At 45.6% G+C, this 142928-nt stretch overlaps 4 protein-coding genes, 1 non-coding gene and 1 pseudogene across 15 annotated transcripts in view; 4 read left to right on the top strand and 2 right to left on the bottom strand.

The window, feature by feature from the left end:
• Positions 1-7174, bottom strand: part of Jchain (joining chain of multimeric IgA and IgM) — a 112391-nt gene extending 105217 nt beyond the window's left edge. For all 3 annotated transcript variants that reach the window (XM_004665359.2, XR_006639583.1, XR_006639584.1), the window contains exons 1-2: positions 7099-7174; positions 1758-1878 (exon numbers count right to left, since the gene is read on the bottom strand). In XM_004665359.2, the coding sequence (XP_004665416.2) occupies positions 1758-1878; positions 7099-7162 (185 nt within the window). In that variant the 5' untranslated portion in view covers positions 7163-7174. The remainder of the gene's footprint in view (positions 1-1757; positions 1879-7098) is intronic.
• Positions 7175-26285: 19111 nt separating this feature from the next.
• On the top strand, positions 26286-28558 carry Utp3 (UTP3 small subunit processome component). Its single transcript, XM_004665358.2, has one exon. The coding sequence runs from the start codon at positions 27097-27099 to the stop codon at positions 28501-28503; it is 1407 nt and encodes a 468-aa protein (XP_004665415.2). The 5' UTR covers positions 26286-27096; the 3' UTR covers positions 28504-28558.
• A 9740-nt stretch (positions 28559-38298) lies between these two features.
• On the top strand, positions 38299-118172 carry Rufy3 (RUN and FYVE domain containing 3). Of its 9 annotated transcripts, none has more exons than XM_045161381.1 (18): positions 38485-38566; positions 83470-83643; positions 85477-85594; positions 85796-85897; positions 87253-87376; positions 90433-90494; positions 91572-91637; positions 93835-93904; positions 97012-97104; positions 99891-99974; positions 103150-103317; positions 104585-104682; positions 108652-108771; positions 110221-110317; positions 112708-112772; positions 114451-114478; positions 115701-115813; positions 118060-118171. In XM_045161381.1, exons 2-18 carry the CDS (start codon positions 83484-83486, stop codon positions 118130-118132), a joined length of 1641 nt encoding a protein of 546 aa, XP_045017316.1. In that variant the 5' UTR covers positions 38485-38566; positions 83470-83483; the 3' UTR covers positions 118133-118171. The 9 variants fall into 9 exon arrangements, with proteins under 9 accessions (XP_045017317.1, XP_045017316.1, XP_045017311.1 ...); XM_045161376.1 differs by lacking the exon at positions 38485-38566 and adding an exon at positions 55993-56217; XM_045161377.1 differs by lacking the exon at positions 38485-38566 and adding an exon at positions 55994-56217 and having other exon boundaries at positions 115745-115813; positions 118060-118172.
• Positions 47733-47862, top strand: LOC123453464. Its single transcript, XR_006632845.1, has one exon. It is a non-coding gene; the product is annotated as a small nucleolar RNA SNORA33 (small nucleolar RNA).
• On the top strand, positions 62490-63134 carry LOC123464438 (annotated as a pseudogene).
• Positions 118173-124755: 6583 nt separating the features above from the next.
• Positions 124756-142928, bottom strand: part of Grsf1 (G-rich RNA sequence binding factor 1) — a 21741-nt gene continuing 3568 nt past the window's right edge. The window contains exons 3-10 of the mRNA XM_045130163.1: positions 140527-140682; positions 139691-139834; positions 137300-137435; positions 134492-134676; positions 132922-133043; positions 130366-130501; positions 129157-129233; positions 124756-126005 (exon numbers count right to left, since the gene is read on the bottom strand). Coding sequence (XP_044986098.1) covers positions 129184-129233; positions 130366-130501; positions 132922-133043; positions 134492-134676; positions 137300-137435; positions 139691-139834; positions 140527-140682 — 929 coding nt within the window. The 3' untranslated portion in view covers positions 124756-126005; positions 129157-129183. The remainder of the gene's footprint in view (positions 126006-129156; positions 129234-130365; positions 130502-132921; positions 133044-134491; positions 134677-137299; positions 137436-139690; positions 139835-140526; positions 140683-142928) is intronic.

The raw sequence follows: 142928 nt of genomic DNA, 5'->3' as shown, positions 1-142928 counted from the left end.
TGGCTCAAGCCTTTACTTGCAGCACTGAGGAGGCACAGGTAGAAGGAGCACTGTGAGTTCCAGATCAGCCTGGGCCAGAGTACAACCCTGCCTTTAAAAAAATGAAAAATAGGGCTGGAGAGATGGCTTAGCGGTTAAGCGCTTGCCTGTGAAGCCTAAGGACCCCAGTTCGAGGCTTGGTTCCCCAGGTCCCACGTTAGCCAGATGCACAAGGGGGCGCACGCGTCTGGAGTTCGTTTGCAGAGGCTGGAAGCCCTGGCGCGCCCATTCTCTCTCTCTCCCTCTATCTGTCTTTCTCTCTGTGTCTGTCGCTCTCAAATAAATAAATAAAAAATAAAATAAAAAAATATTTAAAAAAAAAGAAAAATAAAAAACAGTAAAATCAAGAAAGATAAATGCACATTAGACAAAGTGGCATGAAGTAACTAAATTGACTTCAGAAAACAATGAGATATGATTTTTAAATAATGCAATAAAGGAAAGAGGTGAATTAGAGAATAATGGAGCTAGTTCCCCATCTCCCCTGGAGAGTTAAACATAAGACAGATATGCTTCTTCCACATGGTTTACCTGACAAGTTCAGACACATCCCTTCGAATTACCCACCTCTGTAAGTGTCTTGTCCCTAACGGGGAAGTGTGGGAGAGGGACGGAGTGCTCAAGAAAACCTGCCATGGGAACTGATGGCTGAGCTAAGACCTGCCGAACCAGGAAGAGCAGGGGGAGGGAGGCTCGTCAGAGAGAGCCAGGGGCTGTAAACGGAAGAGAGGAAATAAATCGCCATGGTGAGATGCTGCAAGACTCCTGGCTTAACTACTCCATGACAGTTCTAGTATAACCTACTGCTTGCTAATACTGGGGAAACAGAGATGTTAACAGGAGAGTGGGTAGGTAAAGAAACAGCAGTTGTTCCAGGACTACACAAGCCTAAGAAGTAGACACTCACAGATCCTTTTTTACAACAAAAATGTAAGTAGGCACTGTTTCTCTATTTATAAACATGAGACAGTTTGAAGTGGTCTAATAATTTCCTTGTTTATAAGATCACAAGGTTGTTAAGTGACCTGGCCAGCATTTGAACCAAAATTCTTAAAGACATCACACTCTGCTTGTTGCTTAAGTGGGATTAGATGCTATGTCCTCTTTCCATATGAGGTATTTGATTGGAGAAAACTATTAAAGTGGGAGTATTTAACAAGGAAAACTTACACTGACTGAGTCTAACGAAAGTCTCAAACACGATCAGCGCTCTGCTGCTGATAAGTAGCTATAGCACACATAATCAGTCTATGAGAGAAATGGAAGAAGTGTGAGTCCAATCTACAAGTGAAAATTAAGTCAAGTTAGGTCAATTTGATGGATCTGCCATCTCTTCATGAAGACACTGAATACAATGTCAAATGCTCAGCAGTCCACATATGGAAAAAAACAGAGCTTTGATGTCATCTGAAGTTTCAGATGAACTGATTCAAGATAACTGAAAGTTTTGATGCAAGCAGAAATTACCTCATTTCAAGGCATGTCAGTGACGAAATCAGAACTTTTGGTTATAACCTGATCTAGCTGGTTGGTTTTAGATTTAGATTAAGAAATGTCTAGAACACTTCAATTCTGCTCTCAACTTCCCTAAAACTTCCACTTACTAACAAGACTCAACTTCATTTAAAGAGCTACATATCAAAGGGGAGATTAAAGACATAAACTCAGTTCACATAAAATAACTGCTTACAGCTGGAACAAAAGAAAAGGTCACTCACATAATCCGGATGTGTCTCTCCACGATGTCCTCATTGGGGTCTTCTGTAGAAGGGATGATCCTGGAAGTGACGCGCGCACACTTACATTTGTTGTCAGCAAGAATGGTCCTTTCAGCTTCACCTAGGGTTTGGGAGGAAAAACAGATCATGGAAAAGGAAAACACGTGTTTGTGTTTCCTGTTTCCCTGGGCACAGTGTTGCTCGTCTTTTATCCCAGCATTTGGAAGACAGAATCAAGATTACTACCCAGGAGTTTCAGGCCAGCTGATCTACACAGCGAGTTTCAGGCCAGCCAGGACTACAATGGCAATATCTTGTCTCCAAAACAATTTAGTTTGTATTATTCATCAGTCTTAGTCCTCTTCTATTTGTCTTCTTTCCTATGTAACAGCTAAGTGGACTCTCATATTATAGTGAAGGAAATCCAAATATAACCTAAAAGGAATTTTCCCCTCTGGTTTTTCTGGTTGTTTTGTTTTGTTTTGCTTTGTTCTAGTTAATTCAGAATCTGGGCTAAAAGAATTCTAATTCTCATCTAATGCTTCTAATTTATTTTTATTTATTTATTTTGAGAGAGAAAGAGGCAGATAGAGAAAGAGATAATGGGCCAGCCAAGGCCTCTAGCCACTACAACAGAACTCCAAACACATACGCCACCTTGTGCATCTAGCTTACATGAGTTCTGGGGAATCAAACTTCGGTCCTTCGGCTTTGTAGGCAAGTGCCTTAACCACTAAGTCATCTCTCCAGCCTGTAATGCTTCTAATTTTAGAATGATCTCACCTAGCAAAAATTGGTGGCAAGTAGAAAAGAGGAAAAAAAAATCTAGATATTTCCCCAACCAAATCAATTTATTCAAAAGTGACAAAACTAGTGTTAGTCTTTATAGATCCAACTTGAAGTATCCCATCCTTCCTGAGCTCTCATTTATTCTTATTTTTAAAACTGTTTTGGCAAGGCATGGTGGGGCATACCTTTAATCCCAGCACTTGGGAGACAGAGGTAGGAAGACTGCTATGAGTTCAAGGCCAGCCTGGGACTACAGAGTGAGATCCAGGTCAGACTGAGGTAGAGTGAGACCCTACCTAGAAATAAAAACTTAAAAGTGGGGGCAGGTGCCAGAGAGATGGCTTAGTGCTTAAGGAGCACACCTCCAAAACCAAAGACCCAGGTCCCATTCCCCAGGACTCATATAAGCCAGATGAACAAGGTGGCTCATGCATCTAGAGTTCGTCTGCAACGGCAGGAGGTCCTGGCACACCCATCCTTTCTCTAGCTGCCTCTCTCTTTCTATCAAATAAATGAAAATAAAGTATTATAAAAAGAATAATTGTGGGCTGGAAGGATGGTTTAGTGGTTAAGGCATCTGCCTGCAAAGCCAAAGGACCCAGGTTCAATTCCCCAGGGCCCATATTAGCCAGATGCACATGGGGGCTCATGCAGCTGGACTTCATTTGCAGTGGCTAGAGGCCCTGGAGCACCCATTCTCTCTCTCTCTCTCTTCTTCTTTCTCTGTCAAATAAATAAATAAAAATATTTTTTAAAAAAGAATAATTGTAAATGATAGAGCACATACAGATGTAAAGTGCTGTCTAAAAAGCTCTTTCTGCATTTGGATTTCATTTGCCCTCTCTCCTCACAAATAAATGAATGTGTTTTTAAAACTATTGGGGGGAGGGAGGGAATTACCATGGGATTTTTTTATAATCATGGAAAACGCTAATAAAAATTTTTTTTAAAAAGATTTAAAAAAAAACTATTTTGATTTGAAAGAAAGAGAGATGTGAGTATGGGCATGCTAAGGCCTCTTGCTACTGCAAACAAATTTCAGATGTATGTCCCACTTTGTGCATTTGTCTTTACATGGATAGTGGGGAACTGAACATCTGTAAAATTCTGGCTGCAAAAACAATAAAATATTGAAATATGAGCTCACTTTACTATACTATGCCAGTATACAACACAAATTAATTAATGCATAGGTACAAACTAAAACTTTATCTGTACATGCCAATTAATTATCTAAGCTATATGTCAGACATGTCAGAGGTCTACAAATGTCACAAAGAATGAACAAAGAAAAATGCTTGTTAGCTAAGTTTGGATGAATTACCAGGTAAGTAGTGACAGTCTTACTTGATAGTACTAATCAAAAAATAATGGTGTTGCCAGGCGTGGTGGCACAAGCATTTACCAGCACTCAGGAGGTGGAGGTAGGAAGATTGCCATGAGTTCAAGGCCACCCTGTGACTACATAGTGAATTCCAGGTCAGCCTGAGCTAGAGTGAAACCCTACCTTGAAAAAACAAAATAATAAGCCGGGCGTGGTGGCGCATGCCTTTAATCCCAGCACTTGGGAGGCAGAGGTAGGAGGATAGCCATGAGTTTGAGGCCACCCTGAGACACCATAGTGAACTCCAGGTCAGCCTGGGCTAGAGTGAGACCCTACCTCGAAAAACCAAAAAACAAATAATAATAATAATAATAATATTAATAGTGTTAACTTTCTTATTATTATAATTTTAGGTAAGTAACCTTTAAATTTTACTCCCATTTAACTGCAACTAAAAACAACTATGAAGAAAAAGCACATGAGTTCAAGTGACAAAGGTTCAAAGGACAGGACAGGTATTCTATCTGGACTGCAGATCATTTATGAGACTTCATTCCCACAGCAGAGGATTAAACTGCAATACTTCAGTCTGATTGAAAATAACCATCGCCAAAACATTTTGTAAACATTATTAGTGTACTTATAATTGTTTGGAGAACTTTAGAATGCATTATTGTGCCATTATTCATAAACTCTTAATAAATCTTCTGACCAAAGTCTAGATAGTATTAGAAAAGAAAGGACACTGAGTCAATTATGACAATCATGTGACAATGATTAACAATTTAAAAAGAGTAAAATGATTCAAATGGTGCCCTCTTCTCTACTTCTACACCCATAACTTTTACATTTTTTTTCTCAGTGTGTAATGTCTAGTCTAAAACATACATTGACAATCAAGTAAATGACTTCTCTATATTCAATAATGGCATGTGATGTATTTCCTTCTAAAAATATAAGAAGATATTATTATTATTATTATTATTATTATTATTATTACTTCTACTACTACATAAAAACATAAAAACATTTGGCTGGTTGTGGTGGTGCATGCCTTTAATTCTAACAGTCCCAGCACTTGGGAGGCTGAGGTAAAAGGATCACTATGAGTTTAAGGCAAGCCTGAAACTACATAGTGAATTCCAGGTCAGCATGGGCTACAGCAAAACCCCACCTCGAAAAAAAAAATGTCATTCTAATATATCTATCAGAAAATGTACAGATTTTTTTTGTTTTTTAATATTTTTATTTATTATTTATTTACAAGCAGAGAGAGAGAGAGAATGGACATACCAGGGCTTCTTGCTACTGCAAATGAATTCCAGACACATGTGCCACTTTGTGTATCTGACTTTACATGGGTATTGAGGGTTTGAACCTGGGCTATGAAGGTTTGTAAGCAAGTATCTTTAACCACTGAGCCTTCTCTCCATCCCTGTACAAATACTTTTGATTCACCAAGACTTCCATGGTAACATTCTCTCACTGAAAGGCAGTGCTTTCATAACAAATCTTTAGTAGAGATTTGCTTTACGGTATTCCAAAAGTACCTGAGAAATACTAGGTGGTCAACCAATATATGTTCAATTTAACTCTGTTCAAGCAAATAAGAAATACAATCGCTTTTTTTTTTTTCAAGGTAGCATCTCACTTTGGTCCAGACTGACCTGGAATTAACTATGTAGTCTCAGAGTGTCCTCAAACTCTCAGCAATCCTCAAACTCTCAGCAATCCTCCTACCTCTGCTTGTATTTTCAAAGCGTATGCCACCACACCCGGCTAGAAATACAATTTCTTAATGGTAGATGTGACATAAATGAGTTTACTAATGGGCAGTTTCTTTATGCAGGAAGGATAAAATAGTAGTTAGGAATGCAGGCTATAGGGTCAGATTGCCCAGGTTCTACCTCTCACTTGCTATATTACCTTTGTTAAGTTACTGTATCTCTCTAAGTCTCAACTGCTTCAAGTACATGTTGGAAATAATAACAGAACCAATCTTCATGCAGTAATTGTGGGAATTAAATAGAATTCTATGTGTAAAGCTGTTAGCATAATATCAAACACAGTGTTCAGTAAGTAGAAGCAGGTCAGAAACAGTAGCTCATATCTGAAAGCCCAGTTGCTAGTGAGGCAAAGGCAACAGGATCAAGTTCAAGGCCAACCTATGCTGCACAATGAGACTCTGTCTCAAAAAAAGAGGAGGTGGGCAGCTATTTTACATATAGCTACATCTATTTTATGTATGTTTATAAGTATACAGATATGTAAAAATATATACCTGTTTATGAATATATTCATATATTATATATGGCTTGTTACTATAATTTCACATTCATATATTTTTATATTTAAAATGAGATAAAGATTTTATATTAGAAAGATACTCATGTTACTAGTAAAAAAATACATATGTATAGTGACTACAGTTCTATCATGCCCGACCTAGAAATAATTGGCTCAGTAAGTGTTAGAAACAATCCAGTCCATTGGATCACTTCAAATTCATGTATCTTTCTAGATAAAAATTATTTAATACCATACTTCTTTATTCAGAATGGATTCTATTTTCTACAGCCATATGGAAGGTCAATAAACAAAATATAAGAGTAACCTACATAACAATGTACATTGTTTAAGGGTTAGGATTCAGATCTTTGACAGTTGTTAAAAATCATGCCAATGTTGCCAGGCATGGTGGTTCATGCCTTTGATCCCAGCACTTGGGAGGCAGATGTAGGAGGATCACCGTGAGTTCGAGGCCACCCTGAGACTCCATAGTGAATTCTAGGTCAGCCTGGACTAGAGTGAGACCCTACCTCGAAAAACCAAAAAAGAAAAAAAAGTCATGCCAATATCTCTAAAGAGATCAAAATCACAATGCATTCTAGATCATACTTGTCATAATTCTTCATTTCTCTAAAATAGTCATTGAAGAGACTCAAGGAAAGAACTGAACATGGAAATTAATTTAAGTATGGCCACTTGTAGTTATCCAAATAGCTTTATTCGTTGCTGTGTACATTAAAGTAAGAGAAACAGAGAAGAGAAAGGAATACAAATCCCACAGAGCCTTGTCTATATGAATATTACTGCTAGCATAAAGACTAGAGCATGTTAGAGAACAGAAGTGGCTAGTGGCCACCAAGAGCATAAGCTGGTCTTTAAATCTGAAAGACACACCTGTTTTCTATCTCCTACCTGGGTCTATTTGGTAGTGGGACCTACCTGTCACAAGAGCAGCCTTGACAAAAAGGGCCAGGACTCCCCAGAAAAGCAAACAGTTCTTCATCTTGACTTGCTTTTGACAAACTGGAGCCAGAGTCAGAGTGAAGGAGTGTGATCTATAAGGAGTGTGCAAATGATGGTGCTTCTGTTTTCTTAAAATAACACTCCAGGCAGCTAGCAAGCTAAAAACATTACACCTGTGGTTGAAGTTTGACCTTTAAATGCTGCACTGAAAAGAAATGTATGATTCATAGTAAAGTATTTCCTTCTAAAGTCTCCCCCAAAAGACATGATTTGAGGCAGTCAAGTATATTTGGCATCTATTCTACACAGATATATAAACCAAAAGACTAATAGGGATGTTGGAATAGAAATTTATTATGAATGCTTAAATGTAAATTCTCAACTTTATTCTATAGAGATACACTCACAAAGTCTTTAAATCAAATACATGATATCTGGTGTGTCTGGAACAATAAATGACAGGAAGAAAATGAAGAAACAGAACAAAAGCCCTGTAAGGCTCAAGTTGTATCATTTATCAACTGTTCTAGCCTTTAGTTAAACACAGTCATATTTAAACATCAATGTATTTATTCTTAGTACTTTCCATTATTTTGTAAGTTCAGACATATAATTAGATTAGGAACTGGTGGGTCCTCAATGAATTTTACCACATTTTAATTTAATAGTAGAGTTTCTGTTTTTCCATCTAGTAGTCTCTTTCAAAACTGTAGACTCGGGAGATTACCTGACATACTTCAAAAGAAAAGTGAATTACTGGACTATATTGTCTAAAAGTTTTTCACTTATACACTGTCAATTTAAAAAAAACTGAGGTTTTGTATAAAGCAAATTCCTACTCACTTCCACTATCAACCATGCTTCCTGTCTTACAGAAACATTTAAGAACATGATGGTTGTGTTTATACACAATAGCATCAAATGCATGTAATTTTGGATCTTATCTCTAATTTTCTAAAGAGTCTCCTAGAATTTAAAGAGATAAGAAAACAATAGTTCAGGATCATAAGTAGACAACCTAAGAGTAGGAAATGACATAATGAAAGTAAAATTATTGGCTGGAGAGATGGCTTAGTGGTTAAGGCACTTGCCTGCAAAGCTTAAGGACCCAGGTTCAATTCCTCAGAATCCACATAAGCCAAATGCACATGGTGGCTCATGCATCTGGAGTTCATCTGCAGTGGCTGTAGGCCCTGGTGTGACCATTTCCTCTCTCTCTCTCATAAATAAATAAAAATATTTTTTAAAAAGAAAGTGACATTAATTGCAAACACACACACATACATATATATGTATGTGTATGTGTATATATAGACACATGTGTGTATCTATATATTCATACATACATACACATACATAGGCAGGGTACTACTTGCCAATAGGCTTAGAACTCAGGAGGATGAGGTGGGGAGGGAAAGAGGATCACAAATTCAAGGTCAGCCTGCCTGTATAAAAAGACCTGTCTCCAAAGAAGAGAGGCAAAGGGATGAAAGGAAGTGAGAGAAGGAGTCCTACCATCCTCCATCTTCTCTGACTTGACAAGATATAACTTAGGCACAACCATAGTTATCTCATTCCCAAATCCAAACTGGTTGAATATTAAATGTGAGGAATCATTACTTCACAGAAACACTTTTTTAGGGACTGAACCCAAGTGTTTATGTCTGCTAGGCAAGTGCTATATAACTGAGCTACACCCACAGATCCCAAACACTTATTTTTAAAAAGGGAGTTTTAGTTAGTCAAATTGAAGCCAATTGTGTGACACAGCTACCAAAAAGAAGACACTATTCTTCACGTGAGATTAGCTGAAAATTTACTCTCCTTAACTGTTATCTACATATTTGAATACTACCCTTTAAAGGAACACTGACAATATGGAGCTTATCCAAAATTAAAGTTAGTGAGACCTAGAAAGAAGAAAAAGAAAAAGGAGGTTTAAAATTACTATAGACCTTAAACCTAAAAGCAGTTTAAAATTCTTTGTAAAATATTTGCTACCTTTTGTTCACTCAATATATTTCAGGCATGGCTTTGCTTTTTAGACACCGCTTTAGGGAACAAGACAATGAAACTCCCAATGAATATTTACTTATTTATTTGTAAATGAAACTGGGTTTATTAGAGTTTGGTCATGCTGGGAAAACAAAAAACTTCCTCATTTCTATCCCTTCAAAGAACTTCCCTTTGAATGAAAAGGAGACAAATACAGTGCAAACAAAATTAGAATTTCCAACAATGACATGAAAACAGTGAATAATAGGGCAAAGTCAGGATGGGAAGGAGGATTGGGTGGTAGTGGAAGGAGGATTGTGATCAGGTGGAGGACGGTAGGTGGAGGGAGGGCTGTGACCAGGCGGAGGAGGGTAGGTGAAGGGAGGACTGTGACCAGGTGGAGGAGGGTAGGTGGAGGGAGGGCTGTGACCAGGTGGAGGAGGGTAGGTGGAGGGAGGGCTGTGACCAGGTGGAGGAGGGTAGGTGGAGGGAGGGCTGTGACCAGGTGGAGGAGGGTAGGTGGAGGGAGGGCTGTGACCAGGTGGAGGAGGGTAGGTGGAGGGAGGACTGTGACCAGGTGGAGGAGGGAAGTGGAGGGAGGGCTGTGACCAGGTGGAGGAGGGTAGGTGGAGGGAGGGCTGTGACCAGGCGGAGGAGGGTAGGTGGAGGGAGGGCTGTGACCAGGTGGAGGAGGGTAGGTGGAGGGAGGGCTGTGACCAGGTGGAGGAGGGTAGGTGGAGGGAGGACTGTGACCAGGTGGAGGAGGGTAGGTGGAGGGAGGGCTGTGATCAGGTGGAGGAGGGTAGGTGAAGGGAGGGCTGTGACCAGGTGGAGGACGGTAGGTGAAGGGAGGACTGTGATCAGGTGGAGGAGGGTAGGTGGAGGGAGGGCTGTGATCAGGTGGAGGAGGGTAGGTGGAGGGAGGGCTGTGATCAGGTGGAGGAGGGTAGGTGAAGGGAGGGCTGTGACCAGGTGGAGGACGGTAGGTGAAGGGAGGGCTGTGACCAGGTGGAGGACGGTAGGTGAAGGGAGGACTGTGATCAGGTGGAGGAGGGTAGGTGGAGGGAGGGCTGTGATCAGGTGGAGGAGGGTAGGTGGAGGGAGGGCTGTGATCAGGTGGAGGAGGGTAGATGGAGGGAGGGCTGTGATCAGGTGGAGGAGGGTAGGTGGAGGGAGGACTGTGACCAGGTGGAGGAGGGTAGGTGGAGGGAGGACTGTGATCAGGTGGAGGAGGGTAGGTGGAGGTTGGACTGTGATCAGGTGGAGGAGGGTAGGTGGAGGGAGGGCTGTGATCAGGTGGAGGAGGGTAGGTGGAGAGAGGATTGTGATCAGGTGGAGGAGGGTAGGTGGAGGGAGGACTGTAATCAGGTGGAGGAGGGAAGTGGAGGGAGGACTGTGATCAGGTGGAGGAGGGTAGGTGGAGGGAGGGCTGTGACCAGGTGGAGGAGGGTAGGTGGAGGGAGGGCTGTGATCAGGTGGAGGAGGGTAGGTGGAGGGAGGGCTGTGATCAGGTGGAGGAGGGTAGGTGGAGGGAGGACTGTGACCAGGTGGAGGAGGGTAGGCGGAGGGAGGATTATGATCAGGTGGAGGAGGGTAGGTGGAGGGAGGACTGTCATCAAGTGCAAGATTGTAGGATCAGTGGAATAAGACTAAGCTATATTTCTGTGACATACCTCTACTGTCCTACCAATAGGTTAATAAGCATCCATTATTAAGTACATTCAATGTCTTATTTATTCACTTTATTATTTGAGAGAGATTAATACATTTTATATTGTAATTCAAATTAGCTCACACGTCCATGCCATCACACAAACTAATTTTTTTTAACTTCCTTTTGGTTTTGCTGTTTTGTTTTCCTGGAGTTTTGTTTGTTTTGCTTTGGGTTTGAGAAATAGCCGCAGTGATCGGTCGCCCTGGCTAGTCTGAATTAATAATGTAGCCCGTGCTGCACTTGAGCTTGAGGCAGTCCTCCTGGTCTGGCCTCCCGCGCTGGGCTTGCTGCAGTGCACACCATGCCTACTTCAGAATTTAAGCTGTCATTGCACTCACTCGGTACAGTGACTCTTTATCAGTATCTTCAGTCTCTCCTCATCCTCCCCTTTTTTATTTATTTTTTATGGGGGGGAGAGAATTGGCACATCTGGCCCTCCAGCCACTGCAATTGAACTCCAGGCATGTGCATCCCCTTGTGAGTATGTGTGACCTTGTGCACTTGGGTCACCTTATGCGTCTGGTGTACACGGGTTCTGGAAAGTTGGACATGGGTCCTTTGGCTTCGCAAGAAAGCACCTTAACTGCTAAGCCATCCCTCCAGCCCTGTCTTTTATTATGTTTGTTTGTTTTGAGGTACGGTCTCACTCTAGCTCAGGCTGACCTAGAATTCATTATGTAGTCTCAGGATGGCCTCAAACTCAACAGCAATTCTCCTATCTCTGCCTCCTAAGTGCTGGGATTAAAGGCGTGTGGCACCACGCCCAGCTTTTTTTTTTTTTTTTCTTTTTCTTTTTTGAGGTAGTGTCTTGCTCTAGCCCAGGCTGACCTAGAATTCACTATGTAGCCTCAGGTGACCTCATACTCAATAGTGATCTTCCTTCCCCTGCCTCGTGATTCTGGGCTTAAAGACATGTGCCACCATTCCGACATATCCTCTGTCTTTATATCATTTGATTTCTCCCTTGGAAGTCCCACTAATATAACGGTATCTCACAGCAGCCTAGCACTCTGCCACTTAAGCATTATAAAAAGATGGATATTTTAATGGCCTTTTTGGCTCTTAACCTAAAATGGAGTGAAATCTCTCCATTTTCCTTTGAATAGATTAAGTTCATTTTAGTGTAATAATGCATATTCCTCATTGATCCTAGAACTTGAAATTTAAACCAAATTTTAATAATAAATATAACTGCCCCCAAAGCTCCAAAAAGCAGAAAATAATGAAGTCCACAGTAAACTTTGAATGAAATATCAATCTATAAATTTGAAGTAACCTAAAAAAAATCTTTAAAATTTTAAAAATTACTTCTTAGTGCTCCCAGCAATACTACAAAAGGAGCAAGATATGTGTGTAAACTCCAAAATATACTTGACAGCATATACTGGTGTTATCAGAAAGAATAAGTGAGGGCTGGAGAGATGACTTAGCAGTTAAGACACTTGCCTGAGAAGCCTAAGGACCCATGTTCTACTCTCCAGATTCCATGTTAGCCAGATATAAAACGGTGAGGCAAGTGCAAGGTCACACATGCCCACTTGGGTGGTGCAAGCATTTGTAGTTTGACTGCAGTGGCTAAGGCCCTGGTGAGCTAATTCTTTCTCTCTCTCTCCTTTAAAAGAAAAAGAAAAAGTGAGATGAAAGTGAATCCTTTAATCTAAAAACTACCTTCTTTCATTTTCTTAGCATGCTCACAAATAGACTTGAGTCCATTAGTTCCCAGAAGAGAAGAAACCTAGTTTAAGAGAACATTGTAAAGTGTATGCCTGAGATAAGCCCTTCATAACACATTTAGTCAGATACAGGGTATAGTATCTGGAAGTTGCAGAGATAGCCCAGTGGTTGAAGGCACTTGCTTACAGAGTGTGACAGTTAATCTTGATTGCCAGCTTGACAGGATTTAGAATGACATGGAAACATTTCTGAGCAAGTCTGAGAAGGAGTCTCAAGACTGGGTTAACTGAGGTAAGAAAGTCACCCTAACTATAGATGGTACCATTTCATAGGACTGGGGTCCTAGACTGAATAAACGGAAGAGAAGGAGCCGACTAGCAGCATCTGTCACTCTGTTTCCTGACTGCAATGGGATGTCACCAGCTGTCTCATGCTCCCGTCACCATGCCCTCCCTACCATGACAGACTATGTCCCCTTCAAATTATGAGCCAGAATAAACCTTCCCTACTTTAAGTTGCTTTTTCCTGGTATTTTTGTCACAGCAATGAGAAAAGTAATACACAGAGTAACTCTATAACCATGTTATCACCAGCAACATCAGAACCCAGAAATAACTGACACTTCCACAAGGAAGATTTATGAGAGAAAACAGATGTGTCAGACCCAGCTTCTCCACATACAGTACTTCCTATTATGCCTCTGACACAATAAGAAATTGACTACTGACCTGGGCCAGAGAAGTAAGCTTAGGAAACAGCTGTTAGCAGCTGGAGGAAGCATCTTCTGCTGAGAGAAGAGAACAGCAAAACCAAAGAAGTGGAGCAAGACAGAGCATTCAGAAGTGGTGCCCTCACTAGGTGAGAAATGATTTGTCATCAGGTTAATGTGAAACAAACTACAAATTCCCAAACATCCCTGAGCTCCACAAAATCATTCATGCATAAGGTTACTAGCAAAGAATAAAGGAGCCAGGTGTGATGGCACATACCTTCAATCCCAGTACTTAGGAGGCAGGGGTAGAAAAGAAAGATCACTATGAATGAGTTCGAGGCCACTCTGAAACTACATAGTGAATCACAAGTCAGCTTAGGCTAGAACAAAATCCTACCTAGGAAAATAAAATAATAATAATAATAATGAATAAAGGAGCTTTCAAGCTTGGTGTGATGGGTCATACCTATAATCCAGCACTCAAGGCTGAGGCAACATTGCCATCTCTCCAGCCCATCAATACAAGGTTTTAAAAAGTAAACTTAATAGAAACAATTCCACTGTGATAAATTAGGCTTGGAAGGAAGTGAGCACAGTAAAGACATGAACACATGGTGCGGAGCAGGGTGGCCTACAGATGGCACCTGGACAAGGCTCTCTGAGAAGGCGGGGCAGAGTCAGCAGCAGCGCAACGGAGCTTGTACTAGCACAGCACACGACCACACGCTGACAGACTGGAAGCAGTGCAAACGGTCTGAGAGCCTCCGTAAAGTACCAAGTCTAGACAGGCTGGGGTCGCTGGTCCACTCCAACTTAGTCGTTTTTATTTCTATCTTTCTCAAGGCAGGGTCTCACTCTAGCTCAGGCTGACCTGGATTCATTCTGTCGCTGCAGTCTGACCTTGAACTCGTGGTGATCCTCCTACCCCAGCCTCTCAAGTGCTGGGATTAAAGGCATGAGCCATTATACAGAAACTGAGGTGCTAACAAACCTGGGTTGCAGGAGGTTTCCATACTGTGTATTGTTCCAGGGCCTCCTACATGCTGGAAGAAGCTCATGACTGAGCTATGCTCCTGTTCCTGGGCTCGTGTCTCAGAGCACTGGAGGTAACGCACTCCCAAGCTCTGGCACGTTGCTGACAGAGTTCAGTCCCTGCCACTGCACGGCCTCGGTCCCTGTATCCTTGCTGTCAGCTAGAAGCTGCTCCCCGCTTCCTGAGGCGGGCGGCACCCCCGGTTAGCGGGCTGCTCGCTCATCAAAGTCAACAACAGTGAATCGGCTCATCCTCATCCTCATGCTTCTTTTCTTGGACCTCTGCTGTTCACTCCCTTCTCCCTCTACTGGACACTGAAATTTCTGCTAGCGTTAAGAGTTGATGTGTTGTCAGTGGTGCAACCAGATGAACCAGGGTAATGTGTTTAAGGTGTGTATCCTTAATCACATCCAGAAAATCCCCTGTACGAGGCATGTAACATGTAACTCACTGTGTAGTCCAGGCTGACCCAGAGCTCATGGTGATCAGCCTACTAAGCCTCCTGAATGCTGGGATTAAAGGGTGAGCCATCACTTCCACTTGACTGGCATTTTTTGAACCCTAAATATTTGGCTCTTGCAAAGACTACAATAGTAATGTTTACTCATTCATAGTATTTGTGAAATTTAGATACTAAGAAGCAAAAACGAAATTTAAAAAGAACTCAAAACATGGACAAAAACTATCCCAAATTGTTTCTAAAAGTTAAAAAAATAAAGATTAAAAAACAGAATTATTGGGGTGAAAAGGCCCAAAGTGAGGTCAGGGGAAGAGGTTGAGTAAAGGAAAGGTGGAGGGAGGGCTAATCAAAATCTAAGAGGATGCAAATAAATCATATGGAATCATCTGGTTTGGGACAATGGAACACTCAGGAGCCGTAGATCATTGTTAGAAAACTTTCAGTGCCAGGGATGGGATGCCTCCAGTGAGTTGTTGGCCAGGGAGATCCCTGATGCCCCTAAAACATTATAGGCCATTGCCAAGGCCCTTGGTTTCCCACCAGGAATCGATAGTAAGACCCTATTGCTGAAGACTCCATATACTTGGGCTGCAAGGCCACTGAAAAATCCTGCTGTAACTGAGCTGATAACCTCCTTCATGTAGACCAGCTGACAGAAAGCTGGAAGAAGCCATTTTACATGTAGTTCAATGGGAGAAAGAGATACCACCAGTGAAGATACTCAACAATGGACACTGCAAGCCTTATATTTGGCCAGTCAGGCCAAATGAGCCAACAGGTGCAATAGTGGCACATCTGTTATAGGGGAAACCAACTGCCCTCCAATTAGACTGGAGGCCCACTCAATGGGGGAGAATACATGCCTGATACTGAAAACTCAAAACAGGGGTAGTCATGGGCCCTAGGGGTGTAACATCTGCTGATGTCTGGATAAGTGTATATACTATGCTTATCAAACTGCCCAGTAAGCATTTCTCTTAATATTTATACCCTTATACTAATGCTACTCTCACTTTGGGTAGAAAATCTTCTCTTTTCAGACCTTGGGATGACTCAGAAGGTATCATAGTGCTGGAAAGAAGTGACTGGAGTACTGAGTAACATCTCGATCACACCTTCCAAGGCTCAGGGTCTTAATGTGGAAGAGGTGGCGGAAAGAATGTTAAGAGCCAAAGGAAGGGTAGGACTCCTTACAACATGCTCTTCCAGAAACAAAATGGCCTGGATATCCATGACCTCACCATGCCTGACACTACCTACACAAGACCATTATAAGAGGAGAAAAAGATCATGACATCAAAATAAAAGAGAGACTGATTGAGGTGGGGAGGGGATATGATGGAGAATGGAATTTCAAAGGGGAAAGTATGGGGGGGTATAACCATGGGATATTTTTTATAATCATGGAAAATTTTAATAAAAATTGAGAAAAAAACTGAATTCTTGGGCTGGAGAGATGGCTTAGTGATTAAGGCACTTGTCTGAAAAGCCAAAGAACCCAGGAGGTTTGGCTCCCCAGTACCCATGTAAGCCAGATGCACAAGGTGGTGCATGCATCTGGAGTTTGTCGGCAGTGGCTGGAGGCCCTGATATACCCATTCTCTCTCTATCTGCCTCTCCCTCTCTCCCTCTATAATAAATAAATAAATAAACAAACAAATAAATGTAAAAAATAAATAAATAAATGTAAAAAAATCTTAAAAACTGAGTTCTTATTTTCCAACAGCTTTCCACATAGACACTCAGAGAAGTTTTGTGGTTACATGTTTTTAAGGAGGACTGCACCTGTACTGTGGTCTGTTTTTAAATAAACCTGCACCTGCAGTGGTTTTGACAGAACTGCTATTTGGAATCTACTTGTCAGTTGTCTGACATCAACCGAAACTCATCCTCACCCACAGGCTTCTGGCAGGTCCTAGTTGACAAATACCTACTTCCAGATATTCACTGAAAAATCCATGTTTAGGTTTCAAGATCATTTTTCTTCAGATACAGTTGTAACCAAGGTCCACAGGAAATCCCTCAAACAGTGGTCCAGTCCATCTCTGCCTTAATGCACTTTAGTGGTCCAGTCCATCTCTGCCTTAATGAAAACTTCAAATCTATTTTGGAGAAGACTTGTGTTGTAGTCAAATATGGCTGGTCTCCTTTTCCTGTACTATATGACTTGGTATTTCCTGTTTTAGAATCTGTATACCCATTTTCCTTGACATGAATTTCTTTATCTTTCCAGCCAACTCTCATCAAAAATCCTAAAGTATTTTAAGCTAATTCTAATAAGCCCTCCTTAATATGATCCCATTCAATTCACTCCTTTACTCAAAAATAAATAGCTTATGGGCTGGAGAGATGGTTTAGCAGTTAAGGTTTTTGCCTGTAAAGCCAAAGGACCTTGGTTCAATTCTCCAGGAGCCACATAAGCCAGATGCAAGAGGGGCACATGCATTGGGAGCTCATCTGCAGTAGCTGGAGGCCATGGCACACCCATTCTCTCTGTCTCTCTCCTCTCTATCTCTGATTGCAAATAAATAATTAAAATGTTTTTTTAAAGTAAATAAATAGCTTATAAACTCATTTTAAATATATTTTTAGTATTTTATTTTATTTTGAGAGAGAGAGAGAGAGAGAGGGAGGGAGTGAATGGGTGCACCAGGGACACTAGCCACTGCAAAAGAACTCCAAACCTCCAGACTCATGGGCCACCTTATGCATCTGGCCCACATGGGTACTGGGAAATTGAACCTGGGTCCACAGGCTTCACAAACAAGCACTTTAACTGCTGAGCCATCTCACCAGCCCTAAACTCCTATCTCCACATACTATTTAACATAGATTGGCATATCACATAATCTTCTAGAATAATTTTTCTTCATATGCATTATAATCTCTCCTGTTCTACATTTGTGCTTTCCAGAAGCAAAGAGGAGTCCAGAAAAAGCAGAATCAAATGACATTTAAAGAATGGAAAGCTAGAGCTGGGTGTGGTGGCACACACCTTTAATTCCAGTACTTGGGAGACAGAAGTACAAGGATTGCCATGAGTTCAAGGCCATCCTGAGATGATATAGTGAATTCCAGGTCAGCTTGGGCTAGAGTGACACCCTACCTCGATAAGCCAAAAAAAAAAGGAAAGTTGGACGTGGTGACACAGACCTTTGATCCCAGCACTAGGGAGGCAAGGGTGAGTTGAGGCCACCCTGAGATGACACAGTGAATTCCGGGTCAGCCTGGGCTACACTGAGACCCTGCCTCAAAAAAAGGAGGGTGGGCTAGAGAGATGGCTCAGCAGTTAAAGGAGCTAGCTTTCAACGCCTAATGGCCTGGCTTCCATTCCCCAGGAAATACATAGAGCCAGATGAATAAAAGTGGTGTGGTGCACACATCTGGAGTTCATGGTGTATGTATCTGTAGTTCATTTGCCATGCAAGAGGCCCTTGAGTGCTTATAGTCTCTCTCTTTCTCCTTTCTCTCTCCGGCCCTCCCTCCTTCCCCACTTTCCTCCCTGCCTTGGAAATAAATGATATTTTTTAAAAGGAGCAGGGCTGAAGAGATGGCTTAGCGGTTAAGGCGTTTGCCTGCAAAGCCAAAGGATCTCAGTTTGGCCCACCAGGACCCACGTAAGCCAGATGCACAAGGTGGCACATGCATGTGGAGTTTGTTTGCAGTGGGTGGAGGCCCTGGCACACCCATTCTCTCTCTCTTTCTCTCTCTCAAATAAATAAAATGTTTAAAATTTTTAAGTGAGTAAAATTTTTAAAAAGAAAAAGAGCATTTCTATTCAGATTGATATAAATGCTAAAATATTTTGGTAGGCACAATAATGACCCATCAGAGATGTGCATGTCCTATTTCTCAGAACTGTGATTGTGTTAAGTTACAGGCAGAAGGGAAATGCACTTGTAGATCAGATTATAGTTGCTGATAAGTGACCTTTACATGGCATCTCCCTGGGCTCTCCAGCTGGGTCCCAGGGTCTTTAAGTGAAGGACGAGGACAGTGCGTGAGAAAGGCACTGAGATCCTGCTCCTCTGGCTCTGAGGCTGATGGAATTGGTGTGAGCCTGGGCAGAAAGACGTGAGAATGTGAGTCTTCCTGAAAGACTCCAGAATGAACACAGCTCTGCTCGCACTTATTTCAATCCAGATATGATGTATGGTTTATCACCTACAGAAGAGTGAGGATAACTAAAATGTTTTGCTTTAAACCACTTAGTTTGTGGTAGTTTATTAAAGCATTGATTGGGGATTGATATTAGATTAGTATCCTTTTTTTTTTTTTCAAGGTAAGGTCTCACTATAGTCCAGGCTAGATTAATATCTTGAGAGAAAGACAGGGAAATCATGGTAGATGGGAAGGAAAGGAGGCCCTATGACATACCCAGGAGCCTGGCTGAAGACTCTCACCAGCAGTGAAGCAAGAATTCCAGCACAGTTATCAACTGCTGAAGGGCTTGTGCCCCTTCCTATCTGTAACCCTACAATTTCTTAGTAATCTAACTCTAAACCTTATTTACAGTAAAAGCCATGTCCTAAATCCCTTATGCAAATCTAGCAGCTCCTGTTTTTATCTCATCAGATTGTGGTACCTCTAACGTCACTTATTTAAGAGGGGAACAGAGATAGAGGAGGTAAGGGTCCCCTAGAGACTGACAATAAAATTCCAAACTCCTGTGTAAGGTTGCCACCAGGAAATGTGATTCCCCCCCACCCCCAACAGCCTGCACCCCATGCAGTCTTAGGCTGTCACTGCACTCACAGCAACCCTCTACCTTAGCCTCCGAGTGCTGGGACCAAAGGTGCACACCACCACGCCTGACTTTTTAAATTTATGTGTGTGGGGAGGTGAGAGGCACTTTCACATGCAAACACATGCCAGGGTCTGCTGCTGTTGTAAATGTGTGCCTGTCTGGCTCTGGCTTTACATGGGTGGCTGGGGAGCTGAACCCAGACAACAGACATTGCAAGCAAGCAATTTTACCCCCTTAGCCATCTCCCACCCCCCAGAGTCCCCGTCTCTTGTCCTTTCACTCCGTAGCTACCCAGAGGTAAGCATCTCCCAATGCCATAGAGCCTATCAGTCACGGACTGCAGAATCAAAACCGGGAGCCGAACAAGCAAAGAAACCCTTCACGTTTTTAAGTTGATTACCTCAGGTATTCTGTTATAGATCGTTAAAGGTGATTATTGGCACCGGGTGTGGTGACACACACCTTTAATCCCAGCACTTGAGAGGCAAAGGTAGAACAATCACCATGAGTTTAAGGCCACTCTTGGACTATTTAGTGAATTCCAGGTCAGCCTGGGCTACAGCAAGACCCTACCTTGAAAAACCAAAAAAAAAAAAAAAAAAATTACGTTAGTAATTGATTTAAAAAAATAGTGCTAGGAATGGTGGTGCACACCTTTAATCCCAACATTTGGGAGGCCGAGGTAGGTGTACTGCTGTGAGTTCAAGGCCACCCTGAGACGACAGAGTGAATTCCAGGTCAGCCCAGGTTAGAGTGAGACCCTATCTTGAAAAAAAAAAAGTTAAAAACATAAAAAACTCCCCATTTTTTCTGTCTCCTGCTAAAGTCTTTCTTCCTGAATTTCCTGGTTGAGAATATGTTATCTATTCTGCTAGCCAAGCAAATACGGGACTCACTACAATCCTCATCTGCCCTGCTTCGTCCAATACTGAACCTATAATCTCGTATTACATACATAGCTCTTAGCACGTGTACTTTTCATATGCTGCTCAGGGAAAATGGCAGAAAAATATAAGTGTGTGACTACCCATACACAATAGAAAAATGTTTAGAAATATCTATCGTGACGCTGGAAGTGGTAAAACACAAGTGATCACAGTATTTGAAGGCTGAGGTGGGAGGACTGCTGTAAATTCATGGCCAGACTACTACAAAAGCCACCAAGATTAAAAAAAAAAAAAAAAAAAAAAACAGGGCTGGCAAAAGGGCTTAATGGTTAAGGTGCTTGCTTGTGAAGCCTAAGGACCCAGGTTCAATTACCCAGGACCCATATAAGACAGAAGGACAAGGTGGTGTATGCATCTGGAGTTTGTTTGCAGTGGCTAGAGGCCCTGATATGCTCATTCTCTGTTTACCTCATTCTCTTTTTCTATCTCTCTCTCTCTCTTAAATAAATAATAAAAATATATTCTTAAAAAAACGCAGGAAAGGGGCTATTAGACAGAAACATGGAGAAGATAAGATTTTAGCTGATCCACAAAGGCCATGTAAGAAGAGAGGACAGCCTATGCAAAGGCTGAGAGAAAGAAATCTCAAAACAAAACCAAAAAAGTGAGTTGAAATACTCACAAAAATACAAACTGAACCAGGCATGGTGGTATACACCCAGCACTCAGGAGGCAGAGGGCGGAGGATCACTGTGAGTTTGACGCCAGCCTGGACTACAGAGTGAGTTCCAGGACAGCCTGGGCTAGAGTAAAACCCAACCTCAGAAGAAAAAAAAAAAAATACAAAATGAAATGTTTGGCTAAAAGGTAGAATTCAAGGAGAAAAGCAGTTGGAAAGCAAATGAAAAAAATTAAATTCGGGTCAGACAAAGACTGGCTCTGAATATTAGGCTTAAAGCTAAAGATCTTATTCTGTAAAGAAGGAGGGCAGGAGAGATGGTTCCACAGTAAAAAGCGATTTCTTGCAAAGCCTGAAAGCTCAGGTTTGATTCCCCAATATCCACACAAAATCAGACACACAAAGTGGTACATGTGTCTGAATTTTGTATGCAGTGGTAGGAGGCCCTGGTATGCCCATTCTCTCTCTCTCTTTCTCTCATAAATAAATTTTAAAAAAAATTTTTTTTGGTTTTTCAAGATAGGGTCTCACTCTAGCCCAGGCTGACCTGGAACTCACTAGTCTTAAGATAGCCTTGAACTCACAGTGATCCTCCTACCTCTGCCTCCTAAGTGCTGGGATTAAAGGCATGCACCACCACACCCAGCAAAAAAATATATTTTTTTTTAATAAAAATACTTTTTAAAACAAGAATGAGCAATGAGCCAGGCATGCTGACACACACCTATAGCCCCAGCGCTCAGGAAGCTGAGGCAGGAGTATCAGGCGTTCTAAGCCAGTCTGGAATACACAATGAGACCCTGCCTCCATAAAAAAGAAAGAAATCAATAAATCACAAAAGAAAAAATAATTTTACCAAAGATTCTTCACCATCAAAGCTATAATTACCATTGGTTCAATACTAAAAATTTTTCCTAGTGAACTAAACAATGGCAACACAGAACTACCCAGCATTTCACTGATAAAATCGTATTTGGGTTTGGTTTTGTTTTGGTTGATTTTAGCCCATCGTGGGTTAGAGTAAGATGCTGTCTTAAACACACACACACACACACACACACACACACACACACTTTATCATTCAGGTTAGCAAACCAAGTAGTCACAAGTTCTTAAATAAAAGCTTCCAAAAGGTAAGGTATAAACAAAGGTATATAGAAAGGTAAGGTAAAAATAAATTCTCAAAGTACTTATATATTTCAGCAGAAAATTTCGTATCTTACTTCCAAATCATTTCTAGGTTTTACTTGCTTAAAATAGACACAGACTTTATTTACAAAAAAGAATCTGTTACATGCTTGTTTCAGAATAATTGGTTTCTGACAGAAAACAGATTGAAACTAGATTTCATCTCTTCTTTTTTTCTTCTGTATACCTAAAAATAATCTTTCTTGCTTTTTGTAACAAAATGATTAATTTTAGGATATTAATATTTCTCAATAACCTGGAAGCTATTAACACCAAGAATAGATTTTTCTTATTATTATTTTCATATCAGATTATGATTTTAGGTATAATGCTTACCTCACTAAGAATTTTAAAGGAAAATACTTTTCCACAACTCTTATCATCCCAACCTAGTCTGTAATTCTAGAATAAGTGGCAAATATGCAGTGAACTATTATCTTCAATTCACAAAATTGTACATTAAAATTCCATGTTTTACATGTTAGTTATTTTGAAATTTTAAAACCTACATTTGCTAGGCATGATGGTGAACACTTGCTACCAATCCTTGCAATCAAAAGTCTGAGAAATAAAGGTCAGCCTAAGATAGATAATGAGATTATCTTTCTTAATATACTAAAAGTAAAGGAAGGGCAGGAGAAAGGTTAATCAAAATTGGAGATATTATGAATAAGTCCTATGGAAACCTACTTCTGTGCATAACAGTGCATCCAGAAGCCATAGATTGTTACTAGAAAAATTTCAGAGCCATGAATGGGATACCTTCCAATGATTCGCTGGCCAGGGAAGCCCCTGATGACAACAAAACACTATAGGCCATTGCTGAGACTCTTGGTTTCCCGCCAGAACTAGATGGCAAGATGCTATCACTACAGGCTCCACAAGCACAGGTTGTAGGTCACTGAGAACTCAAGCTGGAGTTGAGCTTAACACCTCCTCTGTGTGGACCAGCTGACGAACGCTGAAAAAAGCTACACTGCATGCATTCCTATGGGAGACAGAAGTCATAAACAGTGATAAACAACAGTGGACATTGCAAGCCTTAAGATTGGCCAGCCAGGTCCAATGAATTTCAGCCAGGCATGGTAGTGCACACTCTTAATCCCAGCACTCAGGAGGCAGAGGTAGGAGAATCACTGTGAGTTCAATGTCACCCTGAGACTATATAGTGAATTCTAGGGCAGCCTGGACTAGAATGAGACCCTACCTTGAAAAAAAAAAAAGTGAATTTCATTCATTATCAGAACATAATTTCCTAGCCACACACTGTTCATTAAACTGTATTTTTTATACTTTCTTTGTTTTACTTTTATTTATTTGAGAGGGAGAGAAAGAGACATAGAGAGAGAGAGAAAATTGGACTCACCAGGGCCTCCACCCACTGCAAACAAACTCCAGATGCATGTGCCCCCTTGTGCATCTGGTGGGAAACCGACCCTTGAACCAGAGTCCTTAAGTTTCACAGGCAATAGCTTAACCACTAAGCCATCTCTCCAGCCCTAAACTGTATTTTTAAAATTTATTTTTATTTGAGACAGACTGCAGAGAAGAGAGAGAAAATGGGTGCACCAAGGCCACCGCAAAGGCACTCCAGATGCATGAGCCACCTTGTGTATCTGACTTTTTAAAAATCATGTAAAGATGCTTCAGAAAGGAGTGGTGGCACACACTTTTAATCCCAGCCCTTGGGAGGGTGAGGTAGGAGGATTACTGTGAGTTCAAAGCCAGTCTGGACTACAGAATGAGTTCCATGTCAGCCTGAACTAGAGTGAGACCCTGCATCCAAAAAAAAAAAAAAAAAAGTTTCACTTTTGGGCACTTATAACAGTGTTTGTTTCAAAGGATGTCTATGAAAATATATATTATTTTTTCTTTTTGTATAAGAAAAACATTTTTGGTTCTGGGAAGATGGTTTAACAGTTACCGGTGTTTGCTTGCAAAGCCTGCTGACTGGAGTTCAATTCCTCAGCCATACATATAAAGCCAGACAGGCATTCATTCTTAGCAGCAAGAGACCCAGGTGCATACATGTATTCACAAGCACACACATGTGCACACACACATACACGTGCAGATGGTTTTTTAATATTTTACTTATTTCAGACAGAAAGAGACAGACAGAATGAGAATGGGTGCCCAGGGTCTCTAGTCCAGCCACTGCAAACCACCTCCAGACACATACACTACCTTGTGCACCTGGTTTACGTGGGTACAAAATTATTACTTTGTGATACGGTGAATCTTTTATACTAGTCAAATGGGCCAATGTTAATATGGACATTAGCTAGCTTGCAAAAAAAATTAACTTCCGGGCATGGTGGCACATGCCTTTAATCCCAGCACTCAGAAGGCAGAGGTAAGGAGGATCACCATGAGTTCAAGGCCACCCTGAGACTACATAGTGAATTCCAGGTCAGCCTGAGCTAGAGTGAGACCCTACCTCAAAAAAAACAAAAATAAAAAATATAATAAATAAATAGATAAATTAACTGTAATGCATGTACTATTTTTCTTAATCTAAAAAAAAAAGTGAAACATTGGTGTGGGAGCCCATGCACCTGGTTCCAAACCACATTCACTAGCATAGTCGTTCCAAGTCCTTACCTGCACCTGTACAAAATCTAGGTTATAATTAATGGTTGCTGAAATCCATTCAGCTTATCTTAGAGATGTCTGCAGCTTCATACATCACTCAGCACCTAAGTATTCCACTACTGTAATCTTTATACTTAAAACAAATACTGACTGAAAGTGTCCTGTGGTAAGTGCTGTATCAGATGAACGAAACCTAGGCATTTGAAGTGATCCACTAAATCCTACGTGGGAACTGAGGAACAAAGAGCTTAAGGGAATGAGACGTCAGAGAAGCATAGCTGTCTTAATTCCTTTCTTACTTCGTTTTGATGCTTCACTCATTTGTTGTTGCTTTATTATTTATTTTTATTTTTTTGATTTTTCGAGGTAGGGTCTCACTCCAGCTCAGGCTGACCTGGAATTCACTGTGTAGTGTCAGGGTAGCCTTGAATTTATGGTAATCCTTCTGCCTCTGCCTCCCTAGTGCTGGGATTAAAGGCGTGTGCCACCACACCCAGCTTTTATTTTATATATATATATATTTTTTAAAACATAGGTTATAGTCTCATATCCTCTGCCCCCAGATCCCCATTTCCTTGAGAGACCTCCTCAGCATGGTTCCTTGGGGGGTAGTTAGGGCCTCAGTAGGTCTGGGAAGGGGAAAATATTCCTCAGGATATTTCTTTACAGCTATGGTTCTTACAATCTTGCCCTTCCCTGGGCTTTGGAAGGTCTGTTAGCAGTTTTGTTTAGCTCTGTCGAGTTCTCTGTGGCCTCTGTATTTCTACATCAGTGTTTATTTTCTTTATGTTACTTCATTTTTAAAGTATTTTATTTTGAGCTGGGAAGTGCGGGTGGCATGTGCTTTAAACGCTGGGCTTGTAAATCCTCTGTAAGGGCGGAGACCGGCACGTAGAAAGGCAGGCGTAACCATGACGCCGCTCACTGTTCCGGGCTAAACGCAGGCTCACACGGATGTGCGTGCGGGCGCATCGCCGTCCCGCCCCAAGCACCGCTGCACTGGCTCCGCTCCCCGCGCACACCCTGCGAGCCCGCTAAGTCAGGACCGGAGGCGGTGGGCCGCGATCTCCGCAGCTGCCGTCCCCGCTGCGGGACGGACGCCTGGGCAGAATCCGCCTGTCGGAGGAAAGGCTTCATCCGGAGCCCAGGGCCCAGGGCAAGCTCCGGCACGGTGGGAGAAGCTGGCTCGCCTCCCTGTACCCACGGCGAGTGCACGCGCACACGCACACGCAGATACACACGCACACACACACAGACAGATACACACACACACACACACAGATACACACACACGCAGATACACACACACACACAGATACACACACACGCACGCACGCGCACACACAGATACACACGCGCGCGCGCGCGCGCGCACACGCACACACAGATACACACACAGGCACGCGCACACACACACAGATACACACGCACACACACGCACGCACGCGGACACACGCACACGCACACGCGGCGCCAAAGGCCACACTGGCCCTGGGCGCGCCTTCGGCGGGTCCGCAGACCCCTCCGGCCCCGGTGACCCCGCGCCACCGGCTGCGGGCACGAGCGGGAAGCTTCACCGTAAACTGAAAACCCAGGGCGCGGGGACGCGCGTTCAGCCAACCCACCGCACGTCAGAGGCCTCCCAACAAAGGAGCGAAAGTGTCGCTTCTCAAACATCCCCACAAAGGGAGAGAGGAAGAAAGAAAGGTGAGCTTCTGCCCTCGCAGCTCAGTCCCCGCGGAAAGTGAGAGCCGGCCGCCCGAGGGAGGACGCGCCGGGGCCGGGGCCCGGTGTCGCCGGGAAGATGCTGGAGGTGGTGCCCAGAAAGTCGGCGGGAGCCAGGCCCTGCGCTGAAAGGCGGCAAGAAACCCTTTCACCCTGATGACGCGCGGGAGGAGAGGACACTAACCGAGCGCTGGGAGGTTCCCGGGCACCGGTCCGCCCCACTGGCCAGCACGGAAGGCTCCGCGCGCCCTCTACCGGTCGTCGTGAACGCGCCGCCGCCGCTCGCCCGCTTCCGCCCAGTCCGCCGGAAAGGGCTCTGCGGAACGAAAGTTCACCCAACCAGCGTTGCTAGTCGGAACATTTCAATTCTCCGGAACCGACCGCAATCCAAGCGGCACAGCGAGACTGGGACGAAAGGCAGCGAGCGGAAGTGCAGGATCAGAGAGCATGCTGGGAGCCGGCCGGAAGCGGAAGTCTCCGGCTTGCGCTGCTTGAGCAGGCTGTTCGTGCAAGGCGCTGCTCGCTGGGGCTCGTGGCTGGAGAGCCCCCGGCCCGCGTGTGAGCCATGGGGAAGAGATCCCGGCAGCGCGGCGCGGCCCGGTGGGCGGCCGTGCGAGCGCAGACTGGCCGTGCCGCCACGGACGAGAACGGAGACGACGCGGAGTCTCCGCCCTCGCCGGGGAGCCCCAGCTACTACCAGGATCAGGTGGATGACTTCCATGAAGCGCGATCGCGGGCAGCCTTGGCCAGGGGCTGGCATGAGGCCGAGAGTGGGGAGGACGAGGACGGCGACGAGGAGGAGGAGGTGCTCGCCCTCGACGTTGACGATGAGGATGGAGGGAGCTCCGCGGGCGAGGAGGACGACGCTGATGATGACGGCGACGGTGGGAGCTCGGTGCAGAGCGAGGCCGACGCGGACGCGGACCCCAGCCTGGCGTGGGGTCAGAGGAAGAAGCTTTACTACGACACGGACTACGGGTCCGGATCCCGCGGCCGGCGAACCCAGCAGGAGATAGAGGAGGAGGAGAGGGAAGAGGAGGAGGAGGCGCAGCTCATTCAGCGGCGCCTGGCGCAGGCCCTGCAGGAGGAGGATTTCGGAGTCGCTTGGGTGGAGTCCTTTGCAAAACCGTTGCCTCGGGTGGAGGAGGCCGAGACACGAGTCGTGAAGGATCTGGCTAAAGTGTCGGTGAAGGAGAAGCTGAAGATGTTGCGGAAGGAATCACCAGAGCTCTTGGAGCTCATAGACGACCTGAAAGTCAAGCTGACAGAAGTGAAGGATGAGTTGGAACCGTTGTTACAGTTGGTGGAGAAGGGAATCATTCCTCCTGGGAAAGGAAGCCAGTACTTGTGGACCAAGTATAACCTGTACCTGAACTACTGCTCCAACGTCAGCTTTTATTTGATCTTAAAAGCTCGCAGAGTCCCTGCGCACGGACATCCTGTCATAGAGAGGCTAGTCACCTACCGGGATCTGATCAACAAGCTGTCAGTTGTGGATCAGAAGCTGTCCTCTGAAATCCGTCACTTACTCACACTTGAAGATGGGACTGTAAAGAAAGCACCGAACCTAAAAGTCAAACTTACCAAGGCCAAGCCCAAGTCTGGTTCGCAGACTGCTGCAGCTGATCTCTCTGATGGTTCGGACTTTGATGAGGCCGCACTAAAACATTATAAGGAACTGGAAGACAAGCAAAAGTTGAAGAGAAAGAAAGAAGAGAATAGTGAAGAACAGGCTTTTGAAGATCAGAATGCAAAGAGGGCCATTACCTATCAGATTGCCAAAAACAGGGGCCTTACACTTCGGAGGAAGAAGATTGACAGAAATCCTAGGGTGAAACACAGGGAGAAGTTCCGAAAAGCCAAAATTCGAAGGAGAGGCCAGGTTCGGGAGGTTCGCAGAGAAGAACAGCGCTACAGTGGCGAATTATCCGGCATTCGTGCTGGAGTTAAAAAGAGCATTAAGCTTAAATAAAGTTTTTGCTTATCTTAGTTTTTAGCAATTAGACAAATAAAATTATTTTCAACTACGTTATGTGCTAATGTTACCTTTTTTTAAGTTTAAAAATTCTTGTCACCATGAAAATTACAACAGGTTATTGCTTTGGAGTTTAGTTTGTTTTTATATGTGTGGGTGGGCATACAGGGTCTATTTGTTTTGTTTTTATTTTCATAATAGTGGGGATTGAATCTATGGCTCTGAAGTGTTGGTGGAATTTGAAACAGTTTTTTATATGAAAAAAAAATGCACCTTTGGCTGTGTCTTACTTGTAGCTTGTAAAAGGTTCTGACATTTCATTTTCCCAACTAATTTTATGCAAGATACCTATTAATGGTGGGTTTAATGTTAACATGGACTCTGCATCCTGTGGTAAGAACAGGAATGGAGAAAGGTGTGGCCAGCGCTACCCATTTTCCAGTAGTCCTACAAGTGTCAGGTAAGGAAACCTCCATTTCCCCCTTTCTGCTGGTGAGTCGTGGGGAATGTTGTTTTCTCGGATTTGTGGCGATTTCAAGTGCTAACAAAGTTACATTTCTCTTTAGAGTTAATGGAGACTATCAATAGTGAATTTAAACCCTCAGGATAGTTCGAGGGGAGAGAACAGGGGAAGTGTTGCAGTTGAAACATTAACTGCTAGAGATGCAGGCTTGCCAAGCGGCCGAGTGTATCACTGCACCAGTCCTTACAGTAACTGCTGCGCACACAGTTGAAGTGTCACAGGCGAAGATGCAGGAGTTCTGGGATATTAACTTTAAGAGAAACATGCTTGGTATTCAAGTCTGCACCAACTTAACATTTATTCTCTTAACCTCTGGCTTGTAGCCACTTCCTTAGTACTTGAGATCTCACCCACCTCTTACTTAGTAGCTAAGACTGCAGGCAGGTTACTTGATATGTATGTCCCTCCCCCTTACCCCCCCTTTCTCCTCCCACCTCGCTCTTTTCCTGGATAATAGTCACCTGTGAGGGCTGTTAGGATTAGTGAAGGGGAGCACTGAGAGAACATGTGAGATACAGAAAGTCTGGAATAGCTCCACAGAGAGTATGAAGTTAATGTGGGAAGAATGTAATGGCTCTAATACATCTTCCACATTTTGTTTGTAGCAGCCAGTGTCATGATCTTTCATACTCGGAACCCAGGGCAATAAAGCAGATACCAGCATCAGGCTGCCACGCAAAGCAGAGCCTATGTATGACTAACAGACCACCAGGAGAAAGGAGGCTTTTCCACACAGGGTCTCATGTTTCCCAGGATAACCTGGGACTCACTAGGTGACCTTGAGCATCTGATTCCTCTGCCTCTACCTCCCATCTGCTTGGATCACAGCCATATGCCTCCATGCCCAGTTTTATACAGTGCCAGGAATTAAACCCAAAGCCTTGTACAGCCCCAGAAAATATTTGAAGTAGTCAAAAACAGTCACTATTTTTTCCAATGACTATTTTATTATTATTATTTGAGAGCAACAGACAGAAAGAGAGAGAGAATGGGTACTCCAGGGCTTCCAGCCACTGCAAAGGAACTCCAGACGCGTGTGCCCCCTTGTGCATCTGGCTAATGTGGATCCTGGGGTATCGAACCGAGGTCCTTAGGCTTCACATGCAAGCACTTAACCACTAAGCCATCTCTCCAGCCCTCCAGTGACTATTTACCAATTGACTGGAGCTTTGAAATGAATTTCTGTACCTCACAGTTTTGTACCTGTTAGGAGTTAGCTTTTATGTAGAAATAACTTGTCTTGCCAGACCTCTAAGAGCCTCCCAATACCATCTGACTAGGGCTTTAGATAAGTTGATTTCTCTGTACCAGTTTTATACCTGTCAGAAATTAACTGTCAGGTAGAAATAGTGTTCCTAACCAGACCTCTGAAAACTACCCAGTACTTTGTATTTGGTAAACTGCAGTTAGTGTTTGTGATCTTAATGATAAAAGCATGGAAAACTTGAATGATTATATTCACAAGTCACAAAATAATTTGACATGTCTAATTTTCCATGCTTGTTCTATGAAAAGACTCAAAATTTATACTCACATACAAAATAACATTACCAAAGTTAGACAAAGGGGACATACAAGTCAGATCACAATGAACACTAAAAGATAAAAAGCCATAGCCGGGCATGGTAGTACATGTCTTTCATCCCAGCACTAGGGAGGCAGAGGTTGGAGGATCTCTGTGAGCTCAATTCAGCCTGATACTACATAGTGAATTCCAAGTCAGCCTGAGCTAGAGTGAGACCCTACTTCTAAAAACCAAAAGAAAAAAAGAGGGGCCTGGAGAGATGCCTTAGCAGTTGCACTTGCCTGCAAGCCCAGGGACCCTCGTTCAATTTCCAGTACTCAGGTAAAGCCAATGCACAAAGTGGCACATGTGTCTGGAGTGCAGTAGCTAGAGGCCCTGGAGTACCCATTCTCTTTCTCTCCCCTCTCTCAAAAATAAATTTTAAAAAATACTTTCTTTTTTTTTCGTTTTGTTTTTGAGATAGGGTCTCACTCTAGCCCAGGCTGACCTGGAATTCACTATGGAGTTTCAGTGTGGCCTCGAACTCATGGCAATCCTCCTACCTCTGCCTCCCGAGTGCTGGGATTAAAGGCGTGCACCACCACGCCGGGCCTAAAAAATATTTTCTAAAAAAGTCATGTAGTCAAGCTACCAGTTCAAGGCCACCCTGAGACTGTATAGTGAATTCCAGGTCAGCCTGGGCTAGAGTGAGACCCTGCTTCAAAAAGAAAGAAGGAGGGAGGGAGGAAGATAGGAGTTAGATACAGTGGTGCCAGCCTGTAATCTCAGCATTGAAAAAAAAAGGGGGGGAAGGGTGTTGGGGCCGGAGAGATGGCTTAGCAGTTAAGCGCTTGCCTGTATAAAGCCAGATGCACAAGATGGTGCATGCATCTGGAGTTTGTTTGCAGTGGCTGGAGGCTCTGGATTGCCCATATTCCTTATCTCCCTCTCTCACTCACTCTCAAATGTTTATAACATTTTAAGAAAAGAGCCGGGTGTGGTGGCACATGCCTTTAATCCCAACACTCGGGAGGCAGAGGTAACAGGATCGCCAGAAGTTCAAGGCAACCCTGAGACTACATAGTGAATTCTAAGTCAGCCTGGGCTCCAGCGAGACCCTATCTTGGAAAAAAAAAAAAAAAAAGAAAAGGAAGAACCTCTACCAGCCTGGTCTGAACAGGGTGTGCCAGCCCAGTCAGGGCCAGTCTGAGCCCTGCCTTAAAGACAAAAACAGGGGCTGGAGAGATGGTTTTGTGGTTAAGGCACTTGCCTATGAAGCCAAAGGACCCAGGTTCCATTCCTGAGGACCCATGTAAGCCAGATGCACAAGGTGGCATATGCATCTGGAGTTCATTAGCAGTGGCTAGAGGTTAGCTCTAATAAATAATATGTTTTAAAACTAAATAAAGTATTTTTAAAACTGATGTTAAATTAGAAAAAACTAGTTGGAAAAGAATGGGTTATATGGAAGGGGTATGAGGGGATGGAGACAAAATATTATAATGTGAGAAGACTATAATCCAAATACATCGTGCACATGTATGAAAATTGTCAATAAAAAAGCAATGTGTCTTCAAAAAAGAAAAAAAAAACCTGGCCTCTGAATTCTGCAGAATTTTGTTCTCCACAGAATAATAACCAAGGAAAACAATTTGGCTGTTAGTAGAGTCTTCACTTAAGAACATTATCAAACTTAAAATAACCCAAAATGTTCAGTTTTCTATTATAAAAGTAACATCCACCACGTGTCTACAGTAATTGATAATACCAGACTTGGGAGACAGGCAAGAGGATTGCCACAAATACAAGACCAACCTGGATTAGATCCAGGCTAGACAGGGCCACATAGCAAGTTCCTGTCTCAAAAAGAAGGAAAAATTATTGAAAAACTTAAAAATTAACAGCCATTTTAGTCTACTTGAAAATACAGAAACAAAAATACAGCCACATTTCTAACATCTCTCAAAAAAAATCCTACAGTTCATTGACTTGGACTAAACATATTACATATATTTCTCAATAAAATCTACAATAGAGTATCATTGGCTAATATTTTATAATTAGTTTTGCAACAATAAAGTTAATGGCAGTCATAAAAACCCAGTAATTCAGAAATAAGAACCAGGAGCTGGAGAGATTTCTCAGTGGTTAAGGTGCTTGCCTGCAAAACCTAATGACCTGGGTTTAATTCCCTAGTACCCATGTAAAGCCAGATGCACAAGGTGACACGTCTAAAGTTTGTTTGCAGTGACTAGAGGCCCTGGCACACCCATTCTCCCTATATGTCTTGTCTTCTATCTCTCTCTACTTGCAAATAAATAAATAAAAATATTTAAAGTCAGTCTTTCAAAAAATAGGAAATAGGTTTTTGTTTTTCTAAGTAGGGTCTTGCTCTAGCCCAGGCTGACCTAGGATTCACTATGTATTCTCAGGGTGGCCTTGAACTCACAGTGATCCTCCTACCTCTGCCTCTACCTCTGCTTCCCGAGTGCTGGGATTAAAGGATATGCATCACCACACCCAGCAGAGAACTGGAAGTTTGTTGTTGTTGTTGATTTTGAGGCTGGGTCTCAACTGTAGCCCAGGCTGACCTGTAACTCCCTCTTGAGCCCAGGCTGACCTCAAACCCATGGCAATCCACCTACTTCAGCTGACTGAGTGCTGAGACAAAGGCATACACCATCATGCTTTATTGTTGGTTATTTATTTATTTATTTATTTGCAAGCACAGAGAGAAAGTGCACGCATGCAAGAGAACGAGAATGGGCGTTCCAGGGCCTCCAGCCACTGCAAATGAACTCCAGATGCATGCACCACTTTGTGCATCTGGCTTTACATGGGTACTGTGGAACTGAATCTGGGTCCTTAGGCTTCGTAGGCAAGCGCCTTAACTCCTAAGCTGTCTCTCCAGCGCTGTTGTTTGATATTTTGAGACAGTCTCATGTAGTGCAGGCTGAGTTAGATCTAAGCAGCCAAGTTGGCCTTGAATTCCTGACTCTCCTCTCTCAAACCCAAGTGCTGGGATTATAGGTGCACACTACCATATCTCCACTAAGAGTAGATTACTTTTTATTTATTTATTTTGAGAGATAGTAGAGAGGGGAAGAAAAGCAGAAAGAGCAAGAGTAAAAAAGAGAATAGGTGCACCAGGGCCTCTAGCCACTACAAATGATCTCCAAATGCATTTGCCGCCTTGTGCATCTGGCTTACGTGGGTCCTGGGAATTGAATCTGGATCTGTTGGCTTTGCAGGAAAGTGCCTTAACTGCTAAGCCATCTCTCCAGCCCTTTTTGTTGGGTTGCTTGGTTTTTTGAGGTAGGGTCTCATCCAGCCCAGGCTGACCTGGAATTCACTATGTAGTCTCTCAGGCTGGCTTAGAATTCATGGTGATCCTCCTAGCTCTGCCTCCCAAGTGCTGGGATTACAGGCATGTGCCACCACACCTGGCAAAGAAGGGACTAGGTTCTCAATGGTGTACCCATTTGAGGCATAATGTTAACTGGTATAAGTATCTGTATTAAGGGACTGAGGACGTAGCTCAGTTGGTAGGGTGCTTTCTAACATACTTAAAAATTAAACTCTGGGTTTAATGACAAACTCACAAACTGAGTGTGGTGGCACACACCTTAACATAGAGGTGGAGGCAGGAGATACATGAGGAATTCCAGGCCAGTGTGGGCTACATGAACCCCTATCCCAATGGGAAAAAAAAAAAAGAAAAAGACCAGCATGGTGGGCCCACAGCACCTGAGAGACTGAGGTAGGAGGACTGTCATTTGAGACCACCCTGAGACTATATACACAGTGAATTCCAGGAGGTCAGCCTTGACTAGAGACAGACTACCTTGAACTCCCCCCACAAAAAAAACTGGGGATGGTGTATGAGAGATGGCTCAATTGGTAAAGGCACAGTCCACCCAAGCATGAGAACTCAAATAAATTCCCAGCACCTCCATCAAAGCCAGAGATGCAGAGCAATCTTACCATTGAGGAAGTGGCAATAGGAGGACTTGCAAGGCTTAGTCATAAACTCCTAAGCCAGTCTAGGTGACTTGGTGAGCCCTGGTTCATTGAGCGACTGAAAACAAGGTGCAGAGTGATTGAGGAAGAGCCCTGACATCATCCTATGGTCTCCACACACACCATGCACAAACACACACATGTGCACACAGATGTGAACATGCACATAAACAAAAGGACTACATTAAAACAAGATCAACATGAAGCTTTATATTGACTGCCTTAGTTTTGAATAAGACTTTTCCAACTCCCAGGCAATGTCAAACAGAGAAACACTATTTTAAAATCATACTCAATCTACTCTGCCATAAAAAGACACTGACCCTTCTCCAGTGAAGTCTATTCTGATTCATAATACTAAGAAGCTTATACTAAAAATAAAAGTATCCGTGACATTAATCTCTAAAAGGCTCTGTAATACACTACTCTAAACATCAATCCTTAGATCACCACAGCATATTTAAAACCCAAACAAGGATAACTAAAACTGCAGATGAAGATTTTTTTTAAGGCATCTTCTGGTTTATTTCACAAGAAGATTGACAGAGCTGGGTGTTTTCTGTAACTGGACGTCGTCACAGCTGAGCAGCACAGCAAGCCGCTCAGGGTATTCCAGAGGGAGCAGCATGCCCGTGCTTGTTTTGATCAACTTGGTTTCTTAACTGTGCGCTGCAGCTGAGTCAGCCCAAGACAGACGTCACTAATGCTGATGCATGGCTCGGATTGTATTATTGATCCAGAAGCTAAAAGCACCAGGAACTAGGAACATGGAGTTCCATCCACCTTTAAAGAAAAAGTTCGTAAATAGCCTTGCCTATAAATTTCAGAGGACTCCTATTTCAACTGATTTTTTTTTTTTTGTATTCATTATGCTGCCACTTAATTAATGCTGGTAAAACATAAAGGTCTCCTTAAAGGCAGAGACGCACAAGCCGATATGCTAAGGCTGCACAGCGCCACTGTTTCTAGACCTTATAGGAGTCATGGCTTGACCAGGGAAGGAGTGAGCTGACATTTAGACTAGGTAACTGTTAGCAACTCCCCTGGGTAATTACTGGCCCTTCCTTAGAATGATGTATGGCATTTCTGCTCTTCTCCCCATGATGCAGATCCTTGCTGTGTGTACGCATGTATCTATGCACATGTGTGTGAGACAGAAGCTCCCTGCTTAGGCTCTGCTCAGCCTGGGGACTGGGTTGCAGGCACATGCTGTCCTGAGTGACCCAAATTTCTCTGCTGACAAGTGGAAAAACATCTTCACCAAGGAACCTGTCACGAGTTTCTGCATGCAAAAGCATCCCATCGAAGTATAGGCATTAACAGCATGGGTTTGAACCTGTTCATATTTTTTTTTTTCTCTTTAACACAATTTGTGATTCCTAAGAGTCTATGCGGAGTCTTGCCTTCATAAGGAGAGCATCTTGGCACTAGCTTGTAATCCCAGCACTCTAGAGGCGGAGGCAGAAGAATCATGAGTTTGAAGGTAACTGTGTCCAAATAAAACAAAAAACCAAGCTAGTCTCGGTGGCACGTGCCTTTAATCCTAGAACTCAGGAGGCTGAGGAGGAGGATCAGGCTGAGCTGGAGGCCAGCCTGGGCTATAGAGTGAGTTCCGTGTCAGCCAGGACTGCAGTAAGACCCTGCCTGGGGTATGGGGGACAAAACGCAACGATCCTTTGAGATGCTGAAAGATAGGATGAAAAAGCTTTTACCAACTCATTAGTTTTATTTTTCTAAGTTGCATACTATTTTGTCAAAAGGTTGAAATTTAGCTAATTTTGTTGTTGTTGTTTGGTTTTTTGGTTTTTCAGGGTAAGGTTTTGCTCCAGCCCAGGCTGACCTGGAATCCACTATGTAGTCTCAGGCAGGCCTCAAACAAGAGAGATTCACAAAGAACAGCTAACAACAAAAAAAAAATGTTTACTTTTCCGTTGTGAAAAGTTTAACTTTACAGAGAGAAAGATCTGACAGAAGCAGACCAGCAGAGATCTCTCAGCCAAGCTTGTGTACTGGCAACACCAAGGTAATCAGCGAGGAACTCCGGGTCAGAAGGGAGATAGCCCAGCCTGGGGCTCATGCCTGCAATCCCAGCCCTGGGGGGTGGAATGGACAGAGGCTGTGGGGTTAGGTAGAAGGGTCTTCACCAGTCCAGCCTGGGCTTCATGTGAAACCCCCAACTAAAAAAAAAGAAAAAGTAATAACAACTAGGAATTCTTTCTTTGAGAAATGTTTGCTTTGGGGAACCACTGGTTCAAGTATTAAAGCCGCAGTGGTCAACTTCTCAACAGAACACAAGGCAGGCAGGCGGCCCAGCGTGGTGGTTCACGCCTTCCATCCCAGCACTGAAGCAGAGGTAGGTGGATCGCCAAGAGTTCGAGGCCAACCTGAGACTACATAGTGAATTCCACGTCAGCTTGGACTAGAGCAAGACCCTACCTCGGAAAAACAAAAACAAAACAAAAAAAAAAACACAAGGCACTGTGAAAATGAAAACTGCAAAAGTGGTTTAGAACAACTCACGTACTTCAGGAATGGTGGCTCACATCTTTCATTCCACTCCTGGAGAGGCTGAGGTAGGAGGATGACCATGAGATCAAGGCCAGCTTGGAACTAAAGTGAGACCTCGCCTCAAAATAAACAAGCAAACAAAAATATAAGTCACGCATATCGTGAGCACTGGAAAACCAGGCAGAAAAGCAAAAGTAAATACAAGGCTTCTAGGGCTGGAGAGATGATTCCGTGGTTAAAGGCAGTTACTTGCAAAGTCTGCCGGCCTGGGCAGTTTATTTACAGGGCAAAAGACACACACACAGACACACACACACACACACACACACAGACAGACAGACAGACAGACAGACACACACACACACACACACACACACACACACACACACACACACACACTTGTAGACAAAGGCAGCTCTGGCAGGCAGACACTGTCCTCTGGCTGGTCGTAGGAAAAGCTCACGGAGCAGCGGTGGAAGTTCCAGGGCGCGAGGGTGCAGAGGTTCCGTGCAGCACAGCGCGGGACAGAGCGGCGGTCATAAAAAAGCAAAACCAGCTCCGTGGAGGAGGGGATCTGGCAAGGGAGGGGCAGGGTGAGGGAGGGGATGTGACCATGCTACATTGGGGGTATTTGTGGAAGTTGTCAATAAGAAGTTGAAAATTAACAACAAAAATAAATCAGCGTCCCCTGCACCCCCCCACCCCACCCCATCTCGGCGCCTCCTACTAGAGACGGACTTGTTGGTTGGGACTCCCGGGCTGGAGGAGGAGGGGTTGGAAGAAGGGGAGGAGGAGGGGAGGAGGGACGAAGGGAAGGAGGGGGAGGAGGGGGAGAGGGGGAGGAGGGACGAGGGGGGGAAGGAGAGGGGAGGAGGGGAGGGGAGGACGGCAAGGGGAGGAGGGAAGGAAAGTGGAGGAGGGGAGGGGAGGACGACAAGGGGAGGAGGGAAGGAGAGTGGAGGAGGGGAGGGGAGGACGAGGAGGGGAGGAGGAGGGGGAGGGAAGGAGAAGGAAGAAGGGGGAGGAGGGGAGGGGAGGAGGGGGAGGAGGGGAGGGGAGGACGGCGGGGGGAGGGCAGCGCCCTGGGCCCCGCGGCGGAGGCGGCCCGAGGCGAAGGCCGCGCCGTCGGAGCGCCGCGCAGCGCCCGCCCACCGGCAGCAGGTGGCGGCGGCGCCCGGGGCGGGCGGGGAGCGGCTGGCGATCCGGGGCGCGGCGGAGGCGGAGGAGAGCCGGGAGCATGGCCGAGCGCCCGCCCGCCGCCGCCGCCACCGCCGGGGCGGAAAGTTGCGGCGAGGCCCCGGAGCGCGGAGGCGCGGCGGGGCCCTCGGAGCCCGGGTCGCCGGTGTCCGCCCCCTTCTTCCTGCTCTACCCGGGCGATGGAGGCGCCGGCTTCCCCGCGCGCCCGCCGCCGCAGCAGCGCGCCTGGAGGACGCCGCCGTCGCCGGGATCCCCGCTGCCCTTCCTGCTGCTCGGCTACCCGGGCGGCGGCGGCGGCGGGCGGCACCGTGAGTGCGGGACGGGGCGGCGGGCGGGACGGCGGGGCGCGCCCCCCAGCCTCCCCGGGCAGCACCCCGGCCCGCCTGCATCCCTTCTGCTTCTAGCCTCCCTCCATCCCGGGCGCCGTGCCCGGGGCTCCGCCGGGGGGCGGCGCCCGGCGATCCGGGAGCCCCACGCGCGCGGCTCCCCCAGTGGGTGTGGCCGCCTGCGGGGAGCTGGGGGCTGGCTTGGGATGGGCAGTGCCCGAGACGTGGGCGCAGTACGGCCCGGGCGAGGGCACCTCCGCCTTGTCGTCCTTTGTCAGGAGCACACCCTCGGGACACTGCCGCCCCCCGTGAATGCGGCTCTTTCGGTTTTGGACGAGCACGAGTTTGCTTGCTGCTGGCCAGGCGGGGCCGGCCTCCCCGGGACGCCTGGGGAGAGTCGGCGCTGGCTTTCAGACGCCAGGCCTCCGAGCGGAGACAATGCCGCCGGCCAGCCAAAGGAGGCTCTGCAAGCCCGGCTGCTCGCTGGGTGCCCCCGGCCCCTGAGCTGGCCTGCGGGGCGGGGGGGGACGCCTGCCCAGGTCTCCCGAGGGCTCGCGGCTGCCACGGCCCACGTGCGCGGCTCAGGCAGTCTGGACAGTTGCAGGATTGGCCCGCGGTCCCGCCTGGACACGAGGAAGGCGCTTGACCCAGATTCCCGGCCTTCCATGACGGTGCGCTTTAATCAGACCAGGGAAGCCCGGAGCCGGGGTGCTCAGCTACCCAGGAGGACTGCCGGGCTCGGCTGCTGGCCGGCCAACGTCCCCCCTCTGCTCCCGACCAGGGCGGGGGCCACCGCTGGCCGCGGGCAAGGACTTAGTAAAACAGCAGCTAGAGATGTCTGCATTGATCTCGAGTGTCTAACTCGTAGCAGGGATGAGTCCTTTTTGTGTAGCACAGGGAATAAAGATGGGACTCTGTGTGTGTGTGTGTGTGTGTGTGTGTGTGTGTGTGTGCGCGTGTGTGTGTCTAAGGACGCACTGGGACCACGTACCACTCGAAGGAACCCCAGACACTTCTGCCTTTCATATGTCTGGCTTTATGTGGATAGCTTGAGAATTGAACTCGGGGCCAGCAGGCCTTGGGAACAGGTGCCCTGGACCGCCAAGCCATCTTCCCAGCTCCACATTAACTTTTGAGTACACAAGCTTTGTTGTCAACTGACAGGATAAAAATAGCAAAAACATGTGTAAACAGAAGAGGTAGCCTAAACTTTGTAGGGCCTGGAACATGTGTAAAATCTTAATAGGATATGATGTCTATAAAATGAGCATGCTTAGAGTCCCTTGCTGCTAATCCACTTTTATCTTCTAAGTGTTAAATCTCATTCTCTGCCTTGCCTTTTAAAATTTTATGGTATAAAAATTATAAATAGCACGTAGATCTGATAGCTCGCGTGTTCTATAGTGCTAATGTCAGCTGGAGCGATGGCTCGGTGGATAAGGGCACTTCCTGTGCAAGCGTGAGGGCCGGAGGAGGGCCGAGAGACTGCTCCAGCTCGATTCCCAGCACCCACATAAACAACGGGGTGCGGCCGCATGTGTCTGCAACCCCAGTCCCCTAGGAAAACAGAAACCTGCGTAAGAGACTCTGGAAGAGAGATGAAGGGAACACCCAACGTTTGACTCCACAGGCAAGCACGCCCCGCATGAGGTGCCTCAAGGTACCTACATGTAAACACACCACACGTCCTTACCAGCACCAACGCACGTTTTGTTTTGTGTTTTTCCAGCCATGGTCTCACTCTAGCCCAGGCTGACCTGGAATTCTCTCTATAGTTCCAGGCTGGCCTCAAACTCACAAGTGATCCTCCTACCTCTGCCTCCCTGGGATTAAAGCTTGCATACCCACTTTAAAAAAATATATATTTTTAAGCTGGGCGTGGTGGCGCTGGCCTTTAATCCCAGCACTCGGGAGGCAGAAGTAGGAGGATCGCTGTGAGTTCAAGGCCACCGTGAGACTTCATAGAGAATTCCAGGTCAGCCTGAGCTAAAGTGAGACCCTACCTTGTAAAACAAAACAAAAAAATAAAAGTAAAAATAAAAATAAATGAATGGGCATGCCAGGGCCTCTTGCCACTGCAAACAAACTTCAGATGCATGTGCCACTTTGTGCGTCCGGCTTTATGTGAGTACCGGAACTCAAACCTAGGCCAGCAGACTTTTCAAGCAAGTGCCTTTAATCACTAAGCTGTTCCCCCAGCCTGGATCCCCACTTTTGAATTTGAGTTATCTTTCAGGACGTTTTCTTGTGTTCATAAATACACATGTGCCTGTAGTACATGACGCCTTTTCTCTCTCGGCGTATGATCTTCCATGCCACCGTGCCAACCGCACGACACGTGCTTGGAAAGGAGCTACCTGCCTGCCCTGGTGCTGTTCTTTCAGTGCCCCTACTAACACGACGTGTCTCCTCTGAATGGACAGGGGCTTCTCTGTGCTGCCCACAGGAGACGTTTCGGCCGTTGGCACGGCACACAGCTTCTCTCTATAATTATTCTTGGCTTTTTCCAGCTCATAGAGCCACAACAAATATTGCATTGAAGGCTGCACTCTGCAGATGGACCTCAGCTCTTGGCTTTTTTTCTCCTGGTCACGGCCCTATATCTTACTCACAGGGAAGTAGCTTACTTTCTGTATTTGTGTGCTGTCTTGAGACTGGAGGAGCGCTTGAAGAGGAATAGAAAGAGAAAGAAAGCCTTGAGTAGGACTGTGGGTGTTACTGTGGCTACCCATTTCAGAGAGTACTCAAGCGTGAGGACAGTGGGAAACTCTGAACAGGGTTGTAGCATGGGAAGGATTTACCTGTCGCTCAGAGGTACTCCTGGAAATCCAGTGTGGCCCCGAAACTTCCACATGTACACATAAAGCCAGTAATGAATATGTAAGGGCAGAGAACCAATTTTATGTTTACAGTTTCATGTGTGTGTATGTATATATGTGCATGCACATATATGCACACATACATGTGAGATATACATATATATGCTTATCTTCCATGAATATTTGTTCTCTCTCCTTTTCTGTTTGAATTGCTTAATAGTTGTCTAAAAATTATATCTAGGACTAGAAAGATTGCTCAGTGGAAAGCACTTGCCTACAAAGCCTAAGGTCCCAGGTTCAATTTGCCAGCACCCACAAAAAGCCAGATACTGTAGGTGGCACATGTGTTTGGAGTTTGTTTGCGGTGGCGAAAGGCATTGGTGTAGCCATTCTCTATGTCTGTCTCTCTTCTTTCCCTCTGCTTGCAAATAAATTAAAATATTAAAAATAGCTTTAAAAATATATCTAGCTATGATTTGAGAATGAATTCATCAGTCCATCTGCTCTAATCTTTTTCTAATTTTTGAGAAAACAAAGGTACTTTGGTGCGGGGGAGGTCTGAGGAAGGTTCTCATTCTAGCCTGGGTTGACCTGGAATTTACTCTAGTCCTAGCCTGGCCTTGAACTCACATTGATTCTCCTACCTCAGCCTCCCAAGTGCTAGGATTAAAGGTGTGCACCACCACACCCGGCCCGCAAGTTTTTATTTAATATTTTTATTTATGTGTGTGTGTGTATGTGTTTGTGTGTGTGTGTGTGTGTGTGTGTGTAAGAAAGAGGAGAGAGAGAGACTGAGCATGAGCATGCTACTTAGTCTGGCTTTACATGTTGTGTATGAATGTATGTCCCCATAGATTCAGGTGTTTTATTAATGCTTGTAACTTGGGTCTGCAGCCATGTGGCTGGAGGAGGTGTTACTGCGGTGGATCCTGGGGTCCAGCCCTAAGGGGCGTTTGGGAGCGGATCTGAATTTCAGGCAAAGGTGTACAGGGAGGCGTGAGCTCCGGGCGTGCTGGCTGTGGGTTTGCGGTGGCTGCTTCTTGATGTTTGCTGGCTGCTGGTGGTTTCCCACTCTGCTTGGATTCATGAGTGGGAAACAGTTTCTTCCTCCACTGACAGAACCTCCCCTGGATCTGTAAGCTTAAAATAAGTCCCTTCCTCCCATAGAAATGTGTCTGGTTGAACGTGTGTCCCAGCATTGGTGAGCTGTCTACTATCCACTAGCAGCCAGACCTGGGCCGTCAGGCTTTGCAAGCATGTGCCTTTGACTGCTGAGCCATCTTTTCAGCCCAGTTTGCTTGTTTATCTTTCTGTTTTACTTATTTGTGAAAGAGAGAGAGAGAGAGTGGGAGAGAAAGAGGCAGATAGAGAGAATGGGCATGCCAGGGCCTTTGGTCACTGCAAATGAACTCCAGACACATGAGCAACCTTGTGCATCTGGCTTCCGTGGGGGTACTGGGAAATCGAACCTGGATCCTTTGACTTTGCAGACAAACACCTTAACTGCCAAGCCATCCCTCCAGCCCCCAAAGTTTTTTAAAATTATTTTATTTTATTTATTTGAGAGAGAGAAGGCAGAGAGAGAAGAGGGAGAATGGGCGCACTGGGGTTCCAGCCACCGAAAACGGACACCAGATGCTGCGCCACCTTGTACATCTGGCTTATGTGGGTCCTGGAGTATCGAACCTGAGGCTTAGGCTTCACAGGAAAACACCTTAACTGCTAAGCCGTCTTTCCAGCCCCAGAACCCAAAGTTTTGAGCATGTACCTTCAGGGTCTCACTCTGGCCCAGGCTGACCTGGACTTCACTATGTAGTCTAAGCGTGGCCTCGAACTCATGGTGATCCTCCTACCTCTGCCTCCTGAGTGCTGGGATTAAAGGCGTGTGCCACCACGCCTGGCTCATAGTAAATTTTTTTTGAGGCAAGCTCAACAGACTGGCCTTTTTTTTTTTTTTTAACAGAAAGAGAGAGGGGGGGGGAGAGAGAGAGAGAGAGAGAAAACACGCCAGGGCCTCCAGCCATTGCAACTGAACTCCAGATGCATGCTCCACCTTGTGCACATGGGTCCTTACAGTTCGGTTCGCAGGCAAGCACCTTAACTGCTAAGCCACCTCTCCAGCCCTTTCATAGTAAATTTTGTTTTGTCTGACTTGGAATTCACTATGTATCCTCAGGCTGGGCTCATACTCCTCCTACCTCTGTCTCCCAAGGGCTGGGATTAAAGATGTGCGCCACCACGCCGGGCTCATAGTAAATTTTTGACTTGTGACTTGGGAATTATATTTTTGTGTATTTTATTTATTTATTTATTTTGTGGTGTTTGTTTATTGTGAGGTAGTCAAACCTCAAACTGGCCTTGGATTTCCTTGTGGTGGAGACTGACCTTGAACTCTGGATCCGCCTGCCTGCCGCTCCCATGAACTGGGATCACAGGCATGCTTCTCCACTCCCAGCTGCGACTTCCTAAAAAATGGCTTCTTGGTGGTTTACTGTGGCCCATGACCCTGCTGACAGTATCGTGATTCATGATCTGTTAGGCCTCCAGCTCTTTCTGCCCATGTTAAGAGAGCAGACCTTTCTGATCCGTTCAACACGGCTTTGACAAGTGGCAGATGAAAGCACCCAGCAGTGTGTGATTAGAGGCCAAGGACCCTTGCAGAACTGGCTAAAGCTCTTGTGGGTGTCAGAGTGCAGGTGGCTCCTTTCCACCCACAGAGGAGATGACGGGACTCGTCCGCTGATGTGGGGTAGCTGGTCTGCTGGTCTGCTGGTCTGCCGCCTGCCTCCTGGTTGTGCGTGGCTCTCCCGTGGTCTGTGTTCCAGCTGTTCGTCTCCACAAACTGTTCCTGCGCCTCTCTTTCGTTCCTCTTAGGGCCTGCAGTACTGAAAAGTCAAATGGGACTTTGTTTTTTGAGACACTCACTCTCTGGTCCAGGCTGTCCTGGAACTTACTAGGTGTCCCTCACTGGTCTTGAACGCCCATTGGTCCTCTTGTCTCTCCCCCTCCCCCAGGGCTGCAATTTCACACCTGAGCTGTCATGTCTGGCTTTCAAATGAGACTAATGTTGGATAAAGAAACAATTTCAGAACATCACATTTTGTCTTTTCTTTTATGACTGAACAAGAGATAGAGAATGAGAGAGACAGAAAAAGAATTGGTGCACCAGTCAAACTCCAGAAATGCCATCTTGCACACGTGTGTGGCCTTGCGTACTTGTGTATCTGACTTACGCCGGGCCACTAAGCCATGTCTCCAGCCCACATTTTGTTTTGGTCTTTTCGAGGTAGGGTCTCACTCTAGCTCAGGCTGACCTGGAATTCACTATGTAGTCTCAGGGTGGCCTCGAACTCATGGCGATCCTCCTACCTCTGCCTCCCAAGTGCAGAGATTAAAGGTGTGTGCCACCACACCCGGCTCCAGCCCACATTTTGTCTTTTAATCTTTCTTGGCTTGTCTTGGCTGATCCCCTTTGGATAACCACAGGCTAATTCTTTCCACTTTAGCTTCATTCTGGGTCCTGTCGTAGTCTGAAGGGCCCTTCATTTCGTAAGGGGAACGAGACTCATCAGACAGGGCGGCACTGGGGCCCCTGTGCGCTTGGAGAGCTACACACCCCAGATGCACCGGCGCTGCCTGTTCGCCACTGAAGGCCTGGCCTGGCGGGATGGGCCAGCGGCCAAAGGTGAAAGGCACTTGCCTAACTGAAGGCCGCAGGGTGAGTTCACCTTCCTGAATGATCTAGCTCCACACCCTCTTCTTTGTCACCGTAATTTCCATAAAGAATCCAGTGTGGCTGGAGAACACAGCGGGCTACTGGGTAGAAGTAGAAGGGAAAAGGAACAAAGGAAGCCGCTTCTTGTAGACGGGCTGACAGATGCTGGCCTCAAAACCACCTCACTTCACTGGGTCCCGTGCGTCTTGTGGGCTTATTTCATTTGTCGTGTCTGTTAAACAGGTAGAATTTGCAGAACTGAATAAAGGTGTTCTTGTTTGTTTGTTTTATTTTTCTTAAGGTAGGGTCTCGCTCTAGCCAAGGCTGACCTGAAATTCACTGTGTAGTCTCAGGGTGGCCGTGAACTCAGAGATCCTCCTACCTCTGCCTCCCGAGTGCTGAGATTAGAGGTGTGCACCACCACACCCAGCAAATATATATATTTATATATACAAATATGTAAAAAAATATATTTTTTTTAAAAAAGAGGTAGAGCCAGGCATGGTGGTGCACGTCTTTAATCCCAGCACTTGGGAGGCAGAGGTAGGAGGATCGCTATGAGTTCAAGGCCACCCTGAGACTACACAGTGAATTCCAGGTCGGCCTGAGCTAGAGTGAGACCCTACCTTGAAAAACAAAAACAAAAAAAGAGGTAGAATTTTACCAAGAACCTAAGAGGACATTTCCTTTTTCTTTCTTAGCTTTTTGTTAACAACCTCCATACATATGGACAGTTCTCCCGTGATCATCATCCCCTCCCTCCACCTTTCTTTCCCCTCCCTTAAGCCCCCCATTAAATCCCTTCTTTCCAACTAGTCTCTCTTCTAGTTTGGTGTCGTCTGTTTTCCTCCCGACTGTTATCCAGGCCTGTGTAGGCGCATCAGCCACCTCGTGCTAAGAGGAGACAAGTTTCTAGTGTAGGTCACAGACGTGGATAAGCAAAGGCCCATAGGTGTGTGATGATGACATATAGTCGGATTAACTGCATAATAATGACTTCTTTGTTAGCCATATATGTATATATATATATATATATATGTGTGTGTGTGTATATATTGTTTTTTCGAGGTAGGGTCTCACTCTTGCCCAGGCTGACCTGGAATTCACTATAGAGTCTCAGAGCGGCCTCGAATTCACGGCGATCCTCCTACCTCTTTAATCCCCAGTGCTGGGATTAAAGGCGTGTGCCGCCACGCCCGGCTAAGCTATGTTTTGAAAAGTCCTTAAGAAAACTGAAAGAGTTGATTAAAAGAGTTGCTGCCCTTCCATCACTGTATAATAAGGAACCTGTCGCTAATACAGGTAAGTAGAATCTGGTTTTATTTATTTACTATGGACACACTTAGTATGGGCACATCGTGCGTTGGTAACATCCTTTCCCTCATCCCTGCCCTCTTTCTGCTGGAGGCTCCCTAGAGGGGTTGTTGGTATCTCCCATGGGGTTGTGGGTTAGGCATTGTGGGAGCAGCATTCAGATATTGGGGGCGGGCAATGCCTCTGGGAATGACATCCCAACCTGTGGCTCTAACACTCTTTCTCCCCCTCTTCCACAAAATTCCCGGAGACATGTTGGGTATGTTTTAGGTCTACTTCAGTGATGAGCTCTTAGGAGCCTCTGCATCTCTGCTTTGGTGGGTGTCGAGTGTCCTCAGCGTCTGTCTCCTGTGCCCTGGCGCTGATTGTAGGGTTCACCATGGAAGCGCGCTCTTGTTTGTCTCCCCAATTCCTCTGTGGTTTCAGCTGGGGCTTGGCTGAAGTGCAAGGGGCTATTTATTTCCTTGGGTCTTGCTACCTTCCCAGAGTCATGTTTTTAAAACATGTTTTTAATTTAATTGCAAGCAGAGAGAGAGAGGTGGAGGGAGAATGGGCACTCCAGAGCCTCTTTCCACTGCAAACAAACTCCAGACATGTGTGCCACCTTGTGCATTTCACTTCACATGCACCCTGGGAGGATGGAACCAGGCAATCAGGCTTTACAAGAAAATGCCTTTAATCATGGAGCCATCTCTCTAGCCCTAGAATCACATTTCAGCCAACACTGAGGGCATCACAACTATTGTACTTCAAGCCAAACCTTATTAATAGTGACACTTCTTGCCGGGTGTGTGGCACACGCCTTTAATCCCAGCACTCGGGAGGCAGAGGTGGGAGGGTCACTGTTGAGTTCAAGGCCACCCTGGAGCTACAGAGTGAGTTCCAGGTCAGCCTAGACCGGAGTGAGACCCTACCTAGAAAAACCAAAAAAAAAAAAAAAAAAATAGTGACACTTCTGCTTCAGTTGCTAAGTGTCTCATAGACTGGCTTTAAAATTTGTTTAGGGAGACTGGGGAGATGGCTCGGTTGGTAAAGCACTTGATGTACAAACATGAGGACCTGAGTTCAGATCCTCAGTGCCCACAAAAAACAAATTGTTTAGGGGCCCATCATGTTGGCTCACACCTATAATCCCAGCACTGGGGAGGCTGAAGTAGGAAGATCACTGGGAGTTCAAGGCCCGCCTGGACTACAGAGTGAGCTCCAGGTCAGCCTGGGCTGGAATGAGACCCTGTCTCAAAACAAAAACAAGTTTATTTAGGGGAGCCAGTAGTGCACCATGAGCAATAAGGACTTTGCTGAGCCAGCTGATTAATCTGCTTAGCTGAATGTGTTTCTGCAGAACTTTAGAAACAGCTGACAATACCGATGTCATTTTATGAGCCTTAAGGACAACTGAGGTCATTACTGTCCCCCAAGATGGTACTGTATACAGGGCGTGGTGGCACATATGCCTTAGGAGGATCACTGTGAGTTCAAGACCAGACTGAGAATAGGGAATTCTAGGTCAACCTGGACTTAGAGCAAGACCATACATTACCAAAAAAAAAAAAAAAAAAAAAAAAAAAAGGCTATAATATAATGTTGAAGTGTTTTCTTAAGACTTAATTAAAACTTTACTGTTAGCCAGGCGTGGTGGTGCACACCTTTAAGCCCAGCACTGAGGAGGCAGAGGTGGGATCCCCATGAGTTCATGCCACCCTGAGACTACACAGTGAATTCCAGATCAGCCTGGGCTACTGCGAAACCCTACCTTAAAAAAATATTACTGTAACTTGTTCTAAACCTTTTTTTTCTTTTCAAATTATTTTTTATTAACAGCTTCCATGATTGTAAACAATATCCCATGGAAATGCCCTCCCTCCTCCCACTTTCCCCTTTGAAACTCCACTCTCCATCATATCCCCTCCCCCTCTCAATCAGTCTCTCTTTTATTTTGGTGTCACGATCTTTTCCTCCTATTATGATCATCCTGTGTAGGTAGTGTCAGGCACTGTGAGGTCATGAATATGCAGGCCATTTTGTGTCTGCAGGGAGCATGTTGTAAGAAGTCCTACCCTTCCTTTGGCTCTTACATTCTTTCTGTCACCTTTTCCGCATTAGACCCTGAGCCTTGGAAAGTGTGATAGAGATATTGCAGTGCTGAGTACTACTGTCACTTCTTTCCAGCACCATGATGCCTTCTTAATCATCCTAAGGTCACTGCCACCTGAAAAGAGAAGATTCTATACCAAAAGTGAGAGTAGCATTAATATATGGGTATGAACATTAAGAGAAGTGCTTACTGGACAGTTTAATAAGCATAGTATATACATTTAGCCAGACAGCAACAGATGTTACACCCCTAGGGCTCCTGACTACCCTTGTTTTAAGTTTTCAGTATCAGGGATGTATTCCCTCCCATGGAGCGGGCCTCCCATCCAATTAGAGGACAGTTGGTTTCCACCATGACAGACGTGCCACTATTGTACCCGTTGGCTCATTTGGCCTGGTTGGCCAAATCTAAGGCTTGCAGTGTCCACTGTTGAGTATCTTCACTGGTGATTTCTCTCTCTCCCATTGAACTACATGTAGAATGCCTTCTTCCAGCTTTCTGTCAGCTGGTCTGCATGGAGGTTATCAGCTCAGTTCCAGCAGGATTTCTCAGTGGCCTTGCAGCTTGTACTAAACTTAATCCAACTTGAAAAAGTTAATAAGTTATACAAAGAAAAATTTAAAATTTGTTGGACTTGTGAGGGGCCTGGGGTGGAGGGGTAGAGCAGGTGCTAACCATGAAGAGGCACCAAAAATATATTAAAGGAAGTCTAAAGTTGCATCATAGTGGTATTGAGAGGGTATTAATATGACAAAGCTAGCAATAAATATATATACATATATAATTTCCTCTTTTTTCCCTTTGAGATAAGTTCTTGTTGTGTACCTCAGCTGACCTCAAATTCTAGCTCATCTTGCCTTAGCCTCCTGGGTGCTGGGATTACAGGTGTGCATCACCACACCTGGCTTGCTGTAGCTACACTTGGATAATTTGAAAAGGGCCACGGTAGGAACTCTCCACAGACATTTTTCTGCTTCTGCTGTCTTTTTTTCTGAACTTAAGAAATCTGATGGCCACATGATGAGCATATTTTACAAAGTTCTAACCCATCGCTGTTCTCACTTCCTCACAACTTGAAAAAGGCAGTGCACCCTTTGCTCAGATCCCCTTGTAGCTTTCCTGAGTCAGTCATGAACACTTATCCTTGCAAATTTTCATTTCATGTAGTGAGAGTCATGCCTGTGTTTCCAGGACTGTAAACCAAGAAACGCTTCTTGTCATGATAATGATGATATTTGCTTAATATTTGCATGATAATTGCTTACTTCCTAGTTTGTGCCAAGTGCCATACCGAGCATTCTCCTAACATTTCATCGAACTGTGAAGTGGTCATAGGATTTCCCTCTTGGGGCAGAAGGGGGCACACGGACCCGCAAGGTGGGAGTTGCTCAGCTGCAGCGTGGGAGATGTGGGGCTTGCTGTGGGCATCCGCCTCCAGAGTGCACACACTCTGCCCGCTCCTGCATCCCTCCACAGCTGGAATCGTGGCCTAGGTTGCAGCCTTATTCTCAGGCAACGGCCCTCCACTTCCTGGTGCACTCACTAAAGCCTTGTCTACTGTGAATTAATGAATGAATAAATTTATTTCACAACTCACCATTTGAACAGAATAGCTGTGTATCTGCACATTACTCACTTGGGAATGTCTTAAACCGCTGTTTTTTGCCTGTAGCCTTGTTCTCTCATCTGCATCCCGATAGCACACACGAAGTAGCATGTATGCTCAGTGGACAAATCTGTTAGATACACTAGAAAGCACGTAGGAGGCTGAGGTAAACAGTTTGAGAGCTGTGGCCGGAGGATCATGAGTTCAAGGCTAGCCTGGGCTACATAGCAAGACTCTGTTAGAGAGAGAGGAAAAAGCCTTGTTAGAATCAGCTGCTTTTTGTTTGTTTGTTTGTTTTGTTTTGTTTTTAAGGTAGGGTCTCACTTTAGCCCAGGATGACCTGGAAGACACTCTTGTAGTCCCAGGCTGGTCTCGAACTTGCAGTGTTCCTCCAACTTCTGACTTCCAAGTGGTGGAATTAAATGTGTGTATCCCCATGCCCAGCTTCTTTTAAATGTTTTTTAAATTTTTTAATATTTTTATTTTATTTATTTGAGCGACAGACAAAGAGAAGGAGGCAGTGAGAGAGAGAGAATGGGCATGGCAGGGCTTCCAGCCACTGCAAACGAATTCCAGACGCATGTGCCCCCTTATGTATCTGGCTAACGTGGGTCCTGGGGAATCGAGCCTCAAACCAGAGTCCTTAGGCTTCACAGGCAAGCGTGTAACTGCTTCATCTCTCCAGCCCACTTTTTAAATTTTATTTTTATTTACTTATTTGCAAGGAAAGAGAGAGAGGGAAACGAAGAGAGAATGGGTATTGTGGTGGTTTGAATAGATGGCCCCCCATATATTCAGTTCTTTATTGTTTGTAGTTTGCATCTGCAGCCACCTGGCTGGAGGCAGTGTCACTGGGTGGATCTTAAGGTGTGGTGGTGGGTTTCAGATTTCAATCTGAAGATATGCAAAGTGTGCCTAGCTGGAGTTCCTAAAGTGTGCTGTGGCTTTTGACCTTTAGGCTTGTACTTCTCTCTCTCTCTCTCTCTGCCTGGACCTGTGAAGGCAGGCCAGCTTCTTCTGCCATTATGGAACTTCCCCTGGATATGTAGGCTTCAATAAATATCCCTTCCTCCATAACTGTGTCTGGTCTGAAAGTTCAACTCAGCAAACCTGCTTCTTGTAACTGCAAACAAACTCCAGACACATGCACCACTTTATGCATCAGGCTCTATGTGTGTACTGAAGAATCCAACCCAAGCCATCTGGCTTTGCAAGCAAGTACCTTAGCTGCTAAGCAATCTCTCCCCAGTGACTTGACATATAAACTGAGTTTGATTTTGAAACCACTGAAAACTTTTCAAGGTTGAAGTCAAAGGGGGGTGGGGAATACCAAAAGTGAATAGAAGGCCAGAGAGATGCTTAGTGGTTAAGGCGTTTGCTTGTGAATCCAAAGGACCTACATTTGATTCCCCAGGACCCATGTAAGCCAGATGCACAAAGTGGTGCATGCATCTGGAGTTCATTTATAGCCGCTGAAGGCCCTGTCATGCCCATTCTCTCTATATATCTGCTTTTGTTTTCTCTCTCTCTCACTCAATAAATAAATAAGTTTTTAAAACTTATTTTTAAAGACATGTTCTTTTTGTTGTTGTTGTTTTAAAGAGTGAATAGAGAGTGCTTTGGTGTTACATGTCTGCATCAGCCAGCATCTGCTGGGTAACCTGGGACTTGGTCTGTGAACAGATTCAGAGATGATGTGCAGTTCTCACGGAGGGCTGTGCTCTTTGTGAAGCTGGGTGTTTCTTTAATTTTACAGCGGTGTAAATTCAGGTGAGAGGCAAATAGATTTCCCAGAGTTGTTTAGATAAGCTGTTAATAGGTTCACATGTGTAAGTCATTGTTTACTGCCATCGAGCCATGACATCAGCTTCATTTCCCAAGGTGGAACTTCTTTCTCGTCTTAGCCTGGTTAATTTTAATGACTTATGACAATCAATGAGTTGTGCTGCTCCTGGTGGCATCTGTTTCTAACAAAATAATGATAACTCAACTTCCTGGGTGTAATCATTTCATAACTACCCATTGTCATCTTTGGTTACTATCTGTGAAGCAATGCTGTATTTATTGGTCATTTTCCCTATTGCTGTGACCAAATACCTGATGAGAAGCAACTTCAGAGGAAGGGTTGATTTGGGCTTATGGTTCAAGGAGTTACAAGTCACCAGGAGCAGCACAACTCATTGTCATAAGTCCTTGCCTATGAGCAGTGAGGAGCTGCTGCAGACTCCGTGATGTAGAGATTTGTATGTCTTACTGATGGAATATTTTCCTTCTGTGTGAAGCTAATACGTCTACTTACTTAGTAAAGACACAATGTAAAAAGTCCTTAAGCTGGGCATGGTGGCTCACACCTTGAATACAAGCACTCGGGAGAGGGAGGTAGGGTTTTCCTGTCCTTGTTGCTTGATAACCTAGGTGTTCCTGTTGTGCTGGGATGCTGTATCCAACCCAGGCCTCCTCTTCGTAATTAGTGAAAGGCTGTTTGTCATGGCTGTGGTCAGTCTGAATTCAGGGGGAGCATTTGTCCTCCAGCCATGATTTCACTTTCTGGGTTTTCATTTGCTTGAGGTCAGCTATAACCTGAAAACATTACATGGAACATTCCAGAAATACATAATTCCTAACTTTTCAATTGCACGCCACTGTAAGGAGTCTTGGGCCTTTTCTCTCCATCCTGCTCAGGACAGAATCAATCCATTTGGCCAGTGTCCACACACAGGTACCCTTCTATCATCTGTCAGCTACCCTGTGTTAGAGTCTGTGGTTTCAAGTGACCTTTATGTGATCGTGTGGCACTATGTCACAATGCCTCTGTCATTTACCTGACTAGGTCCTGAGTCACCTCACATCATCACAAGAAGAAGGTGAGTTTGGTGCAATATTTTGAGACAAAGACCATATTTACATAACTTATTATAGTATATGGTTATAGAGACTCTATTTTTCTAATTAGTTTCTTTGTTCACCTCTAAGTGCTTCTAATTTATAAACTATCATGTATGCATAGTGCAAGGTCAAATGGGCTATCCTTGGTTTCAGGCGTCCACTAAGAAACCTTCCCTAAAGGGAGAGAGTGGCTGTGGGACCCAGAAATCACAGCGCAGTCAGGCTTGACCATGTGGCCATTGCTCTGAACCTTAAGGTTATATAATTGACCTACAGCTTTTTCTGTTTTCCTTTCTGTTTTTTTTTTTTTTTGTTTGTTTGTTTGTTTTGTTTTTTTTGAGGTAGGGTCTCACTCTAGTTCAGGATGACCTGGAATTCACTATGGAGTCTCAGGGCGGCCTTGAACTCACGGTACGAGGATTGCTGTGAGTTCAAGGCCACCCCTGAGACTCCATAGTGAATTCCAGGTCAGCCTGGGCTAAAACAAGACTCTACCTCAAAAGAAAAATAAAAAAGGTGTGTGACACCACACTCAGCCTATTTATTTATTTGAGAGAGAGAAAGAGAATGGGCACAACAGGGCCTCTTGCCACTGCAAATAAACTCTAGATGCATTGGCCATTTTATGCATCTGGCTTTTTGTGGGTACTAGGGAATCAAAAGACCAGCAGACTCGTTAACTGCTAAGCCATCTTCCCAGTCCATCCTTGAATTCTTGATCCAAGTTCTTAAAATGGTGTATTTCACCTTAAAGTTAAAACCTTTAGGGCTAAGCATGGTGACGTATGCACGCCTTTAATCCCAGCACTAGGGAGGCAGAAATAGGAGGATCGCTGAGAGTTCAAAGCCACCCTGAGACTACATAGTGACTTCCAGGTCAGCCTGAGCTAGCGTGAGACCCTACCTCAGAAAACCAAAAGAAAAAAAGAAAAAAAAGAAAAGAGCTAAAACCTTTAGTCAGGCATGGTGGCACATGCTTTTAATTCCAGCACACAGGAGGCTGAGGCAGAATCCCACTGTGAATTCAAGGCCAGCCTGAGGCTAATTCCAGGTCAACCTGGGAAAATAGAGACCCTACCTCAAAGAACAAAAACAAACAAGCAAACAAACAAACAAACCCTAATATCTCTGAATAGAAAAGCTGGCTTTCAATTTTCTGAAACACTTTCAATGAAAGTCCTTAGCATTCTTCTGCCACTTAATAGCTCAGAAAGCCAGTACTAATCTTTTTGCTATCAAGCTATAAATACTTCATTGGACTGAATATATTCGCATACACGTTAGCTGATTGAAGAGAATTAGATAATGTGTCCCAAGATGGGACGACTTTAAAATATGACACAGATTGAACATCTCCTTAGAAATATATGCTATGTTCAATGCAGAAACTTAATAGATATAGCAGTGTCCAAAAAGGAAGGAAATGGACTCTAATTAGGAAGGATTTTACTTCCTTCCACATTTATTTATTTAAGAGAAAAGGAGAGTGGGGCTATGTATGGACACATCAGGCCCTGTTGCTGCTGTACCCAAGCTGCAGACATGCACCGCTTTGTGCACCTGGCTTACGTGGGTACCTGGGCAGGCTGTATAAGCAAGCACCCTTAACTGCTGAGCCGTCTCCCAAGCGTGATTTCAGTTTTTTAACTTCAGGGTTGCTTTACTTACTCTTCCATCCAGTCTTAAACGGTCAGGCCTTTGTATCTTGGAGAAGCAAGTTATAGATACTTAAGATACTTCAATTAAAAGCTTGCTTTATTGTTACTTAGAAATCTCACCTTTAGCGTAGTAAAGAATTTTAAAAGCCGTATGTGTAAGGATAGAAGTGATAAACGACTGTCAGTGCTTTGTGCGGTCTTTGCCGAGGAGCACTGCTGGAATGAGTCCTCTTGCTCTTCAGCCCTTCTGTCCCCAGCGGGAGGGACGGATGGAGATGTGCGCAGTGTGTCATGTCTGATCGTGGCTTGACTAGCACAGTCTGGAAGTGGGTTGTGCAGCGGAGAGGGAGGGGGAGGGCGAGGGCGAGCGGTCAGGTTGCTCTTCCCGCATCCCGGAGCATCCCCGAGCGTCTCCGAGCATCCCGGAGCGTCTCCGAGCATCCCCGAGCGTCTCCGAGCGTCCCCGAGCATCTCGAATTGTCCCGGAGCATCCCCGAGCGTCTCCGAGCGTCCCCGAGCATCTCGAATTGTCCCGGAGCGTCCCCGAGCATCTCGGAGCGTCCCCGAACGTCCCGGAGCATCCCGAGTGTCCGCGAGCATCCCGGAGCGTCCGCGAGCATCCCGAGCGTCCGCGAGCGTCCCGAGCATCCCTAAGCGTCCCCAAGCATCCCGGAGCATCCCGAGCATCCGCGAGCATCCCTAAGCGTCTCGAGCATCCCGAGCGTCCCGAGCATCCCTAAGCGTCCACAGCATCCCTAAGCGTCCCCAGCATCCCTAAGCGTCCCCAGCATCCCGAGCGTCCCCAGCATCCCGAGCGTCCCCAGCATCCCTAAGCGTCCCCAGCATCCCGAGCGTCCCGAGCATCCCTAAGCGTCCCCGAGCATCCCGAGCGTCCGCGAGCATCCCTAAGCGTCTCGAGCATCCCGAGCATCCCTAAGCGTCCCCAGCATCCCTAAGCGTCCCCGAGCATCCCGAGCATCCCTAAGCGTCCCCGAGCATCCCTAAGCGTCCCCAGCATCCCGGGCGTCCCGAGCGCGGTCACGTGGCCCGGCCGCGCGCCCGTCGGCCATCTTGGCGAGCGGCGGCCGTGGGACTCGCTCGCATCCCGGCGCGGCCGAGCCCGGGCGGCGGCGGCGGCGGCGGCTGAGCGGCTTTCCAGCGCCGGTCGGGAAGTCGGGCGTGGCGTTCGCGCGTCTTCGCTCCCTCGTCTTCCCCGGCTCCGAGGGGCGGGCCCGCGCTCCCCGGCCGCCCGGGCCTTCCTCCTCGGCGCGCTCCCCTTTGTCGCGGAGCCGCCCGGCCGCTTTCCCGGGCTCGGCGGCGCGGCTCTGCGGGTGAGCGGCGCCGGCTCGCCGCTGAGTCATCATGTCCGCCCTGACGCCCCCGAGCGACGCGCCCACCCCCACCACCGACAAGATCACCCAGGCGGCCATGGAGACCATCTACCTGTGCAAGTTCCGCGTGTCCATGGACGGAGAGTGGCTCTGCCTGCGGGAGCTGGACGACATCTCGCTCACGCCCGACCCCGAGCCCACCCACGAAGGTACGGTCGCGCCCGGCCGCCGCCTCTGCCCCTCCCCGGCCGCCGCCTGCCTTCCCGGGCCGGGGACCTGCATGCCGGCCACGGCTTTTGGCCATCGAGGCCTTTCATCCTCGCCTACCCGCGGCCCCCTTATCCGCCTTTCCTGGGAAAAGATTTTTTGTTCTACCCCCTGAGGTCTCCCTTCAAAGATGCTGGTGCTCTTAAGAGTTCTTTGTCTCTAAGCCTCCAAAAGGGAACATTTGAGATCACTTGAACATCTGATCCTCACTCATAGTAAGCAAGTCATCATTTTTGTTCCTGTTTTCAATTGTACGAATTACAAGTGCCTCCTAGCAGTAAATTAAGAAAGCATGACGGATTATAGGATTCTACATCAGTACAGTAGGAACACCAGAAGTGTGTCTTGGCGTGTACGTAGAGCGTTAAGCAGGCTACTGCATGGAGAAAATAGTTCAAAAACACTACCCTTTTATCTATTCTGTATCAAGTTAGAGGATAAAGCTCTTTCATATTTGGCATTGATGTAAGGATATGAACTCTAAGAAAAGATGTCTTATAAAGGTTGAAGACAATTAACATGCTGATCCGTCTATGGAACCTGAGATATTCCTTGAAAAACTACTTGTGTTTACTATTATGACTCATTTGAAATTTTCAGTGTCGGTGTCCTTGAAATTGTTGTGGTCTCTTGACTTTCTCTCAGAGTAGTTCCTGCATTGCCGGGCATTTCTTTCATTGTCAGGCTTTTACTCCTTAATTCTCTTAATGCCAAGCTGCAAGTTGTTTTCTTTTTAGTATCATGGCTTCTCAGCTTCTGTTTATTCTTCTTCAAATAATGAGGATTAAAATGCTAGCATGTGACAAGAAAGTATTACTGAGCTCCTGCCTGGTGTCCAGGTGTATGCACAAGACCAGAGGTCCTAAGGTGAAGTGCACTGCAGGTGGAGTTAGGAAAAGTGACCCCTTGCCCTTGACCTTGTGTAGTCTTCCATGATTTCATCTTTCTGTTTGATAGAATTTTATCTTCCCAGTCAGACTTGAGAAAATTTTAGAAAGGCTCAATGACCCAGAACAAAAGCGGTCAAATTGCTTCTTGAGAGCAGGTTTTTGTTTTTTGAAGACCTTTGGCAGCTAGCAATGGGCTTATCAATTAAACAGCTTCCCTCAGCTATGTCCCCAAGGGTCAGAAGATGACAGCTGAAATTCTATACAATGCCAATATTGTTTCTCACAGCCTCAGAGCTATTTGAAAAAAGCTGCCAGAAGCCTTTTAGCAAATGTCTCTGCATATTTTGTTTGAAAAAAGAAATCCCCATCGTTTTTTGAAAACCATGTACTATGAAATATTTCCTTATTTATAAATCCCTTTATGAAGAGTTTGCAAAAATAATTCTAAACAATTGTAGTACTTTTTGAGTATATATATGCTTTTTGCACAAGAGTTCTATGGGTAAGGAAAAGTGGACTGTTGGGTTTGTGTAAACATTTGTGCTGGCCCTGTTTGAATTCTTTTTTGTTTGTTTTGTTTGTTTGTTTGTTTGTTTGAGGTAGGGTCTCACTCTAGCCCAGGTTGACCTGGAATTCACTATGTAGTCTCAGGGTGGCCTCGAACTCATGGTGATCCTCCTAACTCTGCCTCCCAAGTGCTGGGATTAAAGGCGTGCGCCACCACGCCTGGCTCTGTTTGAATTCTTTTTTAAAAAACATTTTATTTACTTATTTGAGAGAGAGAGGGAGAGAATAGGTGCAACAGGGCCTCCAGCCTTTACAAATGAACTCCAAACACATGCACCACCTCGTGCATCTGGCTTACATGGGTCCTGGGGAGTTGAATCTGGGTCCTTAGGCTTAGCCGGCAAGCACTTTAACTGCTAAGCTGTCCCTCCAGCCCCTGTTTAAATTCTTCATTGAGAAATGTGTTGCTGCAGATGTGAGCACAGTAATGTGGAAAATGTATGAGGAGCACAGATGGAACTGTAAGAGACAGTCCTTTGATTAAGGCAGGTAAGTTTCCAATTAAAGAGAATGTGGGAAAAAGTGGAGTTGCTAACAGTATGTTTGGGGAGTTTACCTTGAATTATACAAAAGAAACAGTTATTTCAAATGGGAGTTTTTTGTGGTTGTTTTTTTTTAATTATTGGCCTTGAAGGCCTGCACAGGTCTAGTGGTGCAGGAAGCCAGGAGGTACTGCTCGGAGATTTGAGTTCCTTGCTCCACCAGCCAATGCTGTCTTAACAGTCATTTGGACCCAAAAAATGTTTGCTTTAATGTTAATACCAGTGACAACTATTAGATTTAACTTAACTATGTCCACGTAGTAGTGATCACTGGTTATGTGAATAGCTGACAGAATGGAGCTCCTTCTATCTGGGCTACCTGACAGATCCTCAGAGAAGAAAGTCTGACTTATAGATGCCCCTGACCCTCAGCAAAAACGCAGAAATGTCCCTTCTTAAGAAACTGATGTATCCATAGAAGCTCCGTGCTTTCCAGGTGGTATTTTCTGCAACTGTTCATGGGCTTTGCTGTGCTCAACACTGTAGGAAGGCCTGGGCTGAGGCTCTGCTTTGCTTAACCCTAGGAGGCAAGGTTGGACACATTCCCCTCCCTTCCTCAGGGCTTATATGTTTTTTGTTTTGTTTTGTTTTAAATATTATAAACAAACATATTCATATATTTGCAAAGAGAGAGAGAGAATGGGTATGCCAAGGCCTTCTGCCACTACAAATGAACTACAGATGCTTGTACCACTTTGTATAACTCACATACTTAGTTACTGGGGGTTAAAATCCAGGGCAATGTTTCAAGCAACAATTTTAACCACTTTCAAGCAGTGATTTTTTAACCACTGAGCCATCTCTCCAGCTCTTCTTTTGTTTTTAAATAGAAGAAATCTATAACTTTAGATTGTCCCTCAAGAACAGAGCCAAGGATTGAGTCTACAAGGAAGGAGAGGAGGGGTCAGGAGAGGCGTCAAGGTGTGAGACGTGAGCTAGGCCTTGCGACGTGGTCAGCAGTCAGATGTGAGGCAGGGCATCTCCAACCACCTCATCAACTGCCCACACCAGGGAATCGCGGGAAGTGGCTAAGAGCCTACAATGCTGTGGTGGACACAACAGGGTGCCCAGCTGGACGGGGCTAGACTGAGGAGTCTGGACTTGACTCTAATGAACAGCTACTGGGGCTCTGTATGGAGCAGTTTTTAATATGGAATAAACCCTCTGGCAGCAGTGTTGTGGGTGGACACAAGGTCTCCAGGGACCCTTAGCCATGGCTGTTAAAGTGGTGCGGGGGAGAGGTGGCAGTAAAGGGAAAGCAGGGACAAGTGAGCCACAGACAAGCCATTTGCTTATGGCTCAGTAGTCCCGGGGCTGTGGGCTGAAGGTGGGGTGACTGAATGAGAGCCGGGTGCGGGGCTTGAGTCCTGGTTCCTTTCACCAGTTAGGAATGAGAAGGGAGGAGAAGGCTTGGTGTCTGATGCTGACAAATTGTGGCAAACAAAAGGAGCGCCATCAGACGAAGAGGCCAGTCCTGCACCCCCCCATCATGGCTCTCATTGACACCTCCCCAGGGGACTCCCCCGCTTTATGGACAGCCGCCTTGACAAGTAGGGTTGTCCTTTGTGAAGGTAGGAAGTCGGAGGGAAGGAAGGGTGGGACATTCATGATTTGGGATATGACTTACTTCCCTTTTGTCAACATGGGAGCACCAGCCTTGTTTGTATAGAGTTGGGTATTTTTTTTTTTTTTTAATTTGGTTTGGCTTGGGTTTTTGGGGGAGTGGGGAAGGGACAACAGTCCAGACTGCCCTTGAACTTGCTATGTTAGCCAGTGCTGTTCTTGGACTCCTGGTCCTCTTCCCTCCACCTCCCAAGTGCAGGGAGTACAGGCGTATGCCACAAGTTTCTGAAAACTAAAGCATTGCCAATTATCTAGAGATGATGCACCCTTTGTTTTCCTCAAGAATAGCAGCAAAACACCTTAAAGCATGATTATGGTGATTTCAAAATTACACCACTCCTAACATGGGTGATATGTTTTTTAAGTCATAATGTTTTATAAGTATTTCTGCTCACCTGCATCTGGATTTCTTGGCACAGCATTATTGAAACAAGTATATGTGTAATTCCAAAATCAGGAAAACAAGAGAGATGTTTTCAGAAATTCCTCAATACATGGTGTGTGTGTGTGTGTGTGTGTATGTGTGTATGTGTGCGCGCGTGCGCACATGCAGGACAAGCTGTTATCACGTGTGTAACAACCAACTGGGCTGTAATTGTGGCTTGGTTTATAAGGTTACCCTGTTGGTTACCTAACTGACAATTTGTATGTTTACAAACCTTTCTTTTTGTTTTGTTTTGCTTTGTTTTTCGAGGTAGGGTCTCACTCTAGCCTGGCTGACCTGGAACTCATTGTGTAGTCCCGGGTTGGCCTCAAACTCACAGTGATCCTCCTACCTCTGCCTCCCAAATGCTGGGATTAAAGGTGTGTGTCCCTGTGCCAGACTACAAACTTCTTTCTTTCTTTCTTTTTCTTTTTTCTTTTTTTTTTTTTTAATGGGAGAGAGAGGGAGGGAGGGAGGGAGAGAGAGAGAGAATGAATTGGCCTGCCAGGGCCTCTAGTCACTCTTAATCAAACTCCAGACACGTGTGCCACCTAGTGCGCATGTGCGACCTTGTTCACCTGCACAACCTTGGCTTACATGGGATCTGGAGAGTTGCACATGGGTCCTTAGGCTTCACTGGCAAGTGCCTTAACCACTAAGCCATCTCTCTGGCCCTACAAAATCTTTTTTTTTTTTTAACTTTTGATTGATGACATATAGACAATATTCCAATGCTCTTAATTCTCTCCCACTCTCTTCTCAATATCTGAAACAGAATATGTAAAGAATGAAGTCCCCAGCCAGGCATGGTAGCAAATGCCTTTAGTCCCAACACTCAGGAGGCAAAAGTAGGAGGATCGCCATGAGTTTGAGGCTAGCCTGAGACTACAGAGTGAATTCCAGGACATCCTGGGCTAGAGTGAGACCCTACCTTGAAAAACCAACAACAACAACAAAAAGCCCAGCATGGTGGTGCACACCTTTACTCTCAGCACTCAGGAGCAGAGATAGGACGAAGTTTGAGCCCAGCCTGAGGCTACAGAGAGTTCCAAGCCAGCCTGGGCTAGAGTAAGAACCTACCTCAAAAAAAAAAAAAGCAAACAAAAAGAATGAAGTTCTGAGCCTTTTGTATCTTATACCTTATGTGACTAAATTGAATTTGACTTAAAAGATTAAAGTAGTGCTCTATTTCAAGAGAGAAAACAGGCTGGGGAGATGGCTCAGTTGCTAAAGAGAGAAAATTATATTTTTAAGCTTATTTTCTTTACCCAGTAAAATGTTCTATTTTTAATAGGATTTGTGTTATAAGTGAAATCCCTTTTTTTTAAATTTGTATTTATTTTTATTTATTTTAGAGAGAGCCAGATAGAGAGGGAATGGACCTTCAGCCACTGCGAACAAACTCCAGGCGCATGTGCCACATTGTGCATCTGGCTTACATAAGTCCTGGGAAATTGAGCCTGGGTCCTTTGGCTTTGCAGGCCAGTGCCTTAACCACTAAGCCATCTTTCCAGCCCCAAATCCCTAATTCTTCAACTGAATGTCCAGTTTTCAACTAATTTCCTTTTGTCTTCCACATTCTTTAAAAAAACATTTATTTGCACGTACGTGTGTGTGTGTGTGTGTGTGTGTGTATGCTCACTAGTGTCTCCTGCCACTGCAAATGAATGCCCATCGGGTTTGATGTAGGTGGCTGGGGAATTGAACTCCAGGCTGATAGGCTTTGTAAGCAAACACCTTTAACTACTGAGCCATCTCCCCAGATCTATTTTTTTATGTTGTTTTTGTTTGTTTGGTTGGTTGGTTTTTTGTTGTTGGTTGTTTGTTTTTTGTTTTTTTTTTTTGTTTTTTTTTTTGTTTTTGTTTTTCGAGGTAGGGTCTCACTGTAGTCCTGGCTGACCTGGAATTGACTATGTGGTTTCAGGGTGGCCTCGAACTCACAGCAATTCTCCTACCTCTGCCTCCGGAGTGCTGGGATTAAAGGCGTGCACTGGCATGCCCGATTTATGTTGTTTTTAAAATAGGGTCTCACTGAAGCCGAGGCTGACCTGGAACTCGCTCTATAACCAGGTTGGCCTTAAACCCATGGGGGTCTTTTCACCTCAGCTTCCCACATCCTAGGATTAAAGATGTGAGGACGAGAATTTGAAGGTGTCCAAAGCCACATAATGTCAGTAGTTTGTTCATCCGTCCATGCCAAATGGATTGCGGGTAAATTGATTGGGGCAGCAACGCAGAAAACAGCTAAAGTGAGAGGGACCGGGCTTGTTCTGGATCTCTACTTATTAAAGTATTTTAATAAGCAAAAAACTTACTTGCTCACGAGGCCCTTCAGCAGGGCACTGTTGGTTACTGTGCTCCTCGGAGCTTTGCCCGTCGCTGGAACAAAGCATGTGAAGCATGAACTGGCCGAGACCATCTTCGAAGTCAGCGGTCTTAGATCCAGGGACAGGAAAGCCCTGGGCAGGAACCGCCTCCTGGAGAGTCCCCTCCGTTCGGAACCCACTACTGTACCCAAAAGTTGGGAAGAACCCAATGTCTCTTCAACACAGTGAAGCATCTAGAAGCCAAAAGGAAAGACTGATGTGTTTGCTTTATAACTTCATTACGGACTGTCTGTTTGTCTTGGGGATTTACAAAAGCAAGAAGTGAATGAGGTGAAAGGGTTGGGATTTTCTGTGAGGTTTATGGTCATGTGTCAGAGTTTCTTTACAGTGAACATATTTTCAGATTACGCTGTGCCTAGCACTGTGCTGCATTATTTTGTAAGCTCACTATTTTAGAAGGGAGGTACTGTTTTATTATTATTTTACTTTTTGGTTTTTTGAGGTAGGGACTTGCTCTAGCCCAGGCTGCCTCCTAAGTATTGGGATTAAAGGCATGCACCACCATGCTTGACTTTTTTTGTTGTTGTTGTTTTGTTTTTCAAATTCTTATTATACCATGGTAATAGCCTCCTCCCGCAACTTTCCCCTTTGAAACTCCATTTTCCATCATATCCCCTCCCCATCTCAATCAGTCTATCTTTTATTTTGATGTCATGATCTTTTCCTCCTCTTAGATGGTCTTGTGTAGGTAGTGTCAGGCACTGTGAGGTCATCGATATGCAGGCCATTTTGTGTCTGGGGGGAGCATGTTGTAAGGAGTCCTACCCTTCCTTTGGCTCTTAAATTCTTTCTGCCACCTCTTCCGCATGAGACCCTGAGCCTTGGAAGGTGTGACAGAGATATTACACTACTGAGTACTCCAGTCACTTCTTCCCAGCACCATGATGCCTTCTGAGTCGTCCCAAGGTCACTGCCATCTGAAAAGAGAAGATTCTCTACCAAAAGTGATAGTAGAATTAATATAAGGGTATGAACATTAAAAGAAGTGCTTACTGGGCAGTTTGATAAGCATAATATGTACATTTAGCCAGATAGCAGCAGACATTACACCCCTAGTGTTCATGACTACCCCTGTTTTAAGTTTTCAGCATCAGGGATGTATTCCCTCCCATGGACTGGGCCTCCAGTCCAATTAGAGAGCAGTTGGTTTCTACCATGACAAACTTGCCACAATTGCACCTGTTGGCTCATTTGGCCTGGTTGGCCAAATCTAAGGCTTGCAGTGTCCACTGTTGAGTATCTTCATTGGTGATTTCTCTCTCTCCCATTGAACTGCATGCAGAATAGCTTCTTCCAGCTTTCTGTCAGCTTGGCTTGTTTTTATTTATTTATTTTGCTTTTGGTTTTGTTTTGGGTTTTGGTTTTTTTCAAGGTAGGGTCTCCCTCTAGCCCAGGCTGATGTGTCACTCACTCTGTAGTCCCAGGTTGGCCTTGAACTCACAGTGATCCTCCTACCTCTGCCTCCCGAGTGCTGGGATTAAAGGCGTGCACCACCACACCCAGCAAAAAAGAATATTATTTATGGGGGATTGTTGACTTTCAACTAGAATCAGAGGAACAGAATAGAAAATGACATGAAGACTTCTTGGTACCTAGCGAGTGTGATTTCAGCTGAATGAACAGCAGGGCTCAGGAGGCTCGTTGAGTGTGGCGTGCTTACTCCAGGCTTGCGTGAGGCCCAGTGCCCACTCCACATCAGACAGTGGCCACGTAGGGACTAGGCCGTGGAAAGCTGGTATATGCCTGCTAACAGTGAAGGTGGTGTCACAATCATGGGGTTTATTTAGTGATTGATACTTTCAGCTGTTGTGTTGGTCGTCAGAAGCATCGCTTATGTCTCTTTGGATTCAGTTACATCATTACCCAGCAGTGATAAGTCCTCGTGGTCTCTCCTGTGTCAGTTCCGGTGGCTTTGTCCATAATTGAGCATCGTCCGGCTGAAGTCCTGTGAGCGTCTCAATGAGGCCATAAGCGCTGAGTAGTAAATATGAGCACTGGCGGTATCACTGCGGAGTCCAGGTGTCTCGTGTTTACTTGAGACAGGGTCTTTGCTGTGTAGTCCTGACTGACCCAGAACTCAGTAGGTACACCAGAGTGGCCTGGAGCGTGTGGAAACCATACTGTCTTTGCCTTCTGAGTTCTGGGATAAGCATACACCACCATGTCCCAGTCTTCTTATGCTTTATTTGAAATGTTCTCCACAGGACTATACCAAAGTGGCATGATAGCCAGGCATGGTGGCGTGTGCCTTTAATCCCAGCACTTAGGAGGCAGAGGTGGGAGGATCGCTGAGAGATCAAGGCCACCCTGAGACTACACAGTGAATTCCAGGTCAGCCTGGACTAGAGTGAGACCCTACCTTAAAAAACTAAAAATTGAAAAGTGGCACGAAAAGCTACGTGTGGCAAGGGTGTTCCTGACTCGGGATGGATTGAGTAGCAGCCATATTAAATCCTGACTCTTCAGCCACACATGCCCAAGCCTTTCTCCAAGAGACTTTGTTTCTCCAACATGCTTTCAGACTCCTTTTTATTATACTTTCCTATCCAAGGGGGCTGTTGATTCGATACCTAGCAGCCCGAGCTCCTTACACTGGCCCCTCAGGAGCCTGTGGGAGCGCCGAGTCAGGAGAGGGCCCACCTCCTGACTCACTGCACACATGAGCCCTTCGCTAACAAACTCTCATCCTCTCGTGAGTCTCCCCAGTATTGTGCACATTGTTTCAGTGTGCTCACAAACACTCTCCCCTTAGTTAATTCTAATTTCTTTTTTTTTTTTTTTTTTTTTTTGGTTTTTCGAGGTAGGGTCTCACTCTGGTCCAGGCGAACCTGGAATTAACTCTGTAGTCTCAGGGTGGCCTTGAACTCACGGCGATCCTCCTATCTCTGCCTCCCGAGTGCTGGGATTAAAGGCGTGCGCCACCACGCCCGGCTTAATTCTAATTTCTACTAACCTATATAAAAGTCCTTTGGGGCAAAAACTTTCCTTTTCATCTGTAGATGTCCTCGCAGTGCCGAGTACGTTCACAGTAGACAAACCTTAGGTATACTCAGTAATTCTTGTAGCCTCAGAAACAAACTAACGTCAGAAGAGAAGATTTCTGAGATACCTTGCCTCTGTTGAAATATACCTTAGCTGTGGTTTGGGGGTTTCTTTCTTCTTAATTGTTTAGCCTATTCTGAATTCGTGTTTGGAACACGGCAGCTCGTCCTTCCCGGGGACCAGCGTTCTGTGCTGAGGAGGGAGCACCCCTGGCGGCGCTGCCTCGAGGCCGTGAATCCCAGCACGCTCTGTGCAAATCACCTTGTCGCTAGGAGTCCCATGCCTTCGGAAGTTACCTCCAGTAACCTGTCCTGGGGGTAATCAGAGATACAGTTTTGACTTACGTGACAGGTATGTTATCTCAGTACTGTGACTTTCAGTAAGGTAGCAGTGAACTTTGAAAGCCACTTAAAGAGCCCAAGAGGAAAATAACTTAATAGTTGTAGAATGTCTGCACAGCAGGCAGTAAATACTGTTGTGGAACAGAATTCAGCCACCTAGGGAAATGTTCAGAATATAACGTGTATTTTCTGCATGCTTGTGGTCTTACCACAGTATATCATTATTGTCTTGTTAGTTATCATTAACCTCCTGGGCTTAGTTTATACATTCAACTTTATCATAAGTATATATGTGTAGGAAAGTACTTGAGAGAGTAAGGAAAATACGTAGCATACAGACAGCATGGTACCCCACAGTTTTGAAGCATCCACAAGGGCCTTAGAACCCATTTCTGATGGAGAAGAACCAAGTGCTACATGTAAAACACTCTCCCCTCCAGAAGACCAGGCTGTGCGTGCTTCTCTGGGCTGTAAAGACCATTCCATAGGAGAGGCCCTATTCCAGGCCTTAACAAGTCACTTTAGCTTCCTGTGTATGTTGTAACAAATTGTCACCAAGGTAGTAACATAGTTTTGGAGTCTAGAAGTTAATCGTTGTACCTAAGCTAACCCAGGCGTCCCAGGGGAGAGCCTGTCCTTGTCCCCTCAGCGCTGATGACTGGCGGCATCCCTCGTCCTGCGAGTGCGCCCTTGACTGCCCGCCTCCATGTTCACGTGGCTTCTCTGCGACTGTCTCACGACTAAGAATGCATTGTCTGGGTTAATCCCACGACCATTTAATCATTCTATGTAAAGACCCTGTCTTCTTATAAAATGAGAGTAATTTTACTGCAGGGGTTAGAACATGAATATCTTTGGGAAACATTTTAGCTTATCACAAATTATCAGTAAACTGTAAAATCTTAAATGTTCTATTTGACTAAAACAGTATTAAATTCATAATCAGCAAGATAAATATGGAAAATAATAAATTTGGAAATCAAAGAAGTCACAAACAAACAAAAAAAAAACCCTCAGACAAAATGATCAGGCAAACACATTTCAGATGATTGTGTGTACTAAGAGTGTCTAGGGAGAGACTTCCAGATGTGAAACCTCTTCAGAGTATGCAGCCTGCAGTAGTGTGTAGGGAGAATCAGATTTAAAACCTCTTGCTTGGCCAGGCTATAGTGGGCCACGCCTGCAATCCCAGCCCTCAGGAGACTAGGGTAGGAGAATCACTGCATTTGAGACCAGCTTTCAGACAGGAAGTTCAGGCATGGTGCACAGACCTGTAATCCATGAATATAGTAAATTTTAAGGGCTGGAGAGATGGCTTAGTGGTTAAGGTGCTTTCCAGAAAAACCAAAGGACCCAGGTTCAATTCCTCAGTATCCATGTAAGCCAGATGTACAAGGTGGTGCATGCATCTGGAGTTTGTAATAAATAAAATAAGTTTTAAGAGCTTATTCTCAAGCTAATATAGCCACACTTTTTGTTTGTTTTGTTTTTCAGGGTAGGGTCTCACTCTAGCCCAGGCTGACCTGGAATTCACTATGGAGTCTCAGGGTGGCGTCAAACTCACGGAGATCCTCCTACCTCTGCCTCCTGAGTGCTGGGATTAAAGGCATGTGCCACCACGCCTGGCAGCCACACTTTTTAATACAAATACAAGTGCCTTTAACCGCTGGGCCATCTCTCCAGCCCCCCAAGTTTTCTTTTAAAGTCCCAGGGGTACATGAGTAGGAACAGCCACCTTTTCAAAGCAGAATTGCTGCTTCCGGTGACTTTTTTAATATTCCTAGTAGATACTTTGTGTTTTCTAGGCCACAGGCTTTGTGATTACTCACATACAGCTTTCCTGACATTGAACGGTTGTGTGCACTGCAGAGTGTCCTCCAGTCACTACACTTAGGGACAGTCACAGTAGCATTGTATTTATTCCTTCTCCTTTTGGTTTTTTGAGACAGGGTCTCATGTGGCCCAGGCTGGTGTCAAACTTATCATATAGCCAGGGATGTCCTTAAATTCCTGCCATCTTGCCTCCACATTCCACATGCTGGAATTACATTCCTGTGAGCACCACACCCTGCTTATTCCATTCCTAAGTGTTCAAAAAACAAAGCCCAGATCACCAAGCTCCTCCTTCCACAGCTCTGTGCTGACCTTGCATGGCTCTGACACACTCCCAGTCATCACCCTTGCTGACATTAAGGACACGCTTGTCACAAGCAGTCAGCCTGAGACCTACCTGTGGGTCACCAGCACTGGTGACATGCGCACAGGCAGTCCTTGCAAATGTCTGACCCAGAGAAGCCTGTGCCTTCTTGCATGCTCTCAGGAGCCTACTGGGCAAAGTTCTTTTCTTGTTGCTCCACTTGGAGGACCACGTGGTTAGTCACCCTTTCATGGTGAGTTTTACCCAGCAGCCTCTGGGCTTTCGTAAAATCCTAAATCTGGGTGAGAAGTCCCAGTAGATGTGCGGTGTTCCACAGCGCCCATGTGAGCGCGAAGGAGTTGCCTCACACCTGGGTGGCTGTGGCGCAGAGGCCAGCTTTGATCTGCCTGTTCCAGGTCACTTTCACTTTCCTGCAGCCCTGATTCCGCTGGCTCAGCCCTGGCCTCTGCGCTGCTCTGCCTTGTGCCCACGGCCCGGCGGCGTGACTCCAGTGGTGAGCTTTGTTTAAACCTTTCTTAGCAAGAGCTTCTGTTTTATTCTTTAATCTGCCCCCTCCCATATATCTTTTTTACAGTGTTTTGTTTGTATGTTTGGTTGATTGGTGTTTTTGAGACAAGGTCTGGCCACGTAGCCCAGGCTGGCCTCCCAGTTCTTGATTCTCCAGCCTCTCTGCCTACAAGTGCCCAGGGTTGTGGGCGCTACTCACGCCCCGTGCCCACGCCCCCGTCTTGCAGTGGCACTCACTCCCAAGCTTCTGCGCTGGGCAGCTTCAGCTGTGCTAATGACCTGAAGCTGCTTGCCCCAGGCCCTGGAGTGTGCTCACCCAGGCTTGGTAAGTACTGCTCGGTGACGGAGCTTGGATGAAGTTCAGGCTGACCCAGTCTGTCAATTGTATTTTGTTTTGTTTTTCAGGCAGGGTCTCGCTCTAGCTCAGGCTGACCTGAAATTCACTGTGTAGTCTCAGGATGGCCTTGAATTCACAACGATCCTCCTGCCTCTGCCTCCCGAGTGCTGGGATTAAAGGCGTGCACCACCACACCCACTTTCAATTGTAATTTTTTAAAGTGTTTTATTTATGTCTTTATCTGAGAGAGAGAAAGAGGCAGATAGAGTACTTCTTTTGTAGGGTATAAAGAGCTTAATAGGACAAAATTTTAAAAAAATATTTTTATCTGTTTGCATGGAGAGAGAGAGAGAATGTGTATGTATGGTCATGCTAGGGCCTCTGGCTGCTGCAAACAACTCCAGATGCATGTGCCAATTTGTGTGTCTAGCTTTATGTGAGGACTGGGGAATTGAACCTGAGCTGACAGCCTTTGCAAGTGAGCATCTGCTCAGCCATGTCCCAGCCTGGCACATGCTTGTTTTGTTTGTTTGTATGGTACTGAAAACATACCAAGGACATCTTGCCAGGCAGGAGCTGTGACCACTGAGCTACAACTCCAAAGGGAAGCTTTCTCACTGTGAGTTTTCTAGTACTCAGCACTTTGGGGTGACGGCTGTGAAGTGCCTGGGGGAAGGGATGTCTTTGTCTTGTCTTTTTTAAAGGCTTGCACCACCACTCCTGGCTTAATTTTTTTTTTTTTTTTTTTTTTTTTTTTTTTTTTTGCTGAGGTAGGGTCTCACTTTAGCCCAGGCTGACCTGGAATTCACTATGCAGTCTCAGGGTGTCCTCGAACTCATGGAGATCCTCCTACCTCTGCCTCCCAAATGCTTGGATTAAAGGCGTGTGCCACCATGCCCAGCTTTTTTATTTATTTATTTATTTTAATTTTTTTTTAAATTTTTTTTGTTCATTTTCTATTTATTTATTTGAGAGCAACAGACATAGAGAGAAAGACAGATAGAGGGAGAGAGAGAGAATGGGCACGCCAGGGCCTCCAGCCACTGCAAACGAACTCCAGACGCGTGCGCCCCCTTGTGCATCTGGCTAACGTGGGACCTGGGGAACCGAGCCTCGAACCGGGGTCCTTAGGCTTCATAGGCAAGCGCTTAACCGCTAAGCCATCTCTCCAGCCCAATTTTTATTTTTTTTGAGACAGGGTTTCATGTAGCCTTGGCTGGCCTCCAACTCACTAAATAGGCAAGGATGACCTTGAACTTCTGATGCTCCTGGCTCTGACTCCTGAATGATGAGATAGTGGGCCTGTGCCACCATACCCAGCTTCCCAAGACCTGTCTTATAAAACCAGCCAAACAACTGTAAAACAGCTCAATTTTTAAAATATTTTCTTAGCTATTTTTTTTTCTTTTCTTTTTTTTTTTTTTTTTTTTTGGCTTAAGAAAGAGAATGGGCATGCCAGGGCCTCTAACCATTGCAAACAAACTCCAGATGCATGTGCCAACTTGTGTTTGTGGTCTACAGTGGTACTAGAGAATCAAAGTTTGGTCCTTGGGCTTTGCACACAAGCACATTAACCACCAAACCATCTCCCCAGTCCCTAATATTTTATTTTCATTTATTTACTTGAGAGTGAGAGAGAGAGACAGGCAGGCAGGCAGGCAGGCAGGCAGGCAGACAGACAAAGAGAATGGGCACATCATGGCCTCTAGCTGCAAACAAACTCCACAGGCATGCACTGCTAAGCCATCCCACCAGCCCCAGTAAAACAATTTAATACTGTGGTACCGTGAACCTTCATTCTGGCTTCTTCTTTGCAATTTGTTGTTGTTGGGTCCGTTTTTGCCACATCAGGCATTTTATTACACTATAGTAAATCTGAACTTTCCAGATGGAACATTGATGACTTTATAAGACACCTGGTTCCATGTCTTTATTCTACCCAATAATTATTGTGGTTTTTAAATACTAATGGTCCTCAGCAAAAGAGGGTGGGTTTTTACCACCACAGCTGCCTGAGAGCTTCCTCACTTCTCTAAGATACCAAATTCCTTCCTGAGATGAAAGGCTGATGGCACTTATTTTTTTCCTAGAACTGTAGAATGTAGAATGTTCATGAGATGCTCCACACTGCACTGGAGACTCCTGCAGTGCCATCCCTGAGAGCTGTATGTAGAATGTACAGAGTGAATGAGATGTTCCACACTGCACTGGAGACGCCTGCAGTGCCATCCCTGAGAGCTGTATATAGAATGTAGAGTGTTCATGAGACGTTTCACACTGCACTGGAGACGCCTGCAGTGCCATCCTTGAGAGCTGTATATAGAATGTAGAGTGTTCATGATACGTTGCACACTGCACTGGAGACTCCTGCAGTGCCATCCCTGTGAGCTGTACGTAGAACATAGAGTGTTCATGATACGTTCCACACAGCACTGGAGACTCCTGCAGTGCCGTCCCTGTGAGCTGTACGTAGAATGTAGAGTGTTCATGAGACATTCCACACAGCACTGGAGACTCCTGCAGTGCCATCCCTGAGAGCTGTATATAGAATGTAGAGTGTTCATGAGACGTTCCACACTGCACTGGAGACTCTTGCAGTGTCGTCCCTGTGAGCTGTATGTAGAATGTAGAGTGTTCATGAGATGTTCCACACAGCACTGGAGACTCCTGCAGTGTCATCCCTGAGAGCTGTATGTAGAATGTAGAGTGTTCATGAGATGTTCCACACAGCACTGGAGACTCCTGCAGTGTCGTCCCTGGGAGCTGTAGGTAGAATGTAGAGTGTTCATGAGACGTTCCATACTGCACTGGAGACTCCTGCAGTGCCATCCCTGTGAGCTGTACGTAGAATGTAGAGTGTTCATGAGACGTTCCACACAGCACTGGAGACTCCTGCAGTGCCGTCCCTGTGAGCTGTATGTAGAATGTAGAGTGTTCATGAGATGTTCCACACAGCACTGGAGACTCCTGCAGTGTCGTCCCTGGGAGCTGTACGTAGAATGTAGAGTGTTCATGAGATGTTCCACACTGCACTGGAGACTCCTGCAGTGTTGTCCCTGGGAGCTGTATGTAGAATGTAGAGTGTTCATGAGACATTCCACACAGCACTGGAGACTCCTGCAGTGTCATCCCTGGGAGCTGTACGTAGAATGTACAGTGTTCATGAGACGTTCCACACAGCACTGGAGACTCCTGCAGTGTTGTCCCTGGGAGCTGAATGTAGAATGTAGAGTGTTCATGAGACGTTCCACACAGCACTGGAGACTCCTGCAGTGCCGTCCCTGTGAGCTGTACGTAGAATGTAGAGTGTTCATGAGACATTCCACACAGCACTGGAGACTCCTGCAGTGTCGTCCCTGTGAGCTGTATGTAGAATGTAGAGTGTTCATGAGACGTTCCACACAGCGCTGGAGACTCCTGCAGTGTTGTCCCTGGGAGCTGTATGTAGAATGTAGAGTGTTCATGATACGTTCCACACAGCACTGGAGACTCCTGCAGTGTCATCCATGGGAGCTGTATGTAGAATGTAGAGTGTTCATGATACGTTCCACACAGCACTGGAGACTCCTGCAGTGTCATCCATGGGAGCTGTATGTAGAATGTAGAGTGTTCATGAGACGTTCCACACAGCGCTGGAGACTCCTGCAGTGTTGTCCCTGGGAGCTGAATGTAGAATGTAGAGTGTTCATGAGACGTTCCACACAGCACTGGAGACGCCTGCAGTGCCGTCCCTGTGAGCTGTATGTAGAATGTAGAGTGTTCATGAGACGTTCCACACAGCACTGGAGACTCCTGCAGTGCCGTCCCTGTGAGCTGTATGTAGAATGTAGAGTGTTCATGAGATGTTCCACACAGCACTGGAGACTCCTGCAGTGCCGTCCCTGTGAGCTGTATGTAGAATGTAGAGTGTTCATGAGACGTTCCACACAGCACTGGAGATGCCTGCAGTGCCGTCCCTGGGAGCTGAATGTAGAATGTAGAGTGTTCATGATAAGTTCCACACAGCACTGGAGACGCCTGCAGTGCCGTCCCTGGGAGCTGAATGTAGAATGTAGAGTGTTCATGATACGTTCCACACAGCACTGGAGACGCCTGCAGTGCCGTCCCTGGGAGCTGAATGTAGAATGTAGAGTGTTCATGAGATGTTCCACACAGCACTGGAGACGCCTGCAGTGTCGTCCCTGGGAGCTGAATGTAGAATGTAGAGTGTTCATGATACGTTCCACACAGCACTGGAGACTCCTGCAGTGTCGTCCCTGGGATCTGTATGTAGAATGTAGAGTGTTCATGAGACGTTCCACACTGCACTGGAGACGCCTGCAGTGCCGTCCCTGGGAGCTGTATGTAGAATGTAGAGTGTTCATGAGACGTTCCACACTGCACTGGAGACTCCTGCAGTGTCGTCCCTGTGAGCTGTATGTAGAATGTAGAGTGTTCATGAGACGTTCCACACAGCACTGGAGACTCCTGCAGTGCCGTCCCTGTGAGCTGTATGTAGAATGTAGAGTGTTCATGAGACGTTCCACACAGCACTGGAGACTCCTGCAGTGCCGTCCCTGTGAGCTGTATGTAGAATGTAGAGTGTTCATGAGACGTTCCACACAGCGCTGGAGACTCCTGCAGTGCCGTCCCTGTGAGCTGAATGTAGAATGTAGAGTGTTCATGAGACGTTCCACACAGCGCGGAGACTCTTGCAGTGCCGTCCCTGTGAGCTGAATGTAGAATGTAGAGTGTTCATGAGATGTTCCACACAGCACTGGAGACTCCTGCAGTGTCATCCCTGTGAGCTGAATGTAGAATGTAGAGTGTTCATGAGATGTTCCACACAGCACTGGAGACTCCTGCAGTGTCGTCCCTGGGAGCTGTATGTAGAATGTAGAGTGTTCATGAGATGTTCCACACAGCACTGGAGACTCCTGCAGTGCCGTCCCTGTGAGCTGAATGTAGAATGTAGAGTGTTCATGAGACGTTCCACACAGCACTGGAGACTCCTGCAGTGCCGTCCCTGGGAGCTATATATAGAATGTAGGTAGTGCATCCCACGGTGCTGTCCTGGTTTAGCTTCCAAGTGTCAGAGATATCCCTGCATCCTGTGTGCTTGTTTGGCATCAATCCCGTGTGGATGGGAGTTAGGAAGCATGCTTGCGTGTGCTGTGGTTCTGTTAAGAGAAGCCTCGTTCATCCCGAGCTTTGCCTGGTTCCGCAGTATGCCCCACATGCTCCAGAGTCACTTCGTGATGAGAAGCCAAGTTGAGTGATGTTACCGTGCTGCACATTTAAATTCAGAGTCGAACTTTGATTTCAGTAGAAAAGAAATCTGTGCCTTTTAAGAGCTAAGCGTATTTGTTGCTTTTGTTTGAAGTTTTGCAGTAAGAAACCTTAGTCTTGAAGCGCCTTAGTGAGGTTGGTTAATCCACTGCCTGGCTGGTCTTCTGCCAGCTGCGCTCACTGTAGAACCCTCCCTTTCTGTTTCCTTTTGGAATCTTTTTTTTTTTTTTTTTTTTTTTATTTGAGAGCAACAGACACAGAGAGAAAGACAGATAGAGGAGGAGAGAGAGAATGGGCGTGCCAGGGCTTCCAGCCTCTGCAAACAAACTCCAGACGTGTGCGCCCCCTTGTGCATCTGGCTAACGTGGGACCTGGGGAACCGAGACTCGAACCGGGGTCCTTAGGCTTCACAGGCAAGCGCATAACCGCTAAGCCATCTCTCCAGCCCTGGAATCATATTTTTAACAACCCTTTCCCTTTGTGGCATGCATGACATTTTTTCTTTCTTTCTTTTCCTTTCTTTTTGCTGTTTGCAAAGACTCTTGGGAGGATATCACAGATTTGGTGGAGCAAATGCGCGATACCGAAGGTGCGTTCCACACCTGTGTGTCTGCCCTTCTGTCTGTCTTTCTCTCCCTCCTTGTTGTTCTAATTACCTTTAATTGTTTTACATACGAAGGACTGTCCGAGTTGGGTTTTATTTTCACTGGCAATACTGAGAAATCGTTTGCTTACAGTTCTCAGTGAAGTAGCATCAATGTATTAATACGTGTCCCTTTAGAGTACTTGTTAAATGACACATTGAAGAGGGGTGTTGGTTTTGAAACAAAAAGATAAAGAGATATTATTGGACAACTACACCTAGTTTTCTGTGACATGCTTTTGTTTTCGTATATGTTTGTGATTTTGCATCAGTCAGAGACAGACCTCAGGAAGGTGAAGCACTTGTCCCCGAGTCTTGCCCTGATCGTAGGTTGCATAAACAGCATTCCTTTCTGGGAGAATTACCCTGAAAAGTAGCAGATATGTGCTAATATGTGAATCTTCCCTACACCAGCCCACTTGCCCTCTTTTTAAAAATATTTTGTTTAACAGTGAAAAAAGCAAAGAGGTAACCTACAGAATGGGAAAAAATCTTTGCCAGCTATATATCAGATAGAGGATTAATATCTAGGATATACAAAGAACTCAAAAACTTAAATACTAAGGAATCAAACAAACCAATCAAAAAATGGGCTTTGGAGTTAAATAGAGCATTCTCAAAGGAAGAAATACGAATGGCATATAAGCATCTAAAAAAATGTTCTACGTCACTAGTCATCAGGGAAATGCAGATTAAAACTACATTGTGATTCCATCTCACTCCTGTCAGATTGGCCACCATCATGAAAACAAATGCTCATAAATGTTGGTGGGGATGTGGAAAAAGAGGAACCCTTCTACACTGCTGGTGGGAATGCAATCTGGTCCAGCCATTGTGGAAATCAGTGTGGAGGTTCCTAAGACAGCTAAAGATTGATCTACCATATGACCTAGCTATAGCACTCCTAGGCATATATCCGAAGGACTCATCTCATTTCCTTAGAAGTACGTGCTCAACCATGTTTATTGCTGCTCAATTTATAATAGCTGGGAAATGGAACCAGCCTAGATATCCCTCAACTGATGAGTGGATAATGAAGATATGGCACATTTATTCAATGGAGTTCTACTCAGCAGTAAAGAAAAATGAAGTTAACGAAATTTGCAGAAAAATGGATGGACTTGGAAAGGATTATACTAAGTGAGGTAACCCAGGCCCAGAACGCCAAGCGCCACATGTTCTCCCTCATAAGTGGATCAGATGATTGGGCTTCTGCGTGAGAAGGAAAATACTTAGTAGCAGAGACCAGTAAGTTAAAAAGGATATATAAAGGGAAGAGAAAGGAAGGGAGGAGGGTACTTAATAGGTTGGTATTGTGATGGGGAGGTAATATGATGGAGAATGGAATTTCAAAGGGGAAAGTGCAGGGGGAAGGGTATTTCCATGGGATTTTTTTTTATAATCATGGAAAATGTTAATAAAAATTTAAAAAAAATATTTTGTTTAGCCAGGCATGGTGCACGTCTTTAATCCCAGCACTTGGGAGGCAGAGGTAGGAGGATTGCCATGAGTTGAAGGCCACCCTAAGACTATGTAGTGAATTCCAGAACAGACTGGGCTAGACACTACCTTGAAAAACCAAAAAAAAAAGGTTTTTTTTGTTTATTTATTTACTTATTTATTTGGCAGAGGGAGAATGTGCATGCCAGGGCCTCCATCTGGTTTTACTTGAGTACTGGGGAATTGAACCTGGGTCCATCTCTACAGCCCTATGTTCTCTCTTTAACATGGCACCTTACATTGGACAGTGCAAAGTGAGTTACACTTTTTACACTAAAAATAGAAACACTGAGTTTCCGCTTCTTTGTTTTTACTCCATTGCTTGTATGCGTTCACTTTACCCAGGCAGCGAAAGGTGTATCTGCAAGCCTTGCCGCACTTCCCTGCGCACATCAGCCACCAGCTCAGGATCCTGTGCTCCTCTCCTGCCCCTACCTCCGCTCTGTGTTATATGACACATTCACATCCTTTCCTGCCCAGCCCCTCCATCAGCCCCACCTGCTCAATGTGAAGAGCTCCTGGAGCACAGCCCTGCCTGTGTTCACGCACCTCCCTCATCCCCGCCGAGCTCACGCCTAAGGCTGCAGAGGAAGTCATGTCCCTTGGGAGGGTGGCCACTGCAGGACTCCTTTTTCCAGTAGATAATGTCCTGCCCTGCTTATGCAGGAGACCCTAATTTAAATCAGTGGGTCAAAGACAAAAATAAAGAACGCATAGCAGTAGGAGGATAAAAATCTGGTGGAAAGAGGAGGGCTTCAGTGGAGGGAAGGGGAAGAGAGAAGACAACCGGGAGGAGTGGGATCACAAGATCACATATATGTATGTGTGTATATGTATGTATATATACACATATATGTATCAAAATAAATTGTAAGTATATTTTTATTTTTACTTATTTATTTGACAGAGAGAAAGAGGGAGAGAGAGAGAGAGAGAGAGAGAATGGGCACACCAGGGCCTCCAGTTGCTGCAAACAAACTCCAGACACATGTGCCACCTTGTGCATCTGGCTTTGTGGGTCCTGAGGAGCTGGGTCCTTTGGCTTTGCAGGCAAGCTTCTTAACCGCTAAGCCATCCCTCCAGCCCCAAAATAATTATTTTTAAGTTACAGCTCAAAAGGATTTTATTGTATAAGCTAGTTATGTGGTAGAAATTTTTTGTTTGGATTTTGAGGTAGGGTCTCACTCTAGCCCAGGCTGACCTGGAACTCAAAACGGAGTCTTAGGGTGGCCTTGAACTCACAGTGATCCTCCTACTGCTGCCTCCCGAGTGCTGAGTGTTGGGATTAAAGGTGTGCCTTTAACCCCACAACGCCTGGCATGTGGTACAGTTTTAATAGCAATAAAATAAAAAAAATTAACCAAAAAAATCAAAATGTAGAAATTACCCTCCAGATGGGTGTAGTGGCACACGCCTTTAATCCCAGCACTCATAAGGCAGAGGTAGAAAGATCGCTGTGAGCTCGAGGTCACCCTGGGCTAGAGTGAGACCATACCTCAACAAAAAACAAAAAAACGAAGAAAAAAGAAATTACTCTCCAGTCTGCCCATTCTTTTCTCTCATAGTAAAATGATCATAAAATCAGAAATATTGACATTTGACCCCAGAATGCCTCAAACCTGCTTGGCTCTTTGCTCCATGTTGTACCCACAGCCCTAATTCCGTCCTCTATGCCTTTTCTCGACTACTGTTTTAGACCCTCCTTCCTCGCCCAGAGGCCAGGCACCCCTTCTCACCGCCCCTTCCCCGAGCGTACCAGAGCTGTGCCGTCCCCCCCACGCGCTCACACTCACGCTCACACTCACGCTCACACTCACGCTCCACGGCCGCCGGCCGCTCCTTCCTCGGTGTGTTATTTCAGGTCCTCAGCAAGTGCCCGGACGCGTCGGGCCCGCCCGGCTCCTTCAGTTTCGTTTTCTGCGCACACCATGTTCTCGCACACTCGCATGTCCTCACCTCGCCGCTCTCTCTCCCTTCATAGCTGAGCCCCTCGTTACCTGTGACGTAGCTTTGTCCTTCAAGACTGGACTCAGCCAACCGGGAGCCGGCAGAAGTGAGCTGCGACCCTGAACTCTGAGGGAGCGCTGGGGTCAAGCAGGACCTCCTCCTCTGCGGGTCCCATGGCACCTGCGTCTCAGGAGTTCGTGTCGCACTGCGTTTCTCCATGCTGCAAGCCTTCCCACAGAAGCACAGCGCGACGCAGGGGCGACCTCAGCAGCCCCAAACCCTGAGCTGACGTCGGGTCTGCTGTCTTAGCCTTCAAAATTTGGAAAGCTTATATTTGAATCCAGTGAATGGGCATATTATGTTTATTATAAAACATTTAAGGAGCTGGAGAAATGGCTTAGTGGTTAAGGCATTTGCCTGCAAAGCCTAAGGACCACATTCAATTCCCCAGTACTCACATAAGCCAGACGCACAAGGTGGTGCATACATCTGGAGTTCATTTGCAGTGACTGTAGGCGCTGGTGTGACCATTCTCTTTCTGCCTCCATTTGCCTCCCTCTCTCAAATAAATAAATCATTTAAATCCTTTCATCTGGAATAAAACAGCTTTTCCAAAGTGAATGGTGTTTGTCCTGAACTTGTGAGATTCTACTTGTAAAGCTGTCTGGTTCACAGCAGTGGCTCGGATCTCCTGGAGTCCTTACTAGCCAAGCTGAATGAATCATAAGTACTCTGGTGGCATGATTTAGGTCTATTCCCTCTGATTTTGGAGCATTAAGCACATGATCTAACATAAACTAATAGCTACTATTTATTGAAAAAAGTTGGATGAGAGTTCAGTATTGGATTAATGCTATTAAATGTGAACACTGTGAGATCGTCTTAATGGCTTTTGTCTTAGGAAAAATGGTGGTGTTAGGAAAGTGTGGCGTTCTTGCTGCGGCTTGTCCCTGGGACTCAGTTCTCAGTTCTCAGTTGAGCAGCACGGAGGCAGGTTGTGAGCGCAGCAGCGCCCGTCGCGCCCTCACTGCCTCCTGAATCGATGGGGTCAGCAGTGGACGCAGCACGTTACCTGGCAGAGCGTGGGCGGTTATCCAGCTCCCTCCAGGCTGCACCACCTGCTGAGAGGTGAAGTGGAAGTCCAGCAGCTCTCCAAAACATTCATCCCCAGCCAGGCGGGGTGGCACACACCTTTAATCCCTGCACTCGGAAGGCACAGGTAGGAGGAAGGTAGGAGGATCACCGTGAGGTTGAGGCCAGCCTGAGACTGCACAGTGAGTTCCAGGTCAGCCTGCGCTAGAATGAGACCCTACCTTGAAAAAAAATTCACCCCCAACAGTAGTGGGCACAGTAGGTCGGAAGCACCGGAGAGCCACTAGTGCTGGTGATTTGTACAAAGCAGTATTGGCTGAAGTTACTCTGAATGGCTCTGGCTCTTTTAGAGGATAATTTTCTTTCTCTGTTCCTCCCTTCTTTCTTGCCCCCTCTTCTTCCTTCCTTTCATCCCTCCCTCCCTCTCTTTTCTTACTTTCTTTTTCTTTTCTTTCTTTTGTTTTGTTTTTTGAGGTAGGGTCTCACTCTAGCCCAGGCTGACCTGGAATTCACTATGTAATCTCAGGGTGGCCTCGAATGCCTCCCCAGTGCTGGGTTTAAAGGCGTGCACACCATGCCCGGCTGCCACCCTCTGTTTCTTTCTAACCTAGGACTCCATACATGCTAAGAAGGTTCTTACACTCCTACCCCTTATTCTGTCTTTGACAAGTTGATCAGCAGAAACTGTCTTTGAAGGATTGAAGGACCACCTTAAAACATTTGTTGACATGCAAGAAATAATGGTAATGTAAGCCAATACTGACTTTCACACAGTTCTTCTCTAAAATATTACCTAAGGCAGGTACATCCCTATAATACCAGTTGCTCAGGAAGCTCAGTGAAGACTGCGAACTCAACACAGTTTGGACTACTTATGGAGAAACTGTCTCTCAACTTTAGTTAATTGAGGAATTAAAATATTGTCTGAGGGCTGGAGAGACTGCTTAGTGGTTAAGGCGCCTGCCTGCTAAAGCCAAAGGACTCAGGTTCGATTCCCCAGGACCCATGTAAACCAGATGCACAAGGTGGCACATAGCACTAATAATAAGTAAAAAGTAAAATTAAAAATAAAATAAATATTGTCTGAGAGGACACTACAGCAAACCAAGATGTGTGTGTGTGTGTGTGTGTGTGTGTGTGTGTGTTTAGGACTGTAAGGTACGAGTCCCTGAAGATGATGTGGGTGGCTTCAAAGTTCAGTCACTTGGCTCTGCTCATCTAACTGTGAAAGCAGGTATAAATGAAACCATTGTGTGGAAAAAACTTTGCATAAAACAGCTTTATTTTGTGCTAATTGATTTATTTCTACTATGGAAGCATAGTTTTACTAGGACTTTTGTCTTCCTATGTAGCAGTGAAGTGATTCATAGGACTTTAGGCTTGCTTAGTTTTCAGTGCACCCTTGGTGACCGGTCTGCTGTCTGGGAGGATGCATAGGAAATAAGGAGAGCTGCCACGTCAAATCCAAGTCCCACTCCCCGCGTGTATGCCCTCTCGGCCTCAGACCCGCAGTGTTGGGTCCCTGCTTCATTCAGTACCTGGAAAGAAGGGGCAGTGCACACATAAGTGATGGCAGTAAGATGATCAGTGAGACAACCATGTTAGGAGGGAGAGGGGAAGACACCATGCACAGGCATTAACTCATGGGTATACGTTGCCCTGGACAAGGGCATCGGGATGCCGCTGGACAAGGGCATTCTGGGCTCTGTTATTGATTGCTGGCTGTCCTGTGGGCCACCTGCAGCTGTGTGATAGGATGAGAGTGGCATGTGACTTGCCCAAGGTCACACAATGAGTTGGTTAGAGCAAGGGAGGCTTGATGCCCTGTCATTTTCCTTCTTCCTAAAACTACTCACTCAGTGACTAGCCTGTTACAGGAAGCAACTAAGACCACAGTTGAATTCACTGCCTGCCTGTAATCTCAGCCTTCTGGAGTCTAAGGCAGGAGGGTTGCTGCAAGTGTGAGTGAAAATCTGGGAATGAGCTGGGCATGGTGATGCACACACACTTTTAATCCTAGCACTTGGAAGGCAGAGGAAGAAGGATGATGGTGAGTTCAAGGCCATCCTGAGTCTACAGAGTGGTTTCCAGGTCAGCTTGAGCTAGAGACCCTACCTCAAAAAAAAAAAAAAAGAAAAGAAAAAATTAAAGGGGGAAAAATAGACAATTGTAAGACACAGTCCACAGTGCCTAGATTCTTCTGGATTCTGTCAGAATGTATTTCATCGCTTTCTGCAAATAGCTTATCTCTCTGGTGGTGAGAGCCAAGCACACTATCTGCTGGTTTTGAGATGCAGGCATGTTCTCATACTGCTTTACACCACTAACACTAATACTTAATAAATACTGATAAAAACAAGAGACTTGCAAGAGCTGTTATATATTTATCCTATTTTCTGACACTGGCTTTGTTTTGGAGCACTTCACAGACTATCAAGAAGCAGGGTGGGAGGGCAAGAGCAGAAGCTGAGGTCCGAGTGTGGAACGGCAGCACTGTGATAGGTGCCCAGCTAGAGTGGTGGTGAGAATAAGAAAAAACCTGTATTTAAGGCTTCAGTTGACCAAAGATTAGTTTTTATTGCTTTATCAAAATATTTGGGGGGGCTGGAGAGATGGCTTAGTGATTAAGCATTCCCCTGAGAAGCCTGAGGACTCAGGTTCAGTTACCCAGTACCCATGTAAAGCCAAAAGCACAAAGTGGCACATGTTTCCGGAGTTCGTTTGCAGAAGCTAGAGGCCCTGGTGTGTCCATTCTCCCCCACCCCCATGTCTCTCTCTCTCTCTTTTAAATAAGTAAAATCTTTTTTTAAAATAAAAAAATTTTAATAGTTATTTATTTATGAGAAAGGAAGAATGGGAATGGGCACACCAGAGCCTCCAGCCACTGCAAACAACCCCAGATGCATGTGCCACCTTATGCATCTGGATTTACGTGGGTACTGGGCAATTTAACCTGGGTCCTTTGGCTTTGCAGACAAGTGCCTTACCCACTAAGCCATCTCTCCAGCCCCTTTATCAAGAATATTTTGAAACCAGGCATGGTGGCACACACCTTTAATCCCTGCACTTGGGAGGCAGAGGTAGGAGGATCATCCCGAGTTCCAGGCCACCTGAGACTACATAGTGAATTCTAGGTCAGCCTAGGCTAGAGTGAGACCCTACCTCAAAAAAACAAAACAAAACAAAAGGCTGGGGAAATGGCTTAGCCCTTAAGGCACTTGCCTGCAAAGCCAAAGGACCCAGGTTCAATTCCCAGGACCCATGTAAGCCAGATGCACAAGGGTGCACATAAATCTGGAGTTTGTTTGCAGTGCCTGGAGGCCCTGGCATGCCCATTCTCTTTTTCTCTCTATCTGCCTCTTCCTTTCCCCCTCAAATAAATAAAATATTTTAACCCCCCCCAAAGAAGAATATTTTGAAGGAAAACTGACAACTCTTTTCCACAGTTAGAACATGGCCAAGAAGAATACAACTAACAGTCATAGTATCTTTTCAGGTTTTTAAAATATATTTTATTTATTTAAGAGAGAGAGATTGAGAGAGAGAGGCAGATGGAGACAGAGAGAGCATGGGTGCACCAGGGCCTCTAGCCACCACAAACAAACTCCAGACACATCATCTTGTGCATCTGGCTGTACGTGGACACTGGGGAATCGAACCTGGGTCCTTGGGTCATTTGTCCCATTGAGTCAGCACCAGGCGCCTGGGCAGATCAATGTTTATTTCTCCTTGAGGACCTGTGACCCTGATTAGACGTCTAACCCATGCACTACCTGGCCCCTGACCACCATCAGTGTAGTGGCACTTCCTGGTTCATGACGAGGTTGCCTTGCCCTGTCTTATGCAGACACCATGTGGTGAGCCTGTGCTGTGTTAGAGCGTTTTCTCCCCGTAACCGGCTTCCTTCTCTGCCCCGCTGCTCGTAGATCCGAACTACCTCATGGCGAACGAGCGCATGAACCTGATGAACATGGCCAAGCTGAGCATCAAGGGCCTGATTGAATCGGCTCTGAACCTGGGGCGGACTCTGGACTCTGACTACGCGCCTCTGCAGCAGTTCTTCGTGGTGATGGAGCACTGTCTGAAACATGGCTTGAAAGGTGGGCCTCGGCCTCCACAGGCAAGGGCGCACACAGCTGGGTCCCAGCAGTACACAAGCTCAAAACAGTCCTTTTTTTAATTAGAACATTCTTTTTTATTTATGACAGAGTGAGAGAGAGAGAAAGAGAATTGGCACACCAGGGCCTTAGCCACTGCAACTCCAGGTGTGGGCACCACCTAGTGCATCTGGCTTATGTGGGTCCTGGGGAGTTGAACCTGAGTCCTTAGGCTTTGCAGGCAGGTGCCTTAACCACTAAGCCATCTCTCTAGCCCAAAACATTCTTTTGTTTTATTTTGTTTTGTTTTTTGAGGTAGGGTTTCATTCTAGCTCAGGCTGACCTGGAATTCACTATGTAGTCTTAGGGTGACCTTGAACTCATGGCGATCCTCCTGCCTCTGCCTCCCAAGTGCTGGAAGTAAAGGCCTGTGCCACCATGCCTGGCTCCAAAGAATTTTCACAGCTCTGCTCACTCAACTGTGATTTTGATGTGAGTCCTGGTCTTATTCCTTTCTTCCTCCCTTTCCAAGTATTCTGTTTGCAGGGCTGTAGAGATTGCTCAGTGGTTAGGGCACTGCCTAACAACCCAGAGTCAACGCCTCAGTACACATGTGAAGTCAGATGCATGAGGTGTCCCATGCATCTGGAGTTGTTTGCAGGGGCTAGGTGCCCTGGCACACCCATTTTCTTCTCTCCTTATAAATAAAATAAAAATTTTTAAAAGTACCCAGCTTGCAAAGTAATCTTTTCCACTGGGCTGTTTTCTTTACTAATACCCCATGGTTTTAAGTACTAAATTGTTAAAAAATATGTTGTTATATTACTGTATTATAGGGCTATACCACAAATTCTTCTTGAAAGAGTCTTAGAAGTACAGGGTTTTTTGTTTTTGTAAACCTTTACTTGTTCTGAAAGCATAAATTTTTCTTTCTTTTGTTTGTTTGGTTGGTTGGTTGTTTTTTGGGTTTCCAAGGTAGGGTCTCACTCTAGCTCAGTCTGACTTGGAATTCACTATGTAGTCTCAGGGTAGCCTCGAACTCAACAATCCTCCTACCTCTGCCTCCTGAGTGCTGGGATTAAAGGTGTGTGCCACCATGCCTGGTTAATTTTTTCTTTTTTCTTTTTTTTTTTTGAGGCAGGGTCTAACTGTAGCCCAAGGTGACCTGTAAATCACTCTTTAACAGTAGGCTGGTCTCAAACTCATGGTGATCCTCTTACCTCAGCTTCCCAAATGCTGGGTTTAAGGGCATGTGCCATCACACCCAGCTGTTGATATTTTTAAAAATATTTTATTTAGTATGAGAGAAAGAGGCAGATAGAGAGAGAATGGGCACACTCAAACCTCTAGCAAATTCCAGATGCACGTGCCACCTTGTACATCTGGCTTTACATGAATAGTGGGGAACTGAACCAGGGTTCTTAGGCTTTGCAGGCCAGCACCTTAACTGCTGAGCCATCTTTCCAGCCCTGCTGATTATTACTGTCATAATTATTTTATTTATTATTATTATTAGTTTGGTTTTTTGTGGTAGGGTTTCACTCTAATCCAGGCTGGCCTGGAATTCATGATGTAGTCTCAGGATGGCCTCCAACTCATGGTGATCCTCCTACCTCTGCTCCCGAGTGCTGGGATTAAAGGCTGGTGTCACCATACCTGGCTAGCCCTGTTGATTATTTTTTACCTGTCTAATAACATAGGGTTGGAGTCCTGAGAAGACACTGACAGAGTGTGTGTATATGTGTGTGTATGTGCATACATGTGCACACACTGTAGTGTCATGTTGCAAAGAATATATAAATAATATTAAAATACTGTGTTGTTTTGTTGCCTTAGCCAAGAAAACGTTCCTTGGACAAAACAAATCTTTCTGGGGACCTCTGGAACTGGTGGAAAAACTTGTGCCAGAAGCTGCAGAGATAACAGCAAGCGTTAAAGATCTTCCAGGACTGAAGTAAGTCTAAGGGTGAATTCTGTTTCTCAAGAGCAAAATTCTGTTATGTCCTTGAGGAATGATACTAAAGATGAAGTGCTGAGTGGGGAAGATTGTGAGGAGGAACCTCGTGTGAGACTTGGCCACAGCAGGTGGCTGTGTCACGCGGGCCAGCGCCTCTGTGTGCGTGCTCTTGATCACTGGGTTTCTGTGTTCTTACAGGACACCAGTAGGCAGAGGGAGAGCCTGGCTTCGACTGGCATTAATGCAAAAGAAACTTTCTGAGTATATGAAAGCTTTGATCAATAAGAAGGAACTTCTCAGGTATGAATGCCTTCTTGAATGTTCTTCCCATGGTGTGTCTGTATTATGCAAAGTGGAGCCATTTCTGCAGGACAGAAAGACAGCACAGAATAGTCACTCTGTCTTCCTCTCCTTTTTCCTTTCCCTTCTGGAGACAGGGTGTCTAGTAGCCCAGGCTGACCTTGAACTTCTTATTCTCCTTCCTCCACCTCCCCACTGCTAGGATTACAGGGATGTGCCACCATGCCTAGCATGGTGTCATTAATAATTTCAGCCACGCCTTAACACACACGTAGTCCAGGTGGCTCCAAAAAGAAAAATGCGCTCACAGCGTGGAGAGTAAAAGATAACATGCAGCCACGCATGGTGATGCACGCCTGTCCTCCCAGCACTCTGGAGGCTGATTTAGGAGGACCACTGTGAGTTTCAGGCCAGCCTGGGCTACAGAGTGAGTTCAGGTCAGCCCCAGCTAGAGTGAGACCTGGCCTCAAAACAAAACAAAACAAACAAAAATTGGTCAGCCTGTAGAGTGCAAGGAGATGTTTAAAATAATAAAGGCACATGCACATTCAACAAAGGATAGAAATAAAGAATTCTTATCTAGTAAAACTACAGGGCTGAGAAGATGGCTCAGTGGTTAAAGGTGCTTGCTTGCAAAATCGGACAGCAGGGCTCAGCTCCTCAGCACCTGAGTAAAAGCCAGGTGCACGAGGTGCCACATGCATCTGGAGTTCATTTACAGTACCAGAGGCCCAGCCTCTTCCTCGGTGCGTGTAAATTATAAACAAATCTGCAGCCTAGCAGTATGAAAGTGGACAAAAGACATACACTGGTATTTTAGGAAAGAGAAAATTATCCAGTATTGCTGAAGACGCTGTAGTTGCTTCCAAGTTTCAATCATTACAAATGACGCTGTCAACACTGTGTGCAGGTCCTTGTTGGCCATACATTTTCAGTTCCTTTGGGCAAAGAAACGTAATTAAATTGTGTACTAATAGTCTGGCACCAGGGTGTGTGTGTGTGTGTGTGTGAGAGAGAGAGAGAGAGAGAGAGAGAGAGAGAGAGAGAGATAATATGGGTGCATCATAGGCAGTGGGTCTTGAAGCATTTTTCTCTATTCAGAATTTTCCAGACACTTTGTTTCTCTTTACTTGTGTATTTCCAAGTTGTCTGCAGTCGGCTTCTGTAACTTGCAGTGGTAAAAGCCTCAGCCGCCTGTCTCACCCCATTGCTGAAAGTGCTTACACCAGCTGTCTCTCTTCTGACTGTTGTTAGAGGTCTCAGTGCACAGTGCGGAGGCATGTGGTCCCCTTGCCCCACGTCACCGACCCTGGAGCTGGGCTTTCATAATAGTGTTCTGTGGGTTTCCGTCACAGTGAATTCTATGAACCCAACGCCCTCATGATGGAAGAAGAAGGAGCTATCATTGCCGGTCTGTTGGTGGGTCTGAATGTCATCGATGCAAATTTCTGCATGAAGGGAGAAGACCTGGACTCTCAGGTACGGGGACCCTCGTTTAACCGTGTGTCCCTCTGAGTTCTGAGGCTTTGGGATTTGGGCTGGTTAGGTTCTACCAACCAAGACGCTGTGTGTTTGAGGCCATCCTGGGACTACAGTGTGAGTTTCAGGTCAGCCTTGGCTAGAGTGAAACCCTACTTGAAAAAAGCAGGGAAAAATTGAGGCATTTGTCTACCAGATTTTTCATATTCTCGACTTGGTTATAGTTGTATTAAAGCAGTGTAGAGGGTAGGAAGGAGCACAGAGGAAGGCGAGGGAAAGCTAGTGTGGCAGATCCGAAACGGGGAGGAGGGAACGCTGCATGGTGTGGCAGCCCAAAGTGAAGGTTCTGAAGCTGGACTTGGGTCCAGATTCTGTCTCCCCATTAGCTTCTGGATATATATATATATATATTTTCTTTTTTGTTTTGTTTTGTTGAGATAGGGTTTCACTCTAGCCAAGGCTGACCTGTAATTCACTATATAGTCTTAGACTGCCCTCAAACTCACATCTATCCTCCTACCTCTGCCTCTCAAGTGCTAGGATTAATGGTATGCATCACCACACATAACTTGAAAATATTTTGTAGTATTTTTTAACATTTTATTTTTATTTATTTATTTGAGAGAGAGAAAAAAAAATGGGTACACCAGGGCCTCTAGCCACTGCAAACTGTAAACAAACTCCAGATGCATGTTCTACCTTGTGCATCTGGTTTTACATGGATCCTGGGGTATTGAATCTGGGTCCTTTGGCTTTGCAGGCAAGAGCCTTAACTGCTAAGCCATCTTTCCAGCCCTGTAGTTATTTATTTATTTACTTACTTACTTATTTATTTATTTGAGAGCGACAGACACAGAGAGAAAGACAGATAGAGGGAGAGAGAGAGAATGGGCGCGCCAGGGCTTCCAGCCTCTGCAAACGAACTCCAGACGCGTGCGCCCCCTTGTGCATCTGGCTAACGTGGGACCTGGGGAACCGAGCCTTAAACCAGGGTCCTTAGGCTTCACAGGCAAGTGCTTAACCGCTAAGCCATGTCTCCAGCCCTGTACTTAGTTTTTTGGTGTCTCTAGTTTCCTTGGTATAATGTATAGATATTTATTAGGGTCATTGTGAGGAATAAAGGACTTCATGAATGTACTTTGCTTAGAACAGGCACATATTAATTCCTCAATAAAAAAGATGCCATTTTCACTGTGTTTCTTATCCTTTCAGTTTGAAATATCATGATCAATTTCTGTTATATTTACTCGAATAAATAGAAAAGGATGTACAGTGTGATTTGATTTGGGGGGGGGTTGGGTTTTTGTTTTTTTTTTTTCTTGCCCAGGCTGGCCTGGAACTCACTCTGTAACTCAGGCTGGCCTCCAACTCATAGTGATCTTCCTACCTCAGCCTCCCAAGTGCTGAGATTAAATCACATACCACCACGCCCAGCCGATTTGATTTTTTTTTATTTATAATATTTATTTACTTAGGAAAGAGAAAAACATAATGAGCATACCAGGGCCTCTAGCCACTGCAAACAGACTCCAGACACATGCGCCACTTTGTGCATATGGCTTTATGTGGGTACTGGGAAATCAAACCTGGGTCATCAGATTTTGCAGAAAGCGCCTTTAACCATTAAGCCATGTTGCCAGCATGGCTGGTTTGAATTTTAAAGAAGGGCTGGGAGATGACTTAGTCAGTCAAGCACTTGCCATGTAAGCCTCAGGACCTGAATTTGATCCCCAGATCAAACCCATGTTAATGTGCTGGGTGTGGTCTGGGGAGCTGGCCCAGAGGGTTAGAGCGCGTGCCTCAGACATGAGGGCCTCAGACCACCTGAGTTCGCTTCACCAGGCCCGTGTAAACAGCCGAGCATGCGCATGCATGTTTGTAACCACAATCTTCCTTTAAAAAATATTTTTATTTATTTGAGTGAGAGAAAGAGAAAGAATGAGTATGGGCATTCCAGGGTCTCTTGCTATTATAAACCAACTCCAGACACATGCACCACTATGTGCATCTGGCTTTACATGGGTACTGGGGAATTTAACCCAGGTTGTCAGATTTTGCAAGCAAGTGCCCTTAGCCACTGAGCCTGTTCTCCAGCTCCATAACCCCAGTCTTGTGGGGAGCAGAGATCAGAGAATCACTAGTTCCTGTTCAGAGAGAGATACTCCATCTCAAGGAAGTGTTGGCAGAGCAACGGAGGAAGGACACTTGACATTCTCCTTTGATCACCACACACGCACAGACACATGCATCTACACACCCACACACCCACACCCACCAGCACACACCTGACAATATGGTGCTAGGTATGGTGATGTGTGCTTGTGATCCCAGGGCTGGCGAGGTGGAGACAGGCAGATCCTGGTGTTCCTTGGCCGTCCAAGCTCATTTACTTGGTGAGGTCCAGGCCTATGAGAGACCTGTGGTCTCCACACATACAAGCACACATTTACCCCTGCACACTCACAAGCACAGAAGTAAAGTAGCAGCTTTGAAAACTCAGGATGAGTGTTAGTGAAAGCTTGAAAGAATAGTTACCAAAATTTTAGCCAAGGCTCTCTTGGATAGGTTAAGATTGTGGGTATTTTGCATTACTCCTGCTTTTCTCTATTCTCTGAAATGTCTTCAAGAAAATGAGCATATTTTGAAATTATAACTATACATATTAAAAGGTTATTCATAGAAGGAAATAGAAATCCAACCACACTATGCCTGATAAAACTACTAGAGAAAGAAACTCTATGCTGCCCACTGGTCTTGGTCATGAACTGACCTGTGGTGCTGTTGCTCAGTTATGTCTGTGTGGGACGGCGGTGGAGCCAGGGCCTCGCACATGCCAGACAAGCGCTCTAGCCACTGAGCTGCACCCCAGCCCCTACTGACGTGTCTTCACGGTTCTTGGTTCTCAGTGTGTAATTATGTTCATAATAATAAACATTATTTTTATTATAAATTTATCATAATTGTTATGATTATGCTGCTAACTGTGAGTGCCTCAAAGGAGCCTTGTATGCCTTGGAAAGGTGTCTAATTCTACCTTGCAAATGTTTTCTCTGCAGGTTGGCGTTATAGATTTTTCTATGTATCTCAAGGATGGGAGCGGCAGTAAAGGCAGTGAAGGGTATGTACAAAGACAAGTGGGTTTCTCCTTCGTCTGAGGTCCGCTTCTCCCCCTTTGGCGGTAGTTACAGTTTGTTTCAACAACACTCATTGAGCATACCAGCCAGGAGAATTTTTTTATGATAGAGCTTTAATAATGCCCAACTGTTACAATGTTATTCCTGCTAGGTAGGTCGTGGGCTGACCACATCATAATGTACAAAAGGAATCTAATTCTCTAAATCCTTTTTCCCCCTTGGTCTTTTGAGACAAGCTTTCCCGCTGTAGCCCGGATTGGTCTAGGATTCATTACATAGACCAGGCCATCATCAAACTTACATTAAGCCCCTGCCTCTACCTCTCAGTTGCTGGAATTGCAGGCATGAGCCACTATACTTGGCTAATTCTCAACAAGTTTAGGGGGTTGAAAATGTGGACGTGCCTATGAAATCACCACTTAAGAGGCTGAGGCTGAAAGATCATCTCAAAACCAGCCAGGGCTAGAGAGATGGCTCAGCAGTTAAGGCGCTTGTAAAGCCTAATGACCCAAGTTCAATTCCCCAGTACCCATGTAAAGCCAGATGCAGAAAAGTGGCACATGCATCTGGAGTTCACGTGCAGCAGTTAAAGGCCCTGATGCACCTGTTCTCTCTCTCCCTCCCTCCCTCTCTATCTCTTTCTCTGCTGGGCATGGTAGTGCACACCTTTAATAAAACGTAAAAAAAAAAACAAACAGCCCAAAAGTGTGGCTGAGGTCTGGAATGTAAGCAGCACTGCGAGGCACAGCTTTGAGAACAATGATGTCGCGACAGTGGGTTAGTTTAACCTCAGCCAAATGGAAAGTCGTCACTGTGACTGCTAGCAAAACTGAAAATATGTTAGTTTGAAAAAGAAAACATTTTATCTTTGAATGTCGGTGGTGCATCATAAGACTCGAATCATTAAGGTTGGTTTTACAATCAGAGCCTGAGAAACGTGGGTCTTGAAGCATTGGTCTTCCTCATCACTGTGTCGAGGGGTACAGAAGGCCTCTCTTCTAGTGTGTGCCCCACGGTCCCAGTTTTATGAACAGTCATTTTGTTTTCTCTCTTCCCTCCAGAGATGGCCAGATCACTGCGATTCTGGACCAGAAGAACTACGTCGAGGAGCTCAACAGACATCTGAAGTAGGATGAGTGACTGGCTGGCTGGCTGTCTCTTCCTGGGGGTTGCGAGGGAAGCAGTGAGAACAAATTCAGGGCACAGTCAGTGCCAAGCGCAGAGGGCCGAGGCCAGTGTTAGCGCGGGGCACTAGAGCTCCAGTGCCTGGTTAAACAGATGCACAGACCTGAAATCGGAGCAGCCCTCTTGTGTCTGTGGCTGAGCCACACACTCCAGGAAGGGTCCTGGGAAGACGTTCTTTACTTGACTGCCCTTTCCATTAATCACAGGTCTTTTTTTTTTTGTCTTGTTGGTGTTGGTCGTTTTTTGTTTTTTTATTTTTTTTTAGGCCTCTTTATTTATTTATTTTTATTTATTTGAGAACAACAGACAGAAAGGGGCAGGTAGAGAGAATGAGAATTGGCGTGCCAGGGCCTCCAGTCACTGCAGACAAACTCCAGACGCGTGCATCAGGCTAACGTGGGTCCTGGGGAATTGAGCCTTGAACTGGGGTCCTTAGACTTCACAGGCAAGCGCTTAACCACTAAGCCATCTCTCCAGCCCTTGGCTGTTTGCTTGCTTGCTTGTTTGAGGTAGGGTCTCACTCTAGCTGACTTGGAGCGCTCACTGTAGTTCAGGCTGGCCTCGAATTCACTGCAGCCCTCCGACCTCCCCCTCCCCGTGCTGGGGTTATAGGTGTGAGCCCTCATGCCCAGCGCTAGCTCTCTTGCTCCCTCGCATGCCTCACACTGTCTCCTCACTACCATTAATTTACCAAGTACTCACCAGGGGTTTCCAAGGCTCTTTATCTGCCCTGTGCAGGAATCCTGAAGCTATTGATATTTTCCAGTACTTGGATGGTCTTTTTATGCTAAAGACTGGTGAGTAATTCAGAAGAATGATTAGCATAGCCATTCCTCATTATCTTGTATGGATATGGAACCCTCACGAGTTCTGTTATCAAAACCATTGCTAGTCTTCTGAGGCTGGCTGACAGAACGGTTATGCTTTTCTTTTACTTTTTTTTGGTTTCTTGAGGTAGGGCTTTGCTGTAGCCCAGGCTGTCCTGTGGTTATGCATATTGTCACAGAAGCACAAAGATCCTTAGTAGGCTCTTCTCTCATTGATAACACAGTTTAAAAATGGTCTCAGAAGGAAACTTGTGGACAATTCATTAAAGAGTTTCAAACAGGGACGGGGGGGGGGGGGGAGCCAGGCACACCTTGAATCCCAGCACTCGGGAAGCAGAGGTAGGAAGATCACCCTGAGTTCAAGGCAACCTTGAGACTCCATAGTGAATTCCAGGTCAGCCTGGGCTAGAGTGAGACCCTACCTCGAAAAAGAGAGAGAGCGCGCACTAAATAGAGAGAACAACAGACAGGAAAATTGGAGATCTTGGCAGCTGCTGAGATGACAAAGGGTGAAGTTTTTGTGTTTTTTTAATCATCATAGCTCACTACAGTCATGGTTACTCCTTGGTCCCCAAACAAAAATGTACGTAAATTTCTCATAATGTTAACAGACACTGATGGGTTGGTGGGCAGGATGAAAGCAACCCCCCACCACCAAGACTGTTTTTATAGGCACCATCTGAAACATATCAATGTCAATTTGCTAGCTTCCAGGGGAAAATGGCATGATAGGTAGTATTATCACGGTAGACAGGGTACTATGCATATATGGCAAAAAGACAGTGAAAGTCATTTGGTATAATAAATATACGCTAATTAAAATTTTTAAAAATATATATGAAAACTTAACATTTGACAGTGAGTGCTAAATGTAACTGGTGTTTGAAAAGGCAAGAATGGGGCTGGAGAACTGGCTCAGTGTTTAATATGCTTCCCTAGCACTCACTAATGCCACATATGCATAGTGGCACATGCATCTGGAGTTTGTTTGCAGTGACCAGAAGCCCTGGCATGCCCATCTCTCTCTCCCTCTCTCTCTCTCCTTGCATGTAAATAAAGGAAGGAAGGGAGGGAGGGAGGAAATAAAAGAGCCTGGTGTGGTGGTGCATACCTTTAATCCCAGCACTTGGGAGGCAGAGGTAGGAGGATCACAGTGAGTTCAAGGCCACCCTGAGACTGCATAATGAGTTCCAGGTCAGCCTGAGCAAGACCCTACCTCGAAAAACCAAAAAGAAAGGGAAAGGAAAAAAAATTTTGAATGAATGGGATATTGTCACTTTCCAGAGACCCTTATGCTGTTTTCTCTTGGCAGTGCTACAGTAAACAATCTCCAGGCAAAAGTAGATGCTTTAGAGAAGTCCAACACTAAACTGACAGAGGAGGTAAGTATTTTAGAAATTCTTTGACCTATAAAATTTACATGAGTAGGGCTGGAGAGATGGCTTAGCGGTTAAGCGCTTGCCTGTGAAGCCTAAGGACCCCGGTTCGAGGCTCGGTTCCCCAGGTCCCACGTTAGCCAGATGCACAAGGGGGCGCACGCATCTGGAGTTCGTTTGCAGAGGCTGGAGGCCCTGGCGCACCCATTCTCTCTCTCTCCCTCTATCTGTCTTTCTCTCTGTGTCTGTCGCTCTCAAATAAATAAATAAAAAATTTAAAATATATATATTAAAAAAATTTACATTAGTAAATTTCATTAGTGACTTTTCAGACATTTCCACCACAGGAAATTACTAACTCCGTTCTGTCTGCCCAGCCCCGCATTTCCCTAGCAGGACCACACATAGACATGCTTGCTGCCTGACTAACCAAATATCCTTTGTGTGAGCATTTTGTCTAGGTCAGCCTAAAGTAAATTTTCAGTACGTAGCACGATACCCATAGGTTGCTTCATTCAGGAAGCACCTGGGGCCGTTTCTGCAGTCAAAGTAGACAAAGATTTTCCCCATCCCCTTTCTGGGTATTCCAGACTGGTAAGCACCCGATGCCTACATTCTGTTTCCTCTTCAGGGTGCTTAAGATAATCAGCCCAGGGCAGGAGAGAAGTCCTGCCCACAAGTCATGTGCTCCCCTTTCAGTCAGTCACTGACCTCTAAGAGGCCGTTCCTGCACTGGCCAGTAAGGGCTTGTGCACTTCCTCCCTCAACCTCACGTTACTCTGAGGAGGAGATGATAGACCTGTGAAAACTCTTGGCAAAGTCCTTAAGAAGAGAAAATGAACCTCATGCTTGTCAGCTGATTGATGTAGAGCTATTTTTCCTAACTTGCCGAAGCCCAAGCTATAGGCTTTTGTTGTTGTTGTTGTTTGGTTTGGTTTGGTTTTGGTTTTTTGAGGTTGGGTCTCACTCTAACCCAGGCTAACTTAGAATTGACTGTGTATTCTCAGACTGGCCTTGAACTCAAGGTGATCCTCCTACCTCTGCCTCCTGAGTGTGCCACCATGCCCAGCCAGATTGTTTTTAATTTTTTTAAATTTTTATTTGTTTATTTATTTGAGACAGAGAGAGGGAAAAAGAGGCAGAGAGAGGGAGAGAGAAAGAATGGGCATGCCAGGGCCTCCAGCCACTGCAAACGAACTCCAGATACATGTGCCTCCTTGCGCATGGGTTCTGGGGAATTGAACCAGGGTCCTTTGGCTTTGCAGGCAAATGTCTTGCTATGCCATCCCTCCTGCCGCCCCCCTTTTTTGAGGTAGGGCCTTGCTCTAGCCCAGGCTGACCTGGAATCGCTATGTAGTCTCAGGGTGGCCTTGAACTCACAGCGATCCTGCTACCTCTGCCTCCCAAGTGCTGGGATTAAAGGCTTGAGCCACCACACCCTGCTCAGATTTCTTTTACTTTAATAGTCTTAGATACTTCTATGAACATATGTAAAATTAACCGGATTGCAAAGCCTGTTTTCTCTGTTTTGAATTATTGTGTTATGTACATCAAAATAAATTTGGTTTAAACAAAATCAAACTAAAGCACTCATCAGGAATATGTTGTTAAATCAATGGCTTCCCAGAACCAGCATTGGTATTGGGGTGTGTGTGTGTTAAGAGAAACTTAAGACTTGCTGTCTTCCCATGTCTGCACAGGAACTACTGGAGCAGGGCATGCGCCCAGGAGCAGGGCTGAGAAGCCCAGCTCAGCTTCTCCTGGGTTCCTCACACACTCTGGGGAAACTGAGTTCAGGAAGTGCAGAGAAAGGAGAGTGTTTCAGCCTGATTTTTCCCTGCCTTGACATGAGCTTATAATAACATGATCTTGTCTGCTATAACATGACCTTATAATAATGTGACTTTATCTTTGGAGGTGACAAAATGAAAAATCTGCTTAATGCTTAATAGGATCTGTTAGAGTAAGAACTCTGGAGTCCATATCTTTAATCCAGAATCTATTGAAGGATTTTTAAAAATTACTTATTAATTTATTTTCAAGCCAGGAGAGAAGAGAGACAGACACAGAGGGAGAATGGGCACCCTAGGGCCTCCAGCCACTGCAAACGAACTCCAGATCCACGTGCCCCTTGTGCATCTGACTCTCCACGAGTACTGGGGAATCAGACTCGGGTCATTAGGTCTTGTGGGCAAGTGCCTTAATTGCTGGAGCCATCGCTCCAACCCCTGTGAAAGGAACTTTGGCAAGTGCACAATACAATTACTGCTTTAAAATACTTTCTAGCCAGGTGTAGTGCTGCATGCCTTTAATCCCAGCACTTGGGAGGCAGAGATAGGAGGATGGCTATGAGTTCAAGGCCACCCTGAGACTATACAGTGAATTCCAGGTCAGCCTGGGCTAGACCAAAACTCTACCTTAAAAACCAAAAACAAAACAAACAAAAACTTTCTTGAGCCAGGTGCACAAAGTGGCAAATGCATCTGGAGTTTGTTTACAGTGTCAGGAGACCCTTGTGGGCCCATATTCTCTCTGCTTCTCTCCCTCCCTCTCTCCCCCTCCCCCCGTCTCTCAAATAAATTAAAATGCATTTATTTAAAAAAAAAAAAAACTTTCTTGAGACCATGTCTGACTCTGTTAGCTGTATGTTTGTTTTCGAGACAGGTTCTCATTTTGTCTAAACTTTCAGAAATCTTACTAAACATACTAATAAGCCATCCACAAAAACACTCTAGAAATAAGCAGTCTTAGTTAATATTTGGACATAGAAACAAGGTTTCCCTTCAAAGCAGCAACAGCAGAGAATGTATACTTACCTAACCTACATTAGGGGAGTTCCCATGATCCCTCACGAGAACATTTACTGAGGCAGGGCCTCTCAGTGTAGGGCAGGCTGGCCCAGACTTGCTTGGAAGCTTCTGCCTCCATCCAGAGTGGTGGGAAATACAGGCATGTGTCATCATATCTTGCTTATGAGAGCATTTTTATTGTGTGATAGTTTCCTTTGGCTACAAAGAGCATATTAAAGCCTGAAATTATATCCTCATAGGTCATAAGTTATTCTATGTTACATTAACAGAGAATACAAGATTATTTATAACTTTGATTGACAGCTTGCTGTTGCAAACAACAGAATCATTACTTTGCAAGAAGAGATGGAAAGAGTTAAAGAAGAAAGTTCCTACATACTGGAATCCAACCGAAAGGTAAACCCTACCTGGTTTTACAGAATATTCAAAGAAAGTGTGGTTTGTATTTGCCTCCAGAGGGCCTGAGGCAGTTGCATGTGTCACGCACACTGCTGTCCAGACTGCATCAGGCCACCAGGAGTTCCTGTCCTTTCCTCGGCCGTGCTTCTTTCTTCCACGCTTGATTACACATGTTGAAAGATGTCAAAAAGTCTAGTTCTTGTTTTTATATTCTAAGGGTTTAAGCTGTAGCTGTTAAAATGGTGATATTTAGTAAACCTTTTTTATGCTGTATACTGCTCTATTGAAGTGACACCTCATGTACCTGTAAGCCATGGAGAGTTAATGTGTATACAAAGCCCTCAAGAAACTAGGTCAGGCGGGGTGGCGCACACCTTTAACCCCAGCACCCAGAGGCAGAGGTAGGAGAATCTTGTGAGTTCAAGGCCAGCCTGAGAGTCTATAGTGAATTCCATCTTGCTGATGTACAGCAAGATCCTACCTCAAAAGGAAGGAAGGAAGGAAGGGAGGGAGGGAGGGAGGGAGGGAGGGAGGGAGGGAGGGAGGGAGGGAGGAATTAAGCAACGTTGGATGTTTCTTTCTGTAGCTTATCTGCCTGTTTTTCCTGGAGGTGGAAGATGGAGTCTCTCAGATTCTAGAACTTGCCCTTTTTTCAGGTGCCCCACTGATTCTCCAGTGTTTGCTCCCAATAGGACTGGAGTTACTGGCATGTGTGGTTACACTTGGTTGTTTATGTGAATGCTGGGGAGACAAACTCGGCTGGTGTTGGGTCCCTTAGACCCTCGTGCTTGTGAAGGAAGCACCTTTAATTGCTGAGCCCCTAGATCCTACCTCCCATCTTGCACAAAAATCAACTTTAAATGGATCAAAGACCTGAACATGAGACCTGAAATTCTGAAAGTACTAGAGGAAAAAAAAAATGGGAAAACTGTTGAAGATATGGGAATGAGTTAGAACTTTCTGCAGAGGACTCCCACTATCCAGGAAATAAGGACAGATAAATGGGACTCGTGAAATTAAAAAGCTTCTGCACAGCCTAGAAGAGTTAGCCAAGTGAAGAGACAGCCTGAAACACAACACTGCAGAGTGCCCTGCACCCTCCCTCACAGCGCACTGCACCTGCGCGCACACGTATCTCACACGTACGCACGCACACACACACGTACACACGCACACGTACACACACGCACACACACACAGGATCTAGTTTCCTCCTTGGTATAAGTGTAGGTTTTTTCTGCTTCTTATGGTTTGCCTGCCATCTTTTGTTGCTGGTGTTGCTGCCTCTAGGAGGTCTCTCCATGCATCTGATCTCCTGTGACCTAGGAGTCCAGCTATCGCAGTCATGACGATTGTTCCTAAACAGCTAACCAGATAGCTTTCCGTGCACTGTGTATTTTACTTTGCTGCAGGGACTTCATGGAAACCACTTGAATGCTCAGGACTGTTCTGACGTCCTGCTTGGTTTTTCTGTTATCTCTGGCAAGAACTCTGGGAAATGAACGTGGTGCCATTTAAACCTTTGGCTCAACTCATATTTTGTAGGAAATGCTGTTAGGAAATTTTTTGTTGTGTTTTGCCTGTGTGTAGTATGTATGGTGTGTGTGGTAAAGGCACATATGTGCAAATCGTGTGTGTGTGTGTGTGTGTCTCTGTGCGTGTGCGTGTGTGCGTGCGCATGTGTGTATAGAACATAGAACACCCAGCGTCCCTCTGTGCCCTTTATTGCTCACTCAACCACATGGTTTTTTGTTTTTTGGGGTTTCTTTTTTTGATTTGCTTTGCTTTGCTTTGCTTTTGTTTTTTCGAGGTAGTGTCTCACTTTAGTCTAGGCTGGCCTGGTATTTACTCTTAGGCTGACCTCAAACTCACAGAGATCCTCCTACCTTGACCTCCTGAATTCTGGGATGAAAGGCGTGTACCATCACACCTGGCCCACATGTTTTCTTGAGATGGAGACACTCCCTGACCCTGGAGCTTGCTGTTTTCATGAGCCCTAGTAATGCTGGGGTGTCTCCTCCCCACAGGACGAGTTACCAAGTGCAGGACCACACCCAGGTGCTTATATGGGTGCTGAGGAATCAGACTCAGGCCCAAGACTGGCCTTGGGTGCCTAATTCTCCTGCCCCAGCCTCCCAAGTGCTGGGGTTACAGACTTGAGATGCTCAGTTTTATGCAGTTCTGGGATCCAACCCAGGACTTCGTGTGCGCTAAGCGAGCGCTGTACCCCCGAGCGACGTCCCCAGCCTGTTGTCTGGTTGTTGTTGTTGTTGTTGTTGTTGTTTTTTCCCATGAGATAGATTCTTACTCTGTAACCCAAGCTGGTCTTAAACTCTTGGCAATCCTCTTGCCTCAGCATCCAAGTGCTGTGATTATTATAAGCATGATTTTCAAAGTCTAATCTTGAGTTGTACCATCTGTTTTGGTTATACAGCTTAGAACTTTAAATAAAGTGGCAGGACACTCCCAATCCGACATACTCTTGAAATTCACTAGACGTTGCTTTGTTGGACCCGTGTGGGTCTCATTTCTTCCCTTCATTAGTCTGATTCTTTTGAGGTCGGATCTCAGTCGAGCTCAGGCTGATGCCTGAGCTCACTCTTGAGTACCTGGCTGTCCTTGAAATCACAGCAGTCCTCCTACCTCTGCCTCCGGGGTGCTGAAGTTCAAGGCCTGTGCCGCCAGGTTTGGCCATTTCTTCTTACTAAGTAGCAATACCATCTGCTACTTCGGCACACAGTATTTCATCCTTAAATTTGTACTCCTTGATTTGCCTCCTCAAGGCTCCCAAGCAGGACAGAACCGCGGAAGGACAAGCGCTGAGTGAGGCGAGGAGGCACTTAAAGGAGGAGACGCAGCTGAGACTGGTGAGTGGCCGGCGCTCTAGGAGCTCAGGGAGGCACGAGCAAGTGGTCAGTGGTGCTCCACGTTTTATAAGCCCTAGAAAGCTCTTGATGGTACCTTTATCCCATATTCTTTTTAAATTTATTTATCTATTTATTTGAGAGAGAGGGGAAAAAAGGGCATGTCAGGGCCTCTACCCACTGTAAAGGAACTCTAGACACATGCATCACCTTGTGCATCTGGCTCTACATGGGTACTGGGGAATTGAACCTGGGTCCTTAAATTTTGCAGGCAAGCGCCTTAAGCACTGAACAGTCTCTCCAGCCCTTAACCCATATTCTTTTTTGTGTGTGACAACTTCCATAATTGTAAACCACATTCTTTTAAAAACAATATTTTTATTGTGGAAAGAAGGAGAGAAAGTGAACGAGCATGAGTGTACCAGGGCTCCTGCCACTGCCGATGAACTCTAGATGCATGTGCCACGTTAGGTGTCTAGCTTTGTGTGGGTACTGGGGATTTGAGCCTGGGCCAGTTAAATAAAGGCTTTGTAAGCAAGTGCCTTTAATCACTGAGCCACCGCCCCAGCCCTTAACCAATACTCTCCATAAAGCTTTCTCAGCCCATCTTCTGAGTATTTGTAATATCAACAAAATGTTGCTAATCCTTTTTTTTTGCTTTTATACTTTGTATTATGGGGACATTAGATATGTAGAGCCTATATTTGTGATAGGGTCTTGCTGTGAAAATCAGGGGGCCTCAAGCTTGAAGACCTCCTGCCTGTAGCCCTCTATCTACTAATAAAAGGAGGTGGCTGGGAATATAGCTTAATGGAAAGCACTTGCCTAGCATATTCAATGGGTTCAAGTCCCCACCCTGGGGAAGAAAACGATGCAGTTTTCACTCTTACCTCATTCTCTGTACCTTTGCCTCAGGTAGGTCCTGGCATGTCCCCTTGAACATGGTAGCTCCTTCCCCCAGACAAGCCATCATAGAACAATACGCTCTTAAAACTGGTTCCTGCCGGGCGTGGTGGCGCACGCCTTTAATCCCAGCACTCGGGAGGCAGAGGTAGGAGGATCACCGAGAGTTCAAGGCCACCCTGAGACTCCATGGCGAATTCCAGGTCAGCCTGAGCCAGAGTGAGACCCTACCTCGAAAAAGAAAAAAAAAAAAACAAAAAAAAAAAACTGGGTCCTAGCCGGGCATGGTGGTGCATGCCTTTAATCCCAGCACTCGGGAGGCAGAGGTAGGAGGATCGCCACGAGTTCGAGGCCACCCTGAGACTACAGAGTTAATTCCAGGTCAGCCTGGACCAGAGTGAGACCCTACCTCGAAAAACCAAAAAAAAAAGGGTCCAACATCACCCAGGCTTGGATTTCTGATCCTCTGCCCTTACCTCCCCAGGGCTGGGATATTGTGCATCACCACACCCAGATTTACGAAGTGCCAAGGTCAGCCTCAGAGCCTCATGAATGCAAACAGTTGGCCAACTGAGTCACATCCATACTGTATTTCTGAATTTATTCTTTTTTAAAAAATATTTTATTTATTGCTGGGCATGGTGACGCATGCCTTTAATCCCAGCACTCAGGAGACATAGGTAGGAGGATCACCGTGAATTCAAAGCCACCCTGAGACTACATAGTGAATTCCAGGTCAGCCTGGACTAGAGTGAGACCCTACTGCGAAAAAAAAAAAAATTATATATATATTATTTATATATTTCAGAGACAAAGAGGGAAAGAGGCAGATAGATAGAGAAAGAGAGTATTGGTATGCCAGGGCCTCTAGCCACCTCAAACCAACTCCAGACACATGTGCTACCCTGTGCATCTGGCTTTACGTGGGTCAAACGTGGATCCTTTGGCTTTGTCAACAAATGCCTTAACCACAAAGCCATCTCTCCAGCTCCTTGAATTTCTTCTTGTTTTTCTTTTTTTGAAGGGGGCAGGGGTTGAGGTAGCCTGAATTTAGTCTTAATCTTAATTATAAACAGAAAAAAAAAAAACATTCAGTATCGGTCTTAAGATTATTTTAGAAATTAATATATATGTGGCTTATAAGTAAATTAGAATTTCTCAGGAGGAATACTTTTCTATAATAGACTTCTTGCAGTGATTCACTTCACTATATCAGCAATTCCTTGTATTTACATATTAACCCTTCCTAAATGTCAAATTGTGTACGGCAAACCAGAAGATATCCCTCTCCCCGACAGTGTTTCTGAGACTGGGAAGAAGAAAATAATGGACTATTTATAACTAAAAGTTACTACAAAATAGCTTAACAGTTTATAACAGATGTTCCAGTTTTCTGAAATCACAGCATTGTTTTAGAAATAATTAACATTTAAGAGGGGCATCTTTGTCAACAGTAAGAATCTTAAACCCTGTCATCTTCTGTTACCACAATAAGATGCTTGTTAAGGCAAGAAACTAAGAAAGACAGGGCTAGAGAGGTGGTTCAGCAGCTCAGGGCATTTGCTTGATTGCCAAGCCTTAATGCCCGGGGACCCACATAAAGCCAGCTGCGCAAAGTGGTGCATGTGTCTGGAGTTCATTTACAACAGCAGGAGCTTCTGCCACACCCACGTTGACTCTGTCTGCCTCTTTCTCATTGTCTCCTCCACCACCCCCCACAAATACTTAACGATATTTTTAAGAAGAAAAAGAAACTAAGCAAGACCTGTGGTGTGCCCTGGGTGCAGTGTGACTGCACATAGCCTCAGGGCCCTCGCTTGGCTGCGTCCTGTTGTAGCAGTGTTAGGAACAAAAGGGTTTGCATGTGCCGTGAGTCTAGGGCCTCTGTAGCCACTGTGACCATTCTCAGGAACTGAACTGTTGCCCAGCTACTGCGTTCCAGCCTGGAGCCACAAAGCTTTACAGATTGCTGCTGTGGGGCATGCTGTTGACTTCACGTCTGTGGGTGTGCCTGGTGTCTGCATGTTTGGGCACTTTAGGACATTAGGAGTTGACTTGGGCCTGGTGAGCTTGTCAGATTTATGTTATTGAGCAAATGTTCCTCTGCTTGGTCCTCATGGTACTTCTTACTGCTAGTATCTCAAAAAATGAATTCCTTTTGGCACTTTTGCCAGAATATTGAGTGCTGAGGGTTTATGCCTACCTCTTCTTATGGAATTGTACGTCTTTCCTTGAGAGAGGAAAAGAGTGTGAGCGGAGTGTCTGCTTTGGGCAGGACGTCGAGAAGGAGCTGGAGCTGCAGATCAGCATGCGGCAGGAGATGGAGGTGGCCATGCGCATGCTGGAGAAGGACGTCTGCGAGAAGCAGGATGCCCTGGTGTCTCTGCGGCAGCAGCTGGACGACCTCAGGGCTCTCAAGCATGAGCTTGCCTTTAAGCTGCAGGTAGGGGACCCCGGCGCGCTCAGCTCTTGGGCGCCCCAACTTCTGTGGCATCTCGCTTTCAACACCAGGGAAAGAATTGTGCCTCGTTTTTGAAGCCAGCTGCCAGTAACCTGCTTCAAGGGTTGTAACACCATAAAGTTCTCAGCTGCTTTTCTAGAAAACAGCACTGTGAAGAGGCCTCAAGGTCTCTTTCTGTATTTATTTCTTTCTTTTTTGGTATGCATACAAAATAAGGGGATTCTTTATAACAGTTTTATACATGTGGATTATTGTACTTTGCTCAAACTTACATCCCCTTCATCCTCCTGTGTCTCCCTCCTCCCCCAACTAAACCCCTTCAGCTTCCATTTATATTTGTAGTGCACACACACACACACACACACACACTTAAAAGCTAGGTTCACTATGAGCCATATTTGGCTTTTCCTCTCCCATCATGTTCTGGTCCCCTCCTTCCCTTCCTGTGGAACCCTTCCTCACCCACATAGTCCCCTTTCTACTTTTATATCATATATTGCTGTTTCTTTTATGTAATAGACTTATTATAAATCTTTTTATCCTGTGCTTTCTACTCTCCACCCTCTCAGCTGAATTATAGATTCCACTCTTTTTTATATAAGCTTATTTACTTATTTATTTGAGAGAGAGATATAAAGGAGAAGCAGAGGCAGAGAGTGAATAGGTGCACCATGGCCTATAGTCACTGCAAATGAACTCCAGATACATGTACCATCTTGTACATCTGGCTTTATGTGGATACTGGGGAATTGAACCTGGATCCTTTGGTTTTGCGGGCAAGTGCCTTAACCGCTAAACCATCTCGTCGGCCCTTTTTTTTCTCACTAATTTTTTAATCAGAATATGATAAATCGGTAAGCCTTCTCATAATTGTGATAAGGTTTCATATTATGGTACTAATTTTTTACTTTACATATTTGTTTATTTATTTGAGAGACAGAGCGTGGGCACACCAGGGCCTCGAGCCTCTGCAAACAAACTTCAGACGCACGTGCCGCCTTATGAACCTGGTTTACGTGGGTATTTGGGAATCAGACCTGGGTCCTTAGACTTCACAGGCACGTGCCTTAGCCACTAAACCATCTCTTCAGCTCTACAATACCAATTTTAATAAAGTTAAGTTTTACATTTTTTTCCACTTGGAAATTAATTGATATGCAAACATATAATCACTTGTGTTTATTTCTCATGTGCCATTATGTTTCAAAGCCACATGTTATATGGATTTTTAAAACTCTTCTTCATGCAGAGTTCAGACTTAGGAGTGAAACAGAAAAGTGAATTAAACACTCGCTTAGAAGAGAAGACCAATCAGATGGCTGCTACCATTAAGCAACTGGAACAAAGGTAAAGTGCTGCCTCATTTAGTGACACTCTGAGCTTCCATTGTGACAAGAGGGTACTCAGCAAAGATATAAAATGTCCAATTCCCCTCTACCTGTATCAGACATGTTGATAGAAAAAAGCATTAAAGTTTTATCAGTCAGTTGCACAAATATTACTGAAAACGTTGCTGAGAAGTGCCTGACTCTGAACCCAGCGGTGGAGACAGCCCCTTTGCCACTTCTCACCAGTGTGCTGGCGTGCCCAAGCCCGTTGTCGGGAGGCTCGGGCAGGGCTGGGGCGTGGGGGGCCACCTGCTCTGCTCAGTGAGTTCCACCCGGCCGGTGCTGCAGAGTGGAGCCCGCCTCGACCAGTGAATCGTGTCTGACTGCAGAGAGGAGGAGAGGTCCTGACGGTAGATATGCTTCAAGGAGCTGTTGGGGTCTTCCTCATCTCCCTGCTTTGCCCTCTCCTGGATACACGTCTAAGCTGCCACTCACACTCCCCATGTCTCCGCTCTGACCTCCGTCAGGACACCAGCTCTCAGTTATTAATCTGACAAGCTCTCTCTCACCAACACTTACAGTTCAGTCTGCCCCAAACACATCTCCCCGTGATACCCGCTGTTTCTCTTTTCTCTAAAATCGCCATTTTCTTCCTGGGGTTCAGCGGCCAAGAGACATGTCTGAGCCGCTGCAGTTGAAGGCCTTGTGGCATCTGAGGTCCTCGGTGTCTCCACCTCCACCTCCCGCTCATCCTTGCACTGAACAAAACCAAACAGCTGGTCCCTGGCCACACGGTTCACTTTTTCCACCCATTACTTGTCTGATAGTTCCACCAACACCCATCCCCTTCCTTCTCCCCTGTTCTTCAGGAATGTTTTTTACGTGAAAGCTTAAATGCTACCACACCCCTTCCGCACATCTTCCAGCTAAAAATAATGCTTTCTACCCATCTCTGCCCATGCCGCTCTGTTGTTTCCCAAGGTCCGCTTTACCTCACTGAGTTCTATGCACATGTCTGCTCTGCTGAGAGTGTAAGCCCCTTGAGTTAGTCGACACACCTTTTAGGTTCCCTCACTGGTTCACCGGAATCTACAAGGCACAAATTTCATGGCTGGATGGGGTGAATGGGTGGCTTTCTTCAAATGAGCCTTTACCTCGGAGGGTCCTGCGCAGTAGTGTACGCTGCATTAAAGCCAAAGTTAATTGCAATGTGTAAATGAGGTTGAAACCTTTTGTGTGAATGACACATAAAGCATCCATCTGCAAGTAACTTAAGTGCTTTCTTCCAGGCAGTTAAGTTTACAGTGGAGCAAGCTGGATTTGTGTTCAGAAATTGTGCTTCTGAGCTGCGTCATCATTCCTCAGTGATTTTTGATTGACTTTTAAAGCAGACACTTTAAATAATCACTTACTGAGTATTAAGCTGATTTATTGTCTTGCTATCTTTCTTTTTCCTCTTTACCCATTTTCATTACCCTTTCACTCCTTTTTATTTTATTTTATTTTATTTTATTTTATTTTATTTTATTTTATTCAGTGAAAAAGATTTGGTGAAACAGGCAAAGACCTTAAATAGTGCAGCAAATAAACTGATCCCAAAACCTCACTAGACACTTTGCAGTTGGTCACCTCCCAAGTCTGATGTCACAGATGAATTATAAAAGGAAGAGATCTGAAAGCTCCTATTTAAGCTCAGATTCTATATAAAATTTCACTAAAAATTGACTTTGAATTTATTAAACTTTTAATCAAACTTGTTATTTTTCCCCAGAATTAGAAAATTTGGTATGCATTCCTAATTAAATACCAAATAAGCCTTGAGAGATAATTTCTGAATTGAACAAGAAATAAAAACACCATTTTTTAAAAGCCTAGGGAATCGAAGCTCTGTATGTATGTGAAGAAAGCCTTCACACCCAGTCCCTGGAAGTAATCAGACTAGGTTTGTGTCAGCATCAGCAAGCCTGCCGTGCTGGGGGAGATGGTCTGGTGATCAGGGGTCTCCTCAGCTACCTTTCTCTCAGACCACAGCCCCTCCTCTCTTGCATTCTTGCAAGTGTGATCCCCAATCCAAGGATCAGTACTCTCTTTAACTACAGTTATATTCTCAACAACCAAGATTACCTGATTTTTTTTTCTTTTTGCCTTAGTGATTCTGGCCAAAAAAAAAGCAGCATCCTTACATTTCTTTAACTGACATACAGTTAGTAGTGCGTTAGCTCATGATAACACAGTGTGGAAGGCTGAGAAACTCTTAGCATTAGCCATCTGCTACCTCTGCCCCTCTCTAATTCCACCTTCTGTCTAGGTAGCTCAGAGAAAACAGTTCAATAAAAATGCTCTTTTCCTATGAAAAAAAATGCATTACACATTTTCCAGATCTACCCCGCTCTTTCTGTGGGAATCACGAGGACCCATTAGACAGGAGCCATGACCCTCTGCTGTTGCTCCTCACCTGAGATCTTTACTGCAGAGCCTCTGTAACTTTTTCTTGACACGGGGACTTGCTAGAGGTTCTGGGAATCTAATCGCTTAGTTTTTAGAGAAGCGTTTCGGACTTACATAGTTAAGTAATGAACTTCCACTCTTTATCGTTATGTCGTGTCTGTAAGATGAGCGTTCCCAGTAGATGTCCACAAGCAATACTGACAGGGCTTCGTTTTCTAAGTGACCACAGATCTGACCGTTAGGCTTTACATTGTAAATAATCCTATAAATACTTCTGACTTTTTTTAAAAAAAGATTTTTGATTTGGGGAGACCGGCTTTTACATAAATAAGCCTTTATTCTTTCAAAAGGTCTTGGCAAACTGTTTGGGTTTTTCATTTTCTGTTCTCTTTTTTCTCATTCTGATATGCTGTGCAGCATTTCAGCTACTAAGATGGAAACAAAGATATTCCCTTTGCTCCCAGCTCTTGAGATTCTTTACCTGGTCCTTGGCAAAAAACCAGAACTTAGAGAATAGGACAGCATTGGTGTGTGTTCACACAGGTCCTTGCACAGATCTGAACTAGAATCAAGCCGAGGAGCACAGAACCAGCTTCGTGGAGGGTCCTGTGCTCTGTCTGGAACTTAAGAGTTCTTATAATTTTTCACCTGGATGAGAAAAGCTGCTGCCACACTCTACTTGTCAGCCTCCTGTGGCAGCAAGTTGCCCTTTCCATGAGCATTTGGAAGGAATAATCAAAGCTTAGAATACACGCAGCATGCCTCTAAATTCTATTATGGAAAGCTCCAAATACTTCACCTTCTAAAACGTGATTCTCTGTAGGTGCAGAGTTATATGATGGTTAGTTAGCGTCTATCAGAACCTTCCAGAGAGCATGGTCAGGCATTCGTGAGCCCAGCGCTGAGTTCTTTGTCCGATGTAACCGACCATGAGCAGGGAGAGGAAGGAAAGAGCTGGTCTTTGGACGGAGGCTTTGTGCAATGACTTGAAGGCTGAGGAAGGAGCGATGTACAGTGTCTTGTGACTGAATATGCGCACTTTGGGGAAAGTACTAGAAAAGGTTACAGTTCCACATAGAGGAAGATAGTTGCCCATCTGCAAGTTCCAGATATTATGTAAAACAGAAATATAAAGTACTGAACCTATTACAAAATAAAAGAAAAAAGTGATTCACCTTAAATTACTATGTGCTTGAGGTTGGCTCTGGATGGATTTTCTAGAAAGTGATGTCTGACTGTGTATCATCTAATGGCTGTAAACTGTAGTACTAGAATAAAAAAAAATGGAAAATCAGCTTTTCCTCTGCCTGGTTCACCTTCATCTTGCTTTTTAAAGAATTTGTTTCTTCTCCATGTTTTCCTGTCATAATTTCTTTCCACGTCCTAGTTTTGTCGTCCCCCCCCCCCCCCCGCCACACACGCACACTCTCCGTCTTTCCACGCCTTCTTCCTTGGGTTCTTTTATCTTATGTTGTGCATTAGGTCTTCCTCCCGCCATGGCTTTTGTTTTTCATCCCAAGTTCATGTGGCCCACATCCAGATTGCGCCAGGCCGAGCGCGGCCGCCAGTCGGCTGAGCTGGACACCCGGCTGTTCAAGCAGGACTTCGGAGACAAGATCAGCAGCCTGCAGCTGGAAGTGGAGGAGCTCACCAGGCAGCGGTGACAAGGGCCAGCCCGAGCGGACGGGGAGGTTCTGGGTAGTGCCACTGCGGGCAGCAGGGAGGGAGCTCGCTTGACTCAGTCTTCCCAGCGTCCTCTCCTGACCACTAGAGTCCAGAAAGCTCCACAGCCATCAACATTCCCAAAATCCAGCCAGCAGCTTTGGTGAGGAGATAATCAGGAGTCAGTTGCAGGGCATGCGGCACACACCTGGAGTCCCAACACTTGGGAGGGTGAGACCAGATAGAGTAACTCTCTCCAAACAATAAAGTCAGAGCCCAAATTCCTAATAATAAGTGACATCCCATGGAACACCACTAATGATAATAGTGAATTCCTACAACACGTCACGTATGGCTGTGTCTCAAGTCTACACATCATCCTTTCAGGGGGTGACACCACCCTGCCCCTGCTTAAAAACACAGTCACAGTTTAGAGGGCCACATGTGTCCCAGGCACACAACCTACTACGTGGTGACACTGTCCTTTTAGAAACTGTCGCTGTGACTGTTCCTGTGAGGCACGTGTACTCCACATTAGCTCAGACACTCACCAGGGCTGGAGCCATTGGCTTCACTCACATGAGCAGCTCTGTTGGCCGTGGACCACGGGGCCTTTGAGACACTCATGGCTGAGAGTGTGACTGCAAAGGGTAGCTAGTTAGTACAAAAGGGATGTATAATGCTTGTTTACAGAACTACAGAGGGTAGCTAGTTAGTACAAAAGGGATGTATAATGCTTGTTTACAGAACTACAGAGGGTAGCTAGTTAGTACAAAAGGGATGTATAATACTCATACTTTTGTAATATATATTACCAACATTTCATGAATACCACCTTTCAGTTTTAACAGATGGCACTCGTTGTCCAGGTGGCCACAGCTCTTCGCTATGGGTGACAGTTTCTCGCAGAGCTGGTCCTCTGGCACCGCTTGCTGCCATGTGCACCGGTTCAGCCATCAGTGACACACAGCTCTGTGTTGCAGCCTGCTTAGAGCTTGGGTGTCCACGTGCTGCTGCATCCAGCATTAAAACTTGATTTCTGGGCCACACGTGAGAGTGCATGCTTCTATTTATTTAGTTAGTTTATTCAAGAGGGAGGTAGAAGGAGAGAGGATGGGCACGCAAGGGCTTCCAGCTGCTGCAAATGAACTCCAAACACATGCACCACCTTGTGTAGCTGGCTTGTGTGGGTCCTGGGGAATCAAGCCTGGGTCCTTTGCAGGCAAGTGCCTTAACCACTATGCCGTCTCTCCAGCCCAAGTTCATGCTTTCATTCCAGCACCTACCTCAGGAGGCTGCGGTAGGATCACCAAGAGTTTGAAGCCAGCTTGAGCTACAGAGGGAGTGAGACTACCTCAAAAACAAATATCGCTAGGGCTAAGCATTCCTTACAGATTATGAATTCAGAAGTCAAATGTTCATCCTTTTCCTCTCCCACCTGTCCCAGGAACCAGCTTGAGATAGAACTGAAGCAGGAGAAAGAAAGGAGGATATACAACAGCCGGAGCCTTGCAGCCAAGGGGCCCCAGAAGCCGGATCCCAAGGTGGGAGGGAGCATTTGTTCTCACTCTTGTTTTTTTTTTTCTGTCTTCTCCTTCCGTCTCCACATGCACACCTGCTGGGGCCTGGAGTGTGCAGAGCTGCTATCAACAGACAAGAGTTTGAATTCTTATTTTTTATTTGTTTATTTTGGTTTTTCGAGGTAGGGTCTCGCTCAACCCCAGGCTGACCTGGAATTCTCTGTATAATCTCATGGTGGCCTCCATCTCATGGCGGTCCTCCTACCTCTGCCTCCCAAGTGCTGGGATTAAAGGCGTGCGCCACCACGCCTGGCCACAAGTTTGATTTTGAATCAGCCAGTGGAACACACTGACTTGTGGGGACATTTTAGGGCTGGAGAGATGTCGTAGTGGTTAAGGCACTCGCCTGCAAAGCCGGTGGTCCCAGGCTCGATTCCCCAGGACTCTCCTAAACCACATGCACAAGGGGGCACACGCATCTGGAGTTCACTTGCAGTGGCTGGAGGCCCTGGGATGCCCATTCTCTCTATCTGTGCCTCTCTCTCTCTCTCTCTCTCTCTCTGATAATAATAAACAAAAATAACTTTGAGATGTAACAGAAGCCGGGCGTGGTGGCACACGCCTTTAATCCCAGCACTCGGGAGCAGAGGTGGGAGGATCGCTGACAAGGCCAGCCTGGGACTGCATAGTGAATTCCAGGTCATCCTGGGCCAGAGTGAGACCCACTTGGAAACAAAAAAGGGACGTTTTAAAGCCACGCTGGTGGTGCATGCTTGATTGTTTGTTCATTTGAGAAAGACAGACAGAAAAGACAGGCACAGAGAGAGTACGGGCGCCAGGGCTTCCGTCCCTGCAAACGAACTTCAGACATATGCACCCCTTCTGCATCTGGCTTACATGGGTTCAGGGAATGGAACCTGGGTCCTTTGGCTTGGCAGGAAGCACCTTAACCACTAAGCCCTCTCTCCAGACCTGGTGCATGTTTTTAAATCTCAGCATTTGGAGGCAGAGGTAGGAGGATCTCCATGAGTTCAAGGCCACCTTGAGACTACATAATGGATTCCTGGTCAGCCTGGACTAGAGCAAGACCCTGCCTCCAAAAACCAAAGAAACAAAACAAATATTTTTTTTTTTTACTTTTTTTTCTCAATTTTTAAAACAAATAAATTTTTATAAATAAATTCTCTGGGGGTTGAAGAGATGGCTCAGGGGTGAAAGGTACCTGACAGCCTGGGCTCAGTCCCAGCACCCACATAAGCCAGATGCACAAAGTGACACACGCATCTGGAGTTTGTTTGCAGTGGCTGGAGGCCCTGGTGTGCCCATGCTCTGCGCCCCCCTGAAGCTGAGTGTGGTGGTGTCACATGCCTTTAACCCCATTACTCAGGAGGCAGAGGTAGAAGATCATTGTGAGTTTGAAGTCAGCCTGGGCTAGAGCAAGACTCTCTCAAAAACAAAACAACAACAACAACAACAAAAAAAAAAACTCTGAAAATACCTTACTGTAAACTATGAGAATGGTTGAAAATCTACTTGGCACAGAGTATGAGGAAACATTCTTTTTTTTTAAATTTTTTTATTTTTTTTAATTTTTATTAGCATTTTCCATGATTCTAAAAAAATATCCCATGGTAATTCCCCCTCCCCCCACATTTTCCCTTTTGAAATTCCATTCTCCATCAAATTACCTCCCCATCACAATCATTGTACTTACATATATACAATATCAACCTATTAAGTACCCTCCTCCCTTCCTTTCTCTTCCCTTTATGTCTCCTTTTTAACCTACTGGCCTCTGCTACTAAGTATTTTCATTCTCATGCAGAAGCCCAATCATCTGTAGCTAGGATCCACATATGAGAGAGAACATGTGGCACTTGGCTTTCTGGGCCTGGGTTACCTCACTTAGTATAATCCTTTCCAGGTCCATCCATTTTTCTGCAAATTTCATAACTTCGTTTCTCTTTGCCACTGAGTAGAACTCCATTGTATAGATGCGCCACATCTTCATTATCCACTCATCAGTTGAGGGACATCTAGGCTGGTTCCATTTCCCAGCTATTATAAATTGAGCAGCAATAAACATGGTTGAGCACGTACTTCTAAGGAAATGAGATGAGTCCTTTGGATATATGCCTAGGAGTGCTATAGCTGGGTCATATGGTAGATCAATCTCTAGCTGTTTTAGGAACCTCCACACTGATTTCCACAATGGCCGGACCAGATTGCATTCCCACCAGCAGTGTAGAAGGGTTCCGAGTATGAGGAAACATTCTTAAATGTTAGACTCCGTCTCTAATTTGAACAAGTGAAATGAAGGTTACTTTGCTTTCTGCCCAAGCTAAGGCAGAAGCCTTAGCATGGTTGTTTAACATCCCGAATAATTAACGAATTGGGCTATTTTCTTTTGGCAGGATGGAAAGCACAAAATTCAAGAGGAAAATGTTAAACTTAAAAAGCCCCTGGAAGAAAGCCACAGGTTAATGAATATTAACTAAGCTATAAAATCATTTGGGGGCAGTGGGAAAGAGGGAGGTGTGGGTAAACATTGGTGTTAACACAGATCGCAGGCATGTAATATTAATGTTAATAACCTGGAAAGACATGTTACAAACAGAGTGAATAGTGGTTATTAAACCAAATCAAAGGGAGAAATGGTGACCAGCCTGTCCTCTGACCATTCCTGGGTGGTCAGTCCTCTCTCAGTGATCACTGAACAAAACCTCTCAGTAAAACCATAGCTCATGCCTATAATCCTCATACTTGGGAGGCTAAAGTGGGATCACAAGTTCAAGACCAGCTTGGGCTACACAATGAGACCTTATCTTCAAAAAAAAAGATTATAGTGCCAGGGCATAGTGGCACAGACTTTTAACCCCAGCACTCACGAGCCAGAGGTAACAGGATTGCCATCTTGGGCTACAGAGTGAGTTCCAGGTCAGTTTGGGCTAGAGTGAAACCATACCTTGGGGGAAAATAATAATAATAAAAGCAAAAACAAAAAAATGATTATTTCTCATCTTTACTAATCAGCATGTCAAAGATGAAAAACAAGTCATAGCATCCTTAGACATGTAAGTGACGTTTCCACTTTACTGCCAAGTTTCAAATAGTCTCATTCCCCATATTATATTCCCTTTCCCTTATGGGTCTCCCACAGCTTACCTTCATTCCTCTTCTTTGGGTTTTTGTGGGATTATTTTGGTTTTGGTTTTGGTTTTGGTTTTTCGAGGTAGGGTCTCACTCACTCCGTAATCTCAGGGTGGCCTCGAACTCTCAGCGATCCTCCTACCTCTGCCTCCCGAGTTCAGGGATTAAAGGCGTGCGCCACCACGCCTGGCCTTCATTCCTCTTCTTAACCACAGTGCTCACAGTCATTTCAAGGACTCTGAACAGTGATCTTAGCAGGTTGGAAACAGAAACGAGGCAGGGCAAGGTGGCATGTTCTGAGAGGGGAGGCTGGAGTAGGAGGATCCCCAGGAGTTTAGGCCAGCCTGGACTACAGAGTTCTTTTTTGTTGCTTTTGTTTGTTTGGTTTTGGTTTTTTGAGGAAGGGTCTCGTTCTAGCCCAGGCTGGCCTGGAATTCATCATGTAGTCTGTGGGTGGCCTCAAACAGAGTGAGTTCTTGGTCAGCCTGAGCTACAATGAAACCTTGCCTTGAAGAAACACAAATTACATAATGCTACTGCCAAAAAAAAGAATCCAATTATATATTCTCAAAAAATATGCATGCAGATAGTAAAAACAAACAGTGGTTGCCAGAGGGAGGAGGGTAAGGAGCCGGATCATAAGCACACGTTTGTCTAAACCCATCCAATGTAGGACACTGGGTGAACCGTAATTGATTGTGCATCACTGGAGTTGTACATGTTATAAAGCAAATACTATTGTCTTGGCAATAAAAAAAAAGTATAATTCCAAATATATTTGTAAATGGGAACTGTGACATAGGTGAAGGGCCAAGTTGTAGTAATATTTAACCACCCAAGTGCTCAGCGTCTGAGGTGAAGATGGCTTTGATGACGACGTCCCCAGCAATGTAGAAGCGCCGGAGATTACTTGCATGATGGGCTTTCTCTGCTGAGCACTGGCTGAGGCAATGTAAAGGGAAACAAAACAAGTCGTAATTATTACTGTTTTCATTTCTCCGTTGTAGGCTGCAGTCTCACCCGACAGATGAGCAGGTAACTGGCCCCTTGTTTGTATGTGTTGGATTCCCCAGACCCAAGTAAAGACGCACAGGGTGACACTCATCTGACGTTGGTTTGCAGTGGCACGGCCTCAGCATGCCCTTATTCTCTCCTTCTCTTTCTCCCTTCCTCCCTCTCTAAATAAATAACATCAAACTAAAAAGACCGATCAAAAAGGATATTTCTGGGCTGGAGAGATGGCTTAGCAGTTAACTTGCCTGCAAAGCCTAAGGACCCAAGTTCGATTTCCCAGTACCCACAGAAAGCCATATGCACAAGGTGGCACATGCATCTGGACTTTGTTTGCAGTGGCTGGATTCCCTGGCACACCCATTCCCACTCTCCCTCTGTCTCTCAAAAAAATAAATGAAAAGAATTATTTTTTTAAAAGGACATTTCTCTCCATTTTATGTCAGGAAAAACTATAGGTGGAGTGAGCTCTCTTGGGTGTCCGTCCGTGTATCTCAGAGATAATTTCAAGCGAGAAATGAGAACTATTCTTTATTAGCAAATTGCTCCCGCTATTACTTCCTGATTTATTTATTTGTTTGAGAGAGAGAGAGAGAGAGAGAGAGAGAGAGAGAGAATGGGCACTCATGGCCTCTAACCACCGTAAACAAACTCCAGATGCATGTATGCACCACCTTGTCCATCTGGCTTACGTGAGTCCTGGGGAATCAAACTTTGGCTTTGCAGGCAAGCACCATAACCACTAAGCCATCTCTCCAGCCCAGTAAAAATATTTTAAATGGGGCTGGAGAGATGGCTTAGCCATAACACGTTTGCCTGAAAAGCCAAAGGACCCAGGTTCATTTCCCCTGTACCCATGTAAAGCCAGATGCACAAGGTGGTGTATGCGTCTGGAGTTCATTTGCAATGGCTAGGAAGCCCTGATACGCCCATTCCTTCTCTGTCTCTCTGTATCTGCCTCTGTCGCTGCCTATATCCTCTCAAATGAATAAATAAATATATTTTTAAAAATAGTTTAGGGGGCTGGAGAGTTGGCTTAGTGGTTAAGGCACTTGCCTGCCAAGCCAAAGGACCTCGGTTCATGCCTCTGGAGCTCGTTTGCAGTGGCTGGAGGCCCTGGCACCCCCATTCTCTCACACAAATGCACGCACTCTCTCTCTTTCTGCCTCTTTCTCGCAATAAGTAAATAAAATTAAAACTAGTTTTAAACTTTTTAAAACAATATTTTTAAATGAATTTTATGCAGGTCATCCATGTTTCTGGGAGTAACTGCCTTACTGTGTGGTTTAGGTCCAGCCGGTGCCGTCCGAGAAGCCACAGGTGTGTCAGCTGTGCCAGGAAGACGGCAGCCCGTCGCAGGTAAGCAGTGGGAGGTGAGCAGGCTCTCTGGGGGAAGGGGTCACTGCACCCTGGCTCCTTTCCAAGAACAGTGGCTTTGCTGTGCAGAGCAGAGTGCTCTCGGTGTCAGGAGAGGGTTTGCGGAAAGCCAGAGTTAGTCTTTTGGTCATACTGATTCATGTCCGTAAGTCCCCATTAAAATATAACCACATACATAATTTGAAACAAATAAGCAAATGTAAGTTTATGAATAGGAATGATATCGATGAGAATCACACTGCTTTGTTTCTGGAGACAGAGTCCTTGTGTAGCCCAGGCTGGCCTGGAACTGGGTGTCCGCTGCGCGGGTGAACCCTGCCCGGCCTCTCGCGCTCTGGATTGTAGGTGTGCGGCGCTCGGTGTGGCCGTGTGCTGGCCCTTGCTTCTTGTTCTGTTTGTTTTGTTGTGCTGGGCATAGAACCCAGGACCTAGCTCCCAGCCAGACACTAGAGAAAGTGCTGGAAAGGGCTGGAGTGATGGCTTAGCAGTTAGGGGCCTAGGTTCGGTTTCCTAGTACCCACCACAAAATCCAGATGTTCAAGGAGGTGGCACATGTGTCTACAGTTAGTTTGCAGTGGCTGGAGGCCCTGGTACACCCATTCTCTCTTTCTCAAATAAATAAATATATCATTCCATGTGCTAGAGAAAGAGTGATAAGAAAAGTAGATCTTATGTCCTCTGTACCATCAGCTAGTAGGCAAAGTGGTTTTCCGTGGTATGAGCACCTTTCCCAGAGTCCCTCAGGGCTCTTGTCTAGTCTGACTGGCTTGTCCCTCCAGACTGGCGTCCTTCTCAGGACAGAGGACATGAATTCTGCTCACTAATTAGCTCATGAGTTTTTTCCCCAGAAGTTTCTGGGCACCTTCCCAGCTTGTCACAGAGGAGGCAGAGGGATCACCACACTTCCAGAAGGAATGGGTACCCCTCATGTCAGGAACTGTGCCTAGCTGAGGGTGTGTCCCCAGCACCGGACACGGGGCCTGGTTCCTAGAAATGCTCAAGAAATGCCATGTGCCAATGAGTGTAACAAGCAAGTTCCTGGGAGTTACAGGAAATGTAAATCCAAAGTCTGGTGTTGCAGGCAGGTTCTCATTGCTGGCAAAAATCACCTGACCAAGAGCAGCTTTTGGGGAAAAGGGTTTATTTTGGCTTACAGACTCGAGTAGAGGCTCCATGATGGCAGGGGAAACGATAGCATGAGCAGAGGTGGACGTCACTCCTGCCAACCTAAGGTGGACAAGAGCAACAGGAGAGTGTGCCAAACACTGGCAAGGGCACGTGAGCTATAACATCCGTAAGCTCACCCCCAACAATACGTTGCCTCCAGGAGGCGTTGATTCCCACATCTCCATCAGCCGGGGACCTAGCGCTCAGAATACCTAAATTCATGAGGGGCACCTGAATCAAACCACCACATCTGTATTACATCCTATACATCATATAGCATGATGAATTTTAACAAACAACATTACAATATGACATACCCTTAGGTTAGCGGAACCAGGTAACAACAGGTGAGCTGCCTTTATAGAGCTGGAAGTTGGAATTGCACAAAATATTGCCCAGAACAGAGGAAGTGGCTAACCTCATGTGATCTTTCCTCTCCTAAGCCATGCAAAGGAACTTTTCAGTATGAAAAAACTTAATCCAGGCTTTGAAATATTAAAAAAAAACTGTAAAATAAATAAATCTGTACCTATAATAATTCCAGCGACCAGGAAGCCGAGGCAGAGTTTTTAAGTTCAAGGCCATTCTGGAATACGTAGTGAAACCCCATCCTAAAAACATGTAAACCAAAATAAAAAATAAGCCGGTCCTGCGTCAGTGTACTCCGCAGGATGACTTACTTGACTGAAGGTGTCTCGGGAGTCACTTTATGAAACCCTGCCTCTGTCACTCTGTGGCCAGGCCACCGGAGGTGCAGAGGCTTGGGGGCAGGCTGAGGCTGCCCGAGTGACCGGAACGTCGCGAAGGGGTCACCTCCGAGGTGAACGCCTGTCTGCCCCTGAGTTCTGAGCGCTGCCGCGGCCTCTGTAGAGGGGCAGGCCCATCTGCCCAGACTCAGCCTGGCCTGGCCGTGCCAGCACTTAGTGCCCAGCTGGGCGTGGGGCATCTGCCCAGACACCGCCTGGCCTGGCCGTGCCAGCACTTAGTGGCGGGCGCGCGTGGACACTGCTGCTGGACCCTTTCCGTGCTCACGCGTGTTCTGTGGCCTCTTCTCTTGGCAGAGCGCGTGCAAGGAGTGTCCAGGGCCCGCCCGCGGCGCCCGCGCAGCCAGCACGCAGCCCGATTGCGGGGTGACCCCGGCCCCGAGCCCCTGACGCAGCCGCGCCCGGCAGCCCCGAGACCCGGTGCCCAGCATCAGCCAGGACCCGCGACGGTGGCAGCAGCGCGCTGTGCCCGCACGCCGGGTCCCGGAGAGGCAGCGGCGCCCAGTCATAGGCGCGCCAGCGGGGAAGAGCCGCCTGGGGAGGCCAGGCCAGCGGGTGCCCAGGAAGGGCGGGGGTGGCCCGCAGAGTAAAGCGTTATGCCTAGCCGGAGTCCCTCCTCACTGTCCCCTCGCCCAAAGAACGTCACAGCGGTAGCTTCAAGGGGAGAACGCGGATGCTGGCCGAGGTATACAGGTGAGGCACACCACCCACGTGCCAGGCCGCTTGTCCCTCCTTACTCCCACCTACCTCTTGAAAATGCCTCCACCGAACTGTGAACCCAAACTCAGGGACAACGGGTTAAAATTAACATAAATTTTGAATGTATTAAAAACATACTGTAGCTGGGCGTGGTGGCGCACGCCTTTAATCTCAGCACTCGGTAGAGCACTCGGCAGAGGTAGGAGGATTGGTGTGAGTTCAAGGCCACCCTGAGATGACAGAGTGCATTCCAGGTCAGCCTGGATTACTACTGTGAGACCCTACCTCGAAAAACCAAAAAAAATAAATAAATAAAAACATACTGTAAAAATTTCAGGACCAGAATTATCTGGTCGGCCTACAAAGGTTTTCCTATCTGAAAAGAACATTATTTTTTCACATGATGGCTTCGAAAGTATCTGCCCTTTGCAGAATCTCCTGCCACAAAACAAGCCTTGTTTCTTGCCGAGTCCCTCCCTCCACACCATGAAGGAATGAGAAAGACATGCAAAGAAACAGGAAGGTTTAAGCAAAACTAAGCCACATAGAGATTATAGCAAGTGCACTCTGTGCTAATGGCCCGGAGCAGTTAGCTCAGTGTTTACGAAAGTGTCCCTTCAGTAAAGAATCCTTACTCAGAACCAGGGATCAGGACCCGTGGCGGGAAACATCTCTTCATAACAAACACCGTGTGGGAAAGTGGATAGAGCGTTTCCTTCCCTTCCGCAAGGGAAGAAGTTGTGGGATGACTTTGTGTTGTATGAAGACAGAAGGCCATCTGATTCTGTTTGCTGGTTTAGAATTATGCCCTGAAACGTGTTATCTGATAATTCTGTCTCCTGGAAAGGGTATAGTCTGGAGAAATTGTTATTCCAGAAGTCTGGCCTGTTGGTAAGCTGAAGTTTACAAGTACTGGGGTAAAATAAAATAATCATCCTAGCATTGTTTGTTGGCTTGTCTTTTCTTTAAAATAAACTTTGCCCTCAGGTTTTGGTCACATATGAGCCAGCTGTTTTAAGTGCCACCTATAATAAAGGGCACAAAAATAGATAAAAAATGGAAATTATCCTAAATTAGCACAAGTTCTAGATTTGCATCTGGCTTACATGGGTACTAGGGAATTGAACCTGAGTCCTTAGGCTTCCCAGGCAAGTGCCTTAACTGCCAAGCCATCTCTCCAAGTTCTAGTTTTGAGTTAAAGAGGCAGCCCCACAGTGTGGAGTATAGGCAGATGGACTCTTGAGATCTGACTTGGAATTGCAGTTACTTAACCTTTTTTAGCAAAGCCCCAAAGATCTCTGGTTATTCTTTTGCTCCTCACTCCCCAACCCCCACCCCCTAAAAGACAACAAGGGACCCAGCTATGAATACTTAGATGTAGTTATCCCTGATCTTCCTTAAAAAGCATGTTCCTCCAACGCATACAACAGTACCAACTGCAAGTGAGAAACCTTCCCAAACCTACCCAACAGATACTGGAAAGTGTTTCCTAGGAAGTGAGCAGACCTGTTCATAGACTAGAAGGCACTACCATAACGGTGACCCATTAAACAGCGCACAGGAGCCAGGTGCACAGTGGCGCCCATAGGATCCCCAGTGGTGACCCATTAGACAGCACACAGTGGCGCCCATAGGAACCCCAGTGGTGACCCATCAGACAGCGCACAGGAGCCAGGCGCACAGTGGCGCCCATAGGATCCCCGGTGGTGACCCATCAGACAGCGCACAGGAGCCAGGCGCACAGTGGCGCCCATAGGATCCCCAGTGGTGACCCATCAGACAGCGCACAGGAGCCAGGCGCACAGTGGCGCCCATAGGATCCCCAGTGGTGACCCATCAGACAGCGCACAGGAGCCAGGCGCACAGTGGCGCCCATAGGATCCCCAGTGGTGACCCATCAGACAGCGCACAGGAGCCAGGCGCACAGTGGCGCCCATAGGATCCCCAGTGGTGACCCATCAGACAGCGCACAGGAGCCAGGCGCACAGTGGCGCCCATAGGATCCCCAGTGGTGACCCATCAGACAGCGCACAGGAGCCAGGCGCACAGTGGCGCCCATAGGATCCCCAGCATGCCTACGGCAGTGGGAGGTGAGGGTAGGGGGATCCCGAACCTGGTGGGCAGTCGCAGTGCCCTTCCCAGAGAAAACAAGAGCGACTTGTCTGAAAGTGGAGGGAGGGCCATCACCCCAAGGTTGTCCCCTGATCTTCACATGCATGTCATGACACATGTACACAAATCAAAGCAAATTAGTAATAAAATCAATCCCTTATAAAAACCAACTTTTCTGCAAAATTTCCAAAATTCATGCAGATGGAATCCCAAGGGACCCCTAGTCAGCCCTGAGAAAGGAAAAATTTGGAGATCATATACCTAGTTTCAAAATTCACCACAAAACCACATAAGAACAAAGAGGCTGAAAATCAACTTTATATATAAGGTCAAATTATCTTTGGCAAGGGCACCAAGACTACATTCAATGTAGTGTTGGGAAAATTAGATATTCACATCTTAAACTGAAGTTGGATCCTGTGGTGGTTTGGATGAGATGTCCCCCTAATCTCGTGCTCTGAATGCTTGGTTCCCAGCTATAAATTTGGGAGGTCGAGCCTTGCTGGTAGAGGTGTCTTCTTGGGGGTGGCCTTAGGGGTTGCTATAGCCAGCTCCCCCTCTCCTGCTGCTGTTTACCTGATGTGGGCAAGGAGGTGACTATCCAGCCTCTGCTCCACCATCTTCCTCCTGACACCAGGGAGTTCCCCTTGAGACTGTAAACCAAAATAGATTTTCCTTCCATCAGCAGCTGTGGGTCACCAGGGTGCTTTGTCCCAGCAGTGGGAAGGTGACTACAACAGTCCCTGGCACCTGTTCCATGCTGTTGTGAGGAACTTCCCCCCTGGGGAGGTGCACACGTCCCCCACCCCAAACAGGGCTCAGATGGCGGACCAAAGTACAACTGCACCAACCCTAGCTCACGAGTTTACTGGGGTCACACAGCGTATGGACGGGGATCACTTACGTAACCACGGAGCCCCCGAAGCTCGGGAGTTTACGGGGTCACTTATGTAACCACGGAGCCCCCGAAGCTCGGGAGTTTACGGGGTCACTTATGTAACCACGGAGCCCCCGAAGCTCGGGAGTTTACGGGGTCACTTATGTAACCACGGAGCCCCCGAAGCTCGGGAGTTTACGGGGTCACTTATGTAACCACGGAGCCCCCGAAGCTCGGGAGTTTACTGGGGTCACACAGCGCATGGACGGGGGTCACTTACGTAACCACGGAGCCCCCGAAGCTCGGGAGTTTACTGGGGTCACACAGCGCATGGACAGGGGTCACTTACGTAACCACGGAGCCCCCCGAAGCTCGGGAGTTTACGGGGTCACTTATGTAACCACGGAGCCCCCGAAGCTCGGGAGTTTACTGGGGTCACACAGCACACGGGCGGGGGTCACTTACCTGGGTCAAGATGACTCGTCTCATGCTCACCCTGAAACAGCACTCAGTAGGTGGTCCGTGGTACCCCATGGATGCTCCTCCCTCCGTCTTGGAGGGTGTACTGACACAGCAAGAGACCCCACACACACACTTCTGTGGGACGTCAGGATTACCCACCCCATGTTCCTCCCTCAGGGGTCAGGGTACGGGCTTATTTTCACAGCATGGAGACCCCTAACTAGCACTTTCACTTAGGCTCAGTCCGCTAGCGGAACCTCTCTGGATGCTCCTCCCTCAGCCTCAGGGTTAGGGCTTGCAGATATGCTGAAGACCCCTCTGCCGTGCGTCTTCTGCCCTCTCTACCCGCTGCGCCCGAGGTCACACCTCCGGGAGCGCCTGAGTCCTTGCATAGAGCTGGCAGGGTCTGACGAGCCTCCCGCCTTCTGGGCTGTCCAGCAGCTTTTAATAAAGCTGCATATGGTTTTCAAAGCAGAGTTTTGCCACACAACATATACAAAACCTGAAATGGGCCGAACACCTGAATGTGAGGGCACAAGTCCTGGCATGCAGTACAGAGTCTCTGCTCAGAAGGGCATGCTGTATGGAGCACCACGCACCGCGGACGGGTTACTACAGGGCACCACCTTCAGTTCTCTTCCTTGGCACACTTCTCGCCAGCTATTCTCTCTTGCAGCCTTTCTTATTTTATCTATTTTTGAGGCAAGCCTAACAGACTGGCCTTTTTCAAAAAATATTTTTATTTATTTGACAGAGAAAGGGAGAATATGGGCACACCAGGACCTCCACCCATTGCAAACGCAGACACATGTGCCACCTTGTGCATCTGGCTAACATGGTCCTGGGGAATTGAATCTCAGTCCTTAGGCTTTGTAAGCAAATGACTTAACCACTAAGCCATATTCCCAGAAAGCAAGGGTGAGAGCGACCACATGGCCAAGAGAGCCTCCACCCACTGCAATCAAACTCCAGACCCGTGCGCCCCCTTGTACACATTTCTTGTGCATCTGGCTTACATGGGACCTGGAGAGTTGAGCAGAAGTCCTTAGGCTTTGCAGGCAAGCACCTTAGCTGTTAAGCCATTTCTCTAGCCCTCTTGCAACTTCTGGTAGGACAAAGGAGAATATGAGACCCCTGGCCATGTACCCCGGTTCTGCACTTTCTTTAAATTGTTTTTTAAGTTTCTTAAAATTTGTATTTATTCATTTGAAAGAGGTAAAGAAAAAATGAGTGCACCAGGGCATTCAGCCACTGCAAACTCCAGATGCATGCGCCACCTTATGCATGACTTACGTGGATCCTGGGAAATTGAACCTGGGTCCTTTGGTTTTGCAGGCAAGTGCCTTAACTGCTAAGCCATCTCTCCAGCCTGGTCTCTAGATTTTTTTTTTTTTTTTAAATTTACTTCTGGGCTGGAGGGATGGCTTAACGGTTAAGGCATTTGCCTGCAAAGCCAAAGGACCCTGATTCGATTCCCCAGGACCTACATAAGCCAGATACACAAGGTGGTGCATGCGTTTATAATTTGTTTGCAGTTGCTGGATGCTCTGACACACCCATTCTGTATGTGTGTGTGTGTCTGACACTCTCAAATAAAACTTAAAAATTTTTTTTTAAAATTTATTTGCAAGCAGAGAGGAGGAGGGGAGAGGGAGGATGAATGGGCACACCAGGTCCTCTAGCTGCTGTAAACAAATTCCACATGTATGCACCACTTTGATTCCGGCTTTACCTGGGTACTGGGCAATCAAAGTCAGTGGCTGGGTTTTGCAGGCAAGTACCTTAACTGAGCCATTCCTTTGTTTAATTTTTTTAAAATATTTTTATTTATTTGAGAGTGACAGAGAAAGAGGCAGAGACAGAGAGAGGGAGAGAATGGGTGCACCAGGGCTTCCAGCCACCCCAAGTGAACTCCAGAGGTGTGTGCCCCCTTGTGCATCTGGCAGACATGGGTCCTGGGGAATGGAGCCTCGAACCGGGGTCCTTAGGCTTCGGCTTCACAGGCAAGTGCTTAACCGCTAAGCCAATCTCTCCAGCCCCTTGTGATTCTCCTGCCTCAGCTTTCTGAGTGCAGAATTATAGGCATAACCACCATGGAGATCCACTGTTCTGATAGCTTTACTACACACACCAAGATATAAGGATTCAAAATAAATAAAATTAAGCATCACTACTCCCCTTCAGCAGCAAATCACGATGGGCATGGATGATGCATGTCACAGGGCTTACAAAGAAAAACATACTTTTATCCTGTGGCATAATTCTCTCCCAGTGACTAGGCTTACAAAGAAAAACATACTTTTATTCTGTGGCATAATTCTCTCCCAGTGACTAGCCTGGCTTCTCAGCTATCACTCACTGAGGAGCCTAAGCTATGAGCACCCTACAGTGAGGATATAAGGAGACTGGGATTTTCCATAATGCACCTGAGGGCGAGAAGTCAGCCTCTGGTGAGGTCCGATAAATCCCCTCTGGCTTACCAACATATAGCATTTCAGTGCTTTTACTCCCATCCTTTTTCCAGAAGATGGGCAAATGAGTATTTCTTCACCAACCCTAACCCCAATAGGTCCTACAGAGCTTGTCCAGAGCAAATGAGATAACCAGAGTGAAAGAGAAAAAAGATTAGATCTCAACGGATCATGGCACTCTGAACACCAGTTCTAACTTGGAACGTTCTACCGTGTATGGAAACACGTTTCCACCCAAACAGTACAGCTGTTATTTATGCCACCTGCCATGTTCTTCTGCATTGATTTTTATTTAAAACATAGCTAAACATTAGCCATTTCTTACATGTTCCATTGGCTCACACACCTAAAAATAAATACTCTTAAGTAATCTTTGGCCTGAAACAAACCTCATTTATTGGCTACAGTACAGTGATCTTGAATCTTAGCTGGTAATCAAAGATGGTTATGAACTGAGAGACGCAATCTCTCTTCCAGGTACCACCTCTCAGAACTCTCGGAAAATTCCACCTAAGACCTAGAATTGCACCTCTTGGTGGCGCTGTCACCCTGAGAACAGGAACAAGGCAAAGAAAGTCTACAGGTCTCTGACTCTTCTACACAGGTATACATAAAGTTAAGCTTATTAATGACTATTTTTGAAGCCAGCCACTTTGTCCAATGTTTAAACAACAAGCTGGTTAATATTAAAGCAGAAGGCAGTGCCACAATGTGCCAGAGGTCTGGCTCTACCCATGACCCCTCTCACAATTATACATCAAATGTTATTTAAGCAAGGCACCCCTACTTGTTCTAAAACATGAGATATGCTACCCCACTGAAAAAGCACATGAGGAGACCCCAATTTTTTTTTTCCTACCTAGAGCTGGTTTAAATTCAAATAAAGCCATCAGTATCCTTACCAGTGAGGAACACTTTGAAAGTATCACTTTACAGTTTTGAAATTAAGAAACACCCCAAACCAAAAACAGTGAGGGAAAGAGACTCAGACAACGGTTAGTTTAAAGCTGAGACTAGACTTTCCTTCCATAGACAGGCACCAAGGTTAAGTGCCTTCAACAATAGGGTGTGGAGGCAGAACAATTCTAAAGACAGAACTGCCAAGTTCTTAGTATGACACTTAGTAACCTGTACTTTCCTTTTTCTTTCTTTTTAGAAATTTCTACCCTTATCTAAGTAACCAAAAATAGATATAATTTAAAAGCACTTGGCCAAACTATAGTGATTTAAAGTTCTGAAAACTTCCCTTGCTTTGGTGTTTGGTTAAAATATACCATTTTACTCCATGAGAAATTTTACATGGCAGCTCTCAATTCACTAACACCAAAAACCAAAAAACAGGAGGAAACTAGATTTTAAAAGAAAATGTCATCTTTACAACTGGTAACACCTCTAATTATCCGTTTGTTAGTCAGGTCCTAGATAGTTTAAACAAAATTTAAATTTATAGTTTATTTCATAACCCTAAACTGAACCTTCTGTTTCTAAACCATCCATCAAGATTTTCCTCAGCAGTTAATCCGCAATGTCCAAGTCCTTTCTTTAGCAGCTGCTACCAAAAACTGGACCTTTTTATCCCACATCCAAGGAAGATGTGCAGATGAAATGTTTCTTGCTTCATCCTGAAAACAAACCAAAATTATTTTTAAAATTTTAGTTTTTGTTTTTCAAAGCTAGCTTTCACTCTAGCCCAGGCTGACCTGGAATGAACTATGTAGTATCAAGGTGGCCTCAAACACAGCAGTCCTCCTACTTCTGCCTCACAACTGCTGGGATTAAAGGAGTGAGCCACCATGCCCGGCTTTTTCTTTTTTTTTTCTTTTTCAAATTTTTATTAACAACTTCCATGATTATAAAGAATATCCCAGCCGGGCGTGGTGGCGCATGCCTTTAATCCCAGCACTCAGGAGGCAGAGGTAGGAGGATCGCCATGAGTTCGAGGCCACCCTGAGACTACATAGTGAATTCCAGGTCAGCCTGAGCCAGAGTGAGACCCTACCTTGAAAAACCAAAAAAAAAAAAAAAAAAGAATATCCCATGGTAATACCCTCCCTCCCCCCACTTTCCCCTTTGAAAGTCCATTCTCCATCATATCCCCTCCCCATCTCAATCAGTCTCTCTCTTAATTTTGATGTCATCATCTTTTCCTCCTCTTATGATGGTCTTGTGTAGGTAGTGTCAGGCACTGTGAGGTCATGGATACCCACACCATTTTGTGTCTGTCCGGTTTTATTTATTTATTGTGTTTTGTTTTGTTTTCCAAGGTAGGGTCTCACTCTAGCTCAGGATGACCTGGAATTCACTATGTAGTCTCAGGGTGGTCTCAACTCATGGCGATCCTCCTACCTCTACCTCGAGTGCTGAGATTAAAGGCGTGGAGAATTAAACCCAAGTTGTCAGCTTTTAAAACAAGCACCTTGTTGGAAGGCACAGGGTAAAAGGATCATCACCATGAGCTGAAGGCCACCCTGAGAATGCATAGGCAATTCCAAAGTCAGCTTGGACTAGAGCAAGACCCTACCTCAAAAAAAAAAAAAAAAAACCAACAAATAATTGTATCTTATAACTGAGGAAACATTTTAAGGGAAGAACAGCAAATATAAAATACATTTTCTGTGTACTATGATGTACAGCTATGAAGTAACTCTAGAGTCATTTTTGTTAATTTTATTTTTACTTATTTATGGGGGGGGGAATGGGATGCCAGGGCTCCCAGCCACTGTAAACGAACTCCAGATGCATGTACCACCATGTGCATCTGGCTTACAAGAAGTTGAACCTGGGTCCTTAGGCTTCATAAGCAAGCGACTTAACCACTAAGCCATGCCTCCAGCCCTAGAGTCATTTTTGAGAACACAGCATGAATGTGCTGACTATGGACTCTATACTGGCACATAGCCATGAATGTAGTAACCACACAGACGTCACAAAAGTGATGCTCAGGGCTGGAGAGATGGCTCAGTGGTTAAGGCATCTTCCTGTAAAGCCTAAAGACCCTGGTTCAATTCCCCAGGACCCACACAAGCCAGATGCACACGGTGGCACATGTGTCTGGAGTTTGTTTACAGTGGCTGAAGGTCCTGGTATGCCCATTCATATTCACAGTCATTCTCTCTCTACATACATGCACTTATGTATAAGTGGGTGTATGTATGTGTGTGTGTGTGTGTGTGTGTATATATATATATATATATATTTATATATATATATATTTATATATATATATATATAAAAAATCTGAAATAATAAAAATATAAAAAAGTCTTAGAAAGTGACGCTCAAAATAAGTAAGTAAAGGGTGATGCTCAAAGCCGCCACACAGTGCCTTTTATTTCCGGAACAGTCAGGAGCTGAGTCAGCTCAGCAGAGGAGTGCTTGCTGTGCAGCTGTGAGGCCGAGTCCAATCCCTAGTGCCACGGCAGTAAGAGGCAGGGCTTGGCTACGCGTGCCCGTGGCCCTGGTGCTCGGGGACACGGGGACAGGAGGAGCACTGGGGCGCCTGGTCAGCAGGTGCAACCACACTGTGAGGAAGTGCAGGCTCAGTGACACAAGGCAGAACAGAGGTAGAGAGCACTTGATGTCTCCCCTGGGCCCTGCATGTGGCCCTACTACACACGCATGTACCTATGCCACATGTACACACACACACAATTTTTTAAAATTGTGCACACACGGCTGGAGAGATGGCTTAGTGGTGAAGGCGTTTGCCTACAAAGCCAAAGGACCTCCGTTTGAGTCGCCAGGACACATGTGAGCCAGATGCACAAGGTGGCGCACGCGTCTGGAGTTTGTTTACAATGGCTGGAGGCCCTGCCGCACCTATTCTCTCTCTCTCTGCCTCTTTATTTCTCGCTCTCTCAAATAACTAAAATAAAACAAAATTTAAAAACCTTAAACACGGGCTGGAGAGATGGCTTAGCGGTTAAGCGCTTGCCTGTGAAGCCTAAGAACCCCGGTTCGAGGCTCGGTTCCCCAGGTCCCACGTTAGCCAGATGCACAAGGGGGTGCACACGTCTGGAGTTCGTTTGCAGTGGCTGGAAGCCCTGGCGCGCCCATTCTCTCTCTCTCCCTCTATCTGTCTTTCTCTCTGTGTCTGTCACTCTCAAATAAATAAATAAAAAATTTTTTAAAAAAAATTAAAAAAAAAAACAACCTTAAACACAAAATTTGTACACACGTGCCGTGTGTGCCAGGGTCTCTTGCTATTGCAAATAAATACCAGCTTTCCATGGATGCTTTGGAGAGTGAACCCAGGCTGCTAGCTCTTCCAAACAAGCCCCCTAACCAGTGAACAGTCTCCCCAGTCACTAAGAATTTTGATGACTTTTTTTTTTTTTTTTGCTTTTTTGAGGTCAGGTATCACTCTAGCAAAGGCTGACCTGGAATTCACCATGTAGTCTCAGGGTGACCTTGAACTCTCAGTGATCCTCCTACCTCTGCCTCTGAGTGCTGGGATTAAACACGTGCACCACCACGGCCAGTTTGATTTCTTATACTGATGCTTCAACTATCATTGATTTCAATTTTTTTTGTTTTTGTTTTTTTTTCTGAAATAAGGCTCTAGCCCAGGCTGACGTGGAACTTACTCTATGGTTCCAGGCTGAGCTCAAACCCACAGCAATCCTCCTACCACTGCCTTCTGAGGGCTGGGATTAAAAGTGTGCATCACCACTCCCGGCTTGGTTTGGAGAATGGTTCCAATGATACTACAAATTGGTGATTTGATGATTATTAATTCTTACAAGTATTTCCAGTTAAATTTCTTCAATTTACCTTATTATCTGGAGTCTGTTGGAAGTCTTATTTTCCTTTAGGACATGAATTTAGGAACAGCTCAATATATCTATGATCTGAAAACACACACACAAGAGCAAAGTTGAAAACACAGAGCCACTTTTTTCTTATAGTTCAAACAACTGAAATCCTTTGTTCGTTCCTTAATTAAAAGCAAAAACAGCCAGGTGTGGTAACACATGCCTTTAATCCCAGAATTTGGGAAGAAGAGGTAGGAGGATCGCTGTGAGTTTGAGGCCACCCTGAGACTACATAGGAAATTCCAGAGGTCACTCTGGGCTAGAGTAAGGCCCTACCTCAAAAAACTAAAAACTAAATAAAAAAAAATAATAATAAAACAGGACTGGAAAGATGGCTTAGCAGTAAAGGAACTTGCTTGCAAAGCCAAATGGCCCACATAAGCCAGATGCACAAGGTTGCATGTACGTCTTGAGTTTATCTGCAATGGCTACAGGCCCTGACACACCCATTCTCCTCTATCTGCCTCTTTCTCTCTTTCTCCCTTAAATAAATAAGAACAGGGCTGGAGATTTGGCTTAGTGGTTAAGGTGCTTGCCTCCAAAGCCAAAGGACCCAGGATCAATTCCCCAGGACCCATGTAAAGCCATATGCACAAGGTGGTGCATGTGTCTGGAGTTACTGTGCAGTGGCTAGAGGCCCTGACATGCCCATTCTCTGAAAAATAAATAAAATAAAAATTTAAGCCAGATGTGGTGGCACATACCTTTAACATTTGGGAGGCAGAGGTAGGAGGATTGCCGTGAGTTCAAAGCCACTCTGAGACTACATAGTGAATTCCAGGTTAGCCTGTGTTAGAGGGAGATTCTACCTTGAAAAACCAAAAATAAATAAATAAATAAAAACTGTTTAAAAATAAAAATAAACAAATGAATTAAAATGAGGCTGGGTCTGATGATGCAGCCTTATACCTCAAGAGATGTACTGGCCATGCCATTAATTCCAGCACTCAGGAAGCCTAAGCAGGAGAGTGCAGAGCAAGAGGCCAGCCTGGGATAGCACACAGCGAGGCCCTGTCTCCGCTGAAGGGCAAACAAATACACAAGAAGCGTCCAGGGCCGTCAGCTAATACTAAATGTTTGGCCTTTACATTTACTTCATTAGTAATTTTCTAGGTACGTTATTCGCAAACAAAGGCAAACGCACCAGGAAAGCCAGGGTGGCACTTACGGACATGGGACCGGTCCTTGAGCATGGCGGCGACGGCGTCCTCGTGGGTATCGAAGTGCACATCGGCCTCTCCGGTCGCCTTCCCACTGGAGCTGTACTCCATGGTGATTCTCACAGGCTTCAGCGGAGCGAAAAACTAAACAAATAGGACACAGGCAACTGAAACAGGAACAGTCTCCACAAGTCTGCTGGCTCTGTGGTGTTTTTTCTTTTTCCCTTTCAGATTTTGATTCCTACATCTGGTAAACTTTTCTCATTTTTGGTTTTCAAGACAGGATCTCACTATGTTGCACAGGCTAGCCCACAACAAAGCTGCTGTCAGGTGTGGTGGTGCACACCTTTAATCTCAGTACTTGGAGGCACAGAGGTAGGAGGACTGCTGTGAGTTCGAGGCCAGCCTAAGACTACATAGTAAATTCTAGGTCAGCCTGGGCTAGAGCAAGACCCTACCTGGGGGGTGGAGGGGAGCGAGCTGCTAATGGAAATGCTGTCATAACAAGTCCTGGACTCTGATTTAGTACGGGCAGACCCAAGTTTATGTTTGATGGAGCCAGCACAATTTGCTCTGCTTTGCAATGGTGTAAAAGCAATCCCGAATTTAGCAGAAAGCCATATTCTGAACTGTATTCTTCTCTTGGCTCATGATAATCAGTAAGAATGTTGGCCAGTGGCCATAGCCAGAACTCCCAATCAACTACAAGAGCACAGGAGGTAAATTCCACAGTAGCCATGTGGCTGGGCTGCACTGAGGAAGGTTAGGTGTGTGGAGCCACTTTCAACTTAGGCCAGGAGTACTAGGAATAACTCCATTGTCAGGCAGGCAACGTTTACACATAACTGCTATGCACCAGTGCCTGAGGCTCAATCTCTAACTGAAAAGTGAATAATAAACTGTAACAATCTATTCTAAAACTAAACACTTTTACTGATGGCTAAATCCACGTTTTGTTCCTTTATGTAAAATTCTGTTTTTCACTTACTGTAGGTATCTTTCAGCCTGTCTTAATAAAAACTTGTCTGCAGAACACTTTTTGATCCTGCTGGGACCATATGTTAGAATGAGGACATCTGTGCTTACCACGGAATTCTGGGAACAGAGTTTGTGATGTCTAGTCTCCTGTTATAGGGAGTCTAATATTCATCAGCATGTCTCTTGCTCCTGAGATGGGGGTTGCAGTCTACTTTTTAAAATAATTTTTTTGTTCATTTTTATTTATTTGAGAGCAACACAGAGAGAGAATTAGGCAGAGAGAAAGAATGGGCTCGCCAGGGCTTCTGCAAATGAACTCCAGACGCATGTGCCCCCTTGTGCATCTGGCTAACATGGGTCCTGGAGAATCAAGCCTCGAACTGGGGTCCTTAGGCTTCACAGGCAAGCGCTTAACAGCTAAGCCATCTCCCCAGCCTTTTTTTTTTTTTTTTTTTTTTTTTTTGAGGTAGAGTCTCACTCTAGCTCAGGCTGACCTAAAATTCACTGTGTAGTCTCAGGGTGGCCTCGAACTCACAGCCATCCTCCTACCTCTGAGCCTCCAAGTACTAAGATTAAAGGTGTGCGCCACCATACCTGGCTTCTACTTTGTTTTGTTTACGACATTGTCTGCATAAACAGCATGTCCCTTGCACACAGAGCTCTTCTACTAACAGTTCTGCAGGCTGCTGCCTTTGGGCTCCTGTGTAGAAATCTCCTGGAGTCCAATGGTTCTGTTGACTTGCCCCAGTCACAGCTCAATTCCTCGCACTGGTCATCAGGACCTGGAAACAGGTTCAGGTGGCCAACAACTTACAATTATAATAAAAAGGTGTGTTTTTTCTTTTGTCATGTGGAGTATATACATGTTCATATGTGGCATGCATGCACGAATTTGTATGTGTGGGTACACACATGTGCACGTGCTCATGGAGGCCAAGGCTCAGTATCAGGCGTCCTCCTGAGCTGCTCGCCAGCTTTCGGACCCACATCTCATCAACCACGCTGGCTAAAGCAGTGCTCAGCCACCCCGCAGATCCTGTGTCTGACTCCAGTCCTGGTCACAGGCACGCACTGCCACACCCAGCCTTTCACAGGGGGATCTGCCCTCAGGCCCTCATGCTTGCCCAGCAAGTACCTGACCCACCAAGTCAACTCCCCAACATCCAAATGGCACTTGTTGTTTAGTTTGCTGAGGCAGGGTCTCACCCTAGCCCAGGCTGACCTGGAATTCACTATGTAGTCTCAGTGTGGCCTCGAACACAGTGATTCTCCTACCTCTGCCTCCCGAACGCTGAGATTAAAGGTGTGTGTCACTATGCTCAGCCAAATGGCACGTTTTTAAAAAATGACAGGCTCTCAGTACACTGCCTAGGCTGGTCTTGAGCGCCTGAGCTCAAGCAATCCTCCACCCTGGCCTCCTAGCAGCTGGGATTTGAGGTGTGTATTGCCATACCCAGTTACAGAAAATGGCATGAGCCTCTACAACAAAGAAGACACATTTGCTTCCTAATCTTCCCCAAGTTCATACAAGTTCCATTTTACAATTCTGTTCAAACCTACAGATTGGGTATCTTACTGCCACACACATTTATAATGTCTTGGGCATTGGCTTGGAAAGGCAATCCTCTCATGTGGACAACATGCAGTGAAGGCGTTGTTCCAAAATCGACAGGTTCTGGAAGCTTTTCTGACATCTCCTTGGGCAATTCTGAGAGGTGGAACAAAAAACACTGTCAAAGGCATAAACACTTCCAAAGTGATGAGTGGATTATAATTAGCAGCAACCTTTATGTCACAATGCCCAATTCACCTTGAACCACAAAGAAAGGGTTTGAAAGACCAAAATGAGCTAAAACGTCTGCCCCTAAACAAAGATCACATCAACATATAAACACCTCCTCACCTACCACCACTGGTGGGGGCAGACATGTAACAAGGCAAAGTAACAGATGAATCAAAATCCCAAACAGGAAGGGTGTGGTGGTTTGATTCAAGTGTCCCCCATAAACTTAGGTGTTGTGAATGCTAGCTCCCCAGCTGATGGAGATTTGGGAATTAATGCCTCCTGGAGGGAGTGTATTGTTGGGGGCGGGCTTATGGGCTTTATAGCCAGTTTCCTCATGCCAGTGTTTGGCACACCCTCCTGTTGCTGTGGTCCACCTTATGTTGGCCAGGGGGTGATGTCCACCCTCTGCTCATGCCATCGATTTCCCCTGCCATCGTGGAGCTTCCCCTCGAGCCTGTAAGCCAAAATAAACCTCTTTTTCCCAGAAGCTGCTCTTGGTTGGTGATTTCTACCAGCAATGCGGACCAGACTGCAACAAAGGGCTTTTTGGGTTAAAAACATGGGGACAAAATAATCTCACAGCAGTTTTGAAAGAATTTACCAAATTTCAAAATTACCAAATATTGCTTTAGAGTTAAAAAAAAAAATTGAGGCAAAAATAAATAAATCTATAGTCAATATTTGTGCTTTCTATCTAGATCCTTTACTTCAATCTAAATTGGCATTTTAGTATCTTATATTTCTACTATCCACATTTTGACAGTCTACAAAATGATTTGTTATAACCCTAACAAAACTAAACAGCCAATCTTCCTGCATGAATACACATTCCAGCAAAAGATAGTCATGCTTTAACTCAGTTCCCTTGTTCTGACTCTTACAATTCCCTGCAAGGTGACTATTTAAAAAAAAAAAAAAAAGCCGGGCATGGCGGCGCACGCCTTTAATCCCAGCAGCACTCGGGAGGCAGAGGTAGGAGGATCGTCATGAGTTTGAGGCCACCCTGAGACTACATAGTGAATTCCAGGTCAGCCTGGGCTAGAGTGAGACCCTACCTCAAAAAACCAAAAAAAAGAAAGAAGAGAAAAAAAGAAAAGGCTGGCTTGACAGCTCAGCAGTTAAAGGCACTTGCTTACAAAGCCTGCTGGACCAGGTTTAATTCCCTAGCACCCACATAAAATCAGAAACGTGCACAAATCGATGCATGCATCTGGAGTCCATGTGCAATGAAAAGAGGCCCCCATGCATCCATAGATTCTCATCTTCCCTCTCAAATTTAAAAAAATAAAAATAAAAAGCATTGTTTAACAAAATCAAAGCATGCCAGAGTGACCCAGTGAATGTCAAACCAAGGCTAAGGAAGGCCTTACCCATCTCTTTCTGGTTTTCAAAGGCCACCATGGGCTGAGTGTCCTCATTCACTTCCTGGTCTTCAAACACAACTTCTGGCTCGGTTACATACTTAGCAGCAGGAAAGGATGCAGTTTTCTTTCCCTTATGAGAGCCTACATGGGTTCGAACTTCATTCCTTCTGCTTGGAAATATCTCTATGTACCTATATTAAGGCAAAAACAAGGACATGGTGCAAGGTAAACAGTGTGTAACAAGTGGAGGAAATTTAAGAATGGATATAGAGATTATTCCCTGAGAAAGTTCTCTCAACCCAACAGGTTAATGAATTAATTTTGGCCTTGAGCCTTTTTACCCAAGATAACAAGTTTGTTTATGTGTGTTCTGACATTTCTTTATTTGCTCCACTTCACAAGAACAACGATGTTAAGGGCAACTGCACTGCAGGCAGGACGTGCTGCCTCACACTTGAGACTCTGCATTGGGGAGGCTGTGGCAGAGAATCTTTGCAAGTTTGAGAGTCGCTTGGGCCACACAGTGAATTCCAGTCCTGCTTGAGCTATGGAGTGAGAACTTGTGGAAGACAAAAGAACAGCAAAACAAGAAGAAAAGAATCTCGTCTCCTAAGAGGTATTTATTGTTGGTTTGCCCTTGGAGACTGACGCCAAGGTGACGATACTGGAGACCCTGGAACGATGGCACCGTTAAGAGATGGGCCTCACGGGAGGCTGACCGAGGAAGAAAGCACTGGTCTCTCCACATCAACTTTCAGGCCAACCAATTATTCCAGAAGCTTGGCCATAACCTCTGAGTTATTTTCTGGTTTCCTGTTCCCAGACACACACACTCGGGCTCTGCACGGACAGAGGTGCTGGGGATAAACGGGCTGGGAGCTCACACAAATTTAGCCTGCCCCAAATATTTATTGTAGTAATGACAAGCACACTGGTACAAAGGTGGCTTTTTATCCCTCTTTCTACAGTTAACAATTTTAAGACCTTGCAGTGTACTTCTGTGACAATTAGTCACATCTGTGTAAGATACTAAAAGCTACCATGTAAGGACAGCTCATTCCCCCAGAACCTCACGGAAAGGCTACAGAGAATTAAGGGACTGAATACCACCAGGTGTGCTGGTGGACACTTATAATCCCAGTACTTGGAAGGCGCTGAGATATAAGCATGAGCTTCAGGTCAGCCTGAAGTAAAGCAAATGCAAAGCCAGTCTGGGTTATATAGTGAGATCCTGTTTCAAAACAATAAGTAAATAAACAATAAATACAGCCAGGTGTGCTGGTTTAATCTTTAATCCCAGCATTCAGGAGGCAGAGACAGGAGGATTGCCTGGGCTACAGTAAGGAAAATAAAAAAAAACACCGAACTAACTGCCAGGTGTGGTGGCGCACACCTTTAATCCCAGCACTCGGGAGGCAGAGGTAGGAGGATCCCTGAGTTCAAGGCCACCCTGAGACTACATAGTGAATTCCAGGTCAACTGGGCTTGAGCAAGAACCAACCTCAAAAAGCCCCCCCAAAACACCTAACTAACATATATACACATATGTACAAACAAATAGCAGTAAAGGCTGAGTGGGAAGGCCCCCCCAGTCCAAGCAAGCACCCTGAATTCAGATCTCCAGCACCCACATAACATGCAGGGCGTGGCAGTGGGCAGCTGTAACCCCAGAGCTGAAGAGCAACCCTATAGCTCGCTGGCTGCTTTGGCTGGCCTAGTTGAAGAGACCCAGGTTCAGTGCAAGACCCTGCCTGAACAAACAGAGCAGACAGCAATCAAGACACCTAACGTCTGCCTCGGGCCTCCACATGCACACGTGTGCACCCACACACTTCACACACACACACATAACGATCTTTAAAAAGGCCATCATTAATTCTGACTTGCCATCACATTTGCTTTTCTGAATTAGCTGGTTAAATGTGAGTTGCCAAAACATTTGTAAACCTAAAAGTTCAAGTGAGGAGAGGGATGCAGCTCAGTGGTACAGAACTTTGTCCAGCATGCATGATGGGCATCCTCAAAGCCCCCAGAGGGAAAACAGGAGAGATTTCGTGATAACCATTTCTTTGAGTTCCGAGCGTATGGCAAACATCTTTTATCCCAGCACAGAGGGGCAGGAGGAGGACAACGGCAAAGTCAAGGCCAGCCTGGTTTACATAGTGAGTTCCAGCCAGCCTGAGCTTCATAGCAAGACCCAGGGTCCACCTCAAAGGACAAGACCTTTGAAGTAATTCTCTAAGGATTACAAAATAACTGGCTTTAGAGGAAAGGAACTGAATGAAAGGGACAGAAACAACAATAATTACCTATGACTTAGCAATTTTTCTACCTTGTTTTGACTCCCAAACTGAAGTCAAAACAAAAACCTTCCTCCTCACGCGCATTCTGATGTAATGTATGAGACAGCTGACCTGATTTCTTCAAAAATCAATGGCATTTTTAAAAGCAGGGATGAAAACATGCAGGCTCAAGGCTCCACTGCAACACCATTAGATAGCAAACCAGTGTGTGAGCCCATCCAGATTCTGGTTCAAACCAACTAACTACAAGCATTTTTTTGTTGTAATCAGGAAGATGTAATTATGGGCCATTATTAGATAATAAAACAGTGCTACCTTTGTTAGCTGTAACAACACTGTGACAAGAAAATGTCATCTTTCAAAGACAGTGAAAAAAGACAGATGAAGGAATAAAAGAAACGTTAACGATCAAGTGGTGGCCACGTGGTGGCTCCTCAGCATTCTTGTCGCTTGTCTGCAGCCATATGACTGACCTGGATTCTTCCGCATCGCTAGTTTCTGCTTTACTCACCGGTTACCAATTTCTTCCCTGTGTTTCAACAGAGCTTGGTTAGCCATTTCTGGTTCTTCAAACTGTACGTAGGCTTCCCCCGTTTTTCTTCTGCCTCTATAGTCCATCACAAAAGTAATGTCTACTATGTTCAGACCTAGAACACCAAAGGAAAAAGAAATTATACATTAGTGTTCAATAGGAACATTCACTCATGTGCTAATAAAATCCATCTAAAGTGAACACACGTTCAACAGAAAAGGCAATTTATTATGGTGCCAAAAGTCTTCTTGTATAATTATAACTCAAGACTGTTTAGAAGCCAGGCCAAGTGTGGCAACTAGTATAGCAGTAGTGTATCTGTTGTGGGGAAACCAGCTGCTCTCTATCAGGACTGCAGGCCACTCCATGGGAGGGAACACATACATGCCTGGTACTGAAAACCTGGTCAAAAGCCTATGGTGGGGGAGGTCATTAGCCCTAGGAATAACTAGTAATAACTGGTGGTGTCTGGCTACATGCATGTATTATGCTCACCAAACTGCCCTGTGAGCACTTTTCTTAATGTTCATATCCATATATTAATGCTACTCTCACTTTTGGTTAGAGAAGCTTCTCTTTTCAGATGGCAGTGACCATTGGGATGACTCAAAAGTCACCATAGTGCTGAGAAGAAATGTCAGAGGAGTGTTCAGCACTGAGACATCTCTATCATACCTTCCAACATTCAGGGTCCATTGTGGAAAAGGGGGTGGAAAGAATACAAGAGCCAAAGGAAGGGCAGGACTCCTTACAATACAATCTTCCAGACACAGTTTGGACTCAGTACCCATGATCTGCAGTGCTTGGTACTGCCTACACAAGACCCTCATAACAGGAGGAAAAGATGATGACATCAAAGCAGCAGAGAGGGGATGATGGAGAGTGGATTTGTAAAGGGCAAAGTGGAGCAGGGTAGTTTATTGTCTATAAATATGGAAGCTGTCAATAAAAAAAGCTTTTAAAAAGTATGTTTAGGGGCCGAAGAGATGGTTTAGCAGTTAAGGCACTTGCCTGCAAAGCTTAAAGACCCAGGTTTGATTCCCCAACACCCACATAAGCCAGGTGCACAATGTAACACACGCATCTCAAGTTGGGTTGCCGTGGCTGGAGGCCCTGCGTGCCCGTTGTGTCTGCCTCTCTCTCTCTCAAATAAATAAATAAAACATTAAAAGAGGGAGGGAGGGAGGGAGGGGGGAGAAATTAGAGAGAGAGAGACAGACCGGCACTGAAGTGCACAACCGGCAGGTGCAGAGGCGCACGCCTTTAGTCCCAGCTCTTATAGGCAGAGGCAGGAGGATCGCCGTGAGTTCAAGGCCACTGAGACTACAGTTAACTCCAGGTCAGCCTGGGCTACAGGAAGACCCTACCTCAAAAACCAACACACAACGGTCTCAAAGGCTCTTGGGGCTTTTTGTTGCTGTTACTCATCAAGTTTTCTTTAACTTTTTATTGACAGCCTCCATAATCATAATCCCATCCCCGTGTCCCCCCTTCCTTATCCTCCCTCCACTTCTTCTTTCCAACTTGTCTCTCTTCTATTTGGATGTCATTTTCCCTTCCTATCATCTAGGTCTTGTATAGGGAACTTCAGCCACTGTCCAATCATGAATACCAAAGCTCCTTTGTGTTCATAAGACACTATTGCAAAGCAGTCCTTCCCTTCCTTTGGTTCTCACATTCTTTCTGCCCCTCTTCTGCAATGGTCCCTGAGCCTTGAAGGGTTTGGGAAATGTCTCATTTAGTGTTGAACACGACACTGTCCCTTCTCAGCACTTTGATGAGTCTCCGCAGTGGTCACCGCCACCATTCATCGTACTTACAGTCAGCACAAACGACAGCCACTGGCAGTCCTACTGCACAGCTGGCAATGAGGGGAGGCTTCCAAAGCGTGGAAACACGGCCACATCTTAATGGTTTTTCAAGGTAAGGTCTCACTCTAGCCCAGGCTGACCTGGAATTCGCTATGGAGTCTCAGGGTGGCCTCGAACTCACAGAGATCCTCCTACCTCTGCCTCCCGAGTGTTGGGATTAAAGGCATACGCCACCATACCCAGCTTTTTTTTGTTCGTTTGTTTGTTTTGTTTCTCAAGGTAGGGTGTCACTCTAGCCCAGGCTAACCTGGAATTCACTATGTAGTCCCAGGGTAGCCTTGAACTCACAGGCAATCCTCCTATCTTTGTCTCCTGAGTGCTGGAGGGCGTGCACCACCACACCTGGCACTTAATGTGAAACAAACCTCATTAAATTATTTTAAAATCTGACAACCACAAACTGCCTAAGCAACCAAAACTTCCCTAAGGTTCACAAGAAGGAGATCATGGTGGGGGAGAAGAGATATGACGCCCGGAACGTGACACAGCCGCCAACCACCTGCAAAGAAGTCGATGATGTCTTTCTCATTGCAACTGTAAGGAAGTCCTCTCAGGCGGACCACGCCGTCGTTGACTGCAGGCGAAGACTTGGTGTGCAGGCTCTTCATCAAGGCATCCACATCCTCATTGCTGACCTCATACACTGCAAAGATAAGCACCACGTTGCAAAGTGTGTGCAAGGAAGGGCACCAACTTTAAATGCCCAAACACTAGTAGCTTTTATCCTTATGTAACTGTCAAGAAAAGCGAATGGAATATGCATTGTTCCAAGCATAACCTGCTTAATATTCAAAACTTTAAGATAAACTTGGCTCATTTTACAGAAAAATACCAAATTGTCTCTGTGTGTCTGATTTTCAAAAGGTATAAGCATTTAAGTACTTTAGCACTATTGGAAAGTATAGAACTGGGTTGGAAAGATTGTTTAGCAGTTAAGGCGCTTTCCTGCAAAGTCAAAGGTTTGATTCCCCAGGACCTGTATAAGCCAGATGCAGAGGGTGGCACATATTTGGAGTTCGTTTGCAGTGGCTGGAGGCCCTAGCACAACTCTCTTTCTCTCTCAAATAAGTAAATAATTTTTTTAATCCTTAAAAAAAAGTATAAAATCAATCAGCTGGGCATGGTGGCTCACACCTTTAATCCCAGCACTCAGGAGGCAGAGGTAGGACTTCTGTGAGCTCAAGGCCAGCCTGGGACTACAGAATGAGTACAGGTCAGCCTGGACTAGAGTGAGACCCTACGTCGAATAAACCAAAAATATATATATATATATACTTAAAAAAAGGGTAAAATCTAAACTGAAATCACAAAAGGCTGGGCTCTGATGTCACATACCTTCCACGTACCGCTGGCCCATGTACATCCGGTGCTTTTCTAAGGCTTTCTGTACATCCTGCTCTGACTCCATTTCAATTAAGGCATCACCCCTTCGCTTCCCATCTCTGTTTAAGAGGAAGTGTACTCCATTCTCACTATTGCGGATTCTGCAGTCTAAAAAGGGTACAATTGAAGTCAATTAAAACTGGAAAGCAAACCAAGCAAAAATAAACCAGTCACTCTAGAATGCAATTTTCTAGCCACATGGGCACCAATATGCCTGTCAGATTCTTTGCACAACCCAGCCACTGGAGCTGTGCAAGTGTGAATAAGGTGGCATTATAAAAAATGTTCCAAGTTGGGCTGGAGGGATGGCTTATCAGTTAAGATACTTGCCTGGAAAACCAAAGGTCCCAGCTTCAATTCCCCCAGAATCCACATAAGCCAGATACATAAGGTGGCACATGTGTCTGGAGTCTGTTTGCAGGCTGAAAGCCCTGGTGCACCCATTCTGTCTCTCTTTCTGTCTCTGTCTCTCTCAAATAAATAAAAGTAAAATAAAATAATTAAAATAAATAAATGAAATGTTCCAAGTACAAAAGACAAGCAAATCTAGAGAGGGGCTGGGGACACAGTGTAGTGGTTAAAGGTCCTGGCTTTAAAAAAAAAAAAAAAAAGCCTGCAGCCCGTCCTGAGGTTCAATTCCCCAGCACCCATGTAAAGCCAAACGCACAAAGGAGCAAAACATCTAGTGTCCAAGTCCACAGCAGCAAAAGACCTCAGCGGCTCACACCTTTATCCCAGCACCCGGGAGGCTGAGGCAGCCTGGAGCTTCAGACTGAATTCTGGTCAGCCTGGGCAGAGACCCTGCCCTGGGGAAAAACAAACCAATAAAGGCCCTTCTGCTGTGTTACCCTTCCTACCACGAAGGACTGAAACCTTGAGGAAATCTTTCCTCTTTACAAGTGGTTTTCTCAGGTATTGCCCCAGCAGCACAGCAGCCTGACAGCAATCTTCATTTTTACCCTCTACTGGTCTGGAGGACACAACCCCATAAACTCGTGTGTGCTCATGCTCGGTCCCCAGCTGAAGGCGGTCTGGGTGCAAAACTCTCCTCCCATTAGCTGCTTTGCTTGAGTGCTTTGTCCCAGCAACAGGATGGTGGCTACGACAAGCCCGCTAAGCTTTCTGTGTGCTTTCTACACATCAAGCCATCCAGACCTTACTTTAGGAAGACAGATGCAATAAGAGCTCAAAGAGAAGGTCCTGGGATTTTCTTCTCCCCATGAAGATACCCAGCTGACCCTTGCGAGAATAAGACACGTTTCTCTCCTTTGTTCTGCTTAGAATTCCAAGTCCTGAAAGTGGAATGAACTGGGGGTAACAGCTTCGGCCCAGGGTAGAGCACTCCCCTAGCATGTGTGAGGAATCTGGATTTGTTCCTCAGCACAATAAATCAATGTTGCTATGATAATTGAACTTTCTCTCCTTTTTGTTACCACAGGAAGAAAACTCTGGACTGTGTATTTCTCATGAAAATCAAAATCAAGTGGCTTTATGAAATGTTTGACTCACCATATTATACATGTTTACAGCAGTTCAAGCATTCAGTTTTATCTTCTCACCACATTTTTTAAGATGGCACTTTCTAAAAACCTCTTAAGATGAAAACTTAGAAATCATAGCCAGGGGCTAGGGAGATATCTCAATGGTGAAAGACGCTTGCAGAGCCTGAAGGCCCAAGTTCAATTCCACAGTATCCATGTAAAGCCAGATGCCCAAAGTGGCATATGTGTCTAGAGTTCATTTACAGTGGCAGGAGGCCATTGTGTGCCCGTACACACTCCCTTTCTGCCTCTTTCTCTCTCAGATAAATGAATAAAAATATATTTTTAAGAAGAGAAATCATAAAGCTAGGCGTGGTGGCAAATGCCTTTAATCCCAGAACTTAGGAGATAGAGGTAGGTGGATCACTATGAGTTCTAAGCCACCCAGTGACTACACAGTAAATTCCAGGTCAGCCTGCGCTAGAGTGAGACCCTACCTCAAAACACAAACAAAAAAAAAAAAAAAAGGGGGGGGCGGTGCTGAGGAAGTAAGGAGGTGGCACTTGTTTGCAAGGCCTGACAAGGTCTGATTCCCCAGTACCCATCCAAAAGCCAGGGGCATAAAGTGGTAGGAGGTCACGGCATGACCATACTTTTGTCTCTTGCAAATAAATATTTAAAAAACCATGGGGGCTGGAGAGATGGCTTAGCAATTAATGTACTTGCCTGCAAAGCCAAAGGATCCAGGTTCAATTCCCCAGGACCCACATAAGCCAGATGCACCAGGTGGCTCATGCATCTGGAGTTCATCTGCAGTGACTGGAGGTCCTGGCACACACATTCTCATTCTCTCTCAAATAAAAATATTAAAAG

Source organism: Jaculus jaculus, chromosome 11 (assembly GCF_020740685.1).
Source record: "Jaculus jaculus isolate mJacJac1 chromosome 11, mJacJac1.mat.Y.cur, whole genome shotgun sequence".
NCBI lineage: Eukaryota > Metazoa > Chordata > Mammalia > Rodentia > Dipodidae > Jaculus > Jaculus jaculus.
Note: the sequence above shows the minus strand (reverse complement) of the source record. Positions and strands in the feature narration are given on the sequence as shown.

Bases quoted from the DNA above. Each gene is read 5' to 3' on its own strand.
- Utp3 (XM_004665358.2), top strand. From the start codon at position 27,097: ATGGGGAAGAGATCCCGGCAGCGCGGCGCGGCCCGGTGGGCGGCCGTG.
- Rufy3 (XM_045161376.1), top strand. From the start codon at position 56,040: ATGTCCGCCCTGACGCCCCCGAGCGACGCGCCCACCCCCACCACCGAC. The intron at 90,495-91,571 runs GTATGTACAAAG...TCTTCCCTCCAG, and splicing joins GGCAGTAAAGGCAGTGAAGG to AGATGGCCAGATCACTGCGA. The intron at 112,773-114,450 runs GTTAATGAATAT...TCTCCGTTGTAG, and splicing joins CCCCTGGAAGAAAGCCACAG to GCTGCAGTCTCACCCGACAG.